The 144,179-nt window shown below is 44.6% G+C and overlaps 2 protein-coding genes across 3 annotated transcripts; both read right to left on the bottom strand.

Moving 5' to 3' along the window:
• Nucleotides 1-3,854: 3,854 nt before the first annotated feature.
• Nucleotides 3,855-56,873, bottom strand: ZUP1 (zinc finger containing ubiquitin peptidase 1). 2 transcript variants are annotated; one of them, XM_073675907.1, is made up of 10 exons: nucleotides 56,693-56,873; nucleotides 49,434-50,115; nucleotides 47,719-47,826; nucleotides 30,899-31,005; nucleotides 30,280-30,448; nucleotides 26,081-26,269; nucleotides 25,171-25,339; nucleotides 19,654-19,808; nucleotides 13,729-13,949; nucleotides 3,855-4,190 (listed from the first exon to the last, which is right to left on the bottom strand). In XM_073675907.1, exons 2-10 carry the CDS (start codon nucleotides 50,035-50,037, stop codon nucleotides 4,143-4,145), a joined length of 1,770 nt encoding a protein of 589 aa, XP_073532008.1. In that variant the 5' UTR covers nucleotides 50,038-50,115; nucleotides 56,693-56,873; the 3' UTR covers nucleotides 3,855-4,142. The 2 variants fall into 2 exon arrangements, with proteins under 2 accessions (XP_073532008.1, XP_073532010.1); XM_073675909.1 differs by lacking the exon at nucleotides 49,434-50,115 and having other exon boundaries at nucleotides 56,693-56,868.
• Nucleotides 56,874-80,334: 23,461 nt separating this feature from the next.
• FAM162B (family with sequence similarity 162 member B) lies at nucleotides 80,335-102,864 on the bottom strand. Its single transcript, XM_073673190.1, has 4 exons — nucleotides 102,659-102,864; nucleotides 101,192-101,300; nucleotides 94,077-94,185; nucleotides 80,335-80,532 (listed from the first exon to the last, which is right to left on the bottom strand). Exons 1-4 carry the CDS (start codon nucleotides 102,801-102,803, stop codon nucleotides 80,455-80,457), a joined length of 441 nt encoding a protein of 146 aa, XP_073529291.1. The 5' UTR covers nucleotides 102,804-102,864; the 3' UTR covers nucleotides 80,335-80,454.
• Nucleotides 102,865-144,179: the final 41,315 nt, after the last annotated feature.

Below are 144,179 nucleotides of genomic sequence, written 5' to 3' on the forward strand. Positions count from 1 at the left end.
GGCTGTGACGGGACACAAGATGAATCCCTTCTGGATGGCCCTGAAGCGTCCGACACCTGGCTTCTCCTGCTGCCGCTGCGGTTGCTGGAGTGGCCGTCCGTGTGCGAGGTGTCAGACTGCTTCTTCTGCTGGCGCTGATGAGATGGAGGGGTCAGCTGCTGCTGCTCCGGGCTGTCCTGGTCTGCCATAGCTGCTACACCACAAGAGTATAGGCAGCGTTTGACCAGGACAACCCCCCACCTTAAATAGGGCACATCCGGACCTCCTCTGGTTCTTGTGTCCTTCCCCCTCCTGACACCCGCCGGCCGAGGTTTGAAAAAAAGCCGGCCGGCAAGCGTTTACAGGGCGCCGCCATCTTGGATCCGGGTGCTGGCCTCCGACGTCATCGGGCACGCCTCTCCCAGCATGCACAGCGGCGTGACGTCAGGCGCGTCACACCCGGAAGACACTGCTCCCGGCGTGTGACCAGCCAGGAGCCTGCGGCAGGGAGAGGACAGCGCAGCGGTCTGGGGAGAGCCGGAGCCCTCCTCACCGCCTGCGCTCGCTCGGACACGGCTCCAGGGAACCGTGGACGGCGCTTCTGGGACCCGAAACCCGATGCACAGGCTGGTGCCCGCTCTTCCACACCGGAACAGGCCCAGGTAAGTAGGACACCTTTCTTCAGACAGGTTCCCATCAAGGACAGGAAACCAACTTGAAGCGAGGAAGAGGTACCGCCCTTTTATTTCAGACGGTTTCCTGTCCTTGGTGGGGCGGATCCCTCTCTCAAGGTGTGCTGTCATGGGTGAGGGGAAAATAAGTATTTGATCCCCTACAAACCATTATGAGTTCTGGCTCCTACAGACCAGTTAGAGACTCCTAATCAACTCATTACCTGCATTAATGACAGCTGTCTTACATAGTCACCTGTATAAAAGACTCCTGTCCACAGACTCAAACAGTCAGGCGCTAACCTCTACAACATGGGCAAAACCAAAGAGGTTTCTAAAGCTGTCAGGGACAAGATCATAGACCTGCACAAAGCTGGAATGGGCTACAAAACCATAAGTAAGATGCTGGGTGAGAAGGAGACAACTGTTGGTGCAATAGTAAGAAAATGGAAGAAATACAAAATGACTGTCAATCGACATCGATCTGGGGCGCCATGCAAAATCTCACCTTGTCGGATATCCTTGATCATGAGGAAGGTGAGAGATCAGCCTAGAACTACACGGGGGGAACTTGTTAATGATCTCAAGGCAGCTGGGACCACAGTCACCAAAAAAAAACATTGGTAACACATTACGCCTTAAAGGTTTAAAATCCTGTAGTGCCCGCAAGGTCCCCCTGCTTAAGAAGGCCCATGTGCAGGCCCGTCTGAAGTCTGCCAATGAACACCTGGATGATTCTGTGAGTCACTAGGAGAAGGTGCTGTGGTCAGATGAGACAAAAAATGAGCTCTTTGGCATTAACTCAACTCGCTATGTTTGGAGTAAGAAGAATGATGAGTACAACATTAAGAACATCATCCCAACCGAGAACCATGGAGGGGGAAAACATACTTTGGGGGTGCTTTCCTGCAAAGGGGACATGATGACAGCACAGTACTGAAGGGAAGATGGATAGGGTCATGTATCGCGCGATTTTGGCCAACAACCTCCTTCCCTCAGTAAGAGCATTGAAGATGGGTCATGGCAGGGTTTTCCAGCAAGACAATGACCCAAAACATACAGCCAAGGCACCAAAGGAGTGGCTCAAAAAGAAGCACAGTAAGGTCATGGAGTGGCCTAGCCAGTCTCCAGACCTTAATCCCATAGAAAACTTATGGAGGGAGTTGAAGCTCTGAGTTGCTAAGTGACAGCCTCAAAATCTGAATGATTTAGAGATGATCTGCAAAGATGAGTGGACCAAAATTCCTCCTGACATGTGGGCAAACCTCATCATCAACTACAAACAACGTCTGACTGCAGTGCTTGCCAACAAGGGTTTTGCCACCAAGTATTAAGTGTTGTTTGCCAGAGGAATCAAATACGTATTTCTCACTGCAAAATGCAAATAAATTTATCTAATTTATACAATGTGATTTTCTTGATTTTTTTTCGGATATTCTATCTCTCAATGTTAAAATTAAGCTACCCTTAAAATTATAGACTGTTCATGTCTTTGTCAGTGGGCAAACTTACAAAAACAGCAAGGGATCAAATAATAATTTCCTTCACTGTAAATATAGATGGCCACCCACTACCCCTGCCCTGTTGTTCCCATTGACAGAATCCTCATGATTTTAATGAGACTAGAAAACTGTCCTGGTGATTGGGGTTTGCCCTCTGCCATGTGTGAAATTGGCTGTGTCAAGCTTCATCTCTTCCGGTGACTGCTGTGAGGTGGAGAAGTGGAGTGGACAATAGTATTTATTTTACATTGCGATTTGGACTTTGTCTTCCATTACACATTAACATTATGTGGTAAAGCGGCTTGCTTGACTGTATGTGGAGGTAGACACGGAACACTGTCTCTTTAAATTTCGAGTTGGTTTATTAAACACATCATAAACCAACCTGGAGTCCATAAAGTAAATACAGCCCATTCGGCATAACTCCAAAACAAAATACAAAAAAAAAAATACAGCACAGTCCGTGTATCGGCCGGGGTCCGGCCACTCAGGGTTAGCCACACACTGTTCAGCACAACACATGCAAGCTCCTCTCTGGAGCAGGTCTCTGCAGATACTGAACCACACCTGTGTCCCAAGGCTGGCTATTTAAAGCCTAGACCACTCCCTGGGGTGGAGATATGGTGAATAGCCTCCCGCCCGCACTTTAGCCATTCACCTATAAAACATGCCCTTTTAAATATGGATGATTAACCCTAACTGCACCTGTCATGCAGGAGAAAGACTTCCATGTTTCACATCACTGAATTAATAGCCTCAGCTCAAACATATCTCCCCTCCAGTATTCTGACAGTGACTTTGTCACAATTAATACAGAACAGTGCAGAGACAAAACTCAATCTATGCAGCGTCAGACGTCACAGCAATCAGACTCCTCTACATATTGCAAGGTTTGTTACAGGGTCGATATTGACTTTTAGGATTGCTGCTTCCAATAGGTAGCAATAGCGTTCTAGTCCTCTTCCTCTCTGAAGAGTTAAAGGGAATCTGTCACCCCCTGAGACTTTTCAGACCTCTAATATGGGAATACAGGTGAAAGAAAAGTAAATCTATACATACCTGTATGGCCCATATTAGAGGTCTGCTTGCTTTGATATATCTTTTTATAAAAATCTGTTTTCCGAGGCTTGGCGATCAGGGGACACCAAGAAATGCCCGCCTACCTACTTAATTTAAATATTGCCTCCCTCCCCTGCACGTCACAGGGCCCTGTGACGTGCACTCTAGATCTGCACATCCCGTGCATGCGCAATGCGCCTATGACTTAAGGGGTGTTTTTTATCTCCCTGCCCTATTTTACTGCAGTGCTCTAGTGCGCAGGCACCAGGGAGTCACTGTGACTTCCGCTCCAGTGACCTCCGGCGTGCGCAACAATAAGGTTTGACCCCACTTCCTCCCGGATAGTTGCTAACTATCAGGATGCAGGGGAGGGAGGGAATATTTAAATTAAGTAGGTAGGCGGGCATTTCTTGGTGTCCCCCGGTCGCCAAGCCTAGGAAAACAGATTTTATAAAAAGATATATCAAAGCAAGCAGACCTTTAATATGGGCCATACAGGTATGTATAGATTTACATTTTTATCACCTGTATGCCCATATTAGAGGTCTGAAAAGTACCAGGGGGTGACAGATTCCCTTTAATGTATAGAAAAATTAAAAAAAAAATGAATGACTTCTAGAGGATATAATAAAACACTCTTACATAGTTTTACTTAATGATTTAGTCTTTTAATTTTAAATCATTTAAAAAAAAACTTTTACATGAAAAAATATGAAAACATCATACATTACAGTCCCTGAGCCAGATTTCCAGTACTCCAATAAGATCCGTCAATAACATTATACTATACAAGTTTAAATACAAAAAAAATCTGTTATCAATTGGACAACTCTGTTTTAAAACAAAACACAGGAATGGACCCATTACAGCAGTTTGGGTAAGCCTTTCCTTTGTGAAATTATTGCACATATGAAGGCAGAATAATTTTTCTTTAAGGAATTCTTTCAGCTCGGAAGACTTTTGACATCTGTAAACGGCCCTTGAAATACAAGAATAGCATATTAGTTTTGCAGTATTTATCATAATGTCAGTACAGAGTTCTATAGGTAGTGTATCACTGCGCTCAATATATAAAAAGTAAACAACAAAACAACCTAACCATGGTTGAACTTGTGTGGTATTGCATCTCAGTCCCATTCACTTCAATAGTGTTCAGGTGCAAAACTAGACCACACATGGACAAGGTTGTTGGTTCCGGAAGAAAGTAGAACACAGTAGCACTTGGCAAGCTCTACAGTGTATGGGAAAGAAGGCTGAGATGGTCACTAGCTGAACAATTGGCTGAAGCATTGTTCAGCCACTACTCATATAATGTGTAAAGCTGCCATTAATTTTTTTATATAAAAATCTCATGGAAAAAAAATATCAGAATAATGGCATGCAGTATATTATTTTATTCAACTATTGTAACTTAGAAGAAATGGAAAATAAATGCCCAGGATCTTAGAAAACACAATAAAAGAATAAGCAAACAATCTGCAGGTAATTAGCATTCTACAGCCATGTGACCACCACACTGAAAACCCAACTGTTGGAAGGAAATAAATTTTATTCCTCCTGGCAGCCTCTGTCTTTCAATCATAGAAGCATGGCTGGCGCGGCATTAATCACTGCTCAGTATATAGTGAGCGGCGGCTGTAACCACACCCTGGCACTGACTGACAGCAGGCTCAGCACCGAGGCACTGCTAAGCTGTCAAGTCAATCCCGGAGCATGGTTACAGACGCCACTCACTACAGTCCTGCTCATAAACATTGGCAACCCTGAAGTTTAAATACAATGTGGAATATCTCCTGAAAAAAAATTAATCAAGTTAAACAGTTTTTTTGTATAGAGCACTCGTGTAAAATACAAAAGAGCAAATGATAAACAATAATTTAAAACCAAAAACAATTAAAAGGGAAAAAACGAAAAACCTAAAGCTTGCTGTGACACTGGTATTGGCACACTCTAAAATGTATTTCCATACTAAATTAATGTGTCTTATCTGTGATAAATCACAAAAGAGATTCTCCTGTGATTGTCGATGCCCTTGTGACATGAATTAGCCAATGAATGATGACTTCAGCGTTTCAAAAAGCCACATGGTTCCTTTGTTACAATGGTGAAGACAAGGGAGCTGTCTGAGACATCATAACTGGTATTATTAGCAAACACAAGAGTTCCAAAGGGTATAAGGCCATCTCCAAAGGCCTTGGTATTTCAATTTCAACAGTGCACAATGTTATTAAGAAGTTTGTCAAGCATGGAAGCATCAAGAACCTCCCTGGACGTGGGGGAAAGAGGAAAATTGACAAGAGAGGTCTTCAAAGGCTGTGAATGATGGAAAAAAACACTACTTCAAACATCCAAGACCTGGAGGCCAACCTGGAACAGTCTGGGGTCATGGTTTCAGCAAGTACCATACGCTGCACACTAAACCAAGCAGAGCTTTAGGTGTGAAGACCAAGGAAGAAACCATTGCTGAAGAAAAGACATAAAAAGGAATGACTGATCTTTGCCAAAGAGTACCTTGACAAACCACAATACTTCTGGGAAAATGTTCTGTGGACAGATGAAAAAAAAATAGAGCTTTTTGGCAATGCAAGGCAACAGTTTGCTTACAGACGATGCAATGAAGCTAATAAGGAAAAAAACACTTTACCAACAGTTAAGCATGGTGAAGGATCCATAATGTTGTGGGGTTGCTTTGCTGCGTCTGGTACAGGAGGCCTTGACTGTATCACAGGAATCATGAAATCAGATGAAATCAGAGGATTCTGAAGAGATTACAGAGCAAAATGTCCTACCTAGTGTAAGAAAACCTGGTTTCAGTTGAAGATCATGGGTCCTCCAGCAAAACAATGACCCAAAGCACACATCCAAAAGTACACAGGAATGGTTGAAAAAGAAAAAATGGACTGTTTTAAAATGGCCAGCAATGAGTCCTGACCTCAATCCCATTTAAAATCTTTTGGGTGAGCCATTGGGAAAAAGAACCCTGCAAACATTCAAGAGCTTGAACAAACTGCAAAGGAAGAGTGGGAGAAAATTCCAGCTGAGAAGTGCAAGAAGCTTATAGATGGCTACAAGAAACATTTGGAGGCTGTCACCAATGCCAAAGGGTGTGCAACCAAGTATTAATTAGGGGTGCCTTTATTGCTGCACATGCTGTTTATTCTGTTTCTGCTTTAAAATTGCAACATGTAAGTTGAAAAACAACATTTTATTGTTGCATTACTTTGGACCACTAATTAAAAAATCATGAGGATATAACTTTGGTACATTTCCATTTATTTATGAAGTTATTGTACAGTATATAAAAAAATGAAGGGGTGCCAATAATGGCGAGCATCACTGTATGTACTGAGCAGTGACTACAGCTGCGCCAGCCACACCTCTATTTCTCCTGGCAGCCTCTGGTCATAAAGTTAATTTCCTCCTAGTAGTTAAGCTTTCACGGTGCATGAGAATGCCATTAACTTGCAGATAAATCCCATGTCTGCAGATTAACAGCATTTTGTGATATGACCGTTTCCCTTTAATTACTGCAATATAAAAGTATTTCAGTATTGGAGTACAAACAATTAAACCATCACAAAATCAAGTCCCCAAGAGAGATATAAAAAAAAGTATTAAACATTTTTTTTTAATAAACAAACAAAACATTTCTCAATTCCCCCTTTTCCCAGTAGAAATATTAAAAAAATAAATAAAAAAATTTGGAATCACCATGTCTGTAAAAGTCCACAAAATATAAAATGAATTAACACATACAGCTAAAGGAAATCTATATTTAGGATCAACCCTCCTACGCCATTTTATATGGGCATGTAGGTCATAGGAAGCTGAATAAAACCTGACATACCATGTTTTATTCTAGAAAAATCAAGGTTTCTTAATAAGTAAATGAGCTGTGAAGCTCCATGGGCCGAACATGGATCTCTCTGAGAATCTGCTTCAAGAGTATATTTTAAATGAAAGGGGACTTACCAGTGTGAGACAAATAATGGGTGACAGCCTGCCCTCCTGATCTCACTGCAAAGCTGTACCTGATAATAACTAACAGAACAGAAGAGGTAACAGTACAGCTGAACTGAACGTTACCTCATTATAAACACATCTGAAGCTGTCCTCTCATAGTGCTTCAGCTTCCATCTCACAGGCAGCCAGTGAGAAGGGGAGGGGCTGTAGAGCAGAGCTGCTAGAACAACTGCAAATGTGTTTGTAATGAGACACTGTATTGGTAAGGCTATGTGCACACTCTGCATTTTTGATGCATTTTCGCAGCGTTTTTTCCGTGCGGAAATGCATCAAAACGCTAGGTAATCCATCTGCCAGCTAACTCAATGACAAACCTGATGTGCTGTGCACATGATCCGGAATTTTCCGCTCAGGATTGTCATTGCGTTAAAATCTGCAGCATGTCCATTCTTTGTAGCGTTTCTGCAGCATAAAAACGCACAAAGAATTGTATCCGGGCCAGGGAAGAAAACTACTCCTCCCATCATCCGATCGCCGCTCCTGCTGATAACAGAAGTAGTCTCTTCAGCCGGCATATGTGCGGTGTCTGTGTAAAAAAAAGAAAAATAACAATCTACAGTAAAATAAAAAAACACCTCATTCCCACCTGTCCGGTGTCCTCCCGATGTCCCCGGTGACCCGATCACCCAGCGGTACACTGACAGGAGCGTGCTCACTCCCGGCAGTGTACATCACTGTGCGGCCGGGACTGAGTTCACCAGCTAGAGATCAGTTGACAAGCTCCGGGACCTCACTTTACGGAACCGATGCTGTGTGGGAATTTTCCCACGAATGTTCCCACGCAGCAATGATGCAGTAAATGAGGTCACCAGGGCTTATCAGCTTATCTTCATCCCTGCAGCACAGCGATGTACAATGACAGTGCTGTCTTCTACAGCAGTCACATCAGGGACACTGTGGATTACGTCATGAAGGGAGACAGATAAGGGATATGGTTGTTTTTTATTTTTTTTTACAGAAGACGAGGGATTCGGGGATTAGAAGAGCAATAAATAAATTATAAAAACCGTGTGTAATTTTATTTCAATAAAAGACTTTAGTCTGGCGGTGAATAACTGTTGAAAACCTTTTCTACAGGGTTAGTAATGGGGGCGTCTTATAGACGCCTCTCAATTACTAACCTGGGCTTCACATAAGGCACCAACACAAGGCTGACATGAACCCCAACCTTATTACCCCACTCGCCACTGCTACACGGCAGTGGAAAGAGCGGAGGCTAAGCGCCAGATTTGGCGCATCTTATGGATGCTCCATTTCTGGGACTGCTGAGAGCTAATATTAGCCGCAGAGGAAGCCAGGATCCATGGCCCCTTCCCTGTCTATTAATATCAGCCCGCAGCCATTTGCCTAGCCTTTGCTGGTTAGATTTTATAGGGGGACCCTGTCAATTTTTTTCTGGGATCCCCCTGTAATCTAGCCAGTAAAGGCTAAGCAAATAGTTGTGGGCTGTTATTAATAGCCAGGGAACATTTTTTGGCTAATGGCCCCTTCCCCGTCTACTAATATTAGATTCCAGAGGTCGGCTTTCCCTCTGCTGGTTATAAAAATGAAACGGCAGCCCACGCCATTTTTTTTTTAAATTATATGCTATGTGCCCATGATCCCGATGTAGCAGCGCTTTGGACACAGCATATTTTTGCTGCGTCCAAAACATTAAGTTCTATTGAATGCAGGTAAATCCACATGTGTTCATTGAATCATGCGGATTTACAACATTCAATACATTCTAGTAGTCAAATTTTTGTTGCGGAGACTAGTGACTCCGCAAGAGAATTTGACATGCAGCAGTCCTGAAAGATGCCTCACATGTCAGTGTCCACGGGTGATCCGCAGCCTCAGATGCACGCAAAGTGGACATGGGATTTCTAGAACATCTACGTGGCTCCTGACCGTGTCCACGTACCCAAACTCACCCGCAGCATGTACATTTCTGTAGCGGAGACTTCACTGCAGATTTTAACCGATTGAAAAGTCATTATATGAGGTGGATCCGCATGTCTTGACAACAAAATTGCGGCATTAGAACACAGCGTTTTGGACGCAGCGAAAATACACTGCTTGTTGCGGACGTGGGGATGTAGCAGCTAACGAAACAGCTGTGAGCTGTTATTAATAGCCAGGGAACATATTTGTCTAATGGCACCTTCCTTGGCTAAAAATAGCAGCTCTCAGCTGCCTCAGAAATTACTTGAATGGAAAAGCTAATGAGATTGTGTTTATTGGATTAACTGACAACTAGCCCTTTCGTTTAGTGATGACAAAGTGTCAATCAGATCCTTTCATTACTAAACCTATTTAAAGTAAAGAGTTAAATAAACACACACACAGAGTAAAACACTTTATTTAAAATACAACAAACACATTCTTTAATCATTTAAATGAACCAAGATACTCACCCCAGGTCTGACTGTAATCCAAGGGTTAAAGTGATGTCCCATGTTTCTTTTTTAAAATATCTTTATTTAGTTCCAAAAAGCATTCATTGATGTACAAAAACGCATCAAAAAATGCATCAAAAATGTGTAAAAATCGCGGCAAAACACACGTTTTTTTTTCTGCAGCGTTTTTCCTGCCAGGAGATGCAGAAACGCTGCAGAAATTTCTGCATTCAAATCCTGAACATGCGCACATAGCCTTATAATCAAGCACAGCTCTGGAAAAAAAGATGACAGTACTATGAGAGGACAAATGCTGTTGCAAATGTGTTTGTAACATGACAGTTCAGTTCTGCTGTATCGATTTGTAATCACACACAGCACTGCAGTGAGATCATAAGAGCTGACTGTTACTCATTACAGGCCTCACACTGGTAACACACCCTTTCATTTAAAATAAGCTGTGGCGGCAGATTTTCAGGGAGATCTGTGTCCAGCCAATATATCTTACCAGCTCATTTACATATTAAAAAAATATGGATTTTTCTGGAATAAGAAATAAGATTGCATATATCAAGGCATTACTTTACTCAACTTTCTATAATCTCCATTCCCATATAGATCCCATCAACAGATATTTGGCAATATCTGGACGTATAATTTCCACGGATCTAATGGTGTGGGTAAAGGCAAAGAAGACTCCAATAGTGTAAGACCACTAATAATGAGACATAGCAACCTAAAGTTTTTATTCTACTTACAAAATTCCAATTATTACAGACAGTAAAAAGCATTTAACAGAACTAATCCAAACATTGTGTGAATTGCACACCTCACCCAACTCTAGTTATGCCTGGTCGGCTTTGTCCGATACACACCTTTACTGTCTTTAGTCATTAGAATTTTGCGAGTATAATAAAAGCTTTGGAGAGCAATGCCTCATTATTAGCGGTCTTTCACTGTTGGAGTCTTCTTTGGCTTTCCCCACACTATTAGATCAATGTAAATTATATCTCTAGGATGTTGCCGAAGTCCCTGGTAAAGGAGTCTGGAATATCTTGAAGGACTCAGACTCTCTTCCTTTCACAGAGGACCCATATGTGAACCAGGCGCTATTGGGCAAAGAGATGCTATCAGAATAATTCTGGCCCTGTCTTCTCTCACTTTCCTTAGAACCTTTGAAAGGAAACAGAGGAGGGAAGGTATAATTCAGAGACCGAACTCCATTTTGGCAAAAGGCATGCATGGATGATTCTGAGTTTTTTCTTGGTTTGCCCCAGAGGGAGAAAATTTTGCTGAGTATATTCTGATTTAAACACCACTCACCCTGGGCCACTTTCTGCTGGCTTAAAAAATCTGACTGCACATTGTTTTATCATCTTATATGAGTCGCCAACATGGATAGAATGTTGCAAATCTGGAGAAGTAGCACCCCAAGAGCCATGGCAACCGCTAACACTTCTTTCAGATTCAAAGAACTTGTAGAGAACGATTTGTATGAACTGCCCTGCAGAACTCAAGAATCTATGTGAGGGCTGGCATCTCTGGTAATCAACCAAGGGTTGGTGGTCCTCCACAGAATTGCCTCTGATACATTTCGTACAATCAACAAACATCTTAACTTTTGCTGACTGATCAGGAGGGTAAGAATTTTTACATTTAGAAAGTGGAGGTTCTGGTTCCATAGCCTTAAAAGCGTTGAGTGCAGAGACCTTGAGTGAGCTTATGCCTACTGTACTGCTGGAATACAACTTGTTAAGGTTTCTAGAATGGACCTTGCCTTTCTGACCAACACATGAGGACTGAAGATGTGTTTTTTTATGCCTAGAGAGATCTTCTGAATTTTCTCATGTGGAAGGAAACGTAAGTTTTGTGTCCAGTAAGATCCCTAGGAAAAGATGATGCTGAAGAAGGATTAATCAGCATTGTTACAGGTTTAGTAGCCATCAGAGGGGAGACAGGATATTTATCTCTTGCTTCATCTGGGTACACTTCTCAACTATGGATGACGCCATCAAAAGATAGTTCAAGTAGGGAATAAACAGAACATCTTTCGCTCTTATGTGGGTTGCCTTTTCCACCATTATCTTGGTATATGTGGGGGGCTAATGATATCGTGAACGGCAAGGGCTGGTACTGGAAATTACATTTTCCCCTCTAAATAATAGTGCAACTCTTGGGAATTTTTGATAATCTCCATGGATCGACACATGATCATAGCATTATGCATATCTAGGACTGATATGAAGCAGTCCTGAAAAAGAAAGCCTATTGTCGACCTTATGGTCTCCATCTTGATTTTTTTTTATACCAGATGCTTGTTTAGACTTTTTAGATTGATAAGAATTCTTAATTCCACACTTGCATTTTTTTTCTTCCATAAATAAGGGAAAATACAAGCTCCTGCCTTCCTGGTACATGGGACAGGGCCCAAAACTCGCTTTTCCATTAGAGAAAAAAAAATCTATCTTTAAAAAGAAAACATTGATTTTCTCCAAGGAGTCTGGTCACTCCCATCAGAAGAGGAGAAAGATATGGCAGGGTCTGCTTCACCGCTTTCAACCAAAAGCGAATCCTCTTCAGAACTAGACACATTAGAAAAACAACCCGTGCTAAAGGACAAGCTAGGAGCCAATCTTTTCTTCAAAACAGACCGCACCTAAATTCCAATAAGCCGCTTTATCTTTAACCAAAAAGGAGATTCAGTGGCAAAAGTGTCCTCAATACACTTTTTGAGCAGCAATTTAGAACAGGATGTGGCTAACTTGGTTTTACAAGTAGCATTCCTTATGCTTAGCTTTTGGGGTGGACGACTAGGTCTATCCAGGAACTTAACATAAAGACAATGAAGCTAGTATCAGAAACATGGAATAAAAGATTCCACTCACTCATAGCCCTCAATCCCTTCTGTCTTGGTATTCGGGGTATCGGGAGCTTCTCCTGGAAGCTCCATTCTTTCAGTCCTGGGAGCCTCTATTGGTGACTGATACACAACTGAACCTTGGACCCTTCTTATAAAATAGACCAGTGTTCCCCAACTGCAGTACTCAAGGCCCACCAAAAGATCAAGTTTTCAGGATTTCCTTAGTATTGCCCAGGTGATGGAACTATTGCCTGTGTAGGTTCTGCAATTATCACCTGCAATACTAAGGAAATCCTGAAAATATGACCTGTTGGTGGGCCTTGAGGACTGGAGTTGGGGAACACTGGTATAGACGATCATTGGGCTGGCTATGATCTGGTCCCACCTACTCCATTAGCAGAGGAGTGAGTGTGTGGAAATGGCGATTACCAGAATTACGACGCTCAGCCTGCCCAACACCGTCCTTCTGGGGGCACCATATCCGGTGAAGCGCTTCCTATTTGCATAGCCTGCCCTACCTCCTGATGTCACATCCTAGGACATTACCCACCGGGACATCATGCAACCAGCAGACCACCATGAACTTTCAGGTTGCATAGGAGGTACACTACAGGCAACACAAAAGAGGGTAGACTGAGAAACTGCTATCTACCTGCATGGGGAAACCCAGCCAAATAACATAACCGGAAGGGAAAAAACAAAAGAAAAAAAACAAACACTACCCATCTATCACCCAATGCCCAGTCACGCCTGGACTCTACGGGTCTGTGTACCCTGGGCAGGAAATCTCTGAGGAAATGTGGGAGTTTCCACCTTTTATACCTACAGATTTCCTATTCTAAAAGGACGACCCTCTCTCGTGTTGATGGTGATGAGAAACATCAGCTATTATATGGATGAGACATTTTTTTCTATTTTCAACACATAGCCTTGAAAGGAGAGTCTCTTTCTAGATATGGAAGAGATTAGTACAGTTTGTGATTTTTTTTTTTTTTTTCACAAAAACATTTGGGCGGTAAAAAAAAAATAAAAAAAATCTGACCAGCCTTACTGAAGAACATTGGTCTGAGTGATCACGGGCACGTAGCCTTAATCTATTTTGGAACAAGTCCAATTAGCAAGAGAAATGATAACCTCTAGTTACTCATTATATTTTAGGAGGAATAACAGAAATGGTATAGCACAGAGTTCTAAGAAAAAAATGCTTCTGCAAAGTTAATTCCTCCAGTGGTGAGAGGTCATTATGCAACACTTACAGTCTTTTCTTCTGGGGAGAGAATGCCCTCTACTGCCACAATCTGGTATTGCTTATGTTTTAGCCCTCCGGCATATCTGCGCAGCTGTTTTAGATCAGCACCCTCCAAACGTTGTTTAGTCAGTCTCTTCATGGACTCTGATGGACATCCAGGATCAAATAATAATAGGCAGTAGGATTTATTTTTCCTCTCTTCGATTCCCACAATGGTTCGGCTATGACCTATATCAAACATATTGAAAATAACAAATATAAAATAACATTTTTCTAAACATTTACCACCAGGGCTGTGGAGTTGGAGTTGTGGAGTCAGAGCCCATTTTGGTGGAATCGGAGTCGGTATAAAATGGACCATCTCCGACTCCTAAAATATATAATAAATTGGGTACAGTAGTTTAATGCAGTTTGTGGGGAATATTTTTTCATAAGAATTTGGGAAAGTTATGAAATGTCCTATAAATATCTGTCCTATTCCTGATCTAAGGGTCTAGACTTTTAGCTGAGATGAATCTGTGCTACAGTAAATTTATCACTTAAACATGATCCGTGTATGGGGGAGTCGGAGTCGTGGAGTCGGAGTCATGGAAATTGAGGAGTCGGAGGTTTGGCTTACTGACTCCACAGCCTTGTTTACCACATGTATGAAAAGCACGACTTAAACCTCTTCCCAACTTCCACATACTAGCACGGCCAATGACGAGTCCCAGTGTATGAAGTCAGCTCGGAAGTTGAGCCTGCATCACCGCTGGCAGATGCTGGCTGTATTACACAGCCAGCATGTGCCTCTTACAGCAGCGAGCGCAGCTTGCTACTGTTAACGCTTTAAGCATACATTTCTACGACAAGCATTTGGTGAGTTTTTGACGCTGCAGAATTTTTGCACCATTTCTGCATCTATTAAATGAGACTACATGCGGTTTTTAATTTCGTTTTTTGGGTGCATTTTTGTGTTTTTGACAGTGGTTTTTTTGTCTCTTTTCGGTGTCTCATGCTTTAAATAAAGCTGCTTCGTTTTTAGTACTTCCTGGTATATGGTTTTGACAAAACTTTATTGCAATACGTAGGTGGGATTATGTGTGTTTTTGATGCATCTATGGAAAGTAAACGCACGATTTTCCACATCTAATGCAAGTCTGCAGGGAAAATCCGAACAGAAAACTCAGCATGCCCACAAGAGAAATTGACATGTTGCGGATTTGAAACGCGCACCGCAGGTCAGTTTACATAGCTTTTGACGCAGCAAAAATTCACTGTCAAAATTGCGCCAAAAGCTCATCATGGGTACGTAGCCTAAATGCTCTATTCAATCTCTGACAGCAGAACTTAAAAATTACAGTGGGGAGGGGGTGTCCTGGGTTGCACATGCATGATACGGGGGTTAGGGCTTGTCCCTAATGGGAGAAAAAAGTAACGAAAAAATATTAAAAATAATATTTATATATATTATGATATTATATATTAATATTTATATAATAAATATATTAAATATAAAAATTTGAACCACCACACTTCTACCCTCATTAAAATTAAATAAATAGACACAAAAAACATTTGGTATCACTGCATCCGTAAAAGTCTGATCAATCAAAATAAAAAAATAAACACTACATGGTAAAAGCCATACAAAAAAAAACAAACAAAAAATACCTTTGAAAATGCCAGAATTGGAGTTTTCTGGTTATAGCAATCCCCCCCATAAAATGCAATAAACAGCGACCAAAATATTGTATCTACCTCAAAAAGAAAAATCAATAAAAGCATCAGTGTGTTTCAGAAAAAAAGCTAGACCTCACACAGCACCAGCAGTATAAAATTCAAAATGTTGACACAAACCAAATTTTTTTCTTTTACAAATTTCTGTATATTTTTTCCCCCCACTGAAACAAAAGAACATATAAAAACGGACCTGTGAGATCAACTTGCCAGGTCATTTTTACAGTGCAATGAATGTTGTACAAACAAAACCCAAAATAGAATGATGGAATTGCGGGGTATTTAATTTTAGTTTTTAAGCAATTTGATCCTGCTGCCCTTTCCTTCACAATGATCTTTGCACGCACTCATCAGACACTGCAATACATAAGACAGAGTAAGATTCTGATCACTGTGGTCAAGTACCTGTGTTGTTTCCTGAAGCAACAGGAAGTTACAGTCTACAAAAAAAAAAGTGGCCAATGCGAAAATTGCAGAATGAGATGTTTAAACACACACACACACACACATACACACATCTGACAGAAATGGGGGGAAAAAAAAACAAACCCATTTTGGCAAAAACATTTTAAATTTCGCAATTGTCAAACTTTTCATTTTTATACCCTTAAACCAGATAGTTATGTCACAAAAATAGTTAATATATAACATTTCCTACATGTCTACTTTACATCACCATCATTTTTTAAACAATTTTTTTTGTTAGGAAATTAGAGGGGTTACAAGATTAATCAGCAATTTCTCATTCTTTCAACATAATTTACCAAACCAATTTTTTTTTTTAGAGACAGCACATTGTAAGTGACTTTGAGGGGCCTATATGACAGAAAATACCCAAAAGTGACACGATTTTAAAAACTTCAAGAAGTTTAACCCTTCAGGTGCTTCGGACAGGAATTAAGGTAATGTGGAAGGAAAAATTTAAAATGTTAATTTTTCCCACAAATAATGTTGTTTTAGCCCCAATTTTTGTTATTTTCACAAGGGTAACAGGAGAAAGTGGACCCCAAAATATGTTGTGTAATTTCTCCTGAGTACACCAATACCTTGTATGTGTTGGGAAAATACTGTTTGGACACTGGCGAGCTCCGAGGAGTGACAATTTGGAGCACAGACTTTGATGAAATTGTTTGAAGGGCGCCATGATGCATTTGCAGAGCCCTTGAGTTGCAAAAATAGTAAAAAAAAAAAAAAAACACAAGTGACCCTATATTGGAATTGATCTACTGTTTTCCTGGCATAATGTGCCAGGCATATGTGGTGGCATTATCTGAGTTGTGTAGAGTGCATCAGGTTGGCATAGCTAAGTTGTGCAGAGTGCATCAAGTCATACAAAAAATTTTGAGTAAATCAGAAACAAATTTAGTAGTCCATGGATGTGTGGTACAATTTGGAACAGCAGAGGCCAGGTTTGTCGGTGCAGGTGTCACTGAAAAATGGCATTCCTTCTTATCCCCCTTCTGTAACACACTTGTACCTTTTCTATGACCTTCTTCTCTTTGCAGTTTGAGGGACATCACCTGGGAAACGTTGCTCTGGTACTATACGAGCACCTTCAGTTCCAGAAGTACTGGGGTCTTCCCCTTCCTGACTTCCAAATATTAGGGCCTTGATCAGTACCTCCTGAAATTGAAGGAATGTGCCAGTCTGGCCTGCACATCGTGATAGCATGTAAGCGTTATACATTGCTATCTGTATGATGTGTACTGCCAGCTTCTTGCACCACACCTTGGCTGTTCTCATGGCACTGTAGGACTGGAGGACTTGATCAGAGAGATCAACTCCCTCCATGTTCTTATTGTACCCGAGGACACAGTCTGGTTTGTGGACCTCTGTAGAAGTATCTCGTACAGTGCTGCCATCACCATGTATTGAGGTCAAGAAAGGGACATCCCTCGTCCTTGTACTTGACCACCAGCATGTTGTCGCTACATTGGGTTCTCCTCTCACCTTTCTGAGCAGCAGCCCAATTAGTGACCTAGGGAGTCCTCTCTGGTTTTTGCGCACAGTACCGCATGTTTCGGTAGTTCTAGCAAAGAGGGATTTAAAAAGAGGGATGCAGGTGTAGACGTTATCTACCTAGAGATGATAACTCTGATCCAGCAGTGGGTGCACCAATTCCCACACAATTTTCCCACTCACTCCAAGGACAGGAGGGCATTCAGGGAGTTCAATCCAGATGTCATTCCTTTCACAAACCCTAAATCTGTGGGCGTACCCTGAGGCACTCTCACAGCTTGTATATTTTAATTCCGTACCTGGCCCTCTTACTGGGCAGGTTATTGACGGAATTTAAGCCTCCCCTTAAAATGTATTAGAGACTCATCAATGCAGATGTCCCTTTGGGGAAAGTACTGCTCAGCATATTTGTTGCTGAAGTGATCAGTGACCAACCTAACTTTGAAAAGTTGGTCAAAGTTGGGGTCGTTTTGTGGGCGGACATTGTGCATTATTGTTTTAATGCAAAAATTTGTGAATGGCCTCAAAGTGTGTCCAAGACATAGTAATGCGTAAAACTGGAGTACTATATAAAACATTAACACTCCAATATTGATGAACTTATGGCTTTTTCACTAACCCCATGAGAAGGACAAGGCCCCAAAATTTCATTATTTCTACTGCGTCTATGGGGGTCCAATTAGCAAATTATGAAGTGGGATTTTTGGATAAAAATTGTTGGGTGTACAGATTTGTCTGGACCACCATGAGATCTTCAAAATTGTCAGAGAAAAGAAGACTTTGGAAAAGTCGATCTATGTGAGGCAGGCAGTGCCAAATTACATTACTACAGTATATTTTTACAGTCCCTGGTCTAGCCCTATTAACTAATGTAGATTATTTTTATTTTACTTTTTTTTTTTTTTTTTTTTTTTTACACTTTTTGAAAAAACAAACAAACGGATACTGATCAGTGATGTGCGACACTGATCAGAGGCTCAGTGGCTGCAGGACACATGTAGGGAGGCGGTGCACAGGGGAGGAAAAAAAAAAAAAGAAAAGCCCTGGCCAAAACAGAGCATGGATGCCGATCAGTGATGCGAGTCTGATAAGCGGCTGTAAGACGTATGCACGGAGGTGGTGCAAAGGAAGGGGGAGAAAAAAAATCATGACCAAAACCGAGCACAGATGCCGATCAATGATGTGCGTCACTGATCAGTGCTCGGCACTAGTGTTGAGCGAATTTGTCCAGCATTTCAAATTCTGGTTCGAATTTGATAACATCTGCGTGACAAATCAGGGATGTTCATGGGCGAAGCAGATTTTTTTGGCGCGAACAAGCCGGAACCCCGAACACTAACCCGTATTTGAAATGCCGAACAAATTCGTTCAACACTACTCGGCACCTGAAGGACACACGCACAGAGATGGTGCAAAAGAAAAAAACTGCCAAAAATTGAACGATCAAGTATTGATCAGCTCTCAGCGGCAGAAGTTTGAGTGAGATTGGGGTGGACTAGAAAAAAGCAGGAAAAAAATTGTTCAGAGTTTCATCCAGAAACTCGTGGGCAAGCCATATACAATCCATTTTTTACAGCAGCTATTAATCAATCATTCACCGTTTCCTATGTTACAGAAATGCAATGTATTCATAAGAATCAGATACTATACAGTGGCTCAATATGGCATCCAATTTATTTTTGTGCACCCATAGACTTGAATGGATGAGTCTCATATAATTTATGTAACAAATTAGTGCATACAATATTTTTTCACAGTCGCTCAACTGCATTGTCCCATTGAGTTACATTGGTCTAAGTCAGTCCGTTTGTTTTTCCCAAGAACAGCACTTGGACCGGAAATACGGTTGTGTGAACGAGGCCCAAAAGGATACAATACAAATTAAGGCCGCATTCACACGATCATTTGGTCAGTATTTTATACCAGTATGTGTAAGCCAAAACCAGGTGAGGAACAATCAGAGGAAAAGTATAATAGAAACAAGTCACCACTTCTGTATTTATCACCCACTCCTGGTTTTGGCTTACAAATACTGATGCAAAATACTGACTACATACTGATAGTGTGAAGATGGCCTAAATGAACATCAGCGACACCTGCCAATTTCGGCACGACTGGCCAACTATTTATAGTGCATGGATGTTTCTTTGCTAGATTGCTTTCCTGCTTCATTAATGTAAATAGACATGATATACTATATAGTGCCATCCTTTTAGATGAGGAAAGCATGTTTTCATAGACAGCAGTATATTACCTTGGTGCTGAAGGTAAATGGCGGGCTTGGACGAGCACACTACCTTCCCTCCACCTGCTCTAGTATCAGATGCATAATAGTTCAGAACCCATTCAAACAAGAGGGGATGTGTTCCTGTTGGACTGCTAGGTGTGTGAAAGTCAAGGATTCGACATCTGTGGAAACAAATACATTGACACAAATATACCCTTCAAAACAATAACTGGGTAACATTTACATTCTGAAATTTTGGTCCTGAGGCTGTATTCACTCAAAACTAAAAAGGATGTCATTAAAAATCAAACCCCAAAATCTCATATGGGCATGCATGCCTTTGAAAGCTAAATCTATCCACACCTTTACTGCACTCCCGAGTAATTAGTGTTTTAATTCATATACATATGAGGCTTTAAGTGCTCTGGACATGATAGAGCACTTCTCTAGCCTCTGCCTCCCCATGTTAAGTCTCCGCCTTGCATCAGCCTCTTTAGCTTGACTGACCGCTCACTGTGTGAAGTTAGGCAACAGGCAAGGAAATCAGCCATCAATCTTAAATTTTTGATTCTTAGTGGGGAAACAACCTTGGGAGGCAGAGGCTTGAGAAGTGCTCAGGCACTTAACACCTCATTTGTAGAAGAGTTTAAATGTTGATTGCTTGAAAATGTGGCAACAGATAGAAGACATAAAAGGTGTTAATGGATTTAGCTTTCAAAAGACAGCAAAATAATAGTACATTTTTAAAAGATTGCAGCGTATATGCATCCAATGGGTTAAAAGTGAGGTGTCCTGAATGCTGCTTTATATACACTGTTTATATTGTTACCAGCACCATTTGCACATATTTTATTATTCCAGAAGCAGGAGTCCAGACTACTTTCATATACAGTGGGAAAAATACAGAATCTCACAAAAGCGAGTACACCCCTTACATTTTTGTAAATATTTTATTATATCTTTTCATGGGATATCACTGAATATATGACACTGTGATACAATGTAAAGTAGTCAGTGTACAGCTTGTACAACAGTGTAAATTTGGTGTGTTCTCTAAATAACTCAGCACACAGCAATTAATGTCTAAACCGCTGTCAATAAAAGTGAGTACACCCCTAAGTGAAAATGACCAAATTGTGCCCAATTAGCCAATTTCTCTCCAGTGTCATGTGACTCATTAGTGTTACAAGGTCTCAGGTGTGAATGGGGAGCAGGTGTGTTAAATTTGGCGTTATCATGCTCACACTCACTCATACTGGTCACTGGAAGTTCATCATGGCAAATGGCAAAGAACTCGGACAATCTGAAAAAAAGAATAAAGAATTGTTGCTTTACATAAAGATGACCTAGGCTTGAAGAAGATTCCCAACACCCTGAAACTGAGCTGCAGAACGGTCAAGAACATACAGCGGTTAACAAGACAGGTTCCACTCAGAACAGGCCTCGCCATGAGAAAAAGAAGTTGAGTGCACATGCTCAGCGATAAATCCAGAGGTTGTCTTTTCAAAATAGACATATGAGTGCTGCCAGCATTGCTGCAGAGGATAAAGGGGTGGGGGGCATCAGCCTGTCAGTGCCCAGACCATACGCCATACATCAAGTTGGTCTGCATGGCTGCCATCCCAGAAAGAAGCCTAAAGATAATGCACAAGAAAGCCCGCAAACAGGTTGCTGAAGACAAGCAGACTAAGGACAAAGCTTACTGGAACCATGTCCTGTGGTTTGATGAGACCAAGATAAACTTAATTGGTTCAGATGGTGTCAAACGTTTGGCGACAACCAGGTGAAAAGTACAAAGACAAGTGTGTCTTGCCTACAGTCCCTATGGTGGTGGGAGTGTCATGGTTTGGGGCTGCATGAATGCTGCCGGCTGTGGGGAGCTACAGTTCATTGAAAGAACCATGAATGCAAACGTATTGTAATAAACTGAAGAAGAGCATGATCCCCATGTATTTATGATAACAACCCCAAACACATCTCCAAGATGACCACTGTCTTGCTAAAGAAACTGAGGGTGAAGGTGCTGGACTAGCCAAGCATGTCTCCAGACCTAAACCCTTTTGAGCATCTGTGGGGCATCGTCAAACAGAAGGTGGATGAGCGCAAGGTGTCTAACATCCACCAGCTCCAAATCGTCATAAAGAAGTGGAAGAGGATTCCAGTGACAACCTGTTAAGCTCTAGTGAACTCCATGCCCAAGAGAGTTAAGGCAGTGCTTGAAAATAATGGTGGCCACACAAAAAATTGACACTTTGGGCACAATTTGGCCATTTTCTCTTAGGGGTGTACTCACTTTTGTTGCCAGCGGTTTAGACATTAATGGCTGTGTGTTGAGTTTTTTGGAGGACACATCAAATTTATACTGTTATACAAGCTGTAACGTAGTCAGTGTACATTGTATCGAAGTGTCATATTTTCAATGTTGTCCCATGAAATTATATAATAAAATATTTACAAAAGTGTGAGTGGTGAGATACTGTAAGTATTTCAAACACTGCCGATTTTGCAAGTTTTCCTACCTACAAAGAATGGAGAGGTCTGTAATTTTTATCGCAGGTACACTTCAACTGTGAGAGACAGAATCTAAAAATACACAATTTTTTACATAATTAAATTGCATGAAAAATATTTGATCACGCACCAACCAGCAAGAATTCTGGCTCTCACAGACCTGTTAGTTTTTCTTTAAGGAGCCGTCCTACTCTGCACTCATTACCTGTATTAATTGTGCCTGTTTGAACTCGTTACCTGTATAAAAGACACCTGTCCACAGACTCAATCACACTCCAACCTCTCCACCATGTCCAAGACCAAAGAGCTGTCTAAGGACACAAGGGACAAAATTGTAGACCTGCACATGGCTGGGATGGGTGACAGGACAATAGGCAAGCAGCTTGGTCTTGGTGAGAAGGCAACAACTGTTGGTTCAATTATTGGAAAAGAATGGAAGAAACACAAGATGAATGAAACGGGGAGGGAAAGAGGGGGAGAGTCAGCTCACCGGAATGCAGTCTGTAAATCCTCTGTCCAGAGATCCTCGCAGGGAGTTGCCCAGGCTCCGGTCAGTGCAATGAAGAGAAAAAAAAAGGGAAATTCTCCAGCATAGGGTAAAGTTAAAACATAGTAATTTGTTAGGTCCAAGATAAAAAAATCTTTTTGAGTTCATCCGAGAAATACAAGACGAGTCTTATTCATGGACTCGTCTGAGTTGAAACGCGTCGATTTGACTGATGTAATTTCTCACTGGAGCAGATTGATGTGATGCTTGTATTTCACGGATGAACTCAAAGATTTTTTTTATCTTGGTCTCAATAAATTACTATGTTTTAACTTTATCCTACGCTGGAGATTTTCCTCTTTTCTCAAACACAAGATGAGTGCCAATCTTCCTTTGTCTAGGGCTCCACGCAAAATCTTGCCTTGTGGGGTAAGGGTGATTCTGAGTGGTCAGAAATCAGCCCAGAACTACACGGGAGGACCTGGTCAATGACCTGAAGAGAGTGGGGACCACAGTCTCAAACATTACTGTTAGGAACACACTACACCGTCATTGAAGGTCGCCAATGACCATCTGGATGATCCAGAGGAGGCATGTGAGAAGGTCATGTGGTCAGATGAGACCAAAATAGAACTTTTTGGCATCAATTCCACCCGCTGTGTTTGGAGGAAGAAGGATGAGTCCAACTCCAAGAACACCGTCCAAACCGTGAAGCATGGTAGGGGAAACATCATACTTTGGGTGTGATTTTCTGCAAAGGGGATAGGATGACTGCTCCGTATTGAAGGGAGGATCAATGGGATCATGTATCGTGAGATCTTGGCCAACAACCTCCTTTCCTCAGTAAGATCATTGAAGATGAGTCGTGGTTGGGTCTTCCAGCATGACAATGACCCGAAACACACAGCCAGAGCAACTAAAGGCCCCGTCACACTTAGCGACGCTGCAACGATCCCGACAACGATACGACCTGTCAGGGATCGTTGCTGAGTCGCTATGTGGTCGCTGGTGAGCTGTCAAACAGGCAGGCTCACCAACGATCAGGGGAGCAGAGACATCATGGAAAGAATCTTTCCACGATGTCCTGCTCCTGGTTACCAGCCTGCTGAAGCAGGAGCAGGCTGGTAACCATGATAAACATCGGGTTACTAGGGGCACACGCGCACCTAGTAACCCGTTGTTTATCATGGTTACCACTCTGCTATGGTGAGTGGGAGGTTACCGCTCACTTTAGCAGGCTCGTAACCATGATAAACAGCGGGTTACGAAGTGCGCGTGTGCCCCTAGTAACCCGATGTTTATCATGGTTACCAGCCTGATCGCTGCTCCCGCTGGTCACACACAGCGACGTGTGCTGACCAGCGGGAGGGCAACGACCAAAAAATGGTCCAGGACACTTTGCAGCGATCAGCGACCTCCCAGCAGGGGCCTGATCGCTGCAAAGTGTCACACATAGAGACATCGCTAGTGAGGTCGCTGTTGCTTCACCAAAACCGTGACACAGCAGCAATCTCGCTAGCGATCTCGCTATGTGAGACGGGGGCTTAATGAGTGACTCTGTAAAAAGCATTTCAAGGCCCTGTAGTGGCCTAGCCAGTCTCCAGACCGGAATCCAATAGAAAATCTTTGGAGGGAGCTGAAACTCAATGTTGCCCAGCGACCGTCCCAAAACCTGAAAGATCTGGAGAAGATCTGTGCAGAGGAGAGGTCCAAAATCCTTGCTGCAGTCTGTGCAAATGTGGTCAAGAACTACAGGAAACGTCTGACAGGAAACAAAGGTGTCTGTACTAAATATTAAGTTCTGTTTTTCTATTGTATCAAATACTTATTTCATGCAATAAAATGCAAATTAATTATGTAAAAATCATACAATGTGATTTTCTGGATTTTTTTTTAGATTTTGTCTCTCACAGTTGAAAAATACCTAAGATAAATATTACAGACCTCTCCATTCTTTGTAGGTAGGAAAACAAAATCTGCAGTGTATTAAATACTTATTTTCCCCCCTGTAGGCATTTCGGCCAGCATCTGTAGGTACAGTGTTTGTAACAAAGAGGCATTAAAGGCTTAGAGAATAGGGGTAAACCCGTAAAGGGGTTTTCCACTTTCAGAAAAGTGGACGCCAAATGCTGTAGAATGCCTAAAACAACAAATACAGCAGGTACTCACCGTTCCTGGGTCTATCGATGGCTGTTTGCTGCTGGACCGGTCTCAATGTTTCGGCTGCAGCGGTGATGTCACGTTGATAGCGCACATCGTAGTCCTATACATGCTGTAACCAAAACACTGAACCATGAATAGTGGTAGGGAGCCATCGTTGTACCCGCTGTGTTTGGTAATTTAGGTATTTTACAGCATTTAGAGTCCACTTTCCTAATTGGAACATCCCTATAAAACGTTAATATTGTTAGGTATTCTAAAACAGCAAAACAGATGCTCAAAAAAAAGTTTCTATTTGTTTTTACAACTTCCTCTAGATCCAAATAAAGTGCTCCATAGCTCCATATGTGATAAAACCCTGCACATACATAAATAATGTCACTTACTTTAGCCTCAAAGACGTTAGAAGGCAATATATTTCAGATGCCCCAATCCAAGCTCTGGTGCCTTGGAGTTTACCATTGAAATGAGAGGCACCTTGAGGATCAAAACCTTCCTTCCAAGCGTCTTCAATCAATGCCTGAATCTTAGGGATACAGGGGATGTACTTATGATCTAGAACAATAACAGTAAACACCAGAGCATAAGCTTATCATCAGAATTTCTTTTATGAGATGTTACACAGCTGACATTGTAGGTATTGTATTGTGTATTAGCAGTTCATTTAACAGATATTGGTTAAGGAGTACCAAGCAGTCTAAAAGGAGATAAGTTGATGACAGATGTCTGATAGCAGTTTACCCTCTCTACCCTTAGAACACATGCACACTCCATAAGATCTTGTATAGGGGAGATAAGAGAAAAAGACGTTGGCCAATGGAGGGTTCAGCCACAGCTATTAAAGGGCTTTTCCACTACTAGGATATCGATGATCTATCGATAGGACAGTTCATTAATATCAGCTTGTGGGGGGGGGGTGTCCAACATCGGGCACTTGCAGGGTCAGGTGATACCAGCTCCTGCACACTGATTATCGGCCGCTCGCAGGTACTGCAGATCAGCTCCTATTCGTATGAATGCCGTAGCTGGTAATATCTGATCGGTGGCGGTGCCAGAAGTGGGAACCCAACTACTTTGAAGTTGATGACCTATCCAATGAATATCCTAGTAGAGGAAAACCCCTTTATTCTGTATAGCCACCTTTACTCAAACACAGCAATACACAAACCAGCACAGCAAAAGAGAGGAGTCCCGCTTAACAAGACATTCCTTTGCTGCACCTATGTATGCACTTTACAGCCCTGGATATATGAAAAATGCAGCCTATTATATTATTGTAGCAGACAAGTAAAATACCTTGTAAGAAGTCCCCGTATGTGTCACTCAACAAAACCGAAGAAAGAAGCATCTGAAAGTTTCGAAAGCCGCAGCCCCAGCCCTTGTCTCCACCTGAACTGCTGAAGTGGTCCAAAGGAGAACAAAGCCAGACACGATGCACTTCCGGGCTAGCAATGCTGTAATATCGGCGTAAAGCTTCCGAAACTCCTTAGGAAAGAAGATCAGAGACAAAATCATCAACCTGTATCTATTCAAATGCATGTAATCCATAGCAGAGCTGAAAGGACTTGCTCTACAAGTTTATCGTAAAATAAAATCATGAACCCTGGCAATCAAATGTGATAAAAGAGAAGATCAACAAAGAAAATGTGTACAGTCAGACGTATTTTCTATAGCTGACACTCTATAATGACTATATATGCTAAAAAGGATTGTCCTAGTGAGACAGCCTCCTTAGTACAGGAATCACTTCATTTCTCACCCGAGTACCTGCCACACGCAACCATTACAGCTGAAAGCCAAAACATCTTCGAGTGCTTCTGCTCAGCTTTGCAGGTCCAGGGCCGACTACCCTACAAAACCTCAGATGACATGTTGTAAGATGGTACGGATTGCAAAGGATCCTTCCCTGTGCAGATACCATTCCTAGCCTGTGCCCATTAGTCTTGTTTTGTATCATGCAGGTCAGTTGGTTTGCTCTGACCATCCCCTAATACAAGTGCTTCTCACTAAATTAGAAAATCATCAAAAAGTTAATTTATTTCAGTTCTTCAATACAAAAAGTGAAACTCATATATGATATAGAGTCATTACAAACAGAGTGATCTATTTCAAGTGTTTACTTCTGTTAATGTTGATGATTATGGCGTACAACCAATGAAAACACAAAAGTCATTATCTCAGTAAATTAGAATACTTTATAACAACAGCTTGAAAAATGTTTTTAAAATCCGAAATGTTGGCCCACTGAAATGTATGTTCAGTAAATGCACTCAATACTTGGTCGGGGCTCCTTTTGTATCAATTACTGCATCAATGCGGCGTGGCATAGAGGCGATCAGCCTGTGACACGGCTGAGGTGTTATGGAAGCCCAGGTTGCTTTGATAGCAGCTTTTAGCTCGTCTGCATTGTTCGGTCTACTGTCTCTCATCTTCCTCTTGACAATACTCCATAGATTCTCTATGGGGTTAAGGTCAGGCGAGTTTGCTGGCCAATCAAGCACAGTGATACTGTTGTTTTTAAACCAGGTATTGGCACTTTTGGCAGTGTGGACAGGTGCCAAGTCCTGCTGGAGAATGAAATTTCCTTCTCCAAAAAGCTTATCAGCAGAGGGAAGCATGAAGTGCTATAAAATTTCCTGGTAGATGGCTGCACTGACTTTGGTCTTGATAAAACACAGTGGACCTACACCAGCAGATGACATGGCTCCCCAAACCATCACTGATTGTGGAAACTTCACACTAGACCTCAAGCAGCTTGGCTTGTGGCCTCTCCACTCTTCCTCCAGACTCTGGGACCTTGATTTCCAAATGAAATGCAAAAGACGTAGTTACTTACCGGTAACAGAATTTCTCAGAGCCCATGACGGCACCACGGAGAGAGGGGATCCGCCCTTCAAGGACAGGAAACCTACAGATAAAAAGGGCGGTGCCTCTCTCCCGCATCAGTTGTTTACAGAGCATGAGAGGACCACCAGGTTAGTAACAAAAAATTTTACAATTTAAGACCTCATCAGAAACACCACGTGGCTACAATAATTAACTAATAAGTGTGCGCACCCACACGTGAAGGGAGGGAATGTACGGGTGCCGTCATGGGCTCTGAGAAATTCTGTTACCGGTAAGTAACTACGTCTTTCTCCTTCCCCCATGACGGCACCACGGAGAGAATTACAGAGAAGTGACTCATTGGGGGGGGGGCCACAGCTTTCAGAACCCTTCTCCCGAAAGCAAGGTCCGAAAAAGAGGTTAAGACTAGCCGGCAGAGGTTAAAGAAGGTAGAGGGGGAAGATCAGGTTGCCGCTCTACATATCTGCTCTATCGTACCCCCGGCCTTCTCCGCCCAGGAGGTTTCTTATTGTTCTGCCATGGATTCCCTGGATTAGCACAGAAAGTAGGGTGCATAATTTCCTGACTTCTATGGAAATTGGAAGCCATCTTCAGAAGATCAGGTAGCTCCGGAACCGACCCATCTTCTAGGATCTGTATAAACAAAGGATTAACCGACAAAGCTTGAATGTCATAACTTACCATGCTGAAGTCAGGGCCACCGGGATAATAGTCTTTATTGTGAAGACCCTGAATCTATGGGTTCAAGCAAAGGCTTGTTACAGCCGTAAGCACTGGATTCACATCCCAGGGTGCCATCTTTGGACTGAAAATGGGCCTAGATCCAAACTCACTTTCACATTCCTTGCTTATTCAATGAAGGTTGGACACTGTTCCAGTAGTTCACGGCTAAAAAGGTCCACTTGCAATTCTCTTTCTCTTTATATGAGGTGCTGTTAAAGATAAAAGGTGAGACTTCGCCATCTGAACTGATTAGACATAAGTGTCAATAGGGATCTTGGCAGAGTTCCTCCATAATGGTTTATGTAAGATAAAGCTACTCCATTGTATGACAAGACCTTTACATGGTCACCATGTCCTACTGGAATGTCTTCTGGCACCCCGCAGGTATGCCGGACTGTAGGATCCCATCAAGGACAGGAAACCAACTGATGCGGGAGAGAGGCACCGCCCTTTTTATCTGTAGGTTTCCTGTCCTTGAAGGGCGGATCCCCTCTCTCCGTGGTGCCGTCATGGGGGAAGGAGAAATGTACTTTCATCAGAAAACACCACCTTGGACCACTGAGCAACAGTCCAGGTCTTTTTCTCCTTGGCCCAGTTAAGACGCTTCTGGCGTTGTCTACTCGTCATGAGTGGCTTGACACAAGGAATGCGACACTTGTAGCCCATGTCCAGGATACGTCTGTGTGTGATAGCTCTTGAAGCAATGATTCCAGCAGCAGTCCACTCCTTGTGAATCTCCCTCAAATTTTTGAATGGCCTTTTCTTAACAATCCTTTCAAGGCTGCGGTTATCCCGGTTGCTTGCGCACCTTTTTCTACCACACTTTTTCCTTCCACTCAACTTTCCATTAATATGCTTGGATACAGCACTCTGTGAACAGCCAGCTTCTTTAGCAATGACCTTTTGTGGCTTACCCTCCTTGTCATTGACTGCCTTCTGGACATCGGTCAAGTCAGCAGTCTTCCCCATGATTGTGGAGCCTACTGAAACAGACTAAGGGACCTTTTCAAAATTATTGGAAGCCTTTGCAGGTGTTTTTTGTTAATTATTCTAATTTACTGAGATAATGACTTCTGTGTTTTCATTTGCTGTAAGCCATAATCATCAACATTAACAGAAATAAACACTTGAAATAGATCACTCTGTTTGAAATGACTCCATATAATATATGAATTTCACTTTTTGTATTGTAGAACTGAAATAAATTTACTTTTCGATGATCTAATTTAGTGAGAAGCACTTGCAACTGCGCCCTCTATATGTCTACTGTCCCAGCCTTTCTTTACTCTTGAAGACCTATGCTAACCCAAAACTCCCTGCTCCACTTTGTACTAAAGAAGCTTCAAACTGCTAATACGCCATTGGACCTCTCATGTGACTACTCTTTGGGACTAGCAATGAACCACCCACCATGACAACCTCACAAAATAGCCTGGGAAAATTCTGATTTACAGCAACTAGTGGATATGAATTTTACCCACTGATAATCATTAGGGGCCATCGTATTTGCTTCCATCTCACCCTCCCACTCCACCTACTAATCACCATTCGCTCATGTAATGTAGGTGCTGTGAACAGCTTGTCACTTAACATATATTAAAAGAATATTGGTCTTGTACTATCACATATTCTATGACGTTTGTGTTTCCTTTTCTTATGTACTCCAAAACCAATTTATAAAACTACAATAAGGGCTCATTCACACATGGTAAAGCATATAAGATTTACCCAACTTAGTGTGGAAGGAGGTATTAACCCCCATAAACAGTGATTCTAGGGGCGTATAACTCCATACATATGGAATCTGATGGAGCACGACACTTTTTTTTTTGAGTTGTAGAGCAGAAAATGTATTCATGTCTATAAGACTATGGAAGAATTATTGTGGCTCCATTCAAATACATACCAGAATTACCAGGACCAACCTGAAGTCTTTGTTCTGCCATCATCTACACCCGTTGCTAAAGTTTCCATCATTTCAGCTTTATGCATGTGAAATTCAATAGGATGCATTCGTCCTCTTGCAACCGCCCTTTCTAGATTCTGCACGGACTGCTGTCGATATCCTCCTGAATCGTCTAGGCCAAATTGTCTCTAGTGCATAAAGGAAAAAAAAATATATACCACCATGTACATAGTATTCGAATGAAAAAACATTACCATTGTAAAATAAATAAATAAAAAAAATGTAAATTACAACTTTTTGAAACCCAAGCACGTTAGCCTATTTACTAAGAATTTCTGACATCTTCTCTAAATTCATCAAGGCATGCTTCAAATATTTTGAGAGGTTTCATCGTTTCCATCGTAAAATTCTACAGCTAAACCAAATTTAAGTTTTAAAATGAGTGATCTGCAATAACTGACTTCCAAGACTGTTACTTACATAAAAGATGGATCTTTAAAAATTACAAAGGCGAATAAATCCATTTTGTTTATAAATTCGTTGTTCACCCCATCTACATAAAATAACTAGCACAATACTTAGAGATTATTAAATATACCAGATGTAATTATATTATAGGACCAAGGAAGCCCAAGTACCTGTAATTTCTGGAATTCTGCTTTCTCTCGCTCCGACTCCTTGACTCTTCTCCTATCTTCTTCAGCCTGCAGCTGCCTGGCTAACACTGCATCGCTAGTGATCTTAACTGTAAAAAAAATAAATGGCACGATTATCACATAACTTTCCAAATACAAGTAAAAACCCAGCAATTTAACAGTTATAAAATATCTAGTCATCAATAAATGCACCCTTGATAGGAGGGGGGGGGGAGTATGTAATGCATTTATCAATTACAGACAATGAACTTGCAAATTGTTGGATAAGGTAATCAATAGTGTTGAGCCACCCCCGTAGTGTTCGGGTTCGGTTCGGTTCATCGAACACCGGGATGTTCGAGGAACTGTTCGTCGAACTGTTCGTCGAACACCTTAGAACACCGTCGAACACCGTTAAAACCAATGGCAGGCAAACAAAAACACATAGAAAACACCTTCAAAGGTGTCCAAAAGCTGACAAACTGCTCAGAAGACGCATTCTTTAAAAAAGCCGGCCGGCAATTCAGCAGCGGCATACACCGGTACCCGACAATTTAGACAAGAAGGAATAGAGCTTCACACATAGATTAGATAGATAGAAACATGTCCGTCACATATATATGAAGTACAGTGACAATGTTGCTTACTGTACTTGTCATTTAGTGTAAAGGATTTATTAAAAAAAATAATAGTGTTTTCATGCACCGTCTCTTTAAAAAAGCCGGCCGGCAATTCAGCATCTGTACCCGACAATTTATAACAGACAGAATAGAGCTTCACACATAGATTAGATAGATAGAAACATGTCAGTCACATATATAAGTAGTACAGTGACAGTGTTGATTACTGTACTTGTCATTTAGTATTAAAATAAAGGATTTATTATTAAAAAAAAATTGGCGTGGGGTTCCCCTTAATTTTAGTCTCTAGCGGAGGTTAAGCAGACAGCTGGGGCAGATGTTTGAAGCCTGGGAAGGGGGTAATACCCACGGAGCTTCCCAGGCTACTAATATGAGCCCCCAGCTGAATACATAGCCTTTACTAGCTATTAAAATGGGGGACCCCCCCAAAAAAATGACGTGGGGTCCCCCCTAATTTAATAGCTAGCAAAGGCTAGGCAGACAGCTGGGGGCTGATATTAATAGCCCAGGAAGGGAGCCATGAATATTGGCCCCCTCCCAGGCTAGAAACACCAGCCGTCAGCAGCCCCAGAAATGGCGCATTCATAGGATGCGCCAATTCTGGCACTTAGCCTCGCTCTTCCACGCTGCCCTGTAGCGGTGGCAGGGGGTAATATGGCTGGGGTTGATGTCAGCTTATAATGCCAGCTGACATCAAGCCCAGGTTAGTAATGGAGAGGCGTCTATAAGACACCCCCATTACTAACCCCATAGTCAAAGTTAAAAGAAAACACAAACACCCAGAATAAAGTCCTTTAATTGAAATAAAGACACAATCCTTTATTGTTCTAAATTAAACCATACTTACCATCACGCCCATTCCAGCTGAAGCCAACGATCTCCTGCAATAAAAGAAAAATATTAAAGCAACATCATCCTTACCTTTCCATGGTTCCCACGACAGCTTCAGCTCTGCTACATCGAGATGACAGGCTGGACCGCAGCAAAACGCTGCCATCCAGCCTGTCATCCCGCAGACACTGAGAAGCGCAGGCATGCTTGCGCTCTGCAGTGTCTGGCTGTGACGGCATAAAGATGAGACTAGTTCATGTCCAATGAACTCGGCGCACCTCATGCACGTCACTGACAGCGTGGGAAAATTCTCACGCTGAAGCGCTGAGTGCAGGAGAATTCTCCCACGCTGTCAGTGACGTGCATAAGGTGAGCTCATGTCCAATGAACTCAGCTCACCTCCTGCACGTCACTGACAGCGTGGGAGAATTCTCCTGCACTCAGCGCTTCAGCGTGAGAATTCTCCCACGCTGAAGCGCTGAGTGCAGGAGAATTTTCCCACGCTGTCAGTGATGTGCATAAGGTGAGCTCATGTCCAATGAACTCAGCTCACCTCCTGCACGTCACTGACAGCGTGGGAGAATTCTCCTGCACTCAGCGCTTCAGTGTGAGAATTCTCACGCTGAAGCGCTGAGTGCAGGAGAATTTTCCCACGCTGTCAGTGACGTGCATGAGGTGAGCCGAGTTCATTGGACATGACCTCGGCTCATCTGGATGCCGTCACAGAGAGACAATGTGGAGCGCAAGCAAGCCTGCGCTTCTCAGTGTCTGCGGGATGACAGGCTGGATGGCGGCGTTCTGCTGCGGTCCAGCCTGTCATCTCGATGTAGCAGAGCTGAAGCTGTCGTGGGAACCATGGAAAGGTAAGGATGAGGTTGCTTTATTATTTTATTTTTATTACAGGAGATCGTTGGCTTCAGCTGGAATGGGCGTGATGGTAAGTATGGTTTAATTTAGAACAATAAAGAATTGTGTCTTTATTTCAATTAAAGGACTTTATTCTGGGTGTTGTGTTTTCTTTTAACTTTGACTATGGGGTTAGTAATGGGGGTGTCTTATAGACGCCTCTCCATTACTAACCTGGGCTTGATGTCAGCTGGCATTATAAGCTGACATCAACCCCAGCCCTATTACCCCCTGCCACCGCACCAGGGCAGCGTGGAAGAGCGAGGCTAAGTGCCAGAATTGGCGCATCCTATGAATGCGCCATTTCTGGGGCGGCTGACGGCTGGTGTTTCTAGCCTGGGAGGGGGCCAATATTCATGGCTCCCTTCCTGGGCTATTAATATCAGCCCCCAGCTGTCTGCCTAGCCTTTGCTAGCTATTAAATTAGGGGGGACCCCACGTCATTTTTTTGGGGGGGGTCCCCCATTTTAATAGCTAGTAAAGGCTAGGTATTCAGCTGGGGGCTGATATTAGCAGCCTGGGAAGCTCCGTGGGTATTAACCCCTTCCCAGGCTTCAAACATCTGCCCCAGCTGTCTGCTTAACCTCCGCTAGAGCCTAAAATTAAGGGGAACCCCACGCCAATTTTTTTAATAATAAATCTTTATTTTAATACTAAATGACAAGTACAGTAACCAACACTATCACTGTACTTCTTATATATGTGACTGACATGTTTCTATCTATCTAATCTATGTGTGATTCTCTATTCCTTCTATTCTAAATTGTCGGGTACAGCTGCTGAATTGCCAGCCGGCTTTCTTAAAGAGACGGTGCATGAAAACACTTATTTTTTTTGATAAATCCTTTACGCTAAATGACAAGTACAGTAAGCAGCACTTTCACTGTACTTCGTATATATGTGGCTGACATGTTTATATCTATCTAATCTATGTGTGAAGCTCTATTCTTTCGGTTCTAAATTGTCGGGTACCGGTGTATGCCGCTGCTGAATTGCCGGCTTTTCATGTTTCACTGTTGGCACTGTTCCCATCGATTTGGGCAATCACTGTAATGCCACAACCACCATGGCTGTGGCATTACAGTGAGTGGCAGACAATCCCTGCATGATTGGTGCTCTAAATAGCACCAGACATGCAGGACACGCTTTTGGTGCACGAACAGTTATCGAACATAACCTCGAACAGCCGAATTTTTTGCAAATCGTTCGGGTTCGTCGAACAACTCGAACTCCGCCCAAAACAGCTCGAATTTGAGATTGGCGAACAGTTCTAGTCGAACACCGCTCATCTCTAGTAATCAACTTCCCAGCGTAAACAAGTGAGGTGCTGCCGATAACATGATGTGGTTTGGGGAGAGAATGAGCATATTAACAATTATTCTGTTCTCATAGTATTTGTTGGCCTGCTGGCCTGCTTAAACAGACTACAAAACTGATCGGCTTGTCCATAGCCATTTGGCGCTCATTAAGGTGTATTTCAGCTCACCTACAGTTATATGAAAAAGTTTGGGCACCCCTATTAATCTTAAGCTTAATGTTTTATAAAAATTGGTGTTTTTGCAACAGCTATTTCAGTTTGATATATGTAATAACTGTTGGACACAGTAATGTTTCTGCCTTGAAATGAGGTTTATTGTACTAAAAGAAAATGTGCAATCTGCATTCAAACAAAATTTGACAGGTGCATAAGTATGGGCATGTGGCACCCCAGGGGTCTGGTTTCCACAGTAACAGCAATGTTATGTCTGAGAGCAGGTGGGAGGTCTCTTGGTCAGGGATCCTATGCATGCCACACCTCCTGCCCAGTCCTGGGAGGGGAAGAACTTCCCCTATATAAACCTAGGGCTGAGGCAGGGTTAGTGAGTAGAGAAGAAGTAGAGACAGAGAAGAGAAGCAGATATAGGAAAGGAACATCAGGAGCTCTGTGGGAGCAGTGCTATACGGAGTCAGGGGCTGGCAGCTGCAGAGCTCGCCCTGACTGAGAAGCTATCACCGGACCCGGAGTCCGAGGCTGTGGGGACTAATCTTTACCCAGCAGCAGAAACCGCCCGGCAGGGGATTTCAAACCTCTGGCCAAGAAACCCGAAGGCACGGTCATACGCGTGGGACCAGCACCGCCGTCGTGGAGCGGACGCCACTAGAAGGCCCCGAGTCACCGGCCATACGGGTGAGCACCAAACGGTACACTCAGGGACGTGGGCTACTTATACCCGCCTCTAGCAAGGTAGCCAGAAGAGTACAGTCAGTTTGGGAGGCCTACAACTCCGCCTGGCCAGGGGAGATCCTATCTGCTCAAGGACTGACCAGGCCCCAATCGCTAGCCAGTACTCCGGGAGGGTCTATCTTTATCACCAGTAAAGACCCTGAACTACACCGCATCGTCTCTGAGTGATTCCTGCTTCCCCATCATCCACGTCGGCTGCCCTGAGGCCATACCCCTCCCGTTGGGGGTGATACTATCACGCTGCACAATCCTACCACCGGCCTCAGCGGTCTGCCCTGCAGCGGCAGCTCCTTCACTGCATTCAACGGGTGGCGTAGTCGTCCAACACCTACCGCTAATACAACGCCACTTAGTCTGACTCCCTGGGCACGGACCGGGTCACCGCCACGAGACTACAACCCTCAACAGATCCGGCTCCGGGTAAGCTCCCCCGTGCACGCGATGCCGCGCGAAGCAGCAGACCCAGGGGCGCGTCAACTTTTGGCGTAGTCGGCAGGATCTCGTGCCCGCAACCACCGGGTACTGCGTGCCTGAAAAAGACTGTTCAAACTTACCAGTGGTGAAGATTCCCGCCATCCGGCACCATCTTCTACCTTCTTCCCGCCATCCGCGAAGTTTTCCCGCCATCCGGCGCCATCTTCTGCCTTCTTCCCGCCATCCGTGGAGTTTTCCCGCCGTTGGACGCCATCTTGAAGACGCCGCGCGGGAAGAAGAGGGGCGTGGACTCCGAAAGCGCGCGAGAACTGAAGCCCCGCCTCACGTCCGGACGTTGCGTAAGGTCCTGGAAGGAGCCCAGCAGACACCGACGTCACAGGAGCGCGACGGAAGGTCCTCAACCCTGACGATCCACTGCGGAGCCGCGGCCTACGGAAGAGGATCATCGCAAGGTAGGCCACGGTCCACTAGGGGGGAGGAAGATGTCGGATACGGAGGAGAGCTTCACTGCCTCAACCCCCGCCAGCGCCACCGCTGCTGCAGTCATGCCTTTCACCATGCCCTATATCCCGGGAGCGGCCTGGCTACCCCAGTACTCAGGGGAGTCCCATACCCTGCATGACTTTAGAGAAAAGCTGGATAGCCTCTTCCAGGTGTATCCCCTCACAGAAGAGCAAAAAGTGAGCATCCTGGTGGCCCAATTAACCGGGGCAGCCCAAAGGGAGGTTGACACCTTTGATACCCGCACCTCAGCCGAGATCAAGCTTAGATTCTACGGGTGCAAGCAGTGAGCATAGGAGAGTATAAGGGACTATGCCCTGAACCTACAAGAGGCCCTGAGAGCCATTAAGCAGACCGACCCTGACGGCGTGGGAGACGAGGACAGGCTGTTGACTGAACAATTTATAGAGGGTTTATATTGCAATGCCCACCGAACCCAGTTGCGGGCAATGGCCTTACAGGACCCTCATCTGGGATTTGCACAGTTCAAGGACAGAGCCATCCGGGTGCTCCGAGAACCGGCACCAGGTGGCGTTGTGACCCACAGACGCCCCACTACCACTTACCACCAGGAGGCGGCGCCCTTGTCGGCAGGGCCTGTGGGAGCTGATGCGCAGGCTTTGAACAATGACCCGGCTCCAGACCTGCACCATCAGGTCCAAGAGCTAGCTAAAAGCGTTGCCGCGCTAACCCGAACTGTGCAGTCTTTACAGGTTTCCACTCCAGGGAAGATCCAGCTGGCATCCGGACCGGAGGACATCCCGTGGCGTCGACCAAGGAGGACCCCACCGGCCAGAGGAAGACCCAGCGACCGATACAACGAGGACGGACAACCCATCTGCCGCCGCTGCAATCAACCCGGACATATGGCAAGGTACTGTCCTTTAAACTGGCACAACCTGGGGTAGAGGGCCAAACCCCAGGAAAAAGATCATCAGGCCCATCGAACTGGCGCGACAAATATGTGGGAGGACGTCCAGTCTTGCCTGTAGTACTGGATGGCATCCCTATGAGTGCCCTACTGGACACCGGGTCACAGGTTACCACTATCCCGTACGTGCTCTTCAAGCAGTACTGGAATGACTCGGATATCACCCGCTACCCTGACGACGATTTGAGTATCATCGCCAGCAATGGTCAGCCCGTGCCACAGATTGGATTTAAAGAGGTGACCATTAAAATCGGTAGAGTTGAACTGGCGGCACAGGGACTGATCATTGTAGACATTGACAAGCACGAGAGTCACCCAAAGATAACTCTAGGAACTAATGTAATTGAAAATGGTCTTGCAGAGGTGATTTTCCTTTTACAGCAGGTTGCCAAGAACGCCAGCTCCGGCCAGCAGCGAGTGCTCCAGAAAGAGATCCGGGCACTGATGCGACGGCAACAGATAGAACTCTCCGGTGGTGAGATTGGTAGCGTAAGAATGTGTGACCCTTTCCCTATTGCCATGCCCCCAAAAAGTGAAATGATGATTTGGTGCCGGGCAGCTATTGGTCTGAGAGGTAGAGATTACCAGGCAATGGTAGAACCAGTTTACTCAGACAGTAGGCCCACCATTTTGACAGCACGGGGGGTGGTCAATGTACGCCATGGGAGGGTGCCCGTTCGCATAATAAATATCGGGAAGAGGGAAGTGTACCTGCCCCGGTATGCCACGCTAGCCAAATTGTATACCATCAATCAAAATTCCATACAGTCCGTAGAACCCTTGCCTCCATCTTCCCCGGAGGAAGGTAACGGCTCTAAGGAAACAATGGAGGACTGGTGTCAGCAACTACATTTGGGTACTGACTCCACTCCCTCACACCAGAGACAGGGAGTCTATCGGGTGGTTCAAGAGTACGAGAGAGTGTTTAGTAAACACCCGTTAGACTTCGGGCGAGTCAAGGGGGTAGAACACCGCATCCCCACGGGAGACCATCTTCCCATAAAAGAGAGGTATCGACCCGTACCCCCTGCACACTACCAACACGCCAAGGGGATGCTTAGGGACATGAAGGAGGCTGGGGTGATCAGGGATAGCTGTAGCCCCTGGGCAGCTCCACTAGTCTTAGTCAAAAAGAAAGACAACACCATGAGGATGTGTATAGATTACCGGAAAATCAACCGTATCACACACAAGGATGCGTACCCCTTACCAAGGATAGAGGAGTCTTTGGCTGCTTTAAGATCTGCTAACTTCTTCTCTACCTTGGATCTCACTAGTGGGTACTGGCAGGTTCCTGTAGCAGAGGCGGACCGGGAGAAGACCGCATTCACCACCCCGATGGGACTTAGCGAGTTTACCTGCATGCCGTTCGGACTCTGTAACGCACCAGGAACCTTTCAACGATTAATGGAGTGCTGTCTGGGCCACAAAAACTTCGAGACGGTCCTGTTGTACCTGGACGATGTCATCGTATAGTCCAAGACTTATGAGGACCACCTGAAACACTTGGCGGAAGTGTTCGAAGCTCTGGCAAACTACAGCCTAAAGGTAAAACCCTCCAAGTGTCACCTCCTAAAACCAAAGGTGCAGTACCTGGGACACGTGGTGAGCGCTGACAGAGTGGCTCCCGACCCTGATAAGATCACCGCAATTAAGGAATGGCCAAGTCCCTCCAGTGTAAAGGAAGTGCGGCAGTTCCTCGGGTTGGTAGGCTATTACCGCAGATTCATCCCCGGTTTCACCAAAAAGGCAGCTCCTATGCAGGACCTCCTGATAGGCCAGTCCCGGAAGGCCAAGAGCCAGAAGACCCCCCTTCAGTCCATCGTCACCAAGCAGCCGTTGGAACTGGTAGCCTTGGATCATGTAAAACTGACCCCAAGCAGAAGTGGCTACGTCTACGCGTTAACCATTGTGGATCATTACTCCCGGTTCTTGGTTGTCGTCCCCGTTAAGGACTTAACAGCTCAAACGGCAGCTAGAGCCTTCCAGCAGCATTTCTGCCGTCCACACGGGTACCCGGACCAAGTGCTGACGGATCAGGGACCTGCCTTTGAAGCGGAGGTCTTCCAGGAATTCTGCAATCTGTATGGCTGCCGGAAGATAAGGACGACACCCTACCATCCGCAGACTAATGGACTTTGTGAGAAAATGAACCAGGTGGTAATGGATCTTCTGAAAACGTTGCCCCTGGAAGAACGCAGTCTGTGGCCTGAAAAGCTGCCCGACCTGGTGGACCTATACAACTACATCCCTGTAGGTTCCACCAACTGTACCCCGGCTTACCTAATGAGGGCAAGGCCTGGTAAGCTACCTGTTGACCTGGAGATGGGAGTCCTGACACCCGAGGACACTTCACCGGAAGCAGACTGGGACACAGAGAGGCAGCAGCAGTACCGGAGAGTACAGGAGAGCGTGGAGCGAAGTCTCTGTCTCGCTAAGGAAAGACAAGAGAAAACTTACAACCAGTATGCTCCCGCTGTTCCCCTGGTACCCGGAGAGCAGGTCTTGAAGAGGAAGAGACGGCTCCACAAGTTGGACGACCAGTGGGAGAAGGACCCGTACACTGTACTGCCCTCAAGCCACGACAACCCGAAGGTTTGTACCATCAGTAAAGACGGAGGGGAAACCACAGCCATTGTATCCCGGGATCACCTGAAGAAGTGTCCCGAACAGCTACGGAACCCAGAAGGAGAGCAAGAAGACCCTCGACCCGTAGAGGAAAGGGAAGATATGGTTAGTACTGTGCTCGGAGACTTCCCTCGGTCCTGGACTCAAGTCAATGGTGCAGTTGTGGTACCCGTCCTCACGTTCCTCCAACCAGCATCCCAAGTGCCTACGGAGCAACAGGTAGAGCTGGAAGAGCAGCCGGTCCAGGAGGCAGCAGACTCCACACAAGCAGAACAGGAGGATCAACCCTCTGCTCATAGTGAGCCTGCCGTACCCCTAGTGAGCCAAAGAGCCCGTAAACAGCTGCCCAGTTTACCCTTGACAGCTCCTACACCCTGTAGTTCAGGGCCAGACAGTCAGCTCCGTAGGTCCACTAGGGCCACTAGAGGCCAGTTACCCGCACGTTGGAGGATTTGAAGTGTTTAAATTGTTTTATTGAGGTCACCTGTCTGTTACTTGTAAATAATTATGTGTTTCTAGTTATTTTTAGGAGTCCTTGGTGGATTTACCGGGAATCCTTGTACAATTAGTTGGAGCGTAACCTAGGAATGGACTAAAGACTGTTAAGGACTCGGGGCAGGACAGACCCCTACCTGGTTACGTCTCCCTGTTTTGGTGAAATGGACACCTTGCTTTTCTTCAAAATTGCACCCGGTTGCGGACACGCCGTAACCATCTTTATGTGTTTTTCTTATTGTATTATTATTGTTTATACCTTATTATGTTTTTCTAAATGTGTTTAGTCCCGGAGTACTAAATTTCACTAGGGGGGAATGTGGCACCCCAGGGGTCTGGTTTCCACAGTAACAGCAATGTTATGTCTGAGAGCAGGTGGGAGGTCTCTTGGTCAGGGATCCTATGCATGCCACACCTCCTGCCCAGTCCTGGGAGGGGAAGAACTTCCCCTATATAAACCTAGGGCTGAGGCAGGGTTAGTGAGTAGAGAAGAAGTAGAGACAGAGAAGAGAAGCAGATATAGGAAAGGAACATCAGGAGCTCTGTGGGAGCAGTGCTATACGGAGTCAGGGGCTGGCAGCTGCAGAGCTCGCCCTGACTGAGAAGCTATCACCGGACCCGGAGTCCGAGGCTGTGGGGACTAATCTTTACCCAGCAGCAGAAACCGCCCGGTAGGGGATTTCAGGTCCTCTGGCCAAGAAACCCGAAGGCACGGTCATACGCGTGGGACCAGCACCGCCGTCGTGGAGCGGACGCCACTAGAAGGCCCCGAGTCACCGGCCATACGGGTGAGCACCAAACGGTACACTCAGGGACGTGGGCTACTTATACCCGCCTCTAGCAAGGTAGCCAGAAGAGTACAGTCAGTTTGGGAGGCCTACAACTCCGCCTGGCCAGGGGAGATCCCATCTGCTCAAGGACTGACCAGGCCCCAACCGCTAGCCAGTACTCTGGGAGGGTCTATCTTTATTACCAGTAAAGACCCTGAACTACACCGCATTGTCTCTGAGTGATTCCTGCTTCCCCATCATCCACGTCGGCTGCCCTGAGGCCATACCCCTCCCGTTGGGGGTGATACTATCACGCTGCACAATCCTACCACCGGCCTCAGCGGTCTGCCCTGCAGCGGCAGCTCCTTCGCTGCATTCAACGGGTGGCGTAGTCGTCCAACACCTACCGCTAATACAACGCCACTTAGTCTGACTCCCTGGGCACGGACCGGGTCACCGCCACGAGACTACAACCCTCAACAGATCCGGCTCCGGGTAAGCTCCCCCGTGCGCGCGATGCCGCGCGAAGCAGCAGACCCAGGGGCGCGTCAGGCACCTCACCAGAAAAGTGACATTAATATTTAGTAGATCCTCCTTTTGCAAAAATAACGCTTCCTGTAGCTTTTAATGATTTGCTGGATCCCGGATGAAGGTATTTTTGACCATTCCTCTTTACAAAACTATTCCAGTTCAGTTAAGTTTGATGGTCGCCGAGTATGGACAGCCCTCTTCAAATGATCCCACAGATGTTCAATAATATTCAGGTCTGGGGACTGGGATGGCCATTCCAGAACATTGTAATTGTTCCTCTGCATGAATGCCTGAGTAGATTTGGAGCGGTGTTTTGGATCATTGTCTTGCTGAACGATCCATCCCCTGCGTAACTTCCACTTTGTCACTGATTCTTGAACATTATTGTCAAGAATCTGCTGATACTGAGTGGAATCCATGCGTCCCTCAACTTTAACAAGATTCTCGGTGCCGACATTGGCCACACAGCCCCAAAGCATGATGGAACCTCCACCAAATTTTACTGTGGGTAGCAAGTGTTTTTCTTGGAATGCTGTGTTTTTTTGCCGCCATGCATAACGCCTTTTTGTATGACCAAACAACTCAATCTTGGTTTTATCAGTCCACAGGACCTTCTTCCAAAAAGAAATTGGCTTCTCCAAATGTGCTTTTGCATACCTCGGCCGACTCTGTTTGTGGCGTGCTTGCAGAAACGGCTTCTTTCGCATCACTCTCCCATACAGCTTCTCCTTGTGCAAAGTGCATTGTATAGTTGACCGATGCACAGTGACACCATCTGCAGCAAGTTGATGCTGCAGCTCTCTGGAGGTGGTCTGAGGATTGTCCTTGACTGATCTCACCATTCTTCTTCTCTGCTTTTCTGATGTTTTTCTTTGCCTGCCACTTCTGGCCTTAACAAGAACTGTCCCTGTGTTCTTCCATTTACTTACTATGTTCCTCACAGTGGAAACTGACAGGTTAAACCTCTGAGACAGCTTTTAATATCATTCCCCTGAACAACTATGTTGATTAATCTTTGTTTTCAGATCATTTGACAGTTGTTTTGAGGAGCCCATGATGCCACTCTTCAGAAGAGATTCAAACAGGAGAACAACTTGCAATTGGCCACTTTAAGTAGCTTTTCTCATGATTGCATACACCTGGCTATGAAGTTCAAAGCTCAATGAGGTTACAAAACCAAAAAAGGGCTTTAGTAAGTCAGTAAAAAGTAGGTAGGAATATTTAAAACAAGAAAATGATAAGGGTGCCCATACTTATGCACCTGTCAAATTTTGTTTGGATGCAGATTGCACATTTTTTGTTAGTACAATAAACCTAATTTCAAAGCAGAAACATTACTGTGTCCAACAGTTATTACATATATCAAACTGAAATAGTTGTTGCAAAAACACCAATTTTTATAAAACATTAAGCTTAAGATTAATAGGGGTGCCCAAACTTTTTCATATAACTGTATATACACCTTTCGATAAGTACAAATTAATGTCCAGACCTACGTTTCTTAACTTAAATATTTGGTTATTGCATGTTTTGGGGGATTTTTATAGCCATTATCACTGTAAGATATGGAAACCATCTTTGTTACAGTACGGTTAGGGAAATCCATGACATGATAAGCTGCAAGGCATGTCAAAGGATGTCCATGTAAAAAACATAAAATATTTGAGCCCATAAAAATAGGAGCCACTATTCATTTTGGCTAAAAGAGAGAGCTCCAAAGTGGAGACCCCACTCTGACATCCATATGCTCTGGAAGGGCATCTGGTAAGGGGCTGTTTTCATTAGACAACTTCTATGGGGTGAGATAAGATGCACATACACCTCAGACAGCAGTTGGACAAACAAGCAGTTTTCTTGTCTGACTCCCCTATACACTTAAAAGCTTGGCAAAACATTCATTGTGTTTTCAATGAGGAAAGAGAAAATCATTGCCAGATAAGTCTGGAGGTGGCTTATGTTCTAGAAGAACAAAAGGATTGGTGTTTAACCCTATAACGATGACCCATCATCGCTAAAGGGGGTTTCCAAGAATTTGATAAAATGGCCAGGTCATGTAATTCAAACTGCAGCCAGTTCTACACACCTGTCAGAACAGGTTATAGTCTGAGCAAACACTGCCCTCGAAACCTGTCTCAACTGACAGAAGCTGTATCTTAAGCTGTATCCATTAGCCATCGAGGAGTGTGTCAGAAGAAGAAATAAATCTGCTCCTCAGCTGACTGAGCACAAAGGACTGAATCTGAAGCAAAAAATCCTTTGTGCCCAGTCAGCCGAGGAGAAGATTTATTTCTTCTGTCGCACACTTCTTGAGCAGCTCTGGTATGTGTGCTCATGATCTTGTCAGTTAAGACACAGGTATAGGGAGCAGCATTTCTTCACTCTACAGCCCCACCTGAAACATGACTAGGACAGACTGCCATTTTAATTACGTAGTGGGCCATTTTTATCAAATTTTTGGAGAACCCTGTTAATCATAATACATGAGAGAACAATTCAAGAGAGCAGCCATCCTAAATATTGGCATCTCAGTCTAACACGCCCCCAGATTTCAGGTGTGTGTGCTCCAGTCTTGTATGCCAGGGTTCCCCAACTCCAGTCCTCAAGGCCCACCAACAGGTCATGCTTTCAGGATTTCCTTACTATTACACAGGTGATGGAATTAATGCCTGTGCAGGTGATGTAATTATCACCTGAGCAACACTAAGGAAATCCTGAAAACATGATGTGTTGGTGGGCCTTGAGGTCAGGAGTTGGGGAACCCTGTTGTATGCACTACAGTCCACACAATCAAATCAGAATCAGTGTCCATGGTTACAGTCTTGCAATTGCTGCGCCAATGTATTTCTAATCCTACAATAAGTCTGGAGATACACTGGTCTTACAGCCAGAGATCGCTATGTGTACTTGCTACATAGCAGTGCAATACAAATGAATGGGGGGGGGGTCACATAGTGACCACTAGGGCATTAGGACCACAACAAGCAAGTCGGGAAGTTGGAAAAGATCAATCTGGGTCCGATTTGTTGCATTTGCTTGTGTTACCGTAGGGAGTCGCAATGCAACCCCCATCCACTTGCATTGCACTGCAATGTAGCAGCTACACGTGGCGATCTTTGGCAGCAAGACCAGTGTTGTGGCCAAAATTGCCACGAAGCCCCAATCTAATTCAGGTAGACTTAGATATATTGAATAAGTAGCACTACCATGTGTGATGCAGAGCTGTTTTGCCAGTGAATCTAAGCCTATTATTTGTGATACTGTGCTTAATAGAATCATAGAAAGGTAGAGTTAGAAGGGACCTCCAGGGTCATCTGGTCCAACCCCCTGCTCAATGCAGGATTCACTACAACATCTCAGACAGATATCTGTCCAGCCTCTGTTTGAAGACTTCCATTGAAGGAGAACTCCCCACCTCTTGTGGCAACCAGTTCCACTCGTTAATCATCCTCACAGTCAAAAAGTTTTTTCTAATATCTAATCTGTATCTTCTCCCATTCAGTTTCATCTCATTGTTTCTACTCTTTCTTTGTGCAAATGAGAATAAAGCTGATACAGTGTGACAGCCCTTGACATATTTGTAGACCGCTATTAAGTCTCCCCTCAGTCTTCTCTTTTGCAAGCTAAGCATTCCCAAATCCTCCAAACGTTCCTGATAAGACATGGTTTGCAGACAGATCACCATTCTGGTCGCTCTTCTCTGAACTTGCTCTAGTTTCTTCATGTCTTTATATTATTTAATTTTCACAGCCCAATATTATAGATTTTGTGAAATTCCATGAATTACCTGTGGGTTCAAAATGTTCACTACATCCCTAGATTTATTACTAAATGTATGTGTAGTTTCCAAAATGGGGTCACTTGTGGGAGATCTGCTGTTTTGGCATGACAGGAGCTCTGCAAATGTGACAAGGCGGCCACAATCTATTCCAGCAAAAATTGTGCTCCAAGAACCAAATGGTGCTCCTTCCCTTCCAAGCCATGATGTGCGCCCAAACAGTAGTTTTCAGCCACATGTGGGGTATCGGTGTACTCAAGAGAAGATTAACTCCATGATCTGTGTGGAACCTGTTGAGTTCAAGATGGCCCTCCAATCAACTCATTAATTCCTTGATGGGTGTAATTTCTAAAATGGGTCATTTGTAGGGAATTTCTGCTGGTTTCTTACCTCGGGGGCACCTCATCAGGCGCAGCATTGGTGAAACACGCGTATGGTGTTTGGTGGATGAGCCTCACTTTCTTTACATTATTATATGCACTATCAGCACCTTATGTGATTTAACCTACAGGGAATTATATTTGCTGGCACTCCAATCTGTACCACAGCATCACTGTAATGCTTGAATTTTTCTTACTATATATATGATTTATAATAAGGAGAAAAATGGAGCCTTAAACTGCTTAGAGCAATTGTCAAAATTATATTACATGTAAAAGTTAAAATCCATTACAAAAACAACCCACATAGCAAAAATACATGAAAATGTGATAAACACAGACCTCTGGCTGCAAGTAACCAGTGGCACCAATTACATATATGTCATAAAAAATAGAGAGTATGCCCCAAGGGCGTTCCTATAGATAGCATATGTTAGTAGTGTCTTATGGACATACCCAAAGGTTAAAGATGGATGCCAGTGGAACTGTCAGCCTGGTGAAGAGATTCCCCACGTCCCCGACGCACGTTTCGCTTGTATAAGTGACCGCTTCATCATGGGGGGAGTTCCACTGGCATCCATCTTTAACCTTTGGGTAAGTCCATGAGTCCAACTTTTAAGGATATAAGTTTTCCATTGAACCTATCAATAATTATAGGATAGGTCTCAATATTTGCATTAGGTACTATACCTTTCCCCCTCTGGTTCAGGGTAAGATTTATGGACTCATAAGACACTACTAATATATGCTATCTATATGAACGCCCTTGGGGCATACTCTCTATCTTTTATGACATATATTTAATTGGTGCCACTGGTTACTTACAGCCCGAGGTCTGTGTTTGTGTGTTTATCACATTTTCATGTATTTTTGCTATGTGGGTTGTTTTTGTAATGGATTTTAACTTTTACATGTAATAAAATTTTGACAATTGCTCTAAGCAGTTTAAGGCTCCATTTTCCTCCTTATTATAAACTATTGTATGTATATGGAGTTGCTTTGGGGGCCAAAATGGGCATTGTTCCCAATTTGGTACCTCCAATTATGGTGTTATTGATCCTAATGGGTTGTTGTATAATTATATACAGGATTTACATATGAAGCATAGATAGGTCATTATGGTGATTGGACACTGTGGACACCCACCATTTATCTTTGTGTCTGCTATGTTGGATATACACCGTAGTTATTTTTTAATCTATTTAATAAAAATATTTTTTTTAGTATTTGCATTTAAGGTATTTTAATACCAACACATTTTTTGTTGTATCTGTTTTCTTTTTAGCCTGTGACTTTGGGACGACCCACTCCACTTGGGTTACAATCTCTGTCTCAATCTGTTCAATGATTTTGACATCTCACATCCCACACAGGAAGGGGGGCTGGTGACACAAGAGACCACACAACCCAGCTCATAAGGGCCATAGTGGCTAAGGAGTCTGCCGCTATTGACAGTACACCCCTGTTGATAAAATATCCTAATGATAGGTCTGGACACCGCTTTAAATACAAAGGAAGCAAAATGACATTTGAAGCTATTCTTTACCTGTATACAAATAACACATTTAGATATGCGCCACAAATAGAAATGGTTAATGTTCTATTGTACTTCTGAATATACACATTTTTTCATATCTATTCTGGTTTTGAATTTGCACATATTACGTTTAGTGAAAAATTATTGCTCATAACACATTTTTGTGCAGCAGCTGTTTAGGAAGATCAAGTGAAAGGAAATGGCAATTCTTGTAATAAAGCTAGAAAAAAACAGGTACCTGGATGATAGTTTTCCTCCAAGTGCAGATTCACATGTTCTTGTAGAATGGTACTATTAGCACACACCAGAGAACACATGGGGCATTCATACTGCTGGAAGGCCCTTCCTAAAGGAAACAAATATTTCACAATCAGACTTTTTTTTTTTTAAATCTACTAGTGAGAAAAGCCCTTAAAATACCACATCTGTAATCATAAGTATTAGTGAAGACCTGTACATAGGAATCCTCAAAGCCCCAGCCTGATAATCAGCTAAACAGGAATTCAGAAGAAAGGTCACTCCTGATCATAGAAACAGAGAGTTGGAAGGGACCTTCAGGGTCATCATGCCCAACCCCCTGCTCAATGTAGGATTTACTAAACCATCTCAGACAGATATCTGTCCAGCCTCTGTTTGAAGACTTCCATTGAAGGAGAACTCACCACCTCTCATGGCAGCCTGTTCTACTCACTGATCATCCTCACTGTCAAAAAGTTTTTTCTAATATCTAATCTGTATCTTCTCCCTTTCAGTTTCATCCCATTGCTTCTAGTCTTTCTTTGAGCAAAATGAGAATAAAGCTGATCCCTCTACAGTGTGACAGCCCTTCAGATATTTGCAGACAGCTATTAAGTCTCCTCTCAGTCTTCTCTTTTGCAAGACAAACATTCCTCATAGACATTGTTTGCAGACCAGTTGTTGAACAACTCTGGCTGTTCTTCCCTAAACTTGCTCCAGTTTCTCATTTGTTTTTTTTAAAACATGGTGCCCAGATCATTGAAAAGGGGTCTTTAAAAGTGGTTGTCCGGTCCAAATCGATAAGTCTGCAGTCACTCTGTGTGACCTCAGACTTATCAATCATCCAGTGTAGGCACTGTGCTCTACGAGGTTTCGCCCGTTTCAGATTTGGGACCAGAGGGTATGTATTCGTTATACATACTCCCAGACAGTGGGCGTGGCCTTGCTTCCATACACTTTTATGAAACTAGGCCACTCCCTGTAGTCGGGCACGTCCACTGGTCGGACACCAGAACACCAGGATTGGCAAAGTCACCACTGGCGCCCTGTGCTCTTCACAGATGAAAGCAGGTTCACACTGAGCACATGTGACAAACGTGACAGAGTCTGGAGACGCCGTGGAGAGCAATCTGCTGCCTGAAACATCCTTCAGCATGACCGGTTTGGCAGTGGGTCTGTAATGGTGTGGGGTGGCATAGCCCTCCATGTGCTTGCCAGAGGTAGCCTGACAGCCATTAGGTACCGAGATGAGATCCTCAGGCCCCTTGTGAGACCATATGCTGGTGCGGTTGGCCCTGGGTTCCTCCTAATGCAGGACAATGCCAGACCTCATGTGGCTGGAGTGTGTCAGCAGTTCCTGAAAGATGAAGGCATTGAAGCTATGGACTGGCCCGCCCGTTCCCCAGACCTGAACCGAGTACATCTGGGACATCATGTCTCGCTCCATCCACCAACAAGAATATTTCATTCGTTCAGATCTAGGATGTGTTATTTGAGTGTTCCCTATATTTTTTTGAGCAGTGTATATTTGGTGATGCAAAATTTATTTACTGCTGATGTATAAAAATGGATGCCATATGGATGTGAAAACACGGACATACATGAGAGACATGGATGGAATATGGATGAAAAATTGGACGTTTCATACACTCATCTAGAGGAGTGTATGAAACGTTGCTGATCTCCTAATAATATTGTACATAAAATAACACTAACCTTTAGGGGGTGATGCCAAGAGATCTGCATGCTCCGTTCTTACATGTAGCTCTAGTTTATCTATAGAGTTTTTAGTTTCACAGCAAAAGGGGCACTCCACAGCAAGCTCTCCACCGCCAGCAATGTGGGCTGCAGATGCTGTAGGTGGAGTATTGCATTCTCTAAGGATAGCACTGCCCGGTGAAGGCTCTTCTGATATTGGAATTGTACAGTTAGAGGCCACATTACTGGGGATGTCCTCTTCTTTACCAGTGCTTTGTCTTTTATGGTTCCTCTGTTCTGCATCTGCAGGAACTGCGCACCCCCCTTCAGGAGTCATCCTATGGTTTCCCGTGCTAAGTTCTTGGCCTGATGTACTGTTGGCGCTGCTAGTGGAGCAGGTTGTCTCCTCCAGGACTTCATCAGACTGTTCTTCATCACTGCTCCATGGCTCCATAGTGTCTGCATGAGCCGTGTGAATGTGATAGCTCAGGTCATCATATGTGAGACCAGTAATGGAACAGAATGGACAGCAACGGTCTAGTTCCATGTGTGCCACCAGCAAATGGCTCTTCATATCATCTTCTGTGGACACCTCCTGCGTGCATATGTCACAAACCAGCATGTTAGCGCTACTCTTCAGGTCCACGCTCAAATCTAATAGTCGAATAGTTACAAGTGGATGAACGGTAAGTTCCTGAGTCTGGCAAAAGAAAGTAATGGTTAATACACATGACATTAACCCCTTAGTTACCACCAATACGTCTTTTTACTGACCTGCAATATAAGAGAATATCAATCCCCCAGACAGATGACATTCCAGCAGCTGTCAGTTGTACAATATAGCTGACAACTTGCTGCATCAGCCATGATCGGTGTTGGCACCGACTATGGCCTTTGAACCCCTTAGATTCTGCTGTCAATAGTGACTACAGCATCTAGATGGCTAACAGAGTGTGGGGGCTCCTTCTTTATCCCCATCAGCACCCTGAGATCTTGATCGTGTGTTTGCCATGGCAATTCATGGCCAAATAACAGTCTTATAGTCTGCCGGATATAGGAGCCTGTTCAGAAGTTAGCAACATTTAGGTGATAAAAATCAAATTTTTCATTCCGATCATGTCACTTTGCATTAATTCTTGAAAAGCACTTGAAGGGTTAATGAACTTCCTGAAAGCAATTTTGAATATGTTGCGGGGTGCAGTTTTTAACCCCTTCACGCCGCACTTTTCCGTTTTTTGCTCACTTTCTTCCCAGAGCCATAACTTTGTTATTTGTAACGGAATATGGCAGTGCAAGGTCTTGTTTTTTTGTGGGACGAGTTGTACTTTTGAATGACACCATTGGTTTTACCACATTTTGTACTAGAAAACGGGGAGAAAATTCCAAGTGCGGTGAAATTACCAAAAAACGTGCAATTTCACAATTGTTTTTTTGTTGTTTTTTTAATCTGCGTGACAGCGCAGCAAATCAGGGATGTTCATGGGCGGAGCCGATTTATTGGCGCGAACAAGCCGGGACCCCGAACACGAACCCGAATATGAAATGCCGAACAAATTCGCTCAACACTAGACACGACATGCACAGTACATGTACGGCGTATGTCGTGAAGGAGTTAAAATGGTATCACTTTTGGAGATTTCCAATATATAGGACCCCCAAAGTTATTTCAAAACTGAATAGGTCCTAAAAAAAAAAAAAAAAAGTTTTGTAAATGTCCTTGAAAAAATGAAAAATTACTGCTACAATTTTAAGGCTGAGTTCACACGATGCGTTTTTAATGAGTTTCCGCGGCGTTTTTGCAGTTGCGTAAACGCCGCGGAAACGCATTAAAAAACGCATGGTATAAGGGCAGCAATGTTCCCCAATTGAAATCCGCATGTGCTGTGCCCATGATGCGTATTTTTCCGCAGCGTAAACGCTGCGCTCAAAGATCCGCAGCATGACAATTAATTTTGCGTAAACGTGGCGTTTTCGCCGCCATTGACTTGCATTAGAACGCGCCAATTCCGCAAGACTGCATTTGTACTTGCGCTATGGCGCGTTCTATTGTGCGGATGGTACCCGGGTGTGGAGGAGAGGAGAGTCTCATCCACACCCAGGTACCATTAAAAAAGCTGTAAAAAAAGAATAAAATAAAAAATAAATGTATACTTACCTTCTGTCGGCCCGCGCACCGCTCCTGCTTGGTTCCCGGCACTTGGCAGTGAGTTGAAGGACCTGCGCTGACGTCAGAGTCATGTGACAGGTCACGTGACGCTGACGTCGGCAGGTCTTTCAATTCAAAGTTGCCGGCGAGGGTGAACGGATTGAGCAGGACAACGCGGGCCATCGGAGGGTAAAGTATACATTTATTTTTTATTTTTACCATTCTCTCGGGTCACACTATATAAATCCATGCCGGTTGCATGGATTTATATAGTGTGACCTAGTTGTCAAGCACTTTCCAAGTGATGCTAAAATCGCCTGGAAAGCGCTTGTCAATCCACATGCGGAAACGCATGTGAATCCGCATGTATTCTGCAGGAAAAACGCATACACAATCTGCATGCATTTTTTCTGCCAGGGAGATGCAGAAATGATGCAGAAATTTTCTGCTTCATTTCTGCATCGTGTGCACATACCCTTAACCTTCTAAAAGGCTAACAAAATAAAATAACATTTTACAAATGATGCTGATGTAAAGAAAACATGAGGAAAATGTTATGAATTATTGTTTTCGTGTGGTATAACTATTGGTATTAAAGGGATAATCATTCAAAACTTGAAAAAAGCTCATTTTTTTAAATTTTGGTGAAATTTCTGATATTTTTATGAATAAACGCAAAACACATCCACCTAAATTTACCATTATCATAAGGTATAATGTGTCATGAAAAAAAAGCAAATTTCAAAATCAATGGGATATGTTGAAGCGTTCCAGAGTTATTACTACATAAAGTGACACACGTGCCACAGCAGCATATTCTATGGTACATTGTCTACTTGGCTCCTGGTATTTGTCCAGCCCGCACCAACATATTTCACAGGCCACCACAACACACAGTTACAGCATAGCTCATTGCAACAATAATTATCTCTGCGGCTACTATAGAAAAAGAATAACTCCCAAATATAAAATAAAATGATCACTCACAGCCACAGGTCATCAATATAATATTAGGGGAGGTTCAACACCCAGCATCCCCACTGAACAGCTGTATTCACATCCAGATGTAAGCAGTGTATGAAGAACAGTACCATTATTTAGTGGTCACTACTGGGTACTGCACAGAAGGGGCAGCCTTAGCTATTGAAATGAGCCATCATCATATCCATGACATATGGAAGCTTCTTTAAAGGGCTTCTCTCAACATCACATATTGTCAAAAGTCCAAAGTGCTTACAAAAACAAGTTTGAAAATGCCACCATTTTGCCTCCTTTTCTTAAGAATGGGGGGGGGGTAGTTTTATCATTTACTGTTTGTTGCCAACTGGTTCCAGCCAGCGTCAGAGTCCTTTCACTCTGCTTTCAACATCGGAAAGTCCACGGTATGAGCCAGTGGTGCATCCATGCCACTGGTCCAAATTGTCAATCAAGATCACAACATTCGCCGACAAGCTGTAAATTAGGAGGCGGAAGAGAGGTGTGCTCCTGTAGAGGAGACCAAACCTATAAAGGGAACTTGTCATCAGTTGTCCCTATAGAAGCCATTGCCACCAAGTCCACGTTCTCTAGCGTTTTAATACACCCTATTGCCTGTTGCTGCAATCTAATGTGCACTGAGCAGTCCGATGGGTGTCTCCAGACCACGAATGGTGCCCACCTCTGCACTTCTGCATGGCGAGGATGAAGTAATCTACTTCCTCTACACATTCAGCAAAGCCTGACCCAAGTGCAGAGTTTGCTGGACGTGGAGAGGCAGTATTATAAGGGGCGACAAGCGTAGTCTGGAGTCACCCATCAGACTGCCTGATGCACATTAGTACGCAGCATTGCACAACTTCAAAACTTTTTAAGGCTATAGGGTGCTAGAATTGTATTAAAAGGATGGAGAACATGGTGGCTTGATAACTGGTTCCCTTAAAATTGTATTGAAGTCAATGCGGAGGTGGAAATGAGTGGACCCCAGGACGTGCACTAAAATCTAGACTTGGGGCAGCTTTCTTAGCTAACAAATATTAGTACATATTAGCTTTTTATTTAGCTGCGCTGCCCCTCTAAAAGGCTACTCCAATGAACATGATCTTCAGCTCCTTATGACATATTAGAAGATCACATCGATGAAGTCTATAATGTCATAACGGATAACCTCAATGTAAAAATAAAAGCCTGCATAGAGCTCAGACTCCTTTGGTGCTGCTCATTTCTGGTTTCAACCCTCTGCCATAACATTCAGTGTTCATGAAAATGTACAGTGGTGGCCAAAAGTATCGGCACCCCTGCAATTCTGTCAGATAATACTCAGTTTCTTCCTGAAAAGGATTGCAATCACAAATTCTTTGGTATTATTATCTTCATTTAATTTGTCTTCAATGAAAAAACACAAAAAGAATTGTCCTAAAGCCAAATTGGATACAATTCCACACCAAACCTAAAAAAGGGGGTGGACAAAAGTATTGGCACTGTTAAAAAAATCATGTGATGCTTCTCTAATTCGTGTAATTAACAGCACCTGTAACTTACCTGTGGCACCTAACAGGTGTTGGCAATAACTAAATCACACTTGCAGCCAGTTAACATGGATTAAAGTGGACTCAACCTCTGTCCTGTGTCCTTGTGTGTACCACATTGAGCATGGAGAAAAGAAAGAAGACCAAAAAACAGTCTGAGGACTTGAGAAACCAAATTGTGAGGAAGCATGAGCAATCTCAAGGCTACAAGTCCATCTCCAAAGACCTGAATGTTCCTGTGTCTTCCGTGCGCAGTGTCATCAAGAAGTTTAAAGCCCATGGCACTGTGGCTAACCTCCCTAGATGTGGACGGAAAAGAAAAATTGACGAGAGATTTCAACGCAAGATTGTGCGGATGGTGGATAAAGAACCTCGACTAACATCCAAACAAGTTCAAGCTGCCCTGCAGTCCGAGGGTACAACAGTGTCAACCCGTACTATCCATCGGCGTCTGAATGAGAAGGGACTGTATGGTTGGATACCCAGGAAGACCCCACTTCTTACCCCGAGACATAAAAAAGCCAGACTGGAGTTTGCCAAAACTTACCTGAGAAAGCCTAAAACGTTTTGAAAGAATGTTCTCTGGTCAGATGAGACAAAAGTAGAGCTTTTTGGGAAAAAGCATCAACATAGAATGTACAGGAACAAAAAAGAGGCATTCAAAGAAAAGAACACGGTCCCTACAGTCAAACATGGCGGAGGTTCCCTGACGTTTTGGGGTTGCTTTGCTGCCTCTGGCACTGGACTGCTTGACCATGTGCATGGCATTATGAAGTCTGAAGACTACCAACAAATTTTGCAGCATAATGTAGGGCCCAGTGTGAGAAAGCTGGGTCTCCCTCAGAGGTCATGGGTCTTCCAGCAGGACAATGACCCAAAACACACTTCCAAAAGCACTATAAAATGGTTTGAGAGAAAGCACTGGAGACTTCTAAGGTGGCCAGCAATGAGTCCAGACCTGAATCCCATAGAACACCTGTGGAGAGATCTCAAAATGGCAGTTTGGAGAAGGCACCCTTCAAATATCAGGGACCTGGAGCAGTTTGCCAAAGAAGAATGGTCTACAATTCCAGAAGAGCATTGTAAGAAACTCATTGATGGTTACCGGAAGCGGTTGTTCGCAGTTATTTTGGCTAAAGGTTGTGCAACCAAGTATTAGGCTGAGGGTGCCAATACTTTTGTCTGGCCCATTTTTGGAGTTTTGTGTGAAATGATCAATGATTTGATTTTTGCTTCATTCTCTTTTGTGTTTTTTCCTTGCAAGCAAATTAAATGAAGATAATAATACCAAAGAATTTGTGATTGCAATCATTTTCAGGAAGAAACTGAGTATTATCTGACAGAATTGCAGGGGTGCCAATACTTTTGGCCACCACTGTATGTTCCAGGAGAATGAAGGAAGATGTGGGGCGAGGACTTACAACCCCCACGTTTGAGGTCAAAATGACACTTAAAGCACAGTACCAGCAATTTTTTTATTTAAGTGCTGGAGTGGTATCACTAAGCCATGTTCCCTGCCTCTATTCACCAGCCGCTGTCTTCAGCGCTGCAATTTTGTGACTGACCGGAAGTCACAGGTAACGGTCACAATCTCTCAGTGGAAGTCTATGACAGCCATGTTCTGGCTCTCATAGACTTACATTGAGTAGTGACTTTCACCTCACCCAGCAAACACTGGAGCGATCCAGCAGGTCACAACCTGCAGAAGATGAACGGAGCAGCACCGGGAAGAGCTGAAGATGGCGGCTGGTGAGTATAATACTAGAGGCCGGGAACTCACATTAGTGGCACCATTCCAGCGGTAAAATAAAAAAATACTAAAAACGATAGATAGGTGCTGTAAATAAGGACTGTCTGAACTGAAATCTGAACCATTGCAACATCCCAAAAAACACATACAAGGCCCGGTTCCTCAGTTGCAAGACTTTTTATTTGTCTCATGGTATTCCTTTACTTTTTTTATGTCAAATTCTTCAAAATGGTGAATGTGGTTCAAGAATTTAGCATAAAATAAAACATTCTCTGTCGTTTTGTCTCTAAACTTTTTTTTTTTTTTCCCCCTATTTTTTAGCACAAAAAAATCCAGACAAATTTCTACATCAATATCTCCCTAGGTGATTAGGGGGCACCGGAGTACATTGCTAATGACAATTGATGAATCAGCCAAAAACATCCGGAAACAGCAAACTGCGCCCACTATGGCAATCATAAAAAACACAGAACACATAGAAAAGGTATTAGAAAAGGTGCAAATTGAAAAAATATAACGTATTAAAAATAGGCAAAAAAAAACCCAAAAAGCTAGAGGGAAAAAGGGGGCAAATGCAATAATAGATCGAACACATCGTTCTTGATGTGGTGGAATCGTTAGGACAGTATTGTGGGGCTTCAATACCAATGAAGTAAAAAATAAATATCCCCAAATATCCAGCATGTACAGAACAGGCAGACACCACAGGGCAGGTGTCTTGTCCCAGTGACCTGTGATGGCCCCAAGTCTAGGAACGTAACATAAGCCAGACATGATAATACACACATTCCCGGGAGCCCACCATATATATGCCATGCAGTGTCCAGGCTCTCATACATTATTATAGAACAGCATCTAGCAGTACCAGGCCGGTTACCTGCGTTCATACCGGTGCACACATAAGGAAGGCAGCAGAAAAACCCTTCACTTTTCAGTTTCTTTTTCCCTCTACACTGTGGTAATACAGCTGTAGTGACCACGCCTACAAGTGACGTATATTCCGTACACAACCTCCACCAGACGTTCTGCCGCGGCAATAGTAACGTGGCGACACGCCTACACGTGACGTATGAATCCTGAGACACCGTACGGAACTTTCGCTAAGCAAGGCGGCCATAGTGTGGTTGGCTGATCAAATCACGTAGTGGTCGTGTATAGAATGGAGCGGCAGCTAGAAACCATGATGGAAGCAAAAGGGGCGGAGCCTCCTGGACTACAGTGCAGAGTACCTGAGAAGGAGCAGCAGCAGTGCAGGTGTATGCTGGTAAATAGAGAGGAGTACAAGAGGCTGTGTACAAAGGCTAAGGGGTTATCTACTACAGGAGGCTTTATAAAAGAAGCTGTATAGAGGAGGCTGAGAGGAGTGATCGTCTTCAGGAGGCCGTATAGAGGAGGCTGAGAGGAGTGATCGTCTTCAGGAGGTCTAATAGAGGAGGCTGAGAGGAGTGATCGTCTTCAGGAGGTCTAATAGAGGAGGCTGAGAGGAGTGATCATCTTCAGGAGGTCTAATAGAGGAGGCTGAGAGGAGTGATCATCTTCAGGAGGCCGTATAGAGGAGGCTGAGAGGAGTGATCGTCTTCAGGAGGCCGTATAGAGGAGGCTGAGAGGAGTGATCGTCTTCAGGAGGCCGTATAGAGGAGGCTGAGAGGAGTGATCGTCTTCAGGAGGCCGTATAGAGGAGGCTGAGAGGAGTGATCGTCTTCAGGAGGCCATATAGAGGAGGCTGAGAGGAGTGATCGTCTTCAGGAGGCCGTATAGAGGAGGCTGAGAGGAGTGATCGTCTTCAGGAGGCCGTATAGAGGAGGCTGAGAGGAGTGATCGTCTTCAGGAGGCCGTATAGAGGAGGCTGAGAGGAGTGATCGTCTTCAGGAGGCCGTATAGAGGAGGCTGAGAGGAGTGATCGTCTTCAGGAGGCCGTATAGAGGAGGCTGAGAGGAGTGATCGTCTTCAGGAGGCCGTATAGAGGAGGCTGAGAGGAGTGATCGTCTTCAGGAGGCCGTATAGAGCAGGCTGAGAGGAGTGATCGTCTTCAAGAGGCCGTATAGAGGAGGCTGAGGGGAGTGATTGTCTTCAGGAGGCTGAGGGGACTTATCTACTGCAGGAAGCTGTATAGAGGAAGCTGAGAGGAGTGATCGTCTTCAGGAGGCCGTATAGAGGAGGCTGAGGGGAGTGATCATCTTCAGGAGGCCGTATAGAGGAGGCTGAGGGGAGTGATCGTCTTCAGGAGGCTGTATAGAGGAGGCTGAGGGGAGTGATCGTCTTCAGGAGGCTGTATAGAGGAGGCTGAGGGGAGTGATCGTCTTCAGGAGGCTGTATAGAGGAGGCTGTATAAGAGGAGTGATCGTCTTCAGGAGGCTGAGAGGAGTGATCGTCTTCAGGAGGCTGTATAAGAGGAGTGATCGTCTTCAGGAGGCTGTATAGAGGAGGCTGAGAGGAGTGATCATCTTCAGGAGGCTGTATAGAGGAGGCTGAGAGGAGTGATCATCTTCAGGAGGCTGTATAGAGGAGGCTGAGAGGAGTGATCTACTGCAGGGGGCTGTATAGAGGAGGCTGAGAGGAGTGATCGTCTTCCAGAGGCTGTATAGAGGAGGCTGAGGGGAGTGATCGTCTTCAGGAGGCTGAGAGGAGTTATCTACTGCAGGAGACTGTATAGAGGAGGCTGAGAGGAGTGATCGTCTTCAGGAGGCCGTATAGAGGAGGCTGAGGGGAGTGATAGTCTTCAGGATGCTGAGGGGAGTGATCGTCTTCAGGAGGCCGTATAGAGGAGGCTGAGAGGAGTGATCGTCTTGAGGCTGGGAGGAGTGATCGTCTTCAGGAGGCCGTATAGAGGAGGCTGAGGGGAGTGATCGTCTTCAGGAGGCCATATAGAGGAGGCTGAGAGGAGTGATCGTCTTCAGGAGGTCATATAGAGGAGGCTGAGAGGAGTGATCGTCTTCAGGAGGCCGTATAGAGGAGGCTGAGAGGAGTGATCGTCTTCAGGAGACCGTATAGAGGAGGCTGAGGGGAGTGATCATCTTCAGGAGGCTGAGAGGAGTGATCGTCTTCAGGAGGCCATATAGAGGAGGCTGAGAGGAGTGATCGTCTTCAGGAGGCCGTCTTCAGGAGGCTGAGAGGAGTGATCTACTGCAGGAGGCCGTATGCAGGAGCTAAGAAGAGTTATCTAATGCAGGAGGCTGATAGGAGAGTTGTGCTGCTTGATTGTGCTATGGGGAGAATCAGAGAGGAGGGATGTAGTTCCCTTTATAAAATAAGTGACATTGGCCGCAGCGGAGCTGGCTCTCCTGGGGCTCCACATGACATGGTTAGGCCACTTGAACCCTGCAGCCAGTCAGCAGCTGCTATTGGGCTGCAGCACTCTCTTCACATGAACGATGAATATGTGAAAGAAGTGAGTGTGCTTCAGCATGGGTATATCAATTTCAGGTGAGTACCAGGAGACCCGGCTGTAATGGCGCTGGTGTGTGAGGTGAGATGTGATTTTTATTGTACAAGGGGTCTGCTTCATTTCTAAATGTCTGTTTTTAAAGGGGTTGTTCGGCCTCAGTCTACAAGTCTACAGTCACTCTATCTGACTACAGACTTGTGAATCCTCACATCGCTCTCTGTTAGGATTCTCCAGTGCCCAGAGTGGTCGGTGCTATGCCCACAAGTATGAGATTTGCATACTTCTGGCCACATTCTGACTAGCCTTGTTCGGGCTTGCTCAATACACTTGCATTGAGTGAGGCTGCGCATGTCTAGTCGGCACGTGACCACATGAATGAAAATCGCATACTGGCTTTTCCCGACGCTGGAGAATCCTCATAACATGCAGTGTGAGGACTCGCAAGTCTTTAGTCAGAATGACTATAGACTTATAGCCTAAAGCTGAACAACCCCTTTAAATGTTTCCAAAGTACAGCATGCTCAGATTTTTTTTTGTGATTTTCCTATTAAAATTTGTCTAATAATTTTTCTTTGTTTGTCTTTTAATTATTCAGTATTTGTGTCTGTAATTTGGGGAAAAATATGGGTGTAATAAAATAATGACGGAATAGAAAGCTTTAGGCCACGGCCCCACTATCAGTATTTGGTCAGCATTTTTTCTCAGGAGTGGGAGCCAAAACCAGGTGAGGAACAATCAGGGAAAAGGTATAATAGAAACAAGTCACCAATTCTGCATTTATCACCCACTCCTGGTTTTGGCTCCCACTCCTGAGAAAAAATACTGACCGAATACTGACCAAATGCTGATAGTGGGGCCGTAGCCTTAAACCCTTTACCCCCGAGGGTGGTTTGCACGTTAATGACCAGGCCGATTTCTACAATTCTGACCAGTTTCACTTTATGAGATAATTACTCTGGAATGCTTAAATGGACCCACTGGTTCAAAAAATATTTGTTTTTTTTCGTGACATATTGTACTTCATGATTGTGGTAACATTTCTTCGATATCACTTGCGTTTATTTGTGAAAAAAACGGAAATTTGGCAAAATTTTGAAAATTTTGCAATTTTCAAACTTTGAATTTTCATGCCCTTAAATCAGAGAGATATGTCACACAAAATAGTTAATAAATAACATTTCCCACATGTCTACTTTACATCAGCACAATTCTGGAACCAAAATTTTTTTTTCGTTAGGAAGCTATAAGGGTTAAAAGTTGACCAGCGATTTCCCATTTTTCCAACAAAATTTACAAAACCATTTTTTTAGGGATCACATCACATTTGAAGTGACTTTGAGGAGCCTTCATTACAGAAAATACCCAAAAGTGACACCATTCTTAAAACTGCACCCCTCAAGGTGCTCAAAACCACATTCAAGAGGTTTATTAACCCTTCAGGTGCTTCACAGGCTTTTTTGGAATGTGGAAGAAAACAATGAACATTTATTTTTTTTCACAAAAATGTTACTTTAGACCCTAATTTTTTATTTTCGCAAGCGTATCATTAAAAAATGAACCCCAAAATGTGTTGTGCAATTTCTCCTGAGTATGCCGATACCCAATATGTGGGGGGAAAACCACTGTTTGGGCGCACGGCAGGGCTTGGAAGGGAAGGAGCACCATTTGACTTTTTGAATGTTAAATTTGCTTGAATAATTAGCGGACGCCATGTTGCGTTTAGAGAGCCCCTGATGTGCCTAAACAGTGGAAACCCCTCACAAGTGACACTATTTTGGAAACTAGACCCCTCAAGGATTTTATCAAGGGGTATAGTTAACATTTTGAACCCAGAGGTACGACACAGAATTTGATAACATTAGGTCATCATATTGAATAAGTTGTCATTAGTCTTGAGCGCAAGTGCTCACTACTTGAGTTTGCATCGGGTACTCAGGTATGCACCATGTATCACGGGCAGGGGTGGATTAAGAGTAGCAAGGGCCCCGGGCAATTTAGAAGGCACGGGCCCCCCCACCCACCCACACACACCCCTGATGTATCACATGTCACATGATCCCCTATGATAGATTATGTGATAGTTCACGTGAAATTAATTTGGCACAATATTCTAATAATTTTTTTTAGGCTGTGTGCCCCCTATGCGTTTTTTCAGCGTTTCCGCAGCGGCAATTCCGCTGTAGAAACACTTAAAAAATGCTTGGTACAAGGTCTGCCATGTTCCCCAATTATAATACGCATGTGCTGTGCACATGCTGCGGAAATTTCCGCTGCGGGTTATCATTGCGGAAAAATCCGCAGCACTACCAATATTATTTTGCGGAAGCGTGGCATTTTCGCCGCCATTGACTTGCATTGGAACGCATGGAATCTGCATCACTGGATCTGTACATGCGGAATCCATACGTTTCAATGTGCGGATGGTACACAGGTGTGGAGAAGAGGAGACTGTCCTCCGGACTCGGGTACCATAGAACCTGTAAAAAAAGAATAAAATAAATATTATACTTATCTTCTGATGGCCCCCGGTGTCTTTATCCGATGCGTCCTGGCTAGCCGGCAGCTCGCGATGGTCTGAAAAGGACCTGCCGTGATGTCATTTAGTCATGTGACGGGTCAATCGACCGCTGACGTCGGCAGGCCGTCAGAAGGTAAGTATATATTTTTTACCATTCTTGGTTGCATGGATTTATATAGTGTGTCCAAGTTGTCAAGCACTTTCCAAGTGATGCTAAAATCGCTTGGAAAGTGCTTGTCACCCCGCATGCGGAAATGCAAGTGAAGAACGCTTCACATCAGCAAGTCCCTGGCAGGAAAAACGCATGTACAATCCGCATGTACAATCCGCATGCTTTTTTTCTGCCAGGGAGATGCAGAGACGCTCAAAAAAAATCTGGAGGATTTCTGCATCGTGGGCACATAGCCTTACATTAATTGTATGACTCAATATGGAGCACACGTAGCCATCTATACACGGCAGGAGGCCGCACGGCGCTATCGATGCACAGCGGGGGGCCGCACGGCGCTATCGATGCACAGCGGGGGGCCGCACGGCGCTATCGATGCACAGCGGGGGGCCGCACGGCGCTATCGATGCACAGCGGGGGGCCGCACGGCGCCATCGATGCACAGCGGGGGGCCGCACGGCGCCATCGATGCACAGCGGGGGGGCCGCACGGCGCCATCCATACACAGCGGGGGGGCGCACGGCGCCATCCATACACAGCGGGGGCCCGCACGGCGCCCCCCCCAGAGACAGCAGGAGGCCGCACGGCGCCATCTATACTCAGCAGGAGGCTGCACACAGTCATGCGCACACACAAACATATACAGACATACACATACATACACGCATAAACACATTTGAAATACAAAAATACATATAAACAGACATCACACAATTTTGTCTGCCTGCACACTCACTCAATCACACACACACTCATTCTCACTCACTTTCACACACTCGCCATCCCCCGGCTCGGCTCCAGTCCTCCTGCTCCTCTCCGGTGCAGGCCGGGCGCGTGACGTCACAGCTAGGAGACACGGCCGTGCACAGGGCCGTGTCTCCTAGCTGTGACGTGGCTGGGCCAGCACAGGGAAGTTAACTGCTGCGTGCTGGCCCAGCCGAAGAAGAAGTAGCGGCCGTGCGCCGCTGCTGGGGGTGCGGTCCGGGGGCCACCCGCCACTGTATGCCACGGCACTGTGTATGCTGGGCCCTGCCTGACATCATGTAGCAGGGCGGTCCCAGCATAATTCAAACTGCCCGCCCCTGTGGATCTGCAGCTGGCCGGATGGGAGTGGCTGCGTGATGCAGCGTGTCTGTGAGTGGCTGCTTTGAACTTTGGAACCACCCTGCTTGATGTCATGTGGCAGGGCGGTCCCAAAGTTCAAATCAGCCACTCACAGACACGCTGGCTGTATCACGCAGCCCTGTATATGCACTAGCGCCAGCGGGAAATTTAAATGATGTTGGGACCGCCCTGCCACATGACGTCAGGCATGGCGGTACCAACAGCATTTAAACTGCACGCCCGTGCTAGTGAATATACAGCTGCGGCGGCCAGATGGGAGCTTCATGTGGCACTGGCAGGGCGTGGCGACACAGTATGATTCAAACCGCCTACAGCTGCGGGCCCGCAGCGGTGATCATCTAAACCTTAGGCCAGCGCGGCGGTGATCGAAAAAAATGCGCATTATAATGGGAGCAATTCATTGGCCCCCTGGAGCCTCAGGGCCCCGGGCGGTAGCCCATATTGCCCTCAAGTGACATGCTCGAGTCCCCGCCTGCATGTTTCACGGTTATTAGCCACCCAAAAAAAAAACATGCGGGGATTGCTCGTGCATGTCACCGGCGATACTCAGTGCATACCAGAGCCCCCGATACAAACTCAAGTAGCGAGCACTTGCGCTCAACACTAGTTGCGATATCTTCATTTTTTTTTTCTTTACATGTGAAAAAATCCCAGCCCTAGCCTAACCCTAACCCTAGAGTTTATTATTTACGCCGTTCCTCGTGCGGTATAATTGATTAGACGACTTTATTCTTCGGGTTGGTGCGATTACAGCGATACCAGAATCCTATCGGGTTTTTATGACTGACAGCTGTCAGACGCTAAAAGACGCATTTTTTTTGCAAAGACTAGTTTTTGCATCACCATATTTTGAGAGCTATAATTTTTCCATATTTTGGCCGACAGAGTCATGTGACGGCTTGTTTTTTGCAGGACAACTTGATGTTTTTATTGGTGGCATTTTCGGGCACGTGCCATTTTTTTATCGCTTTCGATTCTGATTTTTGGAAGGCAGAATAAACAAAAACCAACAATTCCAGAATTGTGTTTTTTTTTGTTTTGTTTTGTTTTTTTATGCTGTTCCGCATGTGGTAAAATTGATAAGGCAGCGTTATTCTTCGGGTCAGTACGTTTACAGCAGTACCACATTTGTATAGTTTTCTTTGTTTTGCCGCTTTTACACAATAAAAACTTATAGAAAAAAATTTTTTTTTGTATTTCTTTATTCTGTGAGCTATAACTTTTTTATTTTTCGGCTGATATGGAGCTGTATGACGCCTCGTTTTTTGCGGGACAAGATGAAGTTTTCAGCTTTACCATTTTTATTTGCATTCGTCTATTTGATCACGGTTTATTGCATTTTTTGTTTGGCGGTATGATGATAAAGCATAGTTTTTTGCTTTTTTTTTTTTTTTTTACCGTGTTCACTAAAGGGGTCAACTAGTGGGACAGTTTTATAGGTCAGGCCGTTCCGGACGCGGCGATACCACATATGTGTACTTTTATTATTTTTTTCCCTTCCCCCATGACAGCACACCTGAGAGAGGATCCGCCCTTCAAGGACAGGAAACCATCTGAAATAAAAGGGCGGCACCTCTCCCTCGCTTCAGTTGGTTTCCTGTCCTTGATAGGAAGCCTCATGGAATATCAGGGCTGCTGCCATAGGAAGAACACTTACCTAGGCCTGTCCCGGCGCTGGAAGAGCGGGCTGTGGTCCGTGGCGCCGGCCTTCAGGTGCTGGAAGAGCCGTCCGAAGGTTCCCCGGGGACCTGTCGCACGTGCTGGCACAGGCGGTGCAGAGGTCCTGGACTTCCGGACACCGCCACGCCGCCCTCCCCCGGCCGCCCATGTGACCAGTCACGTACCTCTGACGTCGGTAGGGGCGTGCCCTGATGACGTTGGGGGCGGCGCCGTAGAAAAGATGGCTGCGCCCTGCATAATGCCGGCCGGCATCACGAAAGCGCTGGCGACGGTTGCAGGAGGTGGATGGCGGTTAGGAGGAGGGGTTTGGATACCGGATGGAGACCGCAGGGACCCGCAGGTGGTGACCTCATCCAGTCTCCCATAAAAGGGAGCACCTGAGGTCAGGAGGTTGCTCATCAACATGTCGGACATGGAGCAACAGCAGCTGTCGCCACAGTCGCCACCGCCTGCATCGCCATCTTCATCTGCTCGCCGGTCCAGAAGGTCCAGTAGGAGGAGCAGTGGTGGTCCGAGTCAGAGGGGTAAAGCATCTCAGGACTCCTCGGTCTCCAGGAAGGATGCGTCGCGTATCCTGAAAAAACCTCCAATTCCGGTATCTGCACTGGCGGGGTGAGTGATCTTCGTGAATGTCACTATATATATTGCTAACGGGCCCTACTGTGTGTTTAAATCACCAGGAGGAACCCAGGAAGACAACCGCCAAGAAGCGGAACAGAGAATGCGCTATTTGCAAGTGCCCTCTAGCGATAGACTGGCAGAAGGAGCTCTGCTCGGACTGCGTTCAAAAAACCATATGTGAGGGAACCCCGGATTTTGCAGCTAGCCTCAGATCGGTCATCAGATCGGAGGTAGAGGGCTCCCTTAAAGCACTCCTGAAGAAAAGGAAAAAAATAATTTCTGGACTTTCCCCTGACTCTGGTTCCTCCGTGTTGTCGAAGGGACAGGGCCATAGTGGGTCCTCATCCTCATCCTCTTCAGACAGCGATAGGGAGGGGAGACCGTGTTTTCCAGTAGAAGACACAGACAAATAGGTGAAGGCTGTCAGGACCACTATGGGGTTGAAAGAAGATAAGCCCATTAAGTCCCTAGAGGATATCATGTTTGCGGGCTTGGAGGGAAAGAAAAAACGTACCTTCCCAGTGAATGCTAGAGTCCAGGCTCTCATTAATAGAGAATGGAAGAAGCCTGTCATGGGTGTGTCGCCAATACATAGCCTGACTTCTCGCAGCTGAGTTTTTGGTGCTTTGTGTTTTTTCGGTGAAAGCATTTCTTGCAGACCTTTAGAGCGGATTGTTGTTTGGTGGAGTTCGGAGCGAAGAGTATACGGTGTGGTTTCTTCCCTTCCTCCCTTTATCATTTATCTCCTAACCTGTTGTTGTTCCCTCTGTAATTGTGGTGTGAGTTTTTGTATGCAAGGTGGTTTTTGGTTTTCCCCTTGTACTGTCTAGTACTGTGTTTTGGGCATTTTCTATCTTGTTCCCCATTGTTGTGATCGGGGTCCTTCTCAGGACTAGATTACTGAGGTTCAGGGATATTCAGGAGTTTAGGGTTACGCTGGCGGCCTGGACCTCTGTACCATTAACAGTACCTCCAGGTTGAGGGATTAGTCAGGGCCCCCATTTAGGGTCAGCTCAGGCCCCTGACCTCCTGTACGCTGAGACAGCGTGACAAAGCCTGAGAAAGTGGGGGCCTTGCCTTCATCTTCAAAGAGAAGGTATCCCTTTGATCTAAAAGACTCGGAGGTCTGGGACAAGGTGCCGAGAATCGACGCGGCAGTTTCTAGGTCTTCAAAAAGATCGGCACTTCCTCTTGAGGATTCGGGGGTGCTTAGAGACCCCTTAGACAAGAAGGCGGATTCCTTTTTAAAACATGCCTGGGAATCCGCAGCAGGGGGTCTTAAGCCGGCCATTGCTGGAACATGTACAGCTCGTTCCCTTGTGGAATGGCTACGGCAGCTGGAAGATCAGCTAAAAAATAAAAAGACCTCAAGGGAGAAAATATTAAACAGTCTCCCCCTGCTACATGGTGCAGCTGCCTTCCTAGCAGATACCTCCGCTGACTCAGTGCAACTGGCAGCTAGGTTGGCTGGGTTATCGAACGCGGCTAGACTAGCTCTGTGGCTTAAAGGATGCCCTGGGGACTTGCAATCAAAAGCTAGGCTGTGCTCTATCCCCTGTGACGGCCAATTTCTTTTTGGAAAAAAATTGGACGGGGTCCTTGAAAGAGCAAGTGACAGAAAGGGTAGATTCCCTGGGGTTTCGGCGGATGCCAGGAAAACCTATTTTCGGAGGGGAAAATTTAGTAGAGGTCGCCCCCCGGGAGAAAAAAGGAAATGGGACTTTAAGAACAGAAAAGAGTCTGGTTACATGTTCAGCGGTTCCTCCGCTGCCCCCAAGAAACCTCCACAATGACGCCAGGCCACAGGTGGGAGGAAGACTGTCCTTTTTTCTTCGTGCCTGGGAAAAAATTTCCTCCAGTCCCTGGGTCCTCGACATAGTGAGGGAAGGACTAAGGATTCAATTCCCTCAACGGCCAGGCGGTTCGTTTTTGATAACTCTGGTGAGAAAATCCCCAGAAGAACAGCGGGCGCTGGAATCGGAGATTTTGAGCCTAGTGGACAAGCAGGTACTATGCGAGGTGCTGGACAGTCAAAAAGGAAGGGGATTTTATTCCCCTCTCTTTTTGATAAGAAAACAGGACGGGTCGTTCAGGACTATTATAAATTTAAAGGGCCTCAACCGGTTTGTCAGCAACAGTACGTTCAAAATGGAGTCAATAAAACGCTACAATAAAGCTTCTTTCCCACAATTGTTTCATGGCAGTGATAGATCTCAAAGACGCATACTATCACGTCCCGATTTTCCCAGGTCATCAACAGTATCTGAGAGTTGCTCTTTACATTCAGGGGAGCCTCAGACACTTCCAGTTCCAAGCTCTTCCTTTCGGGTTGTCAATTGCTCCAAGGGTATTTACCAAGCTGATAGCAGAGGTAACAGCCTTTCTCCGCATCCAGAATACAATCATAATACCCTATCTGGACGACTTCCTTATAGTGGGGGATTCAGATGAACACTGCGTTTCACATCTGAATCAGGTCATAGCGGTTTTGCAGAGCTTGGGCTGGATGATCAATGGCAAGAAATCAAGACTAGAACCCGCAAGGATTCAGGCCTTTCTGGGGTTTACACTAAATTCAGAGTGTCAGACTTGTCTTCTACCCGTCAGCATGATAGACAAAGTCACGAATGTGGTGTTGGCAGCCATACACACTCCAGTTATGTCCCTAAGGGAGGCTATGTCCCTGTTGGGAACCCTAACGTCTTGCATTCCGGCGGTCAAGTGGGCCCAATTTCACATAAGAAACCTTCAGTGGGAAATCTTGTCAGCACAAAAGTTAAGAGGGCATTTAAACGGAAAGGTTCATCTCTTGCAAACCAGGAACGCCCTCTTGTGGTGGACAAGCAGGTCAAATTTGTCTCTGGGGGTCCAGTGGGACACGCCGGTACAAGATATCATCACGACCGATGCAAGCAACTCGGGGTGGGTCGCTCACCTGAAAGATCATATGATTCAAGGCCCTTGGTCGTTCTGGGAAAAAAAGGGGTCGTCAAATTTAAGAGAGCTATGGGTGGTGAGGAATGCTTTAGAAGGCTTCCTCCCTTTACTCCAGGGTCGCCATGTCCGGGTTATGTCGGACAACAGAACCACTGTGGCCTACATAAACCACCAGGGGGGAACAAGATCTTATTCTCTTCTGGAGGCAGTAAGCAGGCTTTTTCAAGTAGCAGAAAAAAATCTCCTCTCTCTCACGGCGCTACACATACGGCGCATAGACAACACGGAAGCAGACTTTGTAAGCCGCAACAAGTTGAGGCAAGGGGAATGGGCCCTGAACCCCACTGTGTTCCATCAGATAGTACAGCTGTGGGGTCTACCAGAGATAGATCTGTTTGCCGACAAAGACAACAGGAAGGTGGAGAAATTCTGCTCTCTAGACACAAGGGGGAACCCTTGGGCAATAGATGCTCTCCAAATTTCCTGGAGCTTCAAGCTGGCCTATGCATGTCCACCAATAGCCATGATACCTTTAGTGGTGAGAAAGATCAGGAAGGATCAAGCGAGAGTGATACTCATAGCCCCCTTCTGGCCAAAAGACCATGGTTCTCCCTGTTGAGGATGATGTCACAGTCAGACCCATGGATCCTACCGAAAATCCCGGACCTTCTAGCTCAGGGACCAGTATTCCATTCTCAAGTGAAGGGTTTCCACTTAGCAGCATGGAATTTGAGAGGGCAATATTGAGGAGCAAAGGGTTTTCATCAGGGTTAGTGTCTACCCTGTTAAAAAGTAGGAAACCTATAACCACCAAGATCTCTGGTAGAACATGGAGGAAGTTTTTGCAGTTCCTGGGGAAACTGTTAAGCCAAAAACCACCAATTAATTCAATACTGGAGTTTTTACAGAAAGGGTTTGAGGTTGGCCTAGCTACCAGTACACTTAAGGTCCAGGTTTCTGCCTTAGGTGCGTTATATAACCATAACTTCGCAGAAATAAATGGGTTACAAGATTCATTAAATCTTGCGGTAGATCTAGGCCAGTCTCAATTCCCAACGTTCCTCCATGGGACCTAAATTTAGTACTTGACGCACTAACCATGGAGCCCTTTGAACCAGTTCAGGGCTTGTCAGCAAAATATATAACGCTCAAAACTATTATTTTGGTAGCTCTAACATCAGCCCGTAGGGTAAGTGATCTACAGGCCCTGTCCATAAATCCTCCATATACGCAAATATTTGAGGATAGAATAGTTCTGAGACCTGATCCAGCCTACCTTCCTAAGTTTGCACTAAAATTTCATAGATCTCAGGAGATTGTTCTGCCCTCCTTTTGTAACAGCCCAAAGAACTCAAGGGAACAAAAGTTTCATAATCTTGATGTCAGAAGGGCTATGTTGCAATACATGGAAGTCACTAGCCAGTGGAGGCGTAGTCAGTCCTTGTTCGTAACCTTCCAGGGGAGTAGGAAGGGGTATAGGGTAACAAAAGCAACAATAGCCAGATGGATTAGGGAGGCCATTTGTTTAGCTTACTCTTCAAGTAACACCCCGATTCCTGACGGCATCAAGGCTCACTCCACCAGGGCTGTGGCTACCTTCTGGGCAGAGAGAGCAGAGGTATCGATAGATCAAATCTGTAAGGCCGCTACATGGTCGTCACCATCTACCTTTTTCAAACACTACCGTTTGGATCTATCCTGCCTGTCTGACTTGACCTTTGGTAGAAGGGTGCTACAGGCGGTGGTCCCTCCCTAAGGTGTTTCTTTCTCCAAAATTCTCAGGTGTGCTGTCATGGGGGAAGGGAAAACACCAAGGTTACTTACCGGTAGCCGGTTTTTCCAGAGCCCATGACAGCACCCGTATATTCCCCTCCCTTTTCTCTCACCCTCGGGTGTGCACGTGTGTTGGGTGCTATTTGATATGGTGTTGGTTTTGTTTATAACTCCTGTTTTACGGAGGTCCTCTCAATGCTCTGTAACCAACTGAAGCGAGGGAGAGGTGCAGCCCTTTTATTTCAGATGCTTTCCTGTCCTTGAAGGGCGGATCCTCTCTCAGGTGTGCTGTCATGGGCTCTGGAAAAACCGGCTACCGGTAAGTAACCTTGGTGTTTTTGTTTGTTTGTTTTTTCACAATAATATTTATGGGTACTGTATATTTTTTATTTTTATGGATTTTTTTTTTTCCATTTTAATTTTTTTTTTTTTTTCACTTTGAGACTTTTTTGGTACTTTTTACACATTGTCCCACCATGGGACTTTCACTTTTCACATTCAGATCGCCTGTATAGCACAGGAATACAGCACCATCCCTGTCAGCCTGTCACAGCTGCAGAGGGAGAAGTTACTTTGTTCATGCACTGCGCATGACCAAAGTAACTTCCTGCTGTCTGATGACCCAGATGTCAGTATCTGCGCTTACCTCCCCTTGCCCCCACAATGCTGCAATCGACTTCGATTGCAGCATTTCAGAGGTTAATGTGCTTGACCGCTCCCTGCACATAGCACTGGGTGTCAGCTGTTACAATCAGCTGACACCCAGCGGCGATCGCCCCGCACCGCTTGTGTGCGGGCGCAATCGCTGTATGAAGTAATATACTTTATTGGCCTAATAGGCCCAGGGCACCATGACGTATTATTACCACAAATGTCTGAAAGGAGTTAAAAAGATAATATACATTGAATATAAAAATTAAAAAAACTAAATTTATATACAGAAAAGTCCATTTCCATAACTAAAGCCCTGTGGGCCTTAGTGAAATATGTAGACTTTGGACCCGCCATCACCAACACGTTACTCTGATGTGTGGGTCCAATTGATAGCCTGTGTTAGTTCCCCCTCATAAAATACAATATATGCATTTAACAGTAAAATATGACAAGATATACAGTACAGACCAAAAGTTTGGACACACCTACTCATTTAAAGATTTTTCTGTATTTTCATGACTTTGAAAATTGTACATTCACACTGAAGGCATCAAAACTATGAATTAACACATGTGGAATTATATACTTAACAAAAAAGTGTGAAACAACTGAAAATATGTCTTATATTCTAGGTTCCACCTTTTGCTTTGATGACTGCTTTGCACACTCTTGGCATTCTCTTGATGAGCTTCAAGAGGTAGTCACCAGAAATGGTCTTCACTTCACGATGTGCCCTGTCAGGTTTAATAAGTGGGATTCCTTGCCTTCTAAATGGGGTTGGGACCATCAGTTGTGTTGTGCAGAAGCCTGGTGGATACACAGCTGATAGTCCTACTGAATAGACTGTTAGCTGCTTTTTTCTTGCCATAATACAAATTCTAAGTAAAGAAAAACGAGTGGCCATCATTACTTTTAAGAAATGAAGGTCAGTCAGTCCGAAAAATTGGGAAAACTTTGAAAGTGTCCCCAAGTGCAGTTGCAAAAACCATCAAGCTCTACAAAGAAACTGGCTCACATGAGGCCCGCCCCAGGAAAGGAAGACCAAGAGTCACCTCTCCTTCTGAGGATAAGTTTACCTGAGTCACCAGCCTCAGAAATCGCAGGTTAACAGCTGCTCAGATTAGAGACTAGGTCAATGCCACACAGAGTTCTAGCAGCAGACACATCTCTACAACAACTGTTAAGAGGAGACTTTGTGCAGCAGGCCTTCATGGTAAAATAGCTGCTAGGAAACCACTGCTAAGGACAGGCAACAAGCAGAAGAGACTTGTTTGGGCTAAAGAACACAAGGAATGGACATTAGACCAGTGGAAATCTGTGCTTTGGTCTGATGTGTCCAAATTTGAGATCTTTGGTTCCAACCACCGTGTCTTTGTGCGACGCAGAAAAGGTGAACGGATGGATTCTACACGCCTGGTTCCCACCGTGAAGCATGGAGGAGGAGGTGTGATGGTGTGGGGGTGGTTTGCTGGTGACACTGTTGGGGATTTATTCAAAATTGAAGGCATACTGAACCAGCATGGCTACCACAGCATCTTGCAGCGGCATGCTATTCCATCCGGTTTGCATTTAGTTGGACCATCATTTATTTTTCAACAGGACAATGACCCCAAACACGCCTACAGGCTGTGTAAGGGCTATTTGACCAAGAAGGAGAGTGATGGGGTGCTACGCCAGATGACCTGGCCTCCACAGTCACCAGACCTGAACCCAATCGAGATGGTTTGGGGTGAGCTGGACCGCAGAGTGAAGGCAAAAGGGCCAACAAGTGCTAAGCATCTCTGGGAACTCCTTCAAGATTGTTGGAAGACCATTTCCGGTGACTACCTCTTGAAGCTCATCAAGAGAATGCCAAGAGTGTGCAAAGCAGTCAACAAAGCAAAAGGTGGCTACTTTGAAGAACCTACAATATAAGACATATTTTCAGTTGTTTCACACTTTTATGTTAAGTATATAATTCCACATGTGTTAATTCATAGTTTTGATCCCTTCAGTGTGAATGTACAGTTTTCATAGTCATGAAAATACAGAAAAATCTTTAAATGAGAAGGTGTGTCCAAACTTTTGGTCTGTACTGTATATATATTTTTAATGATACTGTCCTATAGTTACTGAATAACAAATATCACTATACTGCTACAAAGAAAAATACAATACCCACCTCTTTCCCCCGCTGCTCCTGTCTCTGCAGCGAGCGCTCTGAGCACCCACACAGCGAGCCCCATGTAGTGATGTCATCTCACCCGTTGTGCTGAAATGTCAGAAGCAGAGAGGGAATGATGGTAGAGGAGGCGTCAGCTATCGTTCCCTCTCTCATCATTGCTTTCAACTGTATTGACATCCAGGATGCTGATACAGTTGAGCTTGTGATGACGGGCGGGTGGGCCCCATAGTAGCTGTGTGGCAGTGCAGAGAGATCTTTCCTCCCTGCTCTGCAGGAGAGTTTGTGTATCGGAACGCACAGTTAAAAGTAACGTAGCTCTGGGTGGGGCCTGGAGCAACCACACCCTCTGCTCCCCTACGCTACTGTACTGGCCAATTACTGACCGTGTGAACACGGCCATACAATGACTGAATTGTAGAAGGTAGCACTATATATTGTACTCTCCAGTAGCATCTCCAATTGTAGTAAGTTGTTTTTTCTTTTTCATCTGATGCAGACTGATCTGACATCTTCCAGACGGGACTTGTCCCAGCACAATATAACACATAAGTATCTATGGCTGATTGTATCTAGATCACCTTCCCACGCTTTTCCCCAATTCTACAGTAACAGTATTCCCCCAAAAAATACATTACTGTAGAGAGGTTCATCAATGAGTCCCACATACTATAGTAATGCTTTGTAGATTTAACACAATCATGGCCATCACACGGTAATATTGTCCACCTATTATGTCCCCGTATAGATGTAACATCCCTCTTTGTGGAGAAGTGTGTGTGTGTATGTATATATGTACACTGCTCAACAAAAATAAAGAGAACACTTAAACAGCAGAATATAACTCCAAGTAAATCAAACTTCTGTGAAATCAAACTGTCCACTTAGGAAGCAACACTGATTGACAATCAATTTCACATGCTGTTGTGCAAATGGAATAGACAATAGATGGAAATTGACAATTATCAAGACACCCTCAATAAAGGAGTGGTTCTGCAGGTGGGGACCACAGACCACATCTCAGTACCAATGCTTTCTGGCTGATGTTTTGGTCACTTTTGAATGTTGCTTGTCCTTTCACACTCGTGGTAGCATGAGACGGACTCTACAATCCACAGAAGTTGCTCAGGTAGTGCAGCTCATCCAGGATGGCACATCAATGCGAGCTGTGGCAAGAAGGTTTGCTGTGTCTGTCAGCGTAGTGTCCAGAGGCTGGAGGCGCTACCAGGAGACAGGCTAGTACACTAGGAGACGTGAAGGGGGCCGTAGGAGGGCAACAACCCAGCAGCAGGACCTCTACCTCCGCCTTTGTGCAAGGAGGAACAGGAGGAGCACTGCCAGAGCCCTGCAAAATGACCTCCAGTAGGCCACAAATGTGCATGTGTCTGCACAAACGGTTAGAAACCGACTCCATGAGGGTGGTATGAGGGCCTGACGTCCACAGATGGGGGTTGTGCTCACAGCCCAACACCGTGCCGGACGCTTGGCATTTGCCACAGAACACCAGGATTGGCAAAGTTGCCACTGGCGCCCTGTGCTCTTCACAGATGAAAGCAGGTTCATACTGAGCACATGTGACAAACGTGACAGTCTGGAGACGCCATGGAGAGCGATCTGCTGCCGGCAACATCCTTCAGCTTGACCGGTTTGGCAGTGGATCAGTAATGGTGTGGGGTGGTGTTTCTTTGGAGGGCCGCACAGCCCTCCATGTGCTCGCCAGAGGTAGCCTGATTGTCATCAGGTACCGAGATGAGATCCTCAGACCCCTTGTGAGACCATATGCTGGTGCGGTTGGCCCTGGGTTCCTCCTAATGCAGGACAATGCCAGACCTCCTGTGGCTGGAGTGTGTCAGCAGTTCCTGCAAGATGAAGGCATTGAAGCTATGGACTGGCCCGGCCTTTCCCCAGACCTGAATCTGATTGAGCATATGTGGGAATATTTCATTCATTCAGATCTAGGATGTGTTATTTGAGTGTTCCCTTTAAATTTTTGAGCAGTGTTTATGGAGGACTATGGGGTGCATTCAGGCTTAGACTGGCCGACAAGAGAAGAGGAGAGTCCTCCGGGTGGGCCCCTGTGCAGAAGTGATCCACCACTTTCTTATATGAGCAGTACTTAGCACAATATACTTGAATCACTATGTACAGACAAAGGCAGCATCTTATTCATTTAACAATCTACTCAGTCCACTGTTATATAAATGTGTGATTGAGGAAAATGTCACATTTGCATGTAGCTGAAGTTAAGTGTGTTTTTTGAGCAGTGTAGTATAATGCACACCACATAGTCCTCCATATAGTATAATGCACTCCCAATAGTCCTCCATTTAGTATAATGCACACCTCATAGTCCTCCATGCAGTATTAATGCACACCCCATAGTCCTCCATACAGTATTATGATCACCACAATGTACTCACTGAAAAAAAAAAAATGCATACTCGCCTCTTCCCATTCCTGTGCTGCTCTGGTCAGCGTGGCTCGATGAAATGACGTCACCACGCCCCCTGTCTGAGACATCAGATGCTGAAGGAGAATGATGAGGGAGGGAGCCGTAGGCATCCCTCCTCCATCATTGTATCCAACTATATCGATATCCTGGATGCCAATACAGTTGAATGTGCGATGCCGGAGGTGTTCCCGGGCCGACGCTGGCATCAGGCTCTCTGAATCACGGCTCCTAGAGGCTGTGTGGTCTGTCTCTATTAGCGGCACGCCACTGGCTGGCTGCCCTTGGGTGAGGGGGGAGCCTGGGCAACTGCCCAGTTTTCCCCCCACCCTAATGCCGACCCTGGATCTTTGCTATATCCAATATGGGCTACTTATAATCTAGGGCTATTTAAATTAAGGCAGCAACAGTGCTTTGGAGAAGGATCATTGCAGCTGATAGAGCTGACCTCTTTTGAACCTAAGGACCCTTTGTAGAAGTGGATTGGAGACAAGTGTGTATCCATTTGATGGTGCAAATTTGATCTAGAAGGGAAGGAATTATTGACAACATTCTAAGATTGGGCTGTGGAGTTGGAGTCGGTGTCCATATTGCTGGAGTCGGTATAAAATAGACAAACTCAGACTCCTAAAAGATATAAATTGTTATAGTAGTACCACTGCAGGATGTGCTGTAAATGTTTTCATGAGAATTTGAGAAAAAGTTATGAAATGTCCTATAAATGTCTGTTCTGTTCCTGATCTAAGGATCTCGGCTTTTGGTTTAGATGAATCTGTGCTGCCCTTTATGTACATGCTCAGTAGTGAGGCAGTGAGATGAATCTGTGCTGCACTTTATGTACATGCTCAGTAGTGAGGCAGTGAGATGAATCTGTGCTGCACTTTATGTACATGCTCAGTAGTGAGGCAGTGAGATGAATCTGTGCTGCACTTTATGTACATGCTCAGTAGTGAGGCAGTGAGATGAATCTGTGCTGCACTTTATGTACATGCTCAGTAGTGAGGCAGTGAGATGAATCTGTGCTGCACTTTATGTACACGCTCAGTAGTGAGGCAGTGAGATGAATCTGTGCTGCACTTTATGTACATGCTCAGTAGTGAGGCAGTGAGATGAATCTGTGCTGCACTTTATGTACATGCTGAGTAGTGAGGCAGTGAGATGAATCTGTGCTGCACTTTATGTACATACTCAGTAGTGAGGCAGTGAGATGAATCTGTGCTGCACTTTATGTACACGCTCAGTAGTGAGGCAGTGAGATGAATCTGTGCTGCACTTTATGTACATGCTCAGTAGTGAGGCAGTGAGATGAATCTGTGCTACACTTTATGTACATGCTCAGTAGTGAGGCAGTGAGATGAATCTGTGCTGCACTTTATGTACATGCTCAGTAGTGAGGCAGTGAGATGAATCTGCTGCACTTTATGTACATGCTCAGTAGTGAGGCAGTGAGATGAATCTGTGCTGCACTTTATGTACACGCTCAGTAGTGAGGCAGTGAGATGAATCTGTGCTGCACTTTATGTATATGCTCAGTAGTGAGGCAGTGAGATGATTCTGTGCTGCACTTTATGTACATGCTCAGTAGTGAGGCAGTGAGATGAATCTGCTGCACTTTATGTACACGCTCAGTAGTGAGGCAGTGAGATGAATCTGTGCTGCACTTTATGTACATGCTCAGTAGTGAGGCAGTGAGATGAATCTGTGCTGCACTTTATGTACACGCTCAGTAGTGAGGCAATGAGATGAATCTGTGCTGCACTTTATGTACATGCTCAGTAGTGAGGCAGTGAGATGAATCTGTGCGGCACTTTATGTACACGCTCAGTAGTGAGGCAGTGAGATGAATCTGTGCTGCACTTTATGTACATGCTCAGTAGTGAGGCAGTGAGATGAATCTGCTGCACTTTATGTACACGCTCAGTAGTGAGGCAGTGAGATGAATCTGTGCTGCACTTTATGTACATGCTCAGTAGTGAGGCAGTGAGATGAATCTGTTCTGCACTTTATGTACATGCTCAGTAGTGAGGCAGTGAGATGAATCTGTGCGGCAGTTTATGTACACGCTCAGTAGTGAGGCAGTGAGATGAATCTGTGCTGCACTTTATGTACATGCTCAGTAGTGAGGCAGTGAGATGAATCTGCTGCACTTTATGTACACGCTCAGTAGTGAGGCAGGGCTGTGGAGTCAGAGTCAGGGAAATTGAGGAGTCGGAGGTTTGGCTTACCGACTCAACAGCCCTCGTCTACACCAGTGTTCTCCAACTCCAGTCCTCAAGTCCCACCAACAGGTCATGTTTCCAGGATTTCCTTAGTATTGTACAGTAGATGGAATTCTTGCCTGTGCAGGTTCTGCAATTATCATATGGGCAATCCTGAAAATATGACCTGTTGGTGGGTCTTGAGGACTGGAGTTGGGGACCAGACTCTCAGACCTTCAGGCATCTATGTTGCATGTATGTGTTCTATCCATGTTTTTCACGGATAAAACATGTATCCAATATAGTCTATGGAACTAGTCACATGTCCGTGTTTTTTTACGGACCGTGTGCCTGTGCAAAACTCATGGAGACAATTGCATTTTTGACTGGCAGCATGGATGAAAGTAACAGTACAAGTCTATGGTTCTGTGAAAAATACACTGTCATCTGTGCACTGTCTGTTTAACACTGCAAAGGACAGGAGAAGCTTTGTAATTTATTACAAAGAATACATGAAAAGCACTAACCGCACATTGACAAAACACTGGTGACACCTATACAATTTTATTGCGTATGGGAAAAATACTGATGTCTGAATGAGACCTTAAATTTTTTGGAGGGACAAAAATACCCAGTAAGTCCGTATTCAGACATCAGAGTTTTTTTCGCATATGCAAAAAATGGTAGAAGTATTATCAGTGTTTTTTCATGCATGGATAAATAAATAAATTACAATGCCTGGCATATCCTTTGCAATGATAGATACGGACAGCATTCTGACTTACACTAATGCCATTTGTGTGCTATACGTGTTTTTCATGGACAACTAGACTTGTATTGACACTTTTCATCCATGCTGGATGGACACACTGTAAAAAAAAAAAAAAAACAGATGTGTGAACAGCGCCATAGACTATAAAGCATACATGTTTGTATCCCTAAGTACAACACGGACATCTGAATGAGGCCTTAGCCTAAATTCCACAATGAGCATTTGGTGAGTTTTTCACTCTGCATATTTAAGGAAAATGCAATTTATTACAGTTCCAGCAAAGTGAATGAGATTAATAGAAATCTCAGACCACTGTGTTTTTTTGTAATACACAACGTAAACTGAACTACAGTGCATCATTTTTTCCCCATAGACTTGAATGAGATGATGAAAATCCATAGGTAAAAACTGCATATGCATTTTTAGTGTTTCCACTGTGTTGTTAGTTTGTTCATTGTAATATACCGTATATATTCGAGCATAAGCTGACTTTTTAAGCACATTTTTTCTACTGAAAAAGCCCCCCTCGGCTTATACTCGAGTATACAGTACATTCCGGTGGTGGATAGTGGTGGGGGGGGGGTTGCGGCGGGGCACAGGCAGTAGCCGGCTGCTGCAGCTACCACATGTGCCTGCTGATAAAGGTAAATGAATATTCACTCTTCTCCACGCCCAATATTCACATATTTAATAGCGGGTACGGAGGATCACTTAGCTGCAGACGGAGCTACGGCACTGCTGACAGTGTGTGCCCGCTATTAAAGAACATGGATATTCACTCCTCTCCACTCCCATAGTCCCGGTGTGGAGAGGAGTGAATATCCCCTCAGCTCACCTTGGCGTCTGAGGGCGCATGGCAGTGATGTCATGTGCTGCTCAGATGCTGACATGAGCTGCTGGAGGACGCAGCGCTGGAGCAGAGGGGAGGAAGGTGAGTAGGAGTGTTTTATTTTCATTTGTGCAGTGATGAAGGGGTGGGGGGGCATGTATACCAAGATAGGGGGGCCATACATACCAGGATTGAGGATGATGCGGGCCATGCATACAAGGATGGGGGCCATTCTTACCAGGATGGGGAGCATGCATACCAGGATTGGGAATGAGGGTGGCCATGCATACCAAGATTGGGAATGAGGGTGGCCATGCGTACCAGGATTGGGAATGAGGGTGGCCATGCGTACCAGGATTGGGGATGAGGGGGCCATGCTTACCAGGATTGGGAGTGAGGGGGGCCATGCGTACCAGGATTGGGAGTGAGGGGGGCCATGCGTACCAGGATTGGGAGTGTGGGGGGCCATGCGTACCAGGATTGGGAGTGTGGGGGGCCATGCGTACCAGGATTGGGAGTGTGGGGGGCCATGCGTACCAGGATTGGGAGTGTGGGGGGCCATGCGTACCAGGATTGGGAGTGTGGGGGGCCATGCGTACCAGGATTGGGAGTGAGGGGGGCCATGCATACCAGGATTGGGAGTGTGGGGGGCCATGCATACCAGGATTGGGGATGAGGGGGGCCATGCGTACCAGGATTGGGGATGATGGGGGCCATGCTTACCAGGATGGGGAAATTTACCAGTAGCTGTTGCATTTCCCATGCTAGGCTTATACTCAAGTCAATAAGTTTTCCCAGTTTTTGTGGTAAAATTAGGTGCCTCGGCTTATACTCGAGACGGTATTTGTATTTTGTATGTAACCTCTTTTCATGTGCAGCACAATAGAATCAATGGTGGTCTAAAAATAATTAATAATAATAATAACCCATATCCGATATATGTCAAGTTTCTGTTTGTCTTCCCGTCTTCTATTTATTGTATATAGTGGGTGACTGGGGATGTTTTTTAATAGTATCTGAAAGGAGGCAGGCTGAAAAATGGGAACTGCAGGCTGATGGATGGAGAGAAGTGCTACTTACACCTAATAAATAAGATATTACACAGTTTCCTGTATTTACAAATACTACATGTTTGCGGAAAAAAATGAAAACTAATAATGATCAGCACACTTTAATTGTACAAAAGTATAGTTTTGCATAGTGGAAGTATACCCAATGAACTTTGAAGAGTAAATTTATCATTGACCCTAAATATGCAGATACCAGAATTACTTTTATAAGTTGCAATATTGAATATTATTATAAAGTTGTGCTTTATGCCGGATTATTCTTTACTATTTATCATGATCTCTTGCACAATTTCCAGGTTTACTTTTGTGATTCTTTCCGCCACTTTTCTTTCTTTGCTAGATTCAGACTGGTGAGTGACTCGTGACGTGCAGCAGCCTGCAATATAGATACAACCACATGTAAATTCAGAGGTCAGGCTCGTTAGTTATCATTATTGTTATTAATAGAGACATGCCTGGGATCGGGTTACCATATGTAAATACGTACATAAAAGGTAAAGATGGAAAATTGTGGTTGTTGCTTATTCTAATCTTCATTTAAAAAAAAGGCAATTGTCTCTCCAGAGCTGCACTTACAATTCTGCTGGCTTCTGAATTCAAATATTCTAATATTTTCTGTTTTAATAAGGACAGATTGAATAGAATATGGTCTACTAAGTAGAGCTGAGCTAGTCTCCTAATATTTTATTTGGGCAAATTCACTAAATTTGATAAGAATCTTATTATCTTGATGTGAATCGAATCTGGTGGGAATAAGTTAAAAAATTTAATTTTATACTCACTGCTCCTTGGCCTTCCCAATTGCTGCCCTTTGTTCTGATCCACTCCTCTTTGGCTATCTTTTCCTTCTGGCCGTTTCGCTGTCATCTTTCTTTTGATGCTGCCATTGACTAGGCCCCATGTGGTTACACACAGCCGGTCAAATAAGTATTGAACACGTCACCAATTTTCTAAGTAAATATTCTCACCACATGTCAGTAACAACTCATCCAATCCACACAGACAAAGAAATCAAACCATAGATGTTCATAAGTTATGTGTAATAATGAGAAACGACACAGGGAAAAAGCATTGAACTCACTTACTGAAATGTATTTAATACTTGATACAGAAGCCATTAACGTTAATGACGTGGGGTCTAGTCAGTGGCAGCACCCATCAGGAGACCTGGAACAACTAGAAGGCTAAAGAGGAGTGATCAGAGGTCCGGGTGGAGAGCTGCGGCAGCGGTACAGGTAGAGGGGGGCCAAGGAGAGGAGAGTATAAAATTGTACAGCCAAGTGGCTGACATTTTTTCTGGATTTACTCAAATCAAACCCACACAAATTTGTTTTGTTATAATTGAATTTTTGGGGAAATTCATATCAAAATCAGTTAGTCTATAATCAATTTGCTCATGTCTACTTCTAACCTTCCTGGGTATAGTGCATTATAAGTAGAGATGAGCGTTGTTCTACTCGAACTGTTCGCCAATCTCAAATTCGAGCTGTTTTGGGCGGTGTTCGAGCCGATCGGCGAACACGAACAATTTGATAAAAATTCGGCTGTTCGAGGTTATGTTCGATAACTGTTCGTGCACCAAAATCATTACTGGATTTTTTCTCAGTAATGATGAAAATTAATGTTAATACGCAGTTTGAGTGTACAGCGGGGTGGGGGGAGGGGCAGGGGATGGATCTCTGCAGGAACAATGAAGATCTCCATTTTTTTTTCTCTTTCCCGCATTTACAGTGGGGAGGTGCAATCTGTCAGCCTATCAGCAGCGCACACACGGAGCGAAGTGCTTTTTTTCACACAAGCAAGGGCATGTGTCATTGGCAGTGTATGTCACATGTCCTTGCCCTATAAGACCAAGCCATTTTCCCCGTCGCCACCATTTTCTCACTGCTGCAGCTGCGTGTTAGACGTCACCGCTGTTGCTGTGTGCGCTATACCTTGTTAATTTCAAGCCAATTTTCGCACAAATCTACAGATAGCTTGGGAGTAGGGAATAGTTGTGATTGCAGTCCTTTTAAGGACTAGGTTACAGCATTTCCTACGACTTTTATCAGGCAGGTCTGTGCTCTTAAATAGATAGGTTGTGGGAGTAAAGACTAATTGTAATTGGAGTCCTTTTCAGGACTAGGTTACATCAGTTCCTATCAGTTTTTGCCAGGCAGGTCTGTGCCAGTGCTGTGCAAGTTTTTTTCACAGCATTTGGCTGAATCTAGCAAAGCTAATCCTTTTTGGCCTATTGCAGAGTGTGTTAGTCAGTGGAGTAGCCTATCTGTGTTGCAAGATATACCACCTGTGTATAGAATACCAATTTTTTTACTGCACCTAGTGAAGTAAAATCTTTTGGGCATAGCATCATTCTATTAGTCCATCTATACTGACCTCCATCAGGTTGCAAATTAAAAATAATTTTTATCTGCATCTACAGTACCTCTGAAAAAATATTTGGGCTTCTAGCTGTGTGTGGGACTTGTTGTATTAGTCCATCTATACTGACCTCCATCAGGTTGCAAACTGAATATATTTTTTTCTGCATCTACCTCTGAAAAAATATTTGGGCTTCTAGCTGTGTGTGGGACTTGTTGTATTAGTCCATCTATACTGACCTCCATCAGGTTGCAAACTGAATATATTTTTTTCTGCATCTACCTCTGAAAAAATATTGGGCTTCTAGCTGTGTGTGGGACTTATTGTATTAGTCCATCTATACTGACCTCCATCAGGTTGCAAACTGAATATATTTTTTTCTGCATCTACCTCTGAAAAAATATTGGGCTTCTAGCTGTGTGTGGGTCTTGTTCTATTAATCCATCTATACTGACCTCCATCAGGTTGCAAACTGAATATAATTTTTTTCTGCATCTAGCTCTGAAAAAATATTTGGCCTTCTAGCAGTGTGTCGGACTTTCTCTATTAGTCCATCTATACTGACCTCCATCAGGTTGCAAATTAAAACTAATTTTTATCTGCATCTACAGTACCTCTGAAAAAATATTTGGGCTTCTAGCTGTGTGTGGGACTTGTTGTATTAGTCCATCTATACTGACCTCCATCAGGTTGCAAATTAAAACAAATTTTTATCTGCATCTACAGTACCTCTGAAAAAATATTTGGGCTTCTAGCTGTGTGTGGGACTTGTTGTATTAGTCCATCTATACTGACCTCCATCAGGTTGCAAACTGAATATATTTTTTTCTGCATCTACCTCTGAAAAAATATTGGGCTTCTAGCTGTGTGTGGGTCTTGTTCTATTAATCCATCTATACTGACCTCCATCAGGTTGCAAACTGAATATAATTTTTTTCTGCATCTAGCTCTGAAAAAATATTTGGCCTTCTAGCAGTGTGTCGGACTTTCTCTATTAGTCCATCTATACTGACCTCCATCAGGTTGCAAATTAAAACTAATTTTTATCTGCATCTACAGTACCTCTGAAAAAATATTTGGGCTTCTAGCTGTGTGTGGGACTTGTTGTATTAGTCCATCTATACTGACCTCCATCAGGTTGCAAACTGAATATATTTTTTTCCGCATCTACCTCTGAAAAAATATTTGGGCTTCTAGCTGTGTGTGGGACTTGTTGTATTAGTCCATCTATACTGACCTCCATCAGGTTGCAAACTGAATATATTTTTTTCTGCATCTAACCCAGCCAATAGTTTTGGCCTAATACCACAGTTTGGCCACTCAGCTCTGCTCGGTTACCATCCATTGTTTCTTTGTGCAAACAACTCCAGAGTTGTGAATTAGTTAACCACCAAAATGAGTGGAAAAAGGCCTGCTGCTGGTGGAAAGGGGAATAGGCGTGTTGGGAAGGGGAAAAAAGGTTCTGTCCGTGGGGTAGGTGTTAAAGCAACAGTAACATCTGCAGAAGAAAGACCATCTTCCAGCCAAACTAAAATTTCTACTTCTTTTAGCGGACAATGTGATAAGATCCCTTTCTTACGGCCACGCCAATCGCTACAAATTCCAGATGAGGCACAAAAACAGCAGGTGCTTCAACGGATATCAAGTGCTCCTTTAAGTGGGCTCTCATCCACATCAACTTCAACATCACAAATACTCCAGTCCTCAAAGGTGTCACCCAAATCGCACTTGCTTCCTCACAGCTCCCAAATCTCCAGCTGCCCGTCTGAGTATGAGGTAGAACAGATGGTTGAGTCTGCAGAGCTGTTTACTCATACTATAGCCTGGGAATCAGAGGTCGACTCCAGCGCTTCTGTGAATCCAGACGAGGAAATGATCTGCACTGATGCCCAGAATCTTTATGAGTCGGATCCAGGACCAGACGCAGAAGGTTCTGACCATAATGTAGACCCTCATTCCCAAACTGTAACTCCTGTTGGTGGAGACAATGAGGAAGACGATGATAAGACTCAAATACCTGATTGGAGCGACAACTTTAGTTTTTTGTCAGGGCAGGAACAGGTTGGCTCTGAGGACGACGGGTGTGATAACACACAGGGTGATGATGATGAGGTTGGAGATCCCACTTACTGTCAACCCACAGTCAGCCAAGAGATGAGGTCAGCAGAGGAGGTGGAGGAAGATGCTAGTGACGACGAGGTCAGGTTGCGCCTTCCTGGACAGAGACGTAGTACTGGAAGCACGTCAACAACTGCATCCTCAAACACAACTCTGCCTCTCACCACAAGTCGTGGTGGCTCTTCAGGTCGCATGGGTGCTAAGCCTTGCATAGCCTGGGCATTTTTTCAGATCGATAAAGATGACCCAACTCGTGTTATCTGTAACATTTGTCAGCAAAAGCTAAGTAGAGGCCAAAAAATACATAGTTTGAGTACTTCATGCATGAACCGGCACATGGACATGAAGCATAAGTTGCAGTGGGAAGCTCAGTGTGCTACAATGCGGCCTAGCCGGCCGGGCCAACCACCGTCTGCCATATCTTGTGCATCCGCGGCCTCTTCATCCTCTGTGACTGGGGGGACAGCAGTCACACCTGTTTTGGGGCGCAGACCTGCCACCTCTTTACCCGCAACAGCCAGCGTGATTGGCAGGTCATCATTTTCTTTGGAGGTGGTAACACCAGCTGGTGTTGAGCGCTGTCCGACATCGATAGCACCACATTTGGATCAAGGCAACCTAACATGTCCGCCTGCATCTTCCTCACAGACCGGCAGTTTGCCGGGGACACCCTTATCAACCCCGTCTAAGCACAATAGCCAGCCCTCGGTCCCTCAGATGTGGACAAGTAAAAGACCATTTCCTCCTAGCCATGAGAAAGCTAAGAGGTTGAATTTCACCATCTGCAAGCTCTTGGCTACAGAAATGCTGCCTTTCCGCCTGGTGGACACAGAGGATTTTCGAGACCTTATGTCCGTCGCAGTGCCCCAGTACCAGATGCCCAGTCGGCACTACTTCTCAAAGAAAGGTGTGCCTGCGCTCCACCAGCATGTCGCACACAACATCACCGCTTCTTTGAGAAACTCTGTGTGTGACAGGGTGCATTTCACCACAGACACTTGGACAAGTAGGCATGGACAGGGGCGTTACATGTCGCTGACTGGGCACTGGTTAACTATGGTGACAGCAGGACAAGGGGCTGCTGTCCAAGGCTTGCCGTCCCCACGAGTTGTGCGTCAATCCTCTTTATGTCAAAGTTCCTCCACTGCTTCTGCCTCCTCAACCTCCTCTCGGTCTTCCACCTGCACCCAAAGCCTGTCTGGTCATGCCACAAGCTTTCTAACTGCGCAGAAGGGATCCTGCACACCTCCTTACTATGCTGGCAGTAGGGCTCAACGTCATCAGGCGGTTTTTACTTTGAAATGTCTGGGAAATGTGAGTCACACAGCTGAGGAGTTGTGGTCAGCTCTGGAGAACCAATTTCATGAATGGTTGTCTCCACTGGACCTGAAACCAGGGAAGGCCGTGTGCGACAATGCTGCAAACCTGGGTGCGGCCCTTCGCCGGGGCAATGTCACACACGTGCCTTGTATGGCTCACGTGTTGAACCTGGTTGTCCAGCAATTTTTAGCCCACTATCCCAGACTAGATGGCCTTCTGCAGAGGGCACGGTCGCTGTGTGCTCACTTCCGCCGTTCGCATCCCGCAGCTCAGCGACTTACATCTCTACAGAAGTCGTTGGGCCTGCCACTTCACCGGCTAAAATGCGATGTGCCTACCCGGTGGAATTCAACTCTGCACATGTTGCAGCGACTGTGGCAGCACCGACAAGCCCTGGTGCAATACGTTCTGACGTATAGCCTGGGCCAACGAGATTCAGAGGTGGGGCAAATCACGCTGGAGGAGTGGTCTCAGATCAGGGACCTATGCACCCTTCTGCACAGTTTTGAAATGGCGACGAAGATGTTTAGTGCTGACGATGCCATTATCAGCATGACTATTCCGGTGATTTACATGCTGGAGCACATGTTAAACAGAATTCGGAGTCAGGTGGTGGCACAAGAGGAGGTGGAGGAAGTAGAGGAGGAGGAGTTGTATGCGGAAGGGCTAACATCTGCAAGGTCCAGACGGTCGGCAGCACCAAGGCGGCAGGCATGTGAGGGTGGGGGAGATGGTTTTACCAGGGCGCATGGTAGCAGCCAAACTAGTGAGGAAGGTGCAGGAGCCCAGGAAGAAGTGGAGGACGAACTGATGGAAGACTCATCAGATGAGGGAGACCTTGATCACATTTCTGTTGTGCGAGGTTGGGGGGAGAGGACAGAGGAAGGAAGCATGATTGTTACCTCGCCACCAACACAACAGGGACTTGGTGCTCCTGGATGCGCAACACACATGAGTGCCTTCTTGCTGCACTACCTGCAACATGACCCTCGAATTGTGAGAATTAGAAATAATCCTGACTACTGGGTTGCCACACTGTTAGATCCCCGGTACAAAAGTAAATTTGCAGAAATTATTCCTGCCATAGAAAGGGATGCACGCATGCAGGAGTATCAGCAGAGACTGTTGCAGAATCTTACATGTGCTTTTCCACAAAATACCAGTGGTGCACGTAGTGAATCTCACAGTTCCAACTTGCCAACCGTGGGACCGTCAAGTGTTCAGCACTCAAACCGTAACAGAACCACAGTATCTGCTGGTAACATCAATTTTGCGGAATCATTTCACCACTTTTTTAGCCCATCCTTTGCAAGGCCACAGGAGACAAGAAGTCTGACACATAGTCAACGCCTAGAGACGATGGTACAGGAGTATCTCCAAGTAAACATTGAAGCCACGACTGTGTCACTGGACCCTTGCTCTTTTTGGGCTTCCAATCTGGATAAATGGCCGGAGCTAGCCACTTACGCCTTGGAGATCTTGTCATGCCCCGCAGCCAGCGTTCTGTCTGAACGTGTGTTCAGCGCTGCTGGTGGTGTGCTGACAGATAAGCGCACGCGGCTCTCCACTGATAATGTAGACAGACTCACGTTCATAAAGATGAACAAATCATGGATCCGAAACGACTTTTCTACCCCTGTGTCATCCTGGGTAGAGTAAAAGCTTGATGATTGGTTAAAATCACCCTACCAAACGTTTTAAGCTTTCAAATTACTAATCATGTTTATCTGTATCTTGACTGGAAAATAATTTGGGCTTTGTAGCAGTGTGCAGCACTGATCCTATTAGGCCATCTATAATAAGCTCCACCAGATTTAAAATTAAAAATAATTTTTAGCTGCATCTAGCCCGGAAAATAATTTTGGGGCTCCGAGATGCGCAAGACACATAAGTGCCTTCTTGCTGCACTACCTGCAGCATGACCCTCATATTGTCAGAATTCGAAGTAATCATGACTACTGGGTTGCCACACTCTTAGATCCCCCAAACTTTTCGATCAACCTTTTCATTTTAATAAAGACCAAAAAAATGGTCATTTTTGAAATTATAAGCATTAGCAGGTTGTTAGAAACTGAAATCAAACAGTTTTCAACTCAAAACTTTATTCTAGGTGATGTTACATTTTCACATAGGACCCCTTGTTCGAAAGGAGCTTCTGAACTCTCTCGTCCATTGAATTTGTCAGGTTTTGGATGGTTTCTGCTTCAATTGTTTTGCATGAGGACAGAATACCCTCCCAGAGCTGTTGCTTAGATGTGAACTGCCTCCCGCCATCATAGACACTCCTTTTAATGATGCTCCAAAGGTTCTGAATGGGGTAGAGGTCAGGGGAGCATGGGGGTCACACCATAAGTTTGTCCCCTTTTATGCCCATATCAGCCAGAGATGCAGATGTTTTATGTGCAGCATGACATGGTGCATTATCATGCAGAAAAATGATCTTGCTGTGAAATACACGGTTCTTCTTCTTGAACCATGGCAGGAAGTGCTGTTTGAGAAAATCCACATACATTATGGAGTTCATCTTTAGCGCCTTCAGGGATCCTAAAGGGGCCGACAATCTCTCTCCCCATGATTCCAGCCCAAAACATTACTCCACCTCCTCCTTGTTGGCGCTGTAGCCGTGTTTGCGTGGGGTGTCCATCAACCAGCCATCCTCCACTCCATCCATCTGGACCATCGAGCGCTGCACGGCACTCATCCTTGAACAAAACAGTTTTGAAATCAGTCTTCATGTAATGTTTGGCCCACTGGAGCCGTTTCTGCTTGTGTGAAGTGGATAGAGGAGGTCGACAGGATGGCGTATGCACAGCTGCAAACCTCTGAAGGACCCTGCATCTTGTTGTTCGGGGGACGTTGGAGGCACAAGCAGCTTCAAAAACTTGTCTGCTGCTATGACAAGGCTTTTTTGCCGCTGCTCTTTCAACCTGACGTAATTGCCTGTAGGAAAGAGTCCTCAATTTGCCCTTATCAGCACGCACACGTGTGTACTGTGAATCAGCTACATACTTCTTGATTGCCAAGACACTTCATCCTGATCATCGCACAATGTTGATTGTAGTCATGCCTTGACCTAAACACTCCACAATTTGTTGCTTCTCAGCAGCCGACACATCCTTTTTCTTTCCCATTTTGGCAGAAAATGTAGGCTGCTTAATAATGTGGGACAGCCTTCTTAAGTAGTCTTGCCTTTCATTGGACACACCTGCCAAACTAATTAGCACAGGTGTCTGCAATTGCTTACAGTGATATAAAGAGCCCTGACACACATCACCATCAATGAGTTTAACTGACAAACAAACAAATTCTTCCCTTATCACTCCTAAACACTTTTTGCATAATAATTTGGAACACAGTGTACATGTGCTTTTCCACAAAACACCAGTGGTTCACGTAGTGAATCTTACAGTTCTAACTTGCCAACCGTGGTCTGTATGGAGTTGTTCAATAAAGGGCCCAAAATTAAGATAACATAGATGGGAGAGGTCTCTATGAATAGGAATTCCTAAGTATTTGATACCCTGTGAGGGCCAGGCAAAGGGAAAGTTGGACTGGATGGAATCCTATATGGATTTGGGGAGGGAGACATCGAGGGCCTCAGACTTCGCTGCATTGATTTTAAAATTTGACCATGTAACAAAGTGATCTATTTCAGCCATAACAGCATGGATGGATATATGTGATTGAGTGATATATACTAGGACATCATCAGCAAATAGAGAGCACTTGTACTCGGTGCCTCCCACCTCAATCCACCTAATATTGGGGTTATGGCGAATTGATGAGAGCAGGTGCTCCGTCACTAGGATGTATAAGAGAGGGGACAGAGAACATCCCTGCCTTGTCCCATTGGTGATTGTGAAAGGTGATGAAAATGTTCTGACGCGCCCCCTGGGCCTTGGGACACCCGGAGCCGGACCCTTTTTGGTGGATGCTGGTGGTTGTAGTCTCCGTGGCGGCAACCCGGTTCCGTGGCTCAGGGCGGTCAAACCAGTGGCGGAACTATTTATGTGGTTTTGATGTTTAAATGTCCGACTACGCCACCCGTGGATTGCAGTCAGAGTGAACCGCCGCTCCAGGGCAGACCGCTGAGGCTGGTGTTGTGGGTGCAGCAGAGCGTAGCATAACTCCCCACGGGAGGAGTATAGCCTCAGGGCAGTGTATGCGGAGGATGGGGGTGATGGTGCAGGGCAGCAGCAGTAATGACACGGAGTCAGTGATGCAGTCCAGGGCCTTTACTCACAGTTCTTATTATCCAGACCACGTCTGCAGGTAACGGCTGCCCACGTCGTACTGTGCTCACCAGGTGAGGGGCTCAGACAACTCCCAGATAACTTTGGAGTGCTTCACAGGACCCCCTTTGTGTGTCCTTTGTCTGGCCTTTCTTACCAACCCTTCTGTCCGGCTGCCTCGGGCCTCCTCTTGGTAAACTTGGCGCCAGTTTCCCTGACCCTATGTGGTGCCTTCCTAGCGGGTGTAGGGAGGGGCTGCGCCACATAAAATGTCACAGCCTCCTGTTTCTAGCTGAGGGTCGTTTCCTGCCTCCACTAGTTTCGGGGACCGGTCTCCCCCTTTGGCCTGACCCCTCCACGCAGGTGGATTCTGGCGTGCGGTGGCGACTCGCCCGTCCGCACCCCTGAGATCCCTTCGTTCCTCGTTCCTGGAGCCTTCTCCGCTCCTCTTCCTTCCTTCTCCCTCTTCCAGGCCTGGGCCTCTGTTACTAGGCCCGCCTCCGGAGCAGAGCTCATGCAGAGCCCCTGCTCCCTGCCACTTCTGCTCAGACTTCTCTGCACTGAACTAAGATGGTGCCCACCTTTTATACTCCCTTCTCAATGCACCCAGGAACTGCTTCCTCCCTGCTCCTGCACTACAGGGTTCCCCTTCCTTAGTGTTCCCTCCCCCCACTCCAGCCAGGGACAGGGACTGTCGTGCCCATCTCAGGGGCATATTGGTCGCCCTGCCCCACGGCAATGTGGTGTAATGCATGCAGGTGTCGGGCCCTGATCCACACTACATCCTTACCTGAGAGTGAGATATCACACCTCTGGGTGAGGTGCAATACCTCTGTAGCAACCGAGCCCTCAGGGTGCTACAGTTCCATTTATCTTCAGCCTAGGTGACGTATTGCGATACAGGGCCGTGATTTTGGCTATAAAAGGGTCCCCTAGACCCCTACCCCAAGCTTTTTAAGAGAATCATATATGGCGTGCCAGGAGACTCTATGGAATGCTTTCTCAGCATCCAACGAGAGTATCTAATTACAAATTTTTAACTGCATCTAGCCCAGGAAATACTTTGTGCCTAGTAGCAGGGTCTGCTAGTCAGCGGATTATCCCGGCTGTTAAGCAAGCTACACCACCTGTAGTTTGGACACTTCATTTTTTCAAAGGAAATGCTTCGGGACCACGGGATACTCAGTGAAGAGCATCAGGAGGCACCCCAAGGCATAGGGGCTGGGACTGGCAGTAGGATGCCTTGCGGTGGACAGCCGAGCCCGATCCTTATAAAAGCTTTTTAACTGCAGCAGCTTTAGTGGACGCTACTGGAGCTGGAATTACGCGGCTGCTGGCATGAGACTTGCCCTCCAATAGATCCTTGTAAATGGATTTAAAGTGTATTCATTCAAATTAGAGAGACAATTTAAATTAAATAGCTTAGAGCTGCCTCCACCACAGGGGGGCTCGCTCGACCCACCAGCGGACAGGCACCAGTATTGGGAGAGGGGGGCTGGCCATCAGGGTTCACCGCGGCTCTGGCACAAACCCGGCGACACGGAGGTGGCACGGGCAGGAGCGGACTGGCCGTGTCGGCTTCTCACTTTTTGGATTTTAGAAGGGCATGACATTCCTATATCTGTGTCTCCCCCTCCTTTTACTCCTCCACCTCTTTTATTTTCGCATGACTATATGTACTTGTCACTTTTCCATGTGTTAGTTATGTCTTCTGAGCAGTTTGTCAGCTTTTGGACACCTTTGAAGGTGTTTTCTATGTGTTTCTATGTGTTTTTGTTTGCCTGCCATTGGTTTTAACGGTGTTCGAAGGTGTTCGACGAACAGTTCGGCGAACACACGGGTGTTCGACGAACCGAACCGAACTCGAACACTACGGGGGTGGCTCAACACTAATTATAAGATCTCATGAACGCCTTTACTTATGTGTCTGTCGACAAGCTGTCAACTGGTTTTAAGGTAGGTAGCACAATATATTCACAAGATATGTTAAAAAATATAAAAATATGTTCAATGTTGGTACATACTGTACATAAACACATATACATATTTTTCGGACCATAAGACGCACTTTTTTTCCCCCAAATTTGGGAGGAAAATGGGGGGTGCGTCTTATGGTCCGAACGCAACTTACCGGTGGTGGCGGAGCCGGATCGCAGGGCGGCGGCGGAAGAAGAGGTGAGGCGGGCCGGTATCTGGCTGGGGGCCGGGCCTGGCCGGGTACCGGGGCCGGTGTCTGGCTGTGAGGCAGAGCAGAGTGAGCAGCTTTCCGGTGGCCGCGGCCATGTTCCTGAAGCTGTGCCCTACAGGAAACTGGCCGCCGGAGCCGACGCATGTGCTCTGCTGAGCAGGCGGCCATTTTCCTGTAAATCACAGCTTCAGAAAGATGGCCGCCGCCACCGGAAGCCGCTCACTGTGCTCTGCCACTCTGCTCACAGCAATACACCGGCACCAGGCCCCCTGCACTCCATCCCCCAGCACCCCAGGTGTGAGGCCACCAGGACCAGGGCACCAGACCACCAGCACCCCATGTACCAGGCCACCAGCACCCCAGGTACTAGGACCCCAAGCCACCAGCACCCCAGGCCCCCAGCACCCCAGGTTCCAGGCCACCAGCACCCCAGGTACCAGGCCACCAACACCCTGGCCCCCAGCACCGCAGGTACCAGGCCCCCAGCACCCCAGGTACCAGGCCACCAGCACCAGGCCCTCAGCACCCCAGGTACTAGGCACCAGCAACCCAGGTACCAGGCCACCAGCACCCCAGGTACCAGGCCACTAGCACCCTGGCCCCCAGCACCGCTGGTACCAGGCCCCCAGCATTCCAGGTACCAGGCCACCAGAACCAGGCCCCCAGCACCCCAGGTACTAGGCACCAGTCCACCAGCACCCTGGGTACCAGGCCCCCTGCACCCCAGGGCCCCAGGTACCAGGCCACCAGGTACCAGCATGCCTCCACTTCCGCCGGCTTCCTGAAGGGCCCTGCCTCCTGTGACCCCAGCTCCACCGCCCCCCAAGGTAAGATACCTATTCAGACTATAAGACGGACGCTCATTTTATAAAAAATATTTTTTTTCCTATTTTCCACCCTAAAATTTGGGGTGTGTCTTATGGTCTTATTTGGCCAGCTTTAACCCTAGCAGCCACTGACTTGCAGCAATCAGTCAAATGTATTTGACTTTTAAGCTATGTTCACACTTACTTATTTTACATGGATTTTGGAGCAGATGTTTTTCCAAAATCCACATGAAAAGCACTACAAATACTCTTTGAATAAGCTTCCTATTAATTTCAAGGTAAAAACTTGACTATATGCTGAAAAAGCAGTAAAGGTATGTTCACATAGGGTGTTAGTTTTTTTAAGGTTTTTGGAAGGTTTTTTTTTTAAAGTTTTTCATTTTTTTATTGATTTAGTGATCATAGTTAGAGAGGGGTTTTTTTTTGGTAAAACACATCAAGAAATTATGTTGCTTATTTTTCCATGTGGAAAATAAAAACGGCACCATGTGCACTGTAGTCGTGTTTTCCCCTTGAAATGAATAGGAAACTTATTTAAAGAGTCTCTGGAACAGAATCCGCTCAATACTATATGTGAACATACCCTTACCAGAAAGTTGGGAAGGGTTGACGATAAAGGCTGAAGGGCTAACATAAGTAGTATTTTAATAGTATAATTTTCATATAACAGCAGGTGGCGCTTGATATCATCAGATTTTACAATTCGGACCAAGCGGTTTTACTTTGTCTAATGATGTTAGTGATTTTTAAATCCTTTAATGTAGACTTGTTTACTGTGGGATTGTACAATGGCTAACAATAGTGAGGCCGAGCTGTGCATCTAGCTGTACGTCTAGATAAGGTACGTAGAGAGGTGAATGGCCTTTCAGCTTACCTTCTTACCGGATGCAATCACAGCAAAGCAGGCTACGACAGTGATTGCAATCATAATGTAGCAAGCCTGAATGCGTGCCTTGTTCCGGGCTCGCACCAGCATTTCCAACCTAAGTATGAGATGGAAGTTTAAAGCAGTGAAGGGAACATTTACTTTTATATGTTTCTCTTTTTTTAATATAAATAAATTATTACCCTGCTTTTATACATTGTCGTTAGTCGTTTTTTTTTTGTTACAGGACAGACTTATGTGAGAGAATGTAAACCTTATTGATGGGGTAAAAATACAGATTTATTCATTGATGTAATAAATTTAAATTGCAGGAAAATTGTGTTCTTAAAATAAAGCAATTATTGAATGTATTAAAGTAGTTGTCCACTACTTTCACATTGATGCCCTATCCATAGGATTGGGCATCAATGTCTGATCGGCCGGGGTCCTGCACCCAGCACCCCCACCGATTAGCTATTAGCGGTGGTGGCGGCGACCGCGGGCTGGAAGTCCTTACCTGCCGCTGGCACTGATAACACCTGATCGGCGGGGGTGCCGGGTGTGGGACTCCGGCCGATCAGACACTGATGTCCTATCCTATGGATAGGGCATCAATGTGAAAGTAGTGGACAATACCTTTAAGTGTTTGTTTTTTTTCTGCCGCTTTTAATAACAGACTTAAAGCACTGTGAATATGATGGCGCTATATAAGTGAGCATAATAAATAAATGTTTTGTTGTTTTTTTTTCAATCTAGATAAGCTCTTAAAAAGACAGTCTGGGATCCAAAATTCAGAAAAATGTTTAACTCAATCTACAGTGGCGTTCTACAAAAACTCTTGAATCTTTTAATGACCATCTCATAGTCTTCTTTATGGGGGCCATTTAACGGATTTTGTCTAAAATGCTGCCTTTTCACTTTGGAACTTTAAAGGAAAATTGCAGTGCTATGTGCTGTATAAAAGCTGGACTCCTAAAATGCTCATTATAATATCAAGGTGGAAAACTTTAAAAAAGATCATACTAGATGTGCTAAGAAAGTGCACCAACTTCATCAGGTCCAAGTGATCTACTTTCTAATATGAGGAGTTTAGAAACTGCTTTAACTACTTGTGGACCACAGAACATTTTAAAATATCCAAGTGGTGCACATTTGACTCCACAAAGACGATTCAGAATGTCCTTGCTGTGTCAGCAGCAAAAGGAGTAGGGAGCCACTGTCAGACATAGCTGAAATCTGAAGTTGCTTTAAACACAGTACAGGATTTGTTGGTCATCGCAGAGACCCATTTGAGCTCTACTGTCAGGAGTCTGCATTTTCCCTGTAACTGAGGTAATATTCCATCCACAGTTACAGGAAAATCAGCAATAAAAAATTTCATAAAAGTTAAAACGGTTGACAACAGAAATAAAAACGTGAAATTTTTTTGACTAACAGATTAAGAAAAAAAACATCTAAAATGTGCCTGGTCACGAATGTCAGAAAATAGCCCGGACTTGAAGTATTTAAGACTCGTTTTGTATCATTTCCTTTGGATGCCATTGCAATTCAGTTAGTAGCATATACAAGATGAATAGGTGATCCTGTACAGTGAAAGCTACCATGTAATCCCAGGCTCTTAAATGGGTGGTCTGAAACTAACATTGATCTAACTGAATGTCCTCTGATGACTTCTTGTTTGAGTATCGCAGCATGCACTAGCTAATCTCAAACGAAGTGTCATCAAAACGTAAGTAGATAAAAAGAAATAAAGCAGTCACGGAGAGTAGAGAAGGAAAGGTTCAGTCTTTTTAATTAAAGTATATTAGATTATTACATTAGATGGAGAGACGTTTAGGATTAAGTCACTGTTAGTTTCGGACTACCCCTTTAAGCCTTTTTAAGCACACTACAATATCTGTGATTTTGTAAATACAGTGAGTACGGAAAGTATTCAGACCCCTTTAAATTTTTCACTCTTTGTTTCATTGCAGCCATTTGGTAAATTCTAAAAAGTTCATTTTTTTCTCATTAAAGTACACTCTGCACCCCATCTTGACTGAAAAAAATCAGAAATGTAGAAATTTTTGCAAATGTATTAAAAAAGAAAAACTGAAATATCACATGGTCATAAGTATTCAGACCCTTTGCTCAGACACTCCTTGAGATGGTTCTACTCCTTCATTGGAGTCCAGCTGTGTTTAATTAGACTTGATTTGGAAAGGCACACACCTGTCTATATAAGACCTCACAGCTCACAATGCATGTTAGACCAAATGAGAATCATGAGCTCAAAGGAACTGCCCTAGAGCACAATGGCCTCCATAATCCTTAAATGGAAGAAGCTTTGCACAACCAGAAGTCTTCCTAGACCTGGCCGTCCAGCCAAACTGAGCAATAGTGGGAGAAGAACCTTGGTGAGAGAGGTAAAGAAGAACTCCAAGATCACTGTGGCTGAGCTCCAGATATGCAGTAGGGAGATGGGAGAAAGTTCCACATAGTCAACTATTACTGCAACCCTCCACCAGTCCGGCATTTATGGCAGAGTGGCCTGACGGAAGCCTCTCCTCAGTGCAAGACATATGAAAACCCGCATAGAGTTTGCTCAAAAACACATGAAGGACTCGCAGACTATGAGAAATAAGATTCTCTGGTCTGATGAGACAAAGATAGAACTTTTTGGTGATAATTCTAAGTGGTATGTGTGGAGAAAACCAGGCACTGCTCATCACGTGCCCAATACAATCCCAACAGTGAAACATGGTGGTAGCAGCATCATGCTATGGGGGTGTTTTTCAGCTGCAGGGACAGGACGACTGGTTGCAATTGAAGGAAACATGAATGCTGCCAAGTACAGAGATATCCTGGATGAAAACCTCTTTCGAGTGCTCTGGACTTCAGACTTGGCCAAAGGTTCACCTTCCAACAAGACAATGACCCTAAGCACACAGCTAAAATAACAAAGGAGTAGCTTCAGAACAACTCTGTGACCATTCTTGACTGGCCCAGCCAGAGCCCTGACCTAAATCCAATTGAGCATCTCTGGAGAGACCTGAAAATGGCTGTCCACCAACGTTCACCATCCAACCTAACGGAACGGGAGAGGATCTGCAAGGAAGAATGGCAGAGGATCCCCAAATCCAGGTGTGAAAAACTTGTTGCATCATTCCCAAGAAGACTCGTGGCTGTAGTAGCTCAAAAGGGGGCTTCTACTCAATACTGAGAAAAGGGTCTGAATACTTATGACCATGTGATATTTCAGTTTTTCTTTTTTAATATATTTGCAAACATTTCTACATTTCTGTTTTTTTCCAGTCAAGATGGGGTGCAGAGTGTACTTTAATGAGAAAAAAAATTAACTTTTTAGAATTTACCAAATGGCTGCAATGAATCAGAGTGAAAAATTTAAAGGGGTCTGAATACTTTCCTTACCCACTGTAGATTGTTTCCATTACTCGAAATTGAGTTATTGGCTTTGGCTTTAGAACAAAGAGAAAATGTCCAAATGGATGATGTAATAAGATTAATGCAGCCTTTCATGTTTAGATAAGATGCAGATTTTGGCAAGATTTAAATACAGACACAACTGCTAATTGTACAGAAGGCAATATGTCACAGTGATTGAGGAGACAGTCACCAGGAGTATTAGTGAAAGGAACAAGGAAGTTCCATTTTAAATGTAGATATACGAAACATGCATAAATAGCAAGTCCCTAAATTAAAGACATTATCCTAAGTAGCCAAAGTGTTCAAATTGGACACTTGTTCACACGCATGACTTTGTATACTCTAACTGCAAACGTGGTTTCCCAGAGAGAATTTCAAGGAATTTTTTTCAGCCCTTTCAGGACCAAGGGTTATTAAAGCATTTTGAAATTATGCTTTTTAGAGTTGAATATTTATTTTCATACTCAACCAATATTTTTTTCTATCTGCGCTGGACATACAGTCCTTTCTTATAGGATTAAAATGGATCATTATGTTTTCAACATGTCTGCAAATGGAGTGTCTGGTTTGGCTTTTTATGTTAAGTCACGTGGCAAAGCTCATTAAAGGGTCGATAGTTACTTTTAGGATTGCTACATCCAATAGGTAGAACTAGTATTTTAGACTTCTTCCTCTCTGAAGATGATATTTGCATATTCATTTTATCTGTGTTATAGAATAAACTGAAGACAAAATTGGAAAACAATGCAACTTTCATTGGATCATTCCAACGTGTACACTAATGAAATTACTAGAACCAATTAAATTTACCAAATAAAATAATCCTTTAATCCTAGGAATATAATGATACCAGATATATAGTTGCATAGTATTTCCATAGGTTGACAAAAGACCTAGGTCTATCAAGTTCAACCTCTTTACACCAATTATATATTCTCTGTCACTGGATTATCCATAACCCCCAATACCATTTGTGGTGAGGAAAGCATCCAGACCTTTTTTAAATGCTGATATAGTATCTGCCATTACTACAGTAGGCCATTCCACATTCTGACTGCTCTAACTGTAAAGAACCCTTTCCTGTGGAGCTGCCGGAATTGACTTTCCTTTACATAATGAATGCTCCTTGGTCCTGTGTAAGATCATTGGAAGGGATAAATTGTACGCCAGTCCTTTGTACTGATCCCACATGTGTATATATACATATAAAATCTCCTCTGAGACGTCTTTTTTTCTAAGCCCAATTTTTCAAACCTTTCATTATAGGAGAGGCCTTCCATCGCATGTAATAATCCAGTTGCCGCCTTTGAGCCAACCCTAGCTTTCCAATATCCTTTTTAGGCTGCGTGCCCACTATGCGGATTTAATGGGTTTCCGCGGCACCATTTCCGCAGCGAAAATGCATTAAAAACACTTGTTAAGTTGTCTGCCATGTTTCCCAATGATAATCCGCATGTGCTGTGCACATGCTGCGGAAATTTCCGCTGTGGATTATCATTGCGGAAAAATCTGCAGCACAACCATTAATTTTGCGGAATCGCAGCGATATCTCCGCCATTGACTTGCATTGGACCACATAACCTCCGCATGACTACACGTACACATGCGGATATTAAGCGATTCAATGTGCGGATGCTACCCGTGTCTGGAGAAGAGGAGACTCTCCTCCAGACCCGGGTACCATAGTACCAGTAGTTAAAAAAAGAATTAAAATTAAAAAAACATACAGTACAGACCAAAAGTTTGGGCACACCTTCTCATTTAAAGATTTTTCTGTATTTTCATGACTTCTGATGGCCCCCTGTCTGCTCCCGGCGGCGCTGCTGGCTCTTCAGTTGTTCGCGGTGGTGTAAAAGGACCTTCCATGACGTCATTTAGTCATGTGACAGGTCACGCGACCTCTGATGTCACATGACTAAATGGCGTCATGGAAGGTCCATTTTAGAGCACCGCGAGCCGCCGAAGACATCGGACGCACCGTAGTGGAGACCGGGGGCCATCGGAAGGTGAGTATAATGGGTTTTTGGTTTTTTTTTCAACATTTTTATTCTATTTGTTAACATTATGTTGGTCACACAACATAAATCCATGCCCGTTGCATGGATTTATAGTGTGACCAAGTTGTCAAGCACTTTTCCAATTGATGCTAAAATCACTTGGAAAAGTGCTTGACAACCCGCATGCCAAATGGCATGTTAAAAACGTATTACAAATGCTACTACCTGGCAGAAAAAACGCATGCAAAATCCCCATGTGTTTTTTCTGCCAGGGAGATGCAGAAACGCTCTGCAGCATTTCTGCATCGTGGGCACTTAGCCTTAGAATATGGAGCTCAGAACTGATCGCATATTAAACTTGACTGTTGACTCTTGTTGCTGTTCTTGCTCAGAAAACAAAGATCTCCAATAAAGAGTTAATCCTTTCTCATTTACTGCCATCTATGTACATTGTGGGAAAGCAGTTTAGTGCAGGTTTAGGGGTGTTAATCTTAGGAGAAGATAAGAAAAAGGCCAAAATGTTTCACAATGGTTTGTGGAGTTCACCCTCTTACATAAACTGGCCCCTTTAGTTACTCTGTTTGAAGCCCCTCCATCTTTGCCATTATTGCAAATATGTTTTGTTATCTTACATCACTTTTTCTTGGGTGGTTAACCCTTATGTATGTTTTATTTAACTTGTTTTTATAGAGTTAACTGCACTATTTTTCTGAGGGAACTGTCAGGCATGGCTGCAGAGCTGGTTAGAGAAGTTCAGGGGGTGACATGCCTTCAATGTATTATGTTGTACAGGGTTGTTTGGAGTGAGACTGGACAGAGAGTGTATGTGGATGGTGAACATATGCCACACTATAGACATGGTCCTGTTTATGTGAGGCCCATTGTTCATTCCACTCGGTCAGCTACAGAGCACATGAGCAGCAGGTTGAGGCTCTGTACCCTGAAGAGTCTGTGACTTGTAGGTAGGACACAGGCATTTCTCTTAAATAATGTGTATCAACCTAGACTACAACACTAGGGGGAAATTTCCTTAAAGGGGTCATCCATGACTATTTAACTTTCTTACTATTGGCCTAAGAACAGGCAGGTAGTTGCTATGATTTCTGCCGGCACAGAGCGGTCACAGAACACTCCTGACGGTGATTCAGTGGCTTCCACTGATGTCACATTGACTGAGCAGCGGCTTCTCTTCTGCTCTGCTCTGTTTACGGGTTGTGACTGCTGACGACATGTTGATTGACAGCCGGCTCCCCACTGCCTAACTGCGGCAGTCACGCAACAACAACAGTTCAGCGTGGAAGAAGATGAGTTGTTGTGCTGACATAGAGCAGCTGAATCGCCATCAGGAACGGTCAATGACTGCCCTGTGCCAGCACCAGGTAGAACAGGCAGGTAGTTAGCAACTACCTGTCTGTTACATTTTAGGCTCATAGTAAAAATAAAATGGATAACCCCTTAAGTGACTGAATTTCATTCACTGCTGAATATTCTGTGGTGCTTCTTGATGATTGTTACATAGGTCTGCAGTGTATTAGCTTAGTACTTTTATATATGAAGATGACCCACAGCTGACTATTATCAGCCTGCATTACTTGCTAAGGTGTTTTCTGCTACTTTTTGATTATTATTCCACCACTTCTATAGTGTATTAGCCTAGTAGGCATCCCCTTATATATGAAGGTAACACAATTTGATTCTCACGGAATTGTTGACGGAATGTCGTCTTCTGACTTGTATCTTCCAGTCCACTTAAGTATCTTCTTATCAAAACTATTTGGCTTGTAGCGAGAAATATTACTCTTTATGTCATCTGTAAATAATAAGACATCAGGACAAGTAGAGAAATGGTTATAGTTTGATTCTACTATCTCTATGTTCCATCACTGACTATATGATCATAACTGATGCGTATGGTACCCAGGCTGCACTATGTCACATAGAGTCCATTACTATTAAACTGTACTATGAAGCAATATAGGATTTCATGTGGACTGCTTTTCTCTGCGGGAAGCATTGAGGATCTGTCATGTATACAGGGAATGTTCTCCTTTCACATTACTCCCAAAAGCACTTTGCCTTTTAACTAAAAGGAGCAATCAAAGTTACATGAGACTCTACCCTCCTCGTTATGCTCATCTCACAGTGAATGACAGGCTCTTACGACAGGAGAGCAGGCCTGATGCTCTTGCATAAAGCAGAATATTCCGCTGACAGATCCTTTTAAATTAAGAAACACTTCATACATGGAGCATCTATTGGAAGATGTCATCAATTTTTGGCCCAAATTCCATATAAACTACCATATAAATTAGAGGCATATGATGGTGTATTATTTGTTGGTATAGTAAATATGATCTTCTCTTGCCAAAAACTGGAGTTATAACATGTATTTTTTTTATGAGGGCTAAAATATCTTCATTTTTATGCCATTTACATATAGCCATACTAATATATATATATATATATATATATATTATATTAGGCATACTTAATGAATATAAAAAATATATATACAGTATATATATCTCACAGCCACTTACATGTAGCCATACTACCTACCATATGTACATTTCAATGAGTACTGACAGGCAAGGAAAAGTATACCGGTAGCTTGTTTTGTATTGATGGGTAGCAGTAGTATGTGACTATTATTGTTAAATACAATATTTAAAATGAGATTACTGAACAACCCGTCCCAGAAATTAAGGTAATTTCCATGATACTCTAAATGACTTTAGACTTTAGTTATGAAGCAAATATTATATATAATTATTACATGTCACCTCCCTGTCCTAATTTACATGGTATTGCGACACAGCATTTTTGCTTGATGATGCTAGACACTTTTTATTTTCCTGGAATTTGTAAGAAGAATTACTTGGCATACTTGACAGATGTACAACATCATGCTCTATGGGAAGAACCATATGGAGTAAGAAAACTACCGTAGTTGAATATATATTTACAATACTATAAAACATATACCGTAATATAAAATAAATCCTTAAACATGTTTAATAGAATCTATATGAAATATTAATTAATCTTATTAATAATATAATTATCTTATTAATAAGAATTGTATACTTTTTCTACTGGTGTAATTTAGATATATTTTCATGCATTTTTTTTTCTCCATTGTTTATCTTGTCTCATAAAATTACTTACTTCTAGTACTGAAGTTTGCAGAATAAAGAGCAGGAACAGTCTCCCGGTGTCTTGCTGCACTTAAGGTTACCATCTGGTGAGCAGATTTATACCTAATCGTGGTTAATATTAAACATTTCTTCATTGACTCCATAGTGAACATCATTCTATTCTATGAACTGTTTGATTTGTCTTCATATTCCCAGCTTGTAGCTAAATGGCATCATGGAAAAAGGCCAGATTTTTTTTTTAAATTCTAAAATACGTTATTGCTGTGTAGCCCGCCTTCTACTCTCAAGACATTGTTTTTTCTGAGTCCTGAGAACAGAGGGGAATTTTTGTTTTGTCTGTACTCAAAAGTAAGTATTTTAATGGAAAACCAAGAACACTTATAAAAGTATACAGATTTGCTACAATCTAGGACTTAGAATACATATAAAAACAGACGTAGCATTAAAACCACTGCAGAATTAAAACCATTAATTATCTAACTGGCATCAGTCAATGGGTGGGATATACTAAGCAGAAAATCAAGCAGTCAGTTCTTAATGATTTGCTGGAAGCAATAAAAAAAATAGTCAAACCTAAGGATATGTGTAAATTGAATTGAAGAAAACAAAATGTGATACTGAGATAAATGGGTTAGGGCTAGAGATGAGCGGTGTTCGACTAGAACTGTTCGCCAATCTCAAATTCGAGCTGTTTTGGGCGGTGTTCGAGTCGTTTGACGAACGCGAACGATTTGCAAAAAATTCAGCTGTTCGAAGTTATGTTCGATAACTGTTCGTGCACCAAAAGCGTGTCCTGCATGTCTGGCGCTATTTAGAGCAGCAATCATGCAGGGATTGTCTGCCACTCACTGTAATGCCACAGCCATGGTGGTTGTGGCATTACAGTGGTTGCCCAAATCGATGGGAACAGTGCTCACAGTGAAACATGAAAAGCCGGCAATTCAGCAGCGGCATACACCGGTACCCGACAATTTAGAACAGAAAGAATAGAGTATCACATATAGATTAGATAGAAACATGTCAGTCACATATATAAGAAGTACAGTGACAGTGTTGGTTACTGTACTTGTCATTTAGTGTTAAAGGATTTATTAAAAAAATAATAGTGTTTTCATGCACCGTCTCTTTAAAAAAAGCCGTCCGGCAATTCAGCATCGGTACCCGACAATTTATAACAGAAAGAATAGAGAATCACACGTAGATTAGATAGATAGAAACATGTCAGTCACATATATAAGAAGTACAGTGACAGTGTTGATTACTGTACTTGTCATTTAGTGTTAAAATAAAGGATTTTTTTAAAAAAAAATTGGCGTGGGGTTCCCCGTAATTTTAGTCTCTAGCGGAGGTTAAGCAGACGGTTGGTCAGATGTTTGAAGCCTGAGAAGGGGGTAATACCCATGGAGCTTCCCAGGCTACTAATATCCGCCCCCAGCTGAATACCTAGCCTTTACTAGCTACTAAAATGGGGGACCCCAAAAAAAATGACGTGGGGTCCCCCCTATTTTAATAGCTAGCAAAGGCTAGGCAGACAGCTGGGGGCTGATATTAATAGCCCAGGAAGGGTGCCATGAATATTGGCCCCCTCCCAGGCTAGAAACACCAGCCATCAGCCGCCATAGAAATGGCGCATCCATAGGATGCGCCAATTCTGGCACTTAGCCTCGCTCTTCTCACTGCTCTGTAGCGGTGGCAGTGGGGTAATAGGGCTGGGGTTGATGTCAGCTTATAATGCCAGCTGACATCAAGCCCAGGTTAGTAATGGAGAGGCGTCTATAAGACACCCCCAATACTAACCCCATAGTCAAAGTTAAAAAAAAAAACACATTATCATCTTCTGCCAAGTCTGGACCTCAGACTTGGCCGAAGGTTCACCTTCCAACAAGACAATGACCCTAAGCACACAGCTAAAATAACAAAGGAGTGGCTTCAGAACAACTCTGTGACTATTCTTGACTGGCCCAGCCAGAGCCCTGACCTAAACCCAATTGAGCATCTCTGGAGAGACCTGAAAATGGCTTTCCACCAACGTTCACCATCCAACCTGACGGAACTGCAGAGGATCTGAAAGGAAGGATGGCAGAGGATTTCCAAATCCAGGTGTGAAAAACTTGTTTCATCATTCCCAAGAAGACTCATGGTTGTACTAGCTCAAAAGGCTGCTTCTACTCAATACTGAGCAAAGGGTCTGAATACTTATGACCATGTGATATTTCAGTTTTTCTTTTTTAATAAATTTGCAAAAAATTCTACATTTCTGTTTCAGTCAAGATGGGGTGCAGAGTGTACTTTAATGAGAAAAAAAATGAACTTTTTAGAATTTACAAAATGGCTGCAATGAAACAAAGAGTGAAAAATTTAAAGGGGTCTGAATACTTTCCGTACGCACTGTACATATACAGTGCATTGTGAAAGTGTTTGGCCCCCTTGAACTTTTCTACCTTTTGCCACATTTCTGGCTTCAAACATAATGATATAAAATTCTAATTTTTTGGCCAAGAATCAACAACAAGTGGGACACAATCGTGAAGTGGAATGAAATTTATTGGATATTTTAAACTTTTTTAACCAATTAAAAACTGAAAAGTGGGGCGTGCAATATTATTCGGCCCCTTTACTTTCAGTGCAGCAAACTCACTCCAGAAGTTCAATGAGGATCTCTGAATGATCCAGTATTGTCTTAAATGACTGGTAATGATAAATAGAATCCACCTGTGTGTAATCAAGTCTCCGTATAAATGCACATGCTCTGTGATAGTCTCAGGGTTCTGTTTCAAGTGCAGAGAGCATCATGAAGACCAAGGAACACACCAGGCAGGTCCGAGATATTGTTGTTGCGAAGTTTAAAGCCGAATTTGGATACAAAAAGATTTCCCAAGTTTTAAATATCTCAAGGAGCACTGTGCAAGCGATCATATTGAAATGGAAGGAGTAATAGACCACTGCCAATCTACCAAGACCTGGCCGTCCCTCTAAACTTTAATCTCGAACAAGGAGAAGACTGATCAGAGATGCAGCCAAAAGGCCCATGATCACTCTGGATGAACTGCAGAGATCTACAGCTGAGGTTGGAGAGTCTGTCCATAGGACAACAATCAGTCGTACACTGCGGAAATCTGGCCTTTATGGAAGAGTGGTAAGAAGAAAGCCATTTCTCAAAGATATCCATAAAAAGTCTCATTTGAAGTTTGCCACAAGCCACCTGGGAGACACACCAAACATGTGGAATAAGGTGCTCTGGTCAGATGAAACAAAAATCGAACTTTTTGGTCACAATGCAAAACGATATGTTTGGCGTAAAAGCAACACAGCTAGTGTTGAGCGAACATGCTCGACACTGCTCGGTACTTGCCCGAGCATCACGCTACTCAGGATGTTCGGCGAGCACCGAGCATTTCTGGGTTACTTGGGCGGGAGCTCGGGTCTCCGCCCTGCATGTTTGGCGCTCTTTACAGAGCCAATGAACATGCAGGGATTGCCAGCCAGTCACTGTAATGCTGAAGCCATGTTGGTTGTGGGCATTACAGTGATTAGCTGGCCGCACAGCGTCACCTCGAGTATTTAAAACGGGGCGCCGCCATCTTGGACACAGTCGCTCCGGATTAGACAGTATAGGGACAGCGCTGGGAGAGGGATATATCCTGCAAAATAGTTAGTGTAGGGTCTGTAAAGGCTGCCAGAACAAACAAACAGTCCTTTTCAGGACTAATATCCATCCCAGATACCAGGCAGGCAGGCTGTATAGGAGACACAGTGGTTATACCACCAAACGCTGCATTACAGTCCTGTGTGCTCCTGTTGCTGAAATTGCTGGACTTAGCACCAGGTGTCGGGGGCCAGGAAAAATCCTTTTTTTTCAATCTAAATCCTCCTTTTTTTTTCCTCCTTCACACTGTACAAATACCCGTCTTATTAACCTTTTGGTGTGTCCCCCCCCCCCCCCCACAAAAAAGCGTGTCTCTGATTTTTCAGACACAAATATAACTGTTGAAAATAGTCTGGTGTAGGCTAGAGAAACAGAAGTGTTGTTTTGCACTTCCACGGTTCAAACCTCTGTATTATCCATTTTGGGCCATTTGTATCTAAAAAAAAAAAACAGTTTGAGTGTGTCGCTCACTGTTCAGCCGCAAATATCTCTATTTAAAAAAGTGTGGTATACCCCAATAAACAATAACTGTGGTTTTGACATCCCATGGTAAAAAATCTCTATTATTCAGCTTTTGGTAGTTTTTTCCGTAAAGAAAAACGGTAGTGTCTCCTGACTGTTGTGACACAAAAATATATCTGTTGAAAATAGTCTTGTGTAGGCCCGACATCCCAGTGTGGTTTCGCAGTTCCACGGGTCAAATCGCTGTACTATCCAGTTTTGGGCCTTTGGTATCTAAAAAAAAAAGCAGTTTGAGTGTGTCGCTCACTGTTCAGCCGCAAATATCTCTATTTAAAAAAGTGTGGTATACCCCAGTAAACAATAACTGTGGTTTTTCCTCTTCCACGGTTCTAATCTACTCTTTATTACCCTTTTTCCATTGATAGTGCAAGTGTAAGCTATTTTACTTCATTTACAATGGGCAAGGCGCGTGGCAAGGGACGTGGAAGTGGACGTTCTGGTGATGGTTCGTGCAGAGGACGGGGCCGTGGCCAAGGTGAAAATGTGCCACAACCAACAGCCACATCTTCTCGGTCCCACTTCTTGACCGAATTACTAGGGAAGCACAGAACAACACCAGTATTGAGAACTGATCAGTGTGAACAGGTTATTAATTGGATAGCAGATAATACTTCCAGTTACCTGGGCACCACCACCTCCGGTCTGTCTTCCACACGGTCAGCTCTTAGTAGCCGTGAGTCTCGACCGCATACTCCTCCTCACCCTGATGCTCCTTCCTCCCACCATGCCGAGTGTCGTGAGACAGCAAGTGATCCCACACTTGGACACTCTGAAGAGCTGTTCACTGGTCCATTTCCATATTTGGGCCCCTCGCCTGATACGCTTGAAGTGGTGGAAGAGGAGATCCCATGTTGCGATGCCCAAATATTTGAACAGCCACGGCCACAGGAAGTCGACGTTGGCAATCTGTCACAAGAGGTGGACGATGACGAGACACAATTGCCAGGAAGTGAGGAGGAGGATCGTGGTGCGCAAGTGTAAGAGGAGGAGGTGGTGGATGATCTAGTAACTGACCCAACGTGGAAGGAGGACATGCAGAGTGAGGCCAGCAGCACACATGGGGAGGGAGGCAGAGTACCCCAACAGGCAGGAAGAAGCAGTGTGGTGGCCGCAGACAGAAGGCAGGCAACTGTTCCCCGTAACACCAACACGAGGGACGTTGCCAGTACAAGCGATAGGTCTTCCAGAGTCTGGAATTTTTTTAAAGACTCTGCTGATAACCCCAAAAAGGCCATATGTTCCACCTGCATTGCCAGCATCAGCAGGGGTGACAAAACTACCAGCCTGACCACCACCAGCATGATCAGGCACATGGCAGCAAAGCACCCGACTTTGTGGGGCGAAACCCAGGGTCCACGACCAGTGTCAGCGGGTGTCCCACTGCTTCTTCCACTGTTGTGCGTGCAATAGAACCCCCTGTTGTGTGTGCAAGGCAATCCCCTGTCCATACTGCATGTAAAGATGCCCCCTCCTCTCAGTCTTCACTTGTTATGGCAGTTTCTCAAGAAACAGCATCAACGTCCACATCCACGTCCCACCGCAGCGTTCAATTGTCCATATCCCAGACCTTTGAACGAAAGCGGAAATTTGCAGCTAACGCCCCACAGGCCACAGTCCTAAATTCGCACATTTCACGACTGCTTGCATTGGAAATGCTGCCTTTTAGGCTGGTGGAGACGGAATCCTTCCGCAATCTTATGGCGGTGGCCGTCCCTCGGTACTCGGTCCCCAGCCGACACTATTTTGCCCGGTGTGCCATCCCCGCACTACACAAGCACGTGTCCCAAAGCATCTGCCGTGCCCTCAACAACGCAGTTACTGGGAGAGTCCACCTGACAACGGACACGTGGACAAGTGCTTGTGGCCAGGGACGGTACATCTCTCTGACGGCACACTGGGTAAACATAGTGGAAGCCGGGAACCAGTTGGACCTTGGGACGGAACAGATCCTCCCCACACCGAGGATTGCGGGCCCTATGTCAGTCAGAGTTGCCCCCACAGTGTACAGCTCCTGCGCATTCTCCTCCTCCTCATGGTCAGCCTCCATCTCAGATATCACCACATCAGTTACAAGCTGGAAGCATTGCAGTACTGCCTCCGCCAAGCGGCAACAGGCTGTGCTGAAACTCATAAGCTTAGGTGATAAACCTCACACTGCTTGTGAGTTGTGGACAGCTGTGAAAGAGCAGGCAGATCTGTGGCTGAGACCGCTGAACCTACATCCCGGCATGGTCGTGTGTGACAATGGCCGTAACCTGGTGGCTCTGAGGCGAGGTGAGATCACACACGTACCATGCCTGGCTCATGTGCTTAACCTCGTGGTTCAGCGGTTTCTTAAATCGTACCCTGAGTTGCCAGATCTGCTCGTGAAAGTACGCCGCCTGTCAGCTCATTTTCGCAAGTCGGCTACAGCTTCCGCCGCCCTTGCTGTGTTGCAGCAGCGTTTGCAGCTTCCGGCACACCGACTGGTGTGTGATGTCCCCACACGTTGGAACTCTACCCTCCACATGTTGCAAAGGATTTGTGAGCAGAAGAGAGCAGTTGTGGAGTACCAGCTGCAACAAGGCCGTCGATATTCAGGTCAGACTCCACACATAAGACCTCAGGAGTGAACCTGGATGTCTGACATATGTACCATCCTGACAAACTTTGAGGAGGCCACCAAGATGGTGAGTGGCGATGACGCCATCATTAGTGTCAGCATCCCACTTGTCTGTCTTTTGCAACGCTCTCTGCAGAGAATTAAAGAGGAGGCATTGCAGCCAGAGTATGATGAGAAGGATCAAGAAGCCGTAGCGGGCGATTAAACACAGCCCAGCCTCATCTCATCCCAACGTGCATTGGGGGACAATGAGGGAGAGGAGGAGGAGGAGGAAGAACAGGAGCTGCTATCATGCGTTGTAGATGGTAGTACCTGTACAAGTGTCATACCGTCGGTTCAGCATGGGGGGAGGAGGAAGAGGAGGAGGAGGAGGAGAGCATGGTCAGTCGTCATCTTGGTGAGGACACGGAAATCTTGCCCGTTACCAGTCTGGCACGCATGGCTGACTTTATGTTATGCTGCCTTAACCGTGACCCTCGCGTTGTCAAAATGTTGGGTGACAGTCATTACTGGTTGGTGACACTTGTAGACCCCTGCTACAAGGAGAACTTTCACTCTCTTATTCCTGAGGTGGAGAGGTCTACAAAAATGGGGCAATACCAGAAGGCCCTTGCTGCAGAACTCTTAAAAAAATTCCCATCTGAACACGCTAGCGGCAGAGGTCACAGTTCGTTGCCCAACCAAGGCGTACAGGCGAGAGAGATGCAACTCCAATCCAGCAGAGGCAGGGGAACACTGTCAACGTTCTGGGACAGTTTTCTGACACCCGCCCAGCTTACAGGCCCTGAGGCGCGGGGTACTCTCACAAGGAGTGGAAAGTTTCAAAAGATGGTGAGGGAGTACCTTGCCGATCGTACCAGCGTCCTCCGTGATTCCTCTGTGCCTTTTAATTATTGGGTATCCAAGCTGGACACTTGGAATGAACTCGCTCTGTACGCCTTGGAGGTCCTGGCCTGCCCTGCCGCTAGCGTGTTATCGGAGCGTGTTTTTAGTGCCGCTGGGGGAAATATAACTGATAAGCGCACTCGCCTGTCAACTGACAATGCTGACAAGCTGACCCTTATCAAAATGAACAAGGGCTGGATTGGGCCAGACTTCTCATCACCACCAAATGACAGCAGAGTAACATAAAGTCAAATCCACTGTGTTATTTCGGGAGGTGTATTCACATGCACCGCTTCACACCCACACATGGGTATACGCTTCCTCGTTTCGGCTGTTTAATCTTCTTCTCCTTTTGCTCAGCCTCCACCACCACTATAATACCAGGGTGCCAGCATTGCAAGTTCCTCCGTCCTTATTTTTGGCAGCCTTTGCTTGCAAGGCATAAGCAAATACTATGGGACACCCACTCCCCAATAATGGGACTTATGTTTGTAATATGCTGTACTGCATGGCTCTTGTAAGGGGCATTGCAAGTTGCTCCGTCCTAATTTTTTGGCAGCTTTTGCTTGGAAAGCATAAGCAAATACTATGGGACACCCACTCCCCAATAATGGGACTTATGTTTGTAATATGCTGTACTGCATGGCTCTTGTAAGGGGCATTGCAAGTTGCTCCGTCCTAATTTTTGGCAGCTTTTGCTGGGAAAGCATAAGCAAATACCATGGACACCCACACCCCAATAATGGGACTTATGTTTGTAATATGCTGTACTGCATGGCTCTTGTAAGGGGCATTGCAAGTTGCTCCGTCCTAATTTTTGGCAGCTTTTGCTGGGAAAGCATAAGCAAATACTATGGGACACCCACTCCCCAATAATGGGACTTATGTTTGTAATATGCTGTACTGCATGGCTCTTGTAAGGGGCATTGCAAGTTGCTCCGTCCTAATTTTTGGCAGCTTTTGCTGGGAAAGCATAAGCAAATAATATGGGACACCCACTCCCCAATAATGGGACTTATGTTTGTAATGTGCTGTACTGCATGGCTCTTGTAAGGGGCATTGCAAGTTGCTCCGTCCTAATTTTTGGCAGCTTTTGCTGGGAAAGCATAAGCAAATACTATGGGACACCCACTCCCCAATAATGGGACTTATGTTTGTAATATGCTGTACTGCATGGCTCTTGTAAGGGGCATTGCAAGTTGCTCCGTCCTAATTTTTGGCAGCTTTTGCTGGGAAAGCATAAGCAGATACTATGGGACACCCACTCCCCAATAATGGGACTTATGTTTGTAATATGCTGTACTGCATGGCTCTTGTAAGGGGCATTGCAAGTTGCTCCGTCCTAATTTTTGGCAGCTTTTGCTGGGAAAGCATAAGCAAATACTATGGGACACCCACTCCCCAATAATGGGACTTATGTTTGTAATATGCTGTACTGCATGGCTCTTGTAAGGGGCATTTAAAGTTGCTCCGTCCTAATTTTTGGCAGCTTTTGCTGGGAAAGCATAAGCAAATACTATGGGACACCCACTCCCCAATAATGGGACTTATGTTTGTAGTATGCTGTGCTGCATGTGACGCGCCCCCTGGGCCGTGTGTACACGTGTGTGGGATACCTGGTGCCGGGTCTCTGGGGTCTGTAGTCTCCGTGGCGGTGACCCGATCCCGTGGCTCAGGCTGGTCAGTCTTTCTTAGGTTTTGAGGTTAATTGTCCGACTGCGCCACCCGTGGATTGCGGTCAGGGAGTACCACCGCTGCGAGGCAGACCGCTGAGGCTGGTGTTGTGTGCGCAGCATAGAATGGGATAACTCCCCTCGGGAGGAGTATAGCCTCAGGGCAGTGAGTGTGGATGATGGGGGTGATGGTGCATGAGCGCAGCAGGAATGACTCAGAGTCTTTGCAGTGCAGTTCAGGGTCTTTACTGATGATTATAAGGTAGACCCTCCCGGGAGTACTGGTTAGCATAAGAGGCCTGGTCAGTCTGTGAGCAAGCAGGAGTTCCCCTGGCCAGGTGGAGTTGTAGGCATCCCCGTCTGTCTGCACTCTTCCTGGCTACCTTGCTGTAAGCGGGTAGAAGTAGCCCACGTCCCTGAGTGTACCGTGTAGTGCTCACCCGTATGGCTGGTGACTTGGGGCCTTCTGTTAGCCTCCGCTCCACGACGGCGGTGCTGGTCTCTTTCTTGTGACTGAGCCTCCGGGCTTCTATGGCCAGAGGACCTGAAATCCCCTGCCGGCTGATTTCTGCTGCTGGATATATAAGTCCTCACAGCCTTGGACTCCTGTGTCCGGTTCCTATTGTCTTCTGCCAGGGCGAGCTCTGCTCAGCTTCCAGCCCCTGGTCTTTAGCTCCTAGCTCCTACAGAGCTCCTTGCTGTTACTTTCCCTTGCTCTCACTCTGACTCTGACTGTTCTCTGACTCACTCCACCCCACCCCAGATCCAGTTTATAAGGGCAGAATTCTCCCCTCCCAGGATTGGGGCAGGAGGATGTTGCATGTTTAAGGGATCCTGACCAGGAAACCTCCCACTTGCTCTCCGACGTAATATCTCTATTACTGTGGTGACCAGAACCCTGGGGTGCCACACATGGCTCTTGTAAGGGGCATTGCAGTTCCTCATAATTTTTGGAAAGCTTTCCATTCACTGCTTAGGCCAACAGTGCACGAGAGACCCAGTTGCTATAAATGGAAAAAAAGGTTTATTTAACGCCCTCTGACCTCCATGTCATTTCCAAGGGGCATTGGAATGGCTCGAAATTTTTGGTAGGCATTGCACTCACTGTATGCCCTATAACTGTGTAGCCGAACCGCTCCTTTTGTTACAGAAACATATCCTACAAGACATATCTGGTTGACTGGCCTGATATTGATGTGAATGGTCCCTGTTCCTCCTGCTCTTTCTCCTTTGCCACTACCTCATCCATCATTTATCACCTGAAGCTTTGTTTTAACGGGAGTCATAGAACTTGGATAGTAGCAGGAAAACATCCAGCAATCCTAGGAGGAGGTAGGATATGCGCCAAAACGCTGACCACCTCAGGCCTAGCCTCTACTACATACATGCGCTTGCATTACCACAAAACAAAGCAGATGCTAACTTCTATCATCCTCATCATGCTCCTCACCTTGGCACTCTCAACTCCCCTGATGGAGAAGCCAGGGCCCACCGGAGGAGTCTGATAGTCCGGTGGGCTCGGCCAATGCTGCCCTAAAGCAGGCCAGGCTAAGAAAAGTGTGGGAAAGGTTACCGGGACAAATAGGGGTGGCTGGGGACCGAGTATGGACACCCGGCCACCCCCTGGAGGCTGGGGAGCAAGCGGGGACACCCGGCCACCAGGCGGCTGGGGACTGAGTATGGATACCAGGCCGCCGACACAGCCATGGCGTGGTGGCCAGATTCCGCCTCCACATGCCTAAAAGGCCCAATTTAAAGTGCAAGCAAGCAAGCAGTATGGTATTGCAGCCTGGGTGTGGGTGGGTGGCAGGCTGCATACTTGCGCTTGCATTGCAAGGAATGGGAGAGGTACAATTGAACACTGCCCTGAGACAAGGACTTGAATGGGGATAGTTGCAAGTCTGCAACGACAGGTACAAGGTGGGAGGCATCTTCGCATGTACCATGAACAGGGGTTTGGCATGCACACACTACAGCGGAATAGGCTCTCCTTCCCACTAAATGCACTGGGGAGGGCACAGGTAATGTTTTGGTATACGCGCTTAATCTTATGTATAAGGCACACCAGGACAAATATGGGCGGCTGGGGACTGAGTATGGATACCTCGCTGCCGAAGCAGCCATGAGGTAGTGGCCAGCTTCGGCCTCCTCCAAACTAAAAGGCCCCATTTCAAGTGCAAACTAGCAGTATGGAATTGCAGTCTGGGGGTGGGTGGGTGGCAGGCTGCACACTTACACTTGCATTAAAAGAAAACATAGCAGATGCTAACTTCTGTCATCATCATCATGCTCCTCACCTTGGCACTCTCAACTCCACCGATGGAGAAGTCAGGGCCCACCGGAGGAGTCTGGTTCTCTGGTGGGCTCGTCCAATGCTGCCTAAAGCAGGCCGGGCTAAGAAAAGTGTGTGGGGGGATGTTCCAAGGAGAAATAGGGGCGGCTGGGGACCGTTTATGGACACCCGGCTGCCCCCAGGCGGCTGGGGACCGTGTGTGGACACCCGGCCGCGGGGCGGCTGGGGACCGAGTATGGACACCCGGGCGGCTGGGGACTGAGTATGGATTCCAGGCCGCCAACACAGCCATGACGTGGTGGCCAGCTTCGGCCTCCACATGCCTAAAAGGCCCAATTTCAAGTGCAAGCAAGCAAGCAGTATGGTATTGCAGCCTGGGGGTGTGTGGTTGGCAGGCTGCATACTTGAGCTTGTATTGCAAGGAATGGGGGAGGTACAATTGAACACTGCCCTGGGACTAGAACTTGCATGGGGATAGTTGCAAGTCTGCATCTTCTGATGCGGTAAGGATCACTTATGATGGGCACACTTTTAGACAGTGACCTGGGAGTCAGAGATGCTTCCAGGGGTCTTCCCCATGCTGTTCCCTTGTCTTTTCAGCACTTTATGCATGTGTCACACAGCACATGGCCAGATAAGGTTGTAAAATGTTAAAATGACATTTCACGGTGAATGCATTTGTCATAGTTGAAAGCAATACAAAAGTGCAAAAACGCATAAAAAATGCTACTTGTGAACATAGCCGAAGGTGTGGAGGAGTATTTTTGTTTTTGGTCATTTATTTTATCTTCTACACAAGTCTTTACCCTGGAAAGGATGTTCCTTAACATATTTCACAGGAAAAAAGTTTCACTTTCGTTTTTGAACGTTTTATTGTGAGCCTGTAAAAGTGGCTTAATACCTCTGACCACGTTGTTGACAGCAGTGACCTGGGGGTCAGAAATGCTTCCTGGGGCGATCCCCATGCTGTCCCCATGTCATTTGAGCACTGTCACTATCGTTTTGGGCACTTGTTAGGCTTTTAAAAGATTGCCGGGGGTGCCACCACAAAAATGCTCGAGTCTCCCATAGACTAACATTGGGCTCGTTGCTCGGGTCGAGCACCCGAGTATCACGGCGAGCTCGGCCCGAGCTTCGAGCACCCGAGCATTTTAGTGCTCGCTCAACACTAAACACAGCTCATCACCCTCAAAACACCATCCCTAGTGTCAAACATGGTGGTGGCAACATCATGGTTTGGGCCTGCTTTTCTTCAGCAGGGATAGGGAAGATGGTTAAAATTGATGGGAAGATGGACGGAGCCAAATACAGGACCATTCTGGAAGAAAACCTGTTGGAGTCTGCCAAAGACCTGAGACTGGGACAAAGATTTATCTTCCAACAAGACAATGATCCCAAACATAAAGCAAAATCTACGATGGAATGGTTCAAAAATAAACGTATCCAGGTGTTAGAATGGCCAAGTCAAAGTCCAGACCTGAATTCAATCGAGAATCTGTGGAAAGAGCTGAAAACTGCTGTTTACAAACACCCTCCATCCAACCTCAATGAGCTCGAGCTGTTTTGCAAGGAAGAATGGGCAAGAATTTCAGCCTCTCGATGTGCAAAACTGATAAAGACATACCCCAAGCGACTTGCAGCTGTAATCGTAGAAAAATGTGGCGCTACAAAGTATTAACTCAAGGGGCCGAATAATATTGCACTCCCCACTTTTCAGTTTTTAATTTGTTAAAAAAAGATTAAAATATCTTATAAATTTCATTCCACTTCACGATTGTGTCCCACTTGTTGATTCTACCAAAAAAAAAATAGAAATTAATATTTTTATGTTTGAAGCCAGAAATGTGGCAAAAGGTAGAAAAGTTCAAGGGGGCCAAATACTTTCACAATGCACTGTATGTATTCCCCACAGGGATACGTGTTTTTCAGCCCTTGCACTTAGTGCTTAGGCTTTACCAGTATAGAAATGGTAAAAAGAAAATTCTGATGCCCTTCTTTAGGTGTCTTCCTGGGTGTATTGCAGTTCCTCCTTCTAATTTTTTGGCAGCCCTTGCACTTTTTGATAGTTAGTGGGAGTCTACCTCACTGTGCGAGCTTGCGTCATAGATAGGGAAACGACATATGAAGTAAATATACATCATAGGTTGTGAAGGGGTTTTAATAAGCTCATCGGTAGCATGCTGAAGTGTGTAAGTGCATGTTCTGTGTGTTGCGCTAATAGTCGATGCTGAATAAATTGTTTTGATAATTTTGTTTATATTTTTTCACAATTTACTGACCATTAACATTAGCAAATTAGCAATGAGCAAATCTTTTGAAATTCAAATTCGCTGGATTTGCTGAAAAATTCTATTTGCAGCAAATAAATTTTCCCAAATACACATAGTTACTTGCTTCTATAACTGCTGCCCTGCTGACTTTGCTACATCCATCCTTCCAAAGATTCCTAAAGGTGTCTCGTCCTCACACTCCATGTGTCATCCTGCCAACTACACCGACGCTCTGGGCCTGTATAGTCACCCGGACCTGCTTAAGGGGTTCACTTCACCATACTGTATGAGCTGTAATATGATGAAAAAGTTTTTTATACTCAGAAATGGCACCAGTGAAAAATACATGAATTAAGTATTGTCATTATTGTATTGATTTGCAGAATAAAGTTAAATTTAACTTTACATCAAAGTTAAAATGTCAACAAACAACCGCAAAATCTGCTTTTTATCTTTTTCATCCTAAAGGACTTAATAAAAACTTAGTAATAAGTTATGTACCTGAAAATAATGCCACTAACAAATGCAAGTCATCCCACAAAAAACAAGCTATCGTACTGCTGTGTTGATGGAAAAAAAAAAAAAATTACTTTTGTAATGTGATGATGAAAAAATGTAAAAAAAAATGCTGAGTCCTAAATACTCAAAATAAGCGAGTCCTTAAGAGGTTAAAGGAAATCATTTGGCAGAATTTCACACCCAAACTATTTATATTTGCACTTAGCTCTTTCAAGTCCAACTATACCTTTACTCAGCCTGTTGATTCTTCTGTTACTGAGAAATCAGCATTAGAATGGATATGCAAGTAAGGCTGTAGATCTGAAGCCCCTGTCATGCCAGCTCTTTTCCCCACCCAACACCGCCTCCTCTTTCTTGACTGATCACTCCTTTCCCTGAAGTCATACAATATAGAGTCTGTTAATCAAGCAGGATGCGACACTGAGTGGGGAATAGAGTTGGAATGAGAGGGGCTTCAGATCTACAATAGCTCTTCAGCTTCATTCACCCCTGATGAAGAAAGGGTGAAACGTGCGTAGTGGCAGCAGGGCAGGAACATTACCAGCATTCATCTTTTAATACTTGTATACTTTATATCCATCCTATTCAATTCTATCTTACTTCTCTTTATACAGCAATAGTTAGACACTACCAGTATAACTACTACCAGACTTTTGTCTGTAGACTGCACATGATAGCACTATACTATTGATAGACACACTTTGTTTAACTGTTAGCAGTTATTACCTATACAGTACACATGTGCATCTCACTAAATTAGAATATCATCAAAAAGTTAATTTATTTCAGTTCTTCAATACAAAAAGTGAAACTCATATATTATATAGAGTCATTACAAACAGAGTGATCTATTTCAAGTGTTTATTTCTGTTAATGTTGATGATTATGACTTGCAGCCAAAGAATATACGAAAGTCATTCAATATAGAGTCTATTGGTCAAGCAGGAGGTGACGCTGAGCAGGGAATAGAGCTGGATTGACAGAGGCTTCAGATCTACAATAACTCTTCAGCCTCATTTACATAACAGTTCAAACACTGATTTCTCAGTAATGGAGGAACAGACCTGCTATATAAAGTTATTGCTGGACTTGACTTTGAAAGAGCTACATTCAGATGTAAATAATTTTGAGGATGATATCCGGATGAGATTCCCTTTAAGACTGTAACATTTATCTCCAGCAACATATATTGATTGACTCCTCCTCCTTCTTCTCCTGCGTAGTTGGAGCTGCAGTCTCTGTAACACTGAAAGAGACATCTTCCAACTTCATTTTGCCTGTGTAGTAACAGTTTCTAACACCATCTGCCATTAGAACCAAGATAACTCTGCATGTACATTATTTATGCAGCACGGTGGATCAGTGGTTAGCACTGAAGCCTTGCAGCGCTGGGGTCCTCGGTTCAAATCCCACCAAGGACAACAACTGCAAGGAGTTTGTATGTTCCCCCCGTGCTCGCGTGGGTTTTCTCCGGGGGGACAGCGATGAAAATGTTTGTAAAGCGCTGCGGAATATGTTGGCGCTATATAAAGATTATTAGTATTATTATTATTATTTCTAAGCTGAGTATTACTTGTGTATTTTCCCCATAGAATTGCATTAAATGCGGAAGATCCGTAGGTAAAAAACGCATATGTGTTTTTAGTGTATTTCTGCTGTGGAAATACACTTAAAACGCATGTAATCTACACATTACTATCAATAAAGTTTTGTCATAGCCAAATACCAGAAAGTAAAAATAACAAAACAGCTTTATTTATAACATGACATAACAAAAAGTGACAAAAACCACAGCATCAAAATCATGACATGTAAAAAAAAGCACACTCAAAAACGCAATGAAAAAAAACCTGAATGTAACCTAATTTACATAATAGGTGCAGAAATGCTGCAGAAAATCTGCAACATGAAATACTCATCGTGGGAAGCTAACCTTAATAAGCAGCAGCTTCCTGCTTGTTATTTTTAGCTTGATAGGTATTTTGTTATGCACCTTGACATATGCAAATAAAATAATTGCTGGAATACTTAATGACTGTTTAATATTCTTTTAATACAACATGATAATTACCTTTACTTTTTATTACTTCCTTATTGCCTAATTATTTGACATAACTCTTTTCCTTATAACAATATAGGTTAGCATGACATATAGCCAGACATCACCTTTTCATATTATATATCATAGAATCATAGAATGGTAGAGTTGGAAGGGACCTCCTGGGTCATCTGGTCCAACCCCCTGCTCAAAGCAGGATTCACTAGATCATCTCAGACAGATGTCTGTCCAGCCTCTGTTTGAAGACGTCCATTGAAGGGGAACTCACCACCTCTCGTGGCAGCCTGTTCCACTCATTAATCACCCTAACTGTCAAAAAGTTTTTTCTAATATCTAATCTGTGTCTCCTCCCATTTAGTTTCATCCCATTGCTTCTAGTCTTTCCTTGTGCAAATGAGAATAAAGATGATCCTTCTACAATGTGACAGCCCTTGACATATTTGTAGACACCTATTAAGTCTCCTCTCAGTCTTCTTTTTTGCAAGCTAAACATTCCCAAATCCTGCAACCGTTCCTCATAGGACATGGTTTGCAGACCAGTCACCATTCTGGTCGCTCTTCTCTGAACTTGCTCCAGTTTGTCTATGTCTTTTTTAAAATGTGGTGCCCAAAACTGTACACAGTACTCCAGATGAGGTCTGACCAAAGAGGAGTAAAGACCGATAATGACTTCACGTGATCTAGACTGTATGCTTCTGTTAATACATCCCAGAATTGTATTTGCCTTTTTTGCTGCTGCATCACACTGTTGACTCATGTTCAGTCTATGATCTATTAGTATACCTAAGTCTTTTTCACATGTACTGTTGCTTAGCTCTATTCCTCCCATTCTGTATATGCTTTTTTCATTTTTATTGCCCAGATGTAGTACTTTGCATTTTTCCCTGTTAAAAACCATTCTGTTGGTTGCTGCCCACTGCTCCAGTTTATTTAGGTCTTTTTGAATCCTCTCTCTCTCTTCTCTAGTATTAGCTATCCCTCCTAGCTTTGTGTCATCAGCAAATTTAATCAGTTTACCCTCAATTCCTTCATCTAAATCATTGATAAAGATGTTGAACAATACAGGTCCCAGGACGGAGCCCTGTGGTACCCCACTTGAGACATTCATCCAGCTGGATGTGAAGCCATTTACAACCACCCTTTGAGTCCGATCACTAAGCCAGTTATGAATCCACCTAACAGTTGCCTGGTCCATTGCATACTTGGTCATTTTTTCAATAAGGATGGTGTGAGATACTTTGTCAAATGCTTTGCTGAAGTCAAGATATACTATATCTACAGCATTTCCCTGATCCACCCAGTCAGTGATTCTGTCATAGAAGGAAATTAAGTTAGTCTGACATGACTTGTTAGTTACAAACCCATGCTGACTCTGGTTAATCACTTCATTCTTATCCATGTACTTACATACATGTTGTTTAATAATTTGTTCAAATATCTTTCCTGGTATAGAAGTCAGACTCAACGGCCTATAGTTCCCTGGGTCCACCTTCTTCCCCTTTTTGAAGATAGGAACAACATTTGCTCTTCTCCAGTCTTCTGGGACTTCTCCTGTTCTCCAAGAATTTTCAAAGATTATGGAGAGTGGTTCTAAAATTTCTTCTACGATCTCCTTCAGTACTCTGGGGTGTAATTCATCTGGACCTGGAGACTTGAACTCATTTATGTTAGCTAAATATTCCCTCACAATCTTTCTGTTTACAGATAACTTGGATTCCTCTATTCCTTTAAAAGGACAGTGAAGATCAGTTGATGTTATATTTTCTTTCTGAGAGAAAACAGATGCAAAATAGGAATTATAAAGTTCGGCCTTCTCAACATCCTCTCTTACCATTTCTCCATTTTCATCATGTAAAAATCCTATAGCATCTTTGACTTTTCTTTTACTTTTGACATACCCCCAAAATCCTTTTTTATTGCTTTTGACATCTCTTGCAAGCCTTAATTCATTGTCAGCTTTAGCTAACCTGATACGTGCCCTACAGGATCTGCAGACTGCATTATAATCTTCTTTAGTTATGCCTCCCTCTTTCCATTTAATAAACATTTCATTCTTTCTTTTTAGCATGTGTTTAAGTTCTGTGTTCATCCATCCTGGTTTCCTTAAATGCTTCCCATTCTTCCTACTTTTCGGGATTGTTAACAATTGTGCTTTGAGAATCTCATTTTTAAAAATTTCCCATCCTTCCTGGACATTTTTGTCCTTAAGGACATCCAGCCATTGGATCCCTCCTATTCTCTTTCTGAGTCTCTTAAAATCTGCCTTTCTAAAATCTAACCTTGAAGTCTGAGTCTTCACATGTTTTCCTCCTCTAGTTATCCAAAATTCTATAATAGCATGATCGCTGCCTCCTAGGGTCCCAGCCACCTTTACCTCCTCAACCATTTCCTCCCTGTTTATAAGGATTAGATCCAAAGTAGCAGATCCCCTTGTTTTCTCCCCTTCCTTTTGGAAGATAAAGTTGTCAGCAAGAGAGGATAAGAATTTGCTTGACCTGTTAGTTTTACTTGAGAGAGATTCCCAACAAATGTCTGGATAGTTGAAATCTCCCATGACCACTACGTCATATTTTTTGGAGAACTTGGTCATTTGATACATAAAGAGTTCATCCATATCTTCAGCTTGCCCAGGTGGCCTGTAGTAAATGCCTACAATGGTGTCCTTTCCGTTGTTCTCTCCTTGTATTCTTACCCAAACAGTTTCCACAGAACTCCCAGTCTCTGAAGCTTCAATCTCTGTGCAGATATACGCTTTTCTAACATACAATGCGACACCTCCTCCTCGTTTATCAAGTCTGTTTCTTGCAAATAAGTTGTATCCTTTTAGCCTTTTATTCCAATCATGTGTATCGTCCCACCAAGTTTCAGTGATTCCAATGACATCATATTCCTTTTCCTGCATTAGTAGTTCCAATTCTCCTTGTTTGTTGCCCATGCTTTGTGCATTTGTATAAAAACATTTTAGTTTGTGATTGGTTTCTCTTCCTCCCATATTTTTATTATTTAAATTGTTTTGTCTTTGTTCTTCCTTTCCACTTCCAGTAGCAGAGATCTCAGTAGTATTTGTCAGCTGTATGGCTTTTTCTGGCCTTTTGCTTCCCTTCCCACATTGTTCTAGTTTAAAGCTCTTCTGATGAGTGTAGCAAGGAGACTTCCAAATACATGTTTTCCAGTCTTCGTAAGGTGCACCCCATCTCTAGCAAGTAGTCCATCGTATAGGTAATTCATTCCATGATCCAGAAATCCAAATCCTTGTTGACGGCACCATCGACGTAGCCAGTTGTTCACCTGTAGAATCTTATTCCACCTCATTGTTCCATGGCCATCCACTGGGAGGATGGATGAGAAGACCACCTGCGCTCCCAATTCTTTCACTTTCTTGCCTAAGTCTTCAAAGTCACTGCAGATGGTTTCCAGGTCCTTTCTTGCGGTGTCATTTGTCCCCACATGTATTAGCAGGAATGGGTAGTGATCTGTAGGTCTGAAGAGTCTTGATATCCTGTCAGACACATCTTTAATTTTTGCTCCTGGAAGACAGCACATTTCTCTTGAGGTTATGTCTGGTCTGCAGATAGCGGCCTCTGTTCCTCTTAACAGGGAATCCCCCATGACCACCACTCTCCATTTTTTCTTCACAACATTCTTCTTTCTCCATCCAGGAGGATTCTGAGGGCTTACAAGGTTATTCATTGCTGGCAAAGTCTTATTTTGCTGTATTTCTTCATGGTTCTCCTGCGTGAGAGCCTGGTACTGGTTCCTGAGCAGTATGGGTGCTGACTGCCTCTCGATCCTCCTGCTTCTGTGGGTCACATGCTTCCATTCCTCTGTTTTGTCAGGTGCAGTTCGAATTTCTTCTCTTTCTGAATCATGAAGAGATAATTCTGCTCTGTCTAAGAACTCTTCACCTTCCTTAATGATTTTCAAGGTAGTTAACCTCTCTTCTAGATTTCGCAACTTTTCCTCCAACAGGGACACAAGCTTGCATTTCTGGCATGTGAAGTTTGGCTTTTCCACTGGCAAGTCTGTGAACATGTAGCAGGATATGCAGCTCACCAAATGGCTCCTGGACTCTTCCATGTTCTTATTGTTAATGTTCTGAAAACAGTGAAAAAAGCTTAAGAAAAAAGCTTCAAAATGCGCGCTCCGGTAGGCGCGCGGTTTACCGATGTCCTCTTTTCAGCTCCAACAGCCAAACTCCAGTGTTCTTTGAGCTCGCGGAGACTCTTCACTTAGCCCAAAATGCAGTGGGAATATGCAAATTATCTCCTCAGGACTCCTCCCCTGGTTTGAACATGGAGATAGGAAAGAAAAAACATATCTGATCGTAATACAAAAGGTTTCACGTTTCTTAGAATTTAACCTTTCCATGATGGTAATTGAATTAGAGGACACTAGGTAGGCCTTCAGTTGACTTTCAGAGAAATATTCTCGTCTTACTAACCTTACCTGTCAAGCATGCCATTCCAACACTGTGATACATATTCAGAAACTGTTGCAATCAGAATTGTTCAACTCCCCCAAGTTTTTTAGCAAACTTTCTTTGCTGGTCTCTTGGGATATGCTTGTGATTGTCCTGTTAGAAGGTACAATGATGCCCAAGCTATAGCCTCACCGCAGAAGGCATGATGTTCTCACCTAGGATTTCCAGATCGTTGAGCGCGAAACAATAAAGTTTCTTTGTCCCACATTCAGTCACTGTAGCCAGTGTTTCTTTAACTTTGAACTTTGGAACTACACATGCAACTCTAGGAACATTCAATGCTTGTGCTATATTTCTGTAACTTTTTCCTTGTGTGTGTACAAGACAATTACCTATTTTTAGTGGCGTGGAGTGGGCCCGGTGCCATCACGCCCCCACCCCTCCTCCGCCTGTCATCACATGTTCAACTGTATCGGCATCCTGAAATGCTGATACAGTTGAAAGCAAGGATGAAAGAGGGAGCATCAACTGACGCTTCTTCCTCCATCATTCTTCCTTGGCATTTGACTTCTCAGAGCAGAGGGCACGATGACATCACTACATGGCGCCTGCTGCGCTGAGGTATGTGAGTGCTTCAGAACGCTCGCTGCAGAGACCGGAGCAGTAGGGGAATGAGGAGGAGAAGTGAGTATTGTAATTTTTTTTTTTTTTAAATCAATGAGTACATTGTGATGGCCATAATACTGTATAAAGGACTATAGGGATTGCATTATACTATATAGAGGACTATGAAAAGTGCATTAAACTGTATGGACGATGGAGAACTATAGGGAGTGCATTATGCTATATGAAGGACTATGGGGAGTGCATTATTCTGTATGGAGGACTGTGGGGAGTGCATTATATTGTATGTGGGTGCATTATACTGTATGAAGGACTATGGTGAGCACATTTTACTATATGGAGGACTATGGGGATTGCATTATTCTGTATTGAGGACTGGGAGTGTATTACACTGTATTGTGGTCTATGGGGCGTGCATTGTACTGTATGGGGAGTGCATTATACTGTATGGACTATGGAGGACTATAGAGAATGCATTATACTACATGGAGGACAGTGTGGCGCTCATTATACTGTATGGAGGACTATGGGGAGCACATTATACCGTATGGAGGACTATGGGGAGTGCATCACACTGTATGGGAGGACTATGGAGGGTGCATTATACTATATGGAGGACTATGGGGAGTGCATTATACTATGTGGAGAACTATAGGTGTGCATTATACTTTATGGAGAACTATGGGGAGTGCATTATACTGTATGGAGGACTATGAGATCCATTATACTATATGGACAGCTATGTGGGGGCTATTTTAATATTTGGAGAGCTATATGTAGGCTATTATACTGTATACAAGAAATTATACAGTCTAAAGGTTTGTGTGGGGTCCATGGTACTACAGTGCCTACAAGTAGTATTCAACCCCCTGCAGATTTAGCTGGTTTGATAAGATGCAAATAAGTTAGAGCCTTCAAACTGCAAACGAGAGTAGGTTTTATGAACAGAAGCATAAATCTTGCAAACCAAAAAGTTATGTTGCTCAGTTGAATTTTATTAAATTTTAAACATAAAAGTGTGGGTCAATTATTATTCAACCCCTATGTTTAATATTTTGTGGAATAACCCTTGTTTGCAATTACAGCTAATAATCGTCTTTTATAAGACCTGATCAGGCCGGCACAGGTCTGTGGAGTTATCTTGGCCCACTCCTCCATGCAGATCTTCTCCAAGTTATCTAGGTTCTTTGGGTGTCTCATGTGGACTTTATTCTTGAGCTCCTTCCACAAGTTTTCAATTGGGTTAAGGTCAGGAGACTGACTAGGCCACTCCAACACCTTGACTTTTTCCCTCTTGAACCAGGCCTTGGTTTTCTTGGCTGTGTGCTTTGGGTCATTGTCTTGTTGGAAGATGAAATTGCGACCCATCTTAAGATCCTTGATGGAGGAGCGGAGGTTCTAGGCCGTGCTATCCATCTTCCCATGGATGCGGACCAGATGGCCAGGCCCCTTGGCAGAGAAACAGCCCCACAGCATGATGCTGCCACCACCATGCTTGACTGTAGGGATGGTATTCTTGGGGTCGTATGCAGTGCCATCCAGTCTCCAAACGTCACGTGTGTGTTTGGCACCAAAGATCTCGATCTTGGTCTCATCAGACCATAGAACCTTGAACCAGTCTGTCTCAGAGTCCTCCAAGTGATCATGAGCAAACTGTAGACGAGCCTTGACATGACGCTTTGAAAGTAAAGGTACCTTACGGGCTCGTCTGGAACGGAGACCATTGCGGTGGAGTACGTTACTTATGGTATTGACTGAAACCAATGTCCCCACTGCCATGAGATCTTCCCGGAGCTCCTTCCTTGTTGTCCTTGGGTTAGCCTTGACTCTTCGGACAAGCCTGGCCTCGGCACGGGAGGACACTTTCAAAGGCTGTCCTGGCCGTGGAAGGCTAACAGTAGTTCCATAAGCCTTCCACTTACGGATGATGCTCCCAACAGTGGAGACAGGTAGGCCCAACTCCTTGGAAAGGGTTTTGTACTGCTTGCCAGCCTTGTGACCCTCCACGATCTTGTCTCTGATGGCCTTGGAATGCTCCTTTGTCTTTCCCATGTTGATCATGTCTGAGTGCTGTTCACAAGTTTGGGGAGGGTCTTAAATAGTCAGAAAAGGCTGGCAAAAGAGATCTTTAATCCACACATGTGAAGCTCATTATTCTTGGTGCCTGAACTACTTCTTAATACTTTAGGGGGACCAAACAGAATTCTTGTGGTTTGAGGGGTTGAATAATAAATGACACTCTGAATTAACTTTTAACGTTTTAAAAAAAAAAAAAAAAAAATTTGCTGCAGTGCATTTCCCACTTTCAGGCTGATCTACAGTACAAATGTCACAATGCCAAGTTAATTCCGCATGTGTCAACCAGCTAAATCTGCAGGGGGTTGAATACTACTTGTAGGCACTGTATATGGAGGTTTGTGTGATGACTATCTTACTCTTTGGAGGCCCATTATACTGTGTGGAGGGCTGTGTGAGGGTCAAAGTTGGGGGATTATACTGTGTTGGGGTCCCTATCCTTTCCCAGGGGAGTGAAAGTGGGGTAGAGTAGGGTCATCACATCATACTCTGTGTGTTGAGGGTACTGTGGAGGAATTCACTGTTGGGGTACAATACTGGTTTGTGGGGCACTTTTGTTGGCATCATATTTTATGGATGCAATGAAAGTAGAATCAAGGGCTTCAGTAGGAGGAAAAACACTTTGTAAAGGCTGCAAAGTTGTGATATATGCTCTTCTGGGACCCTGCCGAATATATATATATTTTTTTTTTGGGGGGGGGGATTAGAACTTGTGCTATGGGGCTCCATGATTTCTCTGTATTCCCCTGCCTATTCTCTTAACTTTTTGAACCATCTTTTCACAACCTTAAAATATTAGTGAACTGAAGGCCATTGCCCGTGAGGAATGGGATAAAATTGCTCCAGGAACATTTTCAGAAATTGACGTCTGGCTATGCATCATTTTTACAGTAGGTCACAACAGTCAAAGGGTGCTCTAAAGATACTTGTGGGGAAGGTCTTGAATAATATTGGGATTGACTTGTCATTAAAAGTGGCATTAAAACTACCCGGCAAGTAAAATTATACTTTCTTTGAGCAGGGGTGTATCTAGGAGAGCGGAGCAGGATACAGTACAGACCAAAAGTTTGGACACACCTTCTCATTTAAAGATTTTTCTGTATTTTTATGACTGTGAAAATTGTACATTCACACTGAAGGCATCAAAACTATGAATTAACACATGTGGAATATACTTAACAAAAAAGTGTGAAATAACTGAAAATATGTATTATATTCTAGGTTCTTCAAAGTAGCCACCTTTTGCTTTGATGACTGCTTTGCACACTCTTAGCATTCTATTGATGAGCTTCAAGAGGTAGTCACCGGAAATGGTTTTCACTTCACAGGTGTGCCCTGTCAGGTTTGATAAGTGGGATTTCTTGCATTTATAAATGGGGTTGGGACCATCAGTTGTGTTGTGCAGAAGTCTGGTGGATACACAGCTGATAGTCCTAGAGAATAGACTGTTAGCTGCTTTTTTCTTGCCATAATACAAATTCTAAGTAAAGGAAAACGAGTGCCATCATTACTTTAAGAAATGAAGGTCAGTCAGTGCGAAAAATTGGGCAAACTTTGAAAGTGTCCCCAAGTGCAGTTGCAAAAACCATCAAGCGCTACAAAGAAACTGGCTCACATGAGGACCTCCCCAGGAAAGGAAGACCAAGAGTCACCTCTGCTTCTGAGGATAAGTTTATCTGAGTCACCAGCCTCAGAAATCGCAGGTTAACAGCAGCTCCGATTAGAGACCAGGTCAATGCCACACAGAGTTCTAGCAGCAGACACATCTCTTCAACAACTGTTATGAGGAGACTTTGTGCAGCAGGCCTTCATGGTAAAATAGCTGCTAGGAAACCACTGCTATGGACAGGCAACAAGCAGAAGAGACTTGTTTGGGCTAAAGAACCATGTGACATACTAATGTGAGTAAATGACAGTCAAAATGGTTTTACCTTAACACCAGATGTTACCTTTCCTTTTTACTACGCATTATCTGAAGAGTGTTATCACCATATACGATGTGGGGTGTTACATAGGACTTCAGGTTATCATTTACTACATTTAAATGAGGTTTGTCATATCTCACTCAACATTTATACACAGGTGTATACCACCAGAACGACAATAAATTATTGGGAAAAGGAAAGGATGTGAATAGAATTTTAACTTTTATTTGAAAATTCTATTTACATTTTTTCAAAATAATTTTTCTTTGCATAACACATGCACCTACAGTGGGTATGGAAAGTATTCAGACCCCTTTAAATTTTTCACTCTTTGTTTCATTGCAGCCATTTGGTAAATTCTAAAAAGTTATTTTTTTTCTCATTAAAGTACACTCTGTAAAGTACACTTTCTTGACTGAAAAAAAAACAAAAATGTAGAAATTTTTGCAAATTTATTAAAAAAGAAAAACTGAAAGATCATATGGTCATAAGTATTCAGACCCTTTGCTCAGTATGTTGAGCTAGTACAGCCATGAGTCTTCTTGGGAATGATGCAACAAGTTTTTCACACCTGGATTTGAGGATCCTCTGCCATTCTTCCTTGCAGATCCTCTCCAGTTCCGTCAGGTTGGATGGTGAACATTGGTGGATAGCCATTTTCAGGTCTCTCCACGGATGCTCAATTGGGTTTAGCTCAGGGCTCTGTCTGGGCCAGTGAAGAATGTTCACAGAGTTGTTCTGAAGCCACTCCTTTGTTATTTTAGCTGTGTGCTTAGGGTCATTGTCTTGTGGGAAGGTGAACTTTTGGCCAAGTCTGAGGTCCAGAGCATTCTGGAAGCAGTTTTCATCCAGGATATCTCTGTACTTGGCCACATTCATGTTTCCTTCAATTGCAACAAGTCGTCTTGTCCCTGCAGCTGAAAAACACCCCCATAGCATGATGATACCACCAACATGTTTCACTGTTTGGATTGTATTGTGCACGTGATAAGCAGTGCCTGGTTTTCTCCACACATACCGCTTAGAATTATCACCAAAAAGTTCTATCTTTGTCTCATCAGACCAGAGAATCTTATTTCTCATAGTCTGGGAGTCCTTCATGTGTTTTTGAGAAAACTCTATGCGGGCTTTCATATGTCTTCCACTGAGGAGAGGCTTCCATCTGGCCACTCTGCCATAAAAGCCCGACTGGTGGGGGGCTGCAGTGATAGTTGACTTTGTAGAACTTTCTCCCATCTCCCTACTGCATCTCTGGAGCTCAGTCACAGTGATCTTGGGGTTCTTCTTTACCTCTCTCACCAAGTATCTTCTCCCACGAATGCTCAGTTTGGCTGGACGGCCAGGTCTAGGAAGACTCCTGGTGGTCCCAAACTTCTTCCATTTAAGGATTATAGAGGCCACTGTGCTCTTAGGAACCTTGAGTACTGCAGAAATTCTTTTGTAACCTTGGCCAGATCTGTGCCTTGCCACAATACTGTCTCTGAGCTCCTTGGGCAGTTCCTTTGAGCTCATGATTCTCATTTGGTCTGACATGCACAGTGAGCTGTGAAGTCTTATATAGGCAGGTGTGTGCCTTTCCAAATTAAGTCCACTCAGTTTAATTAAACACAGCTGGACTGCAATGAAGGAGTAGAACTATCTCAAGGAGGATCACAAGGAAATGGACAGCATGTGACTGAGCAAAGGGTCTGAATACTTATGACCATGTGATATTTCAATTTTTCTTTTTCTAATAAATTTGCCAAAATGTCTTCATTTCTGTTTTTTTCAGTCAAGATGGGGTGCAGAGTGTACTTTAATGAGAAAAAAAAAAGAACTTTTTAGAATTTACCAAATGGCTGCAATGAAACAAAGAGTGAAAAATGTAAAGGGGTCTGAATACTTTACGTACCTACTGTATGTGGATGCATATAAGGTCACCGTCAAGGAGTACTTGACAGTGGCACAAAAATTCCCGGTTGCTCTGTGGTGTAATATATAAATATAATTCTAAGGATGCCTTACCATAGTCTCTTAAAATTGAATGGTTAGGCAATACAATCTCCATAATAATAAGTTCCCTATATTGAGACAAAAAAAGAGAAAATAAATTAGGATCTCTATCTAGAAAGATGAGATCCTAAGAGGTGTTGTGTCCACTTGTGCTGTACTAGATTCCAGCCAATTAGAATAAGAGTGAATGAGCCTGTAAATAGATTTGTTGGTCACACTAATGAAGCGTGCAGATTTTAATTATATGTCTTTAGCTTTAGTTCATCAATATATGTGATGGAAGTTTCTGTTAGTTACTTAGGTATAAGACACATATAGTGAGCTAATCACACTCATACTAAAACATTTAGACCACACCCTAATGTGTGCGGTCAGTGCGTATCCACATGTGAGTATAGTAGCCATCGAGCTGTAAATGGTCTCACTAAGATGGTAGTATGCTCAGGATGAAGCATGATCAGTATGGTAGCGGATCACACTAATCGCACATCCCCGCTGCCGCACCTGTCATATGCAGTCAGCATGCCCAGTCATATATGAGTACCAAAACAGCTGATCGCTGCAGGTGCGGTCTCGCAAACAATGGCTGTTCTGATACACTCTACAGACAGCGTGGTCAGCAGTTTGTTAGCGTTGCCACATTACTGATTGCCCCATACAGGTCTCATTGGTAATATCTTATCTAAACCACCACTAATAAAACTCGGGACTCGGTCTCTGACGCAGGGCTTTATATTATATGCATGTTTAAGGGCATACCAACTGGACAATTTCTCCGTGCAAGAAGAATTTGCTCTGAAGGTGATGTCTTTGACACACAGGCAATGCAGTTGCAAAAGAGATTTACTGTTCGCGGATATAGTCAAAATAATATGAATCTTGCATACCATCGAGCAAAACATTCTAATCATCAACAACTCCTTCATTCATCCACTAAACGTGCAGTAGACAATCAGATGAGGTTTATTACATAATTCCATTCCCATTGGCCCCATATGAGGAAGATTCTGGAGAAATTCTGGACAATTTTGCACAGTGATCCCATTGTAAAACAGTATATTTCAATGAATGCCAGTGTTACTGCTAGACGTGGACGTAATCTGAAAGACATACTTGTGTCTAGCCACTATCAACCTACTGTAAATCGCCTCACTTCGTTTATCCCACTAACAACTGCCACTAACATTTCTGTGGCTTCCAAACACTTCTGCAGCGTGCACGGAGGGGATCTTTCCACACTGATTTTCTATTCTGATTTTGATGGTATTAAAAAAATATACAGACCCACAAGAGGTGACAAAATTAAAGGGAATCTGTCACCCCCTGGGACTTATCTGACTTCTAGTATGGGCATACAGGTGCTTGAAATGTAAGTCTATTCCTACCTGTATGCCCCATATTAGCGGTCTTGTTGCTGTGCAATGTCTTTTTATTCCTACAAGTTTCTGATGTGTTCCAGCTCCAGGGACAGGAAGAATGTAGTATTGGCGTCTCTGTCCCCTGACAGGCAGAGACACCATCCCACTTACCACCTCGCTCCCTGCCCGGCGTCCTCCGGCGCTCCTGCCTCTGTTGCTGCTGGCGCACGCAGCTTCCCGGGCACTGTGCTTAGGGCGCACTCCCTTCCTCTTAAAGGGGCCGCGCGCACCGTCCTAAGGAGTCCCCGGCCAATGGCCGGAGGACCTCATACAAAAGGCACCTCCTCCAAAATGGAGGTGCCCGTGCAAGGTTGTAGCGTTGTGTGTTAAACTCTGCTTCAGCCCTCAGGTCCTGCTGCTAGCCTGACTACCAGTCCAGCCCACCAGCCTGACTACCAGTCCAGCCCGCCAGCCTGACTACCAGTCCAGCCCGCCAGCCTGACTACCAGTCCAGCCCGCCAGCCTGACTACAAGTCCAGCCCGCCAGCCTGACTACAAGTCCAGCCCGCCAGTCTGACTACCAGTCCAGCCCGCCAACCTGACTACCAGTCCAGCCTGACTACCCGTCCAGCCCGCCAGCCTGACCACCAGTCCGGCCCGCCCGCCTGACTACCAGTCCGGCCCGCCCGCCTGACTACCAGTCCGGCCCGCCCGCCTGACTACCAGTCCGGCCCGCCAACCTGACTACAAGTCAGGCCCGCCAGCCTGACCACAAGTCCAGCCGTCCAGCCTGACCACAAGTCCAGCCGGCCAGCCTGACCACAAGTCCAGCCGGCCAGCCTGACCACAAGTCCAGCCGGCCAGCCTGACCACAAGTCCAGCCGGCCAGCCTGACTACAAGTCCAGCCCGCCAGCCTGACTACAAGTCCAGCCGGCCAGCCTGACTACAAGTCCTGCCGGCCAGCCTGACTACAAGTCCAGCCGGCCAGCCTGACTACAAGTCCAGCCGGCCAGCCTGACTACAAGTCATTGCAATCTGACATTTACGCATAGGGTTGAAATTTCTGCCATTTCATTTTTGGATTTGAATTTGCGGGGCATTCCAGATCAACACATATTGACTAGTACTTACTGTAAACCACAGTCTGGAAATACTATTTTGCATGCAAGTAGTAGTCAAATGCCCCATACTATCAAAGCATTACCTGTGGGTGAATTTACACGTGTTGCAAGGAACTGCAATGATGAAAACACTCTATCTACAGAACTTACACATACATGGTCCAAACTTTCAGAAAGGGGGTATCCTAAATGGACCCTGAGTAGAGCCAAACATATAATCAAACACAAGAGACACCAAAATTTGAGACCACGTATTGTTCACAATAATTCTAATAGACTAGTCCTGTCATTGCAGTATAGCCCTCAGTTTAATATAATCAAATCTATTTTTTTCAAACACATATCCATTTTGTATGAGGATGCAACTTTATCTAAAATTTTACAATCCAATTGCTCTGTAGTAGCAAGGAGAGGTGTCACTATTGGTAACATCGTTTCACCGTCTTTTTTCTCCTCTAATAATTTAAAAAGTAATACTTGGCTAAATTACTCTGGTTTCTATAAGTGCGGCCAAAATAGATGTCGGACATGCAAATATACATCAGCTATTAAAGAATTTTTCAATTATAACCACACAGAAACTTTCAAAATCAAAGGACATATAAATTGTAACAGCACGAATGTGGTTTATATAATTCTATGCAAAATTTGTGATCTTATATATGTTGGTTGCACTACAAGAAATCTTAAAGTTCGCATTTCAGAACATTTAACTGATATATCTTCTCTTTCTAGTACCAACCGTAATATTTCACATGCCTCTAGGCATTTTATTCAATTTCACCAGAGATCGTGCAGTTCTCTACAGGTCATTGGTATAGAGAGGGTTAAACCTGCATGCCGAGGAGGAGATTCCAGACACCGTTTACTCACCAGAGAAGCATTCTGGATTTACAACCTTGGATCCCGTTTCCCAGACGGACTCAATGCACGACGTGAAATCATGTTTCATTATTGATTCTACTTCATGTTTCTGTCAGTTTATTTTATTTATTTCATGTAACATTCTATGTTAAAATGAATTTTATCTCTTTTTTTGTTCTTTCTCTTCATAATGGTTTTATTGTTTTTTCCATTTTATGTGATTGGCTCACACTAATTATGCACCCTATTCACACTCTCATGTGACCAAGCATATCGATCTGATTGGTTGTTATTGGATATAATACTATAGAGTGTCATATGCATGTTAGCTTTGACAAAGAACACAGCTCTGTGTTCGAAACGCATTGCGTTTTTTCCATGTGAGATTCCCCGATGTAATTTGGAAATTCTTAAACTGCGTGGATTTGCTTCAATAAATATTTGCACTTTTGGAAGCTGGTTTCTTCAACTTTTTTGACTACAAGTCCAGCCCGCCAGAAACAGTTGCAATCAGAATTGTTCAACTCTCCCAAGTTTTTTAGCAAACTTTCTTTGCTGGTCTCTTGGGATATGCTTGTGATTGTCCTGTTAGAAGGTACAATGATGCCCAAGCTATAGCCTCACCGCAGAAGGCATGATGTTCTCACCTAGGATTTCCAGATCGTTGAGCGCGAAACAATAAAGTTTCTTTGTCCCACATTCAGTCACTGTAGCCAGTGTTTCTTTAACTTTGAACTTTGGAACTACACATGCAACTCTAGGAACATTCAATGCTTGTGCTATATTTCTGTAACTTTTTCCTTGTGTGTGTACAAGACAATTACCTATTTTTAGTGGCGTGGAGTGGGCCCGGTGCCATCACGCCCCCACCCCTCCTCCGCCTGTCATCACATGTTCAACTGTATCGGCATCCTGAAATGCTGATACAGTTGAAAGCAATGATGAAAGAGGGAGCATCAACTGACGCTTCTTTCTCCATCATTCTTCCTTGGCATTTGACGTCTCAGAGCAGAGGGCACGATGACATCACTACATGGCGCCTGCTGCGCTGAGGTATGTGAGTGCTTCAGAACGCTCGCTGCAGAGACCGGAGCAGCAGGGGAATGAGGAGGAGAAATGAGTATTGTAATTTATTTTTTTTAAAATCAATGAGTACATTGTGATGGCCATAATACTGTATAAAGGACTATAGGGAGTGCATTATACTATATAGAGGACTATGAAAAGTGCATTAAACTGTATGGATGATGGAGAACTATAGGGAGTGCATTATGCTATATGAAGGACTATGGGGAGTGCATTATTCTGTATGGAGGACAGTGGGGAGTGCATTATATTGTATGTGGGTGCATTATACTGTATGAAGGACTATGGGGAGCACATTCTGCTATATGGAGGACTATGGGGATAGCATTATTCTGTATTGAGGACTGTGAGTGTATTACACTGTATTGTGGTCTATGGGGCGTGCATTATACTGTATGGGGACTATGGGGAGTGCATTATACTGTATGGACTATGGAGGACTATAGAGAATGCATTATACTACATGGAGGACAGTGTGGCTCTCATTATACTGTATGGAGGACTATGGGGAGCACATTATACTGTATGGAGGACTATGGGGAGTGCATCACACTGTATGGGAGGACTATGGAGGGTGCATTATACTATATGGAGGACTATGGGGAGTGCATTATACTATGTGGAGAACTATAGGTGTGCATTATACTTTATGGAGAACTATGGGGAGTGCATTATACTGTATGGAGGACTATGAGATCCATTATACTATATGGACAGCTATGTGGGGGCTATTTTAATATTTGGAGAGCTATGTGTAGGCTATTATACTGTATACAAGAAATTATACAGCCTAAAGGTTTGTGTGGGGTCCATGGTACTATATGGAGGTTTGTGTGATGACTATCTTACTCTTTGGAGGCCCATTATACTGTGTGGAGGGCTGTGTGAGGGTCAAAGTTGGGGGATTATACTGTGTTGGGGTCACTATCCTTTCCCAGGGGAGTGAAAGTGGGGTAGAGTAGGGTCATCACATCATACTCTGTGTGTTGAGGGTACTGTGGAGGAATTCACTGTTGGGGTACAATACTGGTTTGTGGGGCACTTTTGTTGGCATCATATTTTATGGATGCAATGAAAGTAGAATCAAGGGCTTCAGAAGGAGGAAAAACACTTTGTAAAGGCTGCAAAGTTGTGATATATGCTCTTCTGGGACCCTGCCGAATATTTTTTCTTTTTGGGGGGGGGGGACTAGAACTTGTGCTATGGGGCTCCATGATTTCTCTGTATTCCCCTGCCTATTCTCTTAACTTTTTGAACCATCTTTTCACAACCATAAAATATTAGTGAACTGGAGGCCATTGCCCGTGAGGAATGGGATAAAATTGCTCGAGGAACATTTCCAGAAATTGACGTCTGGCTATGCATCATTTTTACAGTAGGTCACAACAGTCAAAGGGTGCTCTAAAGATACTTGTGGGGAAGGTCTTGAATAATATTGGGATTGACTTGTGATTAAAAGTGGCATTAAAACTACCCAGCAAGTAAAATTATACTTTCTTTAAGCAGGGGTGTATCTAGGAGAGCGGAGCAGGATACAGTACAGACCAAAAGTTTGGACACACCTTCTCATTTAAAGATTTTTCTGTATTTTTATGACTATGAAAATTGTACATTCACACTGAAGGCATCAAAACTATGAATTAACACATGTGGAATTATATACTTAAAAAAGTGTGAAATAACTGAAAATATGTCTTATATTCTAGGTTCTTCAAAGTAGCCACCTTTTGCTTTGATGACTGCTTTGCACACTCTTGGCATTCTCTTGATGAGCTTCAAGAGGTAGTCACCGGAAATGGTTTTCACTTCACAGGTGTGCCCTGTCAGGTTTGATAAGTGGGATTTCTTGCCTTTATAAATGGGGTTGGGACCATCAGTTGTGTTGTGCAGAAGTCTGGTGGATACACAGCTGATAGTCCTAGAGAATAGACTGTTAGCTGCTTTTTTCTTGCCATAATACAAATTCTAAGTAAAGAAAAACGAGTGCCATCATTACTTTAAGAAATGAAGGTCAGTCAGTGCGAAAAATTGGGCAAACTTTGAAAGTGTCCCCAAGTGCAGTTGCAAAAACCATCATGCGCTACAAAGAAACTGGCTCACATGAGGACCTCCCCAGGAAAGGAAGACCAAGAGTCACCTCTGCTTCTGAAGATAAGTTTATCTGAGTCACCAGCCTCAGAAATCGCAGGTTAACAGCAGATTAGAGACCAGGTCAATGCCACACAGAGTTCTAGCAGCAGACACATCTCTTCAACAACTGTTAAGAGGAGACTTTGTGCAGCAGGCCTTCATGGTAAAATAGCTGCTAGGAACCCACTGCTACGGACAGGCAACAAGCAGAAGAGACTTGTTTGGGCTAAAGAACCATGTGACATACTAATGTGAGTAAATGACAGTCAAAATGGTTTTACCTTAACACCAGATGTTACCTTTCCTTTTTACTACGCATTATCTGAAGAGTGTTATCACCATATACGATGTGGGGTGTTACATAGGACTTCAGGTTATCATCTACTACATTTAAATGAGGTTTGTCATATCTCACTCAACATTTATACACAGGTGTATACCTCCAGAACGACAATAAATTATTGGGAAAAGGAAAGGATGTGAATAGAATTTTAACTTTTATTTGAAAATTCTATTTACATTTTTTCAAAATAATTTTTCTTTGCATAACACATGCACCTACAGTGGGTATGGAAAGTATTCAGACCCCTTTAAATTTTTCACTCTTTGTTTCATTGCAGCCATTTGGTAAATTCTAAAAAGTTATTTTTTTTCTCATTAAAGTACACTCTGTAAAGTACACTTTCTTGACTGAAAAAAAAACAAAAATGTAGAAATTTTTGCAAATTTATTAAAAAAGAAAAACTGAAAGATCATATGGTCATAAGTATTCAGACCCTTTGCTCAGTATGTTGAGCTAGTACAGCCATGAGTCTTCTTGGGAATGATGCAACAAGTTTTTCACACCTGGATTTGAGGATCCTCTGCCATTCTTCCTTGCAGATCCTCTCCAGTTCCGTCAGGTTGGATGGTGAACATTGGTGGACAGCCATTTTCAGGTCTCTCCACAGATGCTCAATTGGGTTTAGCTCAGGGCTCTGTCTGGGCCAGTGAAGAATGTTCACAGAGTTGTTCTGAAGCCACTCCTTTGTTATTTTAGCTGTGTGCTTAGGGTCATTGTCTTGTGGGAAGGTGAACTTTTGGCCAAGTCTGAGGTCCAGAGCATTCTGGAAGCAGTTTTCATCCAGGATATCTCTGTACTTGGCCACATTCATGTTTCCTTCAATTGCAACCAGTCGTCTTGTCCCTGCAGCTGAAAAACACCCCCATAGCATGATGATACCACCAACATGTTTCACTGTTGGGATTGTATTGGGCACGTGATGAGCAGTGCCTGGTTTTCTCCACACATACCGCTTAGAATTATCACCAAAAAGTTCTATCTTTGTCTCATCAGACCAGAGAATCTTATTTCTCATAGTCTGCGAGTCCTTCATGTGTTTTTGAGCAAACTCTATGCGGGCTTTCATATATCTTCCACTGAGGAGAGGCTTCCATCTGGCCGCTCTGCCATAAAAGCCCGACTGGTGGAGGGCTGCAGTGATAGTTGACTTTGTGGAACTTTCTCCCATCTCCCTACTGCATCTCTGGAGCTCAGTCACAGTGATCTTGGGGTTCTTCTTTACCTCTCTCACCAAGTATTTTCTCCCACGATTGCTCAGTTTGGCTGGACGGCCAGGTCTAGGAAGACTTCTGGTGGTCCCAAACTTCTTCCATTTAAGGATTATAGAGGCCACTGTGCTCTTAGGAACCTTGAGTACTGCAGAAATTCTTTTGTAACCTTGGCCAGATCTGTGCCTTGCCACAATACTGTCTCTGAGCTCTTTGGGCAGTTCCTTTGAGCTCATGATTCTCATTTGGTCTGACATGCACAGTGAGCTGTGAAGTCTTATATAGGCAGGTGTGTGCCTTTCCACATTAAGTCCTCTCAGTTTAATTAAACACAGCTGGACTCCAATGAAGGAGTAGAACTATCTCAAGGAGGATCACAAGGAAATGGACAGCATGTGACTGAGCAAAGGGTCTGAATACTTATGACCATGAGATATTTCAATTTTTCTTTTTCTAATAAATTTGCCAAAATGTCTTCATTTCTGTTTTTTTCAGTCAAGATGGGGTGCAGAGTGTACTTTAATGAGAAAAAAAAAGAACTTTTTAAAATTTACCAAATGGCTGCAATGAAACAAAGAGTGAAAAATGTAAAAGGGTCTGAATACTTTACGTACCTACTGTATGTGGATGCATATAAGGTCACCGTCAAGGAGTACTTGACAGTGGCCCAAAAATTCCCGCTTGCTCTGCGGTGTAATGTATAAATATAATTCGAAGGATGCCTTACCATAGTCTCTTAAAATTGAATGGTTAGGCAATACAATCTCCATAATAATAATAATAATAAGTTCCCTATATTGAGACAAAAAAAGAGAAAATAAATTAGGATCTCTATCTAGAAAGATGAGATCCTAAGAGGTGTTGTGTCCACTTGTGCTGTACTAGATTCCAGCCAATTAGAATAAGAGTGAATGAGCCTGTAAATAGATTCGTTGGTCACACCAATGAAGCGTGCAGATTTTAATTATATGTCTTTAGCTTTAGTTCATCAATATATGTGATGGAAGTTTCTGTTAGTTACTTAGGTATAAGACACATATAGTGAGCTAATCACACTCATACTAAAACATTTAGACCACACCCTAATGTGTGCGGTCAGTGCGTATCCACATGTGAGTATAGTAGCCATCGAGCTGTAAATGGTCTCACTAAGATGGTAGTATGCTCAGGATGAAGCATGATCAGTATGGTAGCGGATCACACTAATCGCACATCCCCGCTGCCGCACCTGTCATATGCAGTCAGCATGCCCAGTCATATGTGAGTACCAAAACAGCTGATCGCTGCAGGTGTGGTCTCGCAAACACAATGGCTGTTCTGATACACTCTACAGACAGCGTGGTCAGCAGTTTGTTAGCGTTGCCACATTACTGATTGCCCCATACAGGTCTCATTGGTAATATCTTATCTAAACCACCACTAATAAAACTCGGGACTCGGTCTCTGACGCAGGGCTTTATATTATATGCATGTTTAAGGGCATACCAACTGGACAATTTCTCCATGCAAGAAGAATTTGCTCTGAAGGTGATGTCTTTGACACACAGGCAATGCAGTTGCCAAAGAGATTTACTGTTCGCGGATATAGTCAAAATAATATGAATCTTGCATACCATCGAGCAAAACATTCTAATCATCAACAACTCCTTCATTCATCCACTAAACGTGCAGTAGACAATCAGATGAGGTTTATTACATAATTCCATTCCCATTGGCCCCATATGAGGAAGATTCTGGAGAAATTCTGGCCAATTTTGCACAGTGATCCCATTGTAAAACAGTATATTTCAATGAATGCCAGTGTTACTGCTAGACGTGGACGTAATCTGAAAGACATACTTGTGTCTAGCCACTATCAACCTACTGTAAATCGCCTCACTTCGTTTATCCCACTAACAACTGCCACTAACATTTCTGTGGCTTCCAAACACTTCTGCAGCGTGCACGGAGGGGATGTTTCCACACTGATTTTCTATTCTGATTTTGATGGTATTAAAAAAGTATACAGACCCACAAGAGGTGACAAAATTAAAGGGAATCTGTCACCCCCTGGGACTTATCTGACTTCTAGTATGGGCATACAGGTGCTTGAAATGTAAGTCTATTCCTACCTGTATGCCCCATATTAGCGGTCTTGTTGCTGTGCAATGTCTTTTTATTCCTACAAGTTTCTGATGTGTTCCAGCTCCGGGGACAGGAAGAATGTAGTATTGGCGTCTCTGTCCCCTGACAGGCAGAGACACCGTCCCACTTACCACCTCGCTCCCTGCCCGGCGTCCTCCGGCGCTCCTGCCTCTGTTGCTGCTGGCGCACGCAGCTTCCCGAGCACTGTGCTTAGGGCTCTCTCCCTCCCTCTTAAAGGGGCCGCGCGCGCCGTCCTAAGGAGTCCCCGGCCAATGGCCGGAGGACCTCATATAAAAGGCACCTCCTCCAAAATGGAGGTGCCCGTGCAAGGTTGTAGCGTTGTGTGTTAAACTCTGCTTCAGCCCTCAGGTCCTGCTGCTAGCCTGACTACCAGTCCAGCCCGCCAGCCTGACTACCAGTCCAGCCCGCCAGCCTGACTACAAGTCCAGCCCGCCAGCCTGACTACAAGTCCAGCCCGCCAGCCTGACTACAAGTCCAGCCCGTCAGCCTGACTACAAGTCCAGCCCGCCAGCCTGACTACAAGTCCAGCCCGCCAGCCTGACTACAAGTCCAGCCCACCAGCCTGAGTACAAGTCCAGCCTGACTACCAGTCCAGCCCGCCAGCCTGACTACCAGTCCTGTCTGCCAGTCTGTCTATGGGCCCAACCCATCTGCCTACCTGGAAGCATCTGCCTGTTTACCTGCCGTGCCAACGTGCCTGCTTACCTGGAAGCACCTGCCTGTTACCTGCTGTGCCTACTAGCTAGCCTACCTGGAGGCTCCTGCTTGTTACCTGCCGTGCCTACCTGTCAGCCTACCTGGAGGCTCCTGCTTGTTACCTGCCGTGTCTGCCTGTCAGCCTACCTAGATCACCGGTCAGCCTGCCTGCCGTGCTCATCTGCTGTACCGGTCAGTCCTTGCCTTCTGACCCGTGGGAGTCACCTGCTCTCATACAAGGTCGGTCCCCAGAGTAGCACCTGGTGCCCCTGCTCGGTCCTTCCCTGGTCACGGAGTCGAATGAGCCACCGTACGACCTTGGTCGGTCCGAGTTGATACCTAGTTACGCCCCTCTGGTCCCTCCTTGCACTGCAGCACAGAGGTTCCACCACCCGGATCCGTAACAGCTTGCACGGGCCATGGAACCCGGTGGCCCCCAGGCCCCTTCGCTTGCTGACCTGTACCAGGAGGTTTCTCGTCAGAGATTCCAACAGGAAACCATCCTGACCTACCTGCGGTCTGTCAACTCTCGCCTGGACACGCTGTCTATTCCACCTGTGTCCGCCTCGACTTGAGCGACATCCGCTCTGGCAGCGCTGCTGCCTACCAATACCACGACTTCAAGCCTAGGACCTCGGCTTTCTGCGCCTCGTCGTTTTGGAGGTGACCCCGTCTTATGTCGGGGCTTTCTGAACCAGTGCATGCTGCACTTGAACTTCTGGCACATCAGTTTCCCTCCGACCGGGCCAAGGTGGCATTCATCATGTCTCACCTCACTGGGGAAGCATTGGCATGGCTAAACCCCTTATGGGAGAGAGGGGATTCCCTGGTGTCCGATCTTCCGGCTTTCCTCACTGCCTTCTGGAGGATCTTTGATGAACCCGGACAAAGGATTTCTACTGCCTCCTCATTGCTCCGTCTCCGCCAAGGGAGTCTCACCATGGCCCAGTATGCCATACGGTTCCGTATCCTCGCTTCTGAGCTTGCCTGGGACAATGAGGCCCTGGTGTCCACCTTCTGGGAGGGCCTTTCCGGTCGGATTAAGGACGAGTTAGCCGGCCGGGACATTCCTACCACCCTGCATGACCTGGTGTCACTAGCAACCCGGATTGACATCCGTTTCCTAGAACGTGCTAAGAGACTACCCGGGAGAGAAGATTTCCTCGTCTTGCTCCTGTTTTCCAGAAACCGGCTTCCCAATCAGCAACTTCTCGGGCACGCTCGCCCGAACCTATGCAGATCGACCAGACCAAGATGGTCAAGTCTCGCCAAGAAACACGCCGAGCAGAGGGGAGCTGCTTCTACTGTGGTAGTAAGAGCACCTGATCCGTTCCTGCCCGGTGAAGCCGGGAAACTCCAGTGTCTAGGACCGATCGGAGAGGTCGTCCTAGGCAAGAGTAAATCCTCTCCGTTCTTGACTTTGTCTGTCTCTATCTCCTGTGGAGAGAACCGCTTCTTTGAGATCGCCCATCTGGACTCCGGAGCCGCTGGGAATCTCATTTCCAAGTCCCTTGTACAGAAATATCAAATTCCTACCAAATCTCTGGCTGAACCATTGGCAGTCACTTCCGTGGATGGAAGACTCCTTCCGGTGACCATCTTGCTCGTTTCAGAGCCCGTAACCCTGCAGGTGGGAATGCTGCACTCAGAGAGGATCTCCTTCCATGTGCTTTTCGGACTCTCTCACCCTCTTTTGCTAGGTCTACCCTGGCTACAGAGACATGAACCCGTTCTGAACTGGCAATCCGGTGAGGTGCTCCGTTGGGGGCAGGATTGCCATAAGACCTGCCTGGTTCCGGTTCGCCCGGCTCGACCTCCATCTACTCCGACTAATTTACCCAGTCTACCGGCACCTTACTGGTCCTATGCTGATGTCTTCGACAAGAAGGAGGCAGAGACACTGCCACCTCTTAGCCATATGACTGCCCTATCGACCTGATACCTGGTGACACTCCACCCCGTGGGCGTATTTACCCATTGTCGTTGGCCGAAACCCAGGCCATGTCGGAGTACATCGAAGAAAACCTGGCTAGGGGATTCATCCGGAAATCTTCCTCCCCGGCTGGAGCCGGATTTTTCTTCGTAAAAAAGAAAGACGGTTCACTACGCCCATGTATTGATTATAGAGGTCTCAACGAGATCACTATCAAAAACAAATACCCCCTGCCGCTCATCTCTGAGCTGTTCGACCGCCTTAAAGGCACGAAGATCTTCACCAAGCTCGATCTTCATGGGGCGTATAACTTGGTCCGGATCCGCCACGGAGACGAGTGGAAGACGGCATTCAATACCCGGGACGGTCACTATGAATACCTAGTGATGCCCTTCGGCCTCTGTAATGCTCCCGCCGTCTTCCAAGAATTAGTTAACGACATCTTCCGTGACCTCTTATATTCTTGCATGGTGGTGTACCTGGACGACATCTTGGTCTTCTCTCCGGATCTTCCCACACACCGGAGGGATGTTCTTCAGGTCCTGCTTAGGCTCAGGCCGAATCACCTTTATGCAAAATTTATGAAGTGCCTCTTCGAGCAGACCTCCCTTCCGTTCCTGGGCTATATTATCTCTAAGACAGGTCTACGGATGGACCCCGAGAAGGTCTCTGCCGTCTTAAAGTGGCCCCATCTGGAGGGGTTGAAGGCAATCCAGCGATTCCTGGGCTTCGCCAACTATTACCGTCTCTTCATTCCACATTTCTCTTCCCGGATTGCTCCCATCTCTGTGCTCACCCGAAAGGGAGCAAATCCTAAGGAATGGCCGTCCGAAGCAGAGGAGGCCTTCCTTTCCTTAAAACAAGCCTTCTCTTCCGCCCCTGTGCTGCACCGTCCAGATATCAACAAACAGTTCTTTCTGGAGGTTGATGCTTCCTCTTCCGGAGCCGGAGCGGTGCTCACCCAGAAATCTCCATCCGGGAGAATGGTAACCTGCGGCTTCTTCTCCAAGCTCTTCTCCTCGTTTGAGTGCAACTACTCCATAGGAGACCGAGAACTGCTAGCCATCAAATTGGCGCTGGAGGAGGGGCGTTACCTGCTCGAGGGGACTCTGCACCTGGTGGTAATCTATACTGACCACA

This window comes from Phyllobates terribilis, unplaced genomic scaffold (genome assembly GCF_046119375.1).
Source record: "Phyllobates terribilis strain yellow unplaced genomic scaffold, ASM4611937v1 Scaffold_3__8_contigs__length_932513732, whole genome shotgun sequence".
Lineage (NCBI taxonomy): Eukaryota > Metazoa > Chordata > Amphibia > Anura > Dendrobatidae > Phyllobates > Phyllobates terribilis.

Coding starts and splice junctions, on each gene's coding strand:
- ZUP1 (XM_073675907.1), bottom strand. CDS start 50,037: ATGCTGGTTTGTGACATATGCACGCAGGAGGTGTCCACAGAAGATGAT. Junction 31,006..47,718: donor GGAGGAAAACTATCATCCAG/GTACCTGTTTTT, acceptor TTTTTTTTACAG/TTAAGATCACTAGCGATGCA. Junction 13,950..19,653: donor CATTTACCTTCAGCACCAAG/GTAATATACTGC, acceptor TGTTTGATATAG/GTCATAGCCGAACCATTGTG.
- FAM162B (XM_073673190.1), bottom strand. CDS start 102,803: ATGATGTTCACTATGGAGTCAATGAAGAAATGTTTAATATTAACCACG. Junction 94,186..101,191: donor GACATTCCGTCAACAATTCC/GTGAGAATCAAA, acceptor TCTCATACTTAG/GTTGGAAATGCTGGTGCGAG. Junction 80,533..94,076: donor TGATTGCATCCGGTAAGAAG/GTAAGCTGAAAG, acceptor TCTATATTGCAG/GCTGCTGCACGTCACGAGTC.